At 51.8% G+C, this 122,168-nt stretch overlaps 3 protein-coding genes across 5 annotated transcripts; 1 reads left to right on the top strand and 2 right to left on the bottom strand.

Moving 5' to 3' along the window:
• Window positions 1–1,954: 1,954 nt before the first annotated feature.
• CAPN11 (calpain 11) lies at window positions 1,955–21,699 on the bottom strand. Its single transcript, XM_055330769.1, has 22 exons — window positions 21,667–21,699; window positions 15,183–15,433; window positions 14,738–14,807; window positions 12,594–12,712; window positions 11,538–11,671; window positions 11,183–11,351; window positions 10,257–10,340; window positions 10,078–10,163; window positions 9,777–9,851; window positions 9,463–9,623; window positions 9,143–9,321; window positions 7,819–7,830; window positions 7,341–7,552; window positions 7,100–7,139; window positions 6,933–7,001; window positions 6,793–6,850; window positions 6,590–6,654; window positions 6,256–6,324; window positions 5,751–5,829; window positions 5,543–5,659; window positions 4,857–4,915; window positions 1,955–3,811 (listed from the first exon to the last, which is right to left on the bottom strand). Exons 1-22 carry the CDS (start codon window positions 21,680–21,682, stop codon window positions 3,686–3,688), a joined length of 2,250 nt encoding a protein of 749 aa, XP_055186744.1. The 5' UTR covers window positions 21,683–21,699; the 3' UTR covers window positions 1,955–3,685.
• Window positions 21,700–27,756: 6,057 nt separating this feature from the next.
• Window positions 27,757–52,498, bottom strand: TMEM63B (transmembrane protein 63B). Of its 2 annotated transcripts, none has more exons than XM_055330750.1 (24): window positions 52,480–52,498; window positions 45,241–45,423; window positions 44,877–44,956; window positions 44,585–44,626; window positions 43,539–43,629; window positions 42,069–42,106; window positions 41,015–41,157; window positions 40,854–40,905; window positions 40,298–40,406; window positions 39,368–39,438; window positions 35,801–35,881; window positions 35,220–35,343; window positions 34,520–34,653; window positions 34,236–34,373; window positions 33,974–34,127; window positions 32,707–32,813; window positions 32,374–32,460; window positions 32,108–32,173; window positions 30,731–30,893; window positions 30,054–30,159; window positions 28,901–29,068; window positions 28,497–28,612; window positions 28,243–28,323; window positions 27,757–27,980 (listed from the first exon to the last, which is right to left on the bottom strand). In XM_055330750.1, the coding sequence occupies exons 2-24, from the start codon at window positions 45,397–45,399 to the stop codon at window positions 27,789–27,791; spliced, it is 2,502 nt and encodes an 833-aa protein (XP_055186725.1). In that variant the 5' UTR covers window positions 45,400–45,423; window positions 52,480–52,498; the 3' UTR covers window positions 27,757–27,788. The 2 variants fall into 2 exon arrangements, with proteins under 2 accessions (XP_055186725.1, XP_055186723.1); XM_055330748.1 differs by lacking the exon at window positions 52,480–52,498 and adding an exon at window positions 51,889–52,011.
• On the top strand, window positions 52,115–65,145 carry MRPL14 (mitochondrial ribosomal protein L14). Of its 2 annotated transcripts, none has more exons than XM_055330765.1 (3): window positions 52,115–52,219; window positions 62,650–62,728; window positions 64,677–65,145. In XM_055330765.1, exons 2-3 carry the CDS (start codon window positions 62,658–62,660, stop codon window positions 65,041–65,043), a joined length of 438 nt encoding a protein of 145 aa, XP_055186740.1. In that variant the 5' UTR covers window positions 52,115–52,219; window positions 62,650–62,657; the 3' UTR covers window positions 65,044–65,145. The 2 variants fall into 2 exon arrangements, with proteins under 2 accessions (XP_055186740.1, XP_055186739.1); XM_055330764.1 differs by lacking the exon at window positions 52,115–52,219 and adding an exon at window positions 53,913–53,986.
• The last annotated feature ends 57,023 nt before the right edge of the window (window positions 65,146–122,168 follow it).

Below are 122,168 nucleotides of genomic sequence, written 5' to 3'. Positions count from 1 at the left end.
AAATTCCTATCTGTCCATTCACAGTGCCACCGTTAGTGGAAGTGGTTTGTACCCCGACCGGGTTTGTCCTTTGTCTTAGGTGATTATCACTCTCTTGTGCCTATGAATGTTGAGGTGGCTGGGACTCAGCCAGGCAATGCCTCATAGGGTACCTCGTGTGCCCCGAATTTTTTACAAGTGAAATATGACATCTCATTGACTGATTTCCCTGGGTTTACATCTTCAAGCTAGAAAAGACCTACCAGGAGGCATTCACAACTCAGGATCTGCTTCCTTTGGCAGAGCCATACTTCCCTCGTTAAGAGGAAATGTAGGTATGAATATGATCGGGGACGCCTGAGTGGCTCCCTGGGTTAAGCTTCCGACTTTGATTCAGGTCATGGTCTCTGGGTCCTGGGATAGAGCACCACCCCCCCAAGTCTCCCATTGGGCTGCAGGCTCAGGCTCAGCGGAGTCTTTCTCCTTCTGCCTCTCCCCCTCCCACTGCTCATGCTCTTTCTCACTCTCTTAAATGAATAAATAAAATCTTAAGAAAAGAAAAAAAATATGATCAGAAACCTCTCCTTAGCTCTTAAAGATATTGACAGAACCTGTCAGTAAGACAATAGCTGCCCAGCAAAGCTCCTTCAACTCTCCAGCCAAAGTTGTCCTTGATAATAAGCCCCTGATTATCTTTTAGTGGAGCAAAGCGGTGTCTCTGCTGTCTGTGCCAACACCACTTGCTGCACCTGGATTAACACTTTTGGGGAGGTTGACACTCAATTGTATGAGATCACTGAGCAAGTCGGCTCAAAATGGTGACTCCTTCAGTGGGGTCTTTCTTTGACTTAGTTTTTTTTTTTTTAATTTTTATTTATTTATGATAGTCACACAGAGAGAGAGAGAGAGAGGCAGAGACACAGGCAGAGGAAGAAGCAGGCTCCATGCACCGGGAGCCCGACGTGGGATTCGATCCCGGGTCTCCAGGATGGCGCCCTGGGCCAAAGGCAGGCGCTAAACCGCTGCGCCACCCGGGGGTCCCTCTTTGACTTAGTTGATTTTGATTGGTTTGGGTCTTGGAGACCATGGCTCCGAAGTGCACTCCAGACATTGGGGATTATCCTGTTTATAATAATCACAATAATCTCCCTGGTACACTGCACTCTCTCAAAAGCTTTAAATACATCTTCGCAGCTGCTAGCCACCAAGCATGTGATCTCCTGAAGACTAGACTTCAGAGTCTAGAAAAAGAATGAAGTCAGAAAAAGAATGAAGAGGACAACTGACTTAAAAATTATGAACTTTGGGACACCTGGCTGATTCAGTCGATGGAGCATGCAACTTTTTTTTTTTTTTTTTTAGCATGCGACTCTCGATGTCTGGGTTGTGAGTTCGAAGCTCCACATTGTGTGTAGAGATTACTTAAAAACAGTTGTGATGGTAGCCCCGGGGGCTTAGCGGTTTAGTGCTGCCTTTAGCCCAGGGCATGATCCTGGAGACCTGGGATCGAGTCCCGTGTCGGGCTCCCTGCATGGAGCCTGCTTCTCCCTTTGCCTGTCTCTCTCTCTCTCTATGTGTCTCTTATAAATAAATAAAATCTTAAAAACAAAAAAACAATTGTGAACCTGAAATTGTAACCTGTGTCTAATCATAGTCATAGAATGTCTTACATTCTTTAAAAAGATTTTTATTTGTCTGTTAGAGAGAGGAGAGAGAGAGAGAGAGAGAGAGAGAGAGAGAGAGAGAGAGAGAGTGCGCGTGCGCATGAGCGGGGGAGGGGCAGAGGGAGAAGCAGACTCTGCTGTATGGGGAGCCCAACGTAGGGCTGGATCTGGGGATGATTCCCGAAGACAGCCCAAAGACAGATGCTTGACCAACTGAGCCACTCAGGCACCCCGAATACATTACATTTTGATCACATCTCTCAGTTAAGCTTAGAATCTAATCAAAAGGGAGATACTGCTAAAAAGAAAACCACAGCCCCCACATGGAATCACTTATGTTTCGGCCCCACATCAGCAAACCAAGACTTAACACCTAACCTACTTGTAGTTTCAATCCCCCAGGAATGTAACTTCTAACCAGTCCACCTGGAATTACCTGGGCAGCACTACGAAATTTACACATAGACTCCTTCTGTTCCCCTTAGGAGGGAGACCCACCTGAAACAATACCTTCTTTGCTAATAATTCCTTCCCCTGCCCCCTCCTCTCTGCCTTCACAAACCTTTCTTTTTCTACAGCTGCCCAGAGCCTTTTTTTCTTTTGGCTAGGTGGCGTGCGGCCTGATGCATGAACTGTTCCATAAAGCCAATTTGATTTTTTAAATTACTCAGTTAAATTTTTATTGTTTAACATTGCCAGTCCACAAATGTGAAAAAGGAGACTGTCAGAGAAGTAAAATAACTTGCCCAAAGCCGCCCAGACAGAAAGGGGTAGCATATTGTGCTAGTGCAAGACACAAGTCCCAAGTGGGACTGCCCAGGACCTCTCAAAAGCTCAAAGGACCTACTAGTTTTCCAGCCTCTCCAAATGATCCCTGCCCTGCCTGCCCCCCCAATTCCACGGAGCCTTTCTTTGATCCTTTGAGAGCAACCTTGGGAAGAAAAGGTGGCAGAAGCAGTCTTTAAGAGGCTTCTCAAGAGAGTGTGACCTCTCAGACAGGATTTGTAGAAGGCAGAGGAAGGAAGAGGGAGGTGGCCGGTGGAGATGATTTCTGGGAAGCAGTGAGAGTGGCAGAGGAGTGAGAGGGTGGCAGACTCTGTTTAGTCTGTGGGACCACAAAGGAGGCCTGGGGCTGGGCTGGTGCAGAGAATCAGTCACTGGATCAGGGGACATTGGAATCCCAGCCCCTAACTAAGCATTAAGAGGGGTGGGTGGGTATCATGCAAAGGGAAGGAAGCCTCTGAGCACAGCTGCAGGAGGACACTTGAAGCCAGCCATCCGGAGAGGACAAAAGTGCACATAGGCACAGGAAGGATCTAGATGCATTTAAAGTAGACAGGTCCCTAAGCTAAGGGTATTTGGAGACTGTCTCTGACCAAGAGGCTAAAAACCTTGATGCACAGGATGGGTGTCCAGGCCAGTGAGACCAGAGGGGAAGCCACAGAAAGATCTGTAAATGGATGCCTGCTCAGCAATTGAACATCTGTCTTCAGTTCAGGGTGTGATCCCAGTCCTGTGATCGAGTTCCATATCAGGCTCCCTATGAGGAGCCTGTTTCTTTTTTCTTTTCTTTCTTTCTTTCTTTCTTCTTTCTTTCTTTTTTCTTTCTTTCTTTCTTTCTTTCTTTCTTTCTTTCTTTCTTTCTTTCTTTCTTTTCTTTCTTCTTTCTTCTTTCTTCTTCTTTCTTTTTTTTTTAAAGATTTTATTTATTCATGAGAGAGAGAGAGAGAGAGAAAGGCAGAGACACAGGCAGAGAGAGAAGCAGGCTCCATTCATGCAGGGTCTCCAGGATCTCTGTGTATGTCTCATGAATAAATACATAAAATCTTTTTTTAAAAAAGAAGAAAGAAAGAAGAAAGAAGGAAAGAAAGAAAGGAAGAAAGAAAGAAGAAAGAAAGAAAGAAAGAAAGAAAGAAAGAAAGAAGAAAGAAAGAAAGAAAGAAAGAAAGAGAAAGAAAGAAAAGAAAGAAAGAAAAGAAAAGAAAGATCTGGAAGGATAGGTGATGTGCAGTTCAGGGGCCACTGTAGGTGGTTTGCGCTTCTCACTGCAGCAAGAGGCTGGGGGCTGGGATGGGGCATTGGGGCAGAGACTCCAAGGTCAGTAACTGGCAAACCATGGGTCCTTTGATCCTTTCTGTGAGGGCAGTAGTTTGGCAGGCAGCAAGTCTCTAACAATAAAAATGATTTGAATCAGAACATGTTTCAGGCAGGAAGGAACTCACCTGTGGCCACAGTCTTCAGACCTCTTGGCCTCACACCTAGGAAGGTCAGTTCATTTATAGGATCTGCTAACTGGTGTGGGTGTTGGGTTCTTGGTCCTTGAGACACCTGCACTGCTACCTTTGGAGATCCCAGTTTGGGTGAGGGGATGAGAAAGCAGGCTGGGACACTGTGAGCCCCTAACTTTGCTCAGTGCTCTCTCCTCCGATGCTGCTCCTTGGAAGCATACTCCGCAGTCCCCAGGGAGGGATTGTTTTGCCTTTAGCATCCCTGGGACTGCAGATAAATGTCAACAGCGCCCTCTAGTTTTTGTGACAGTCACACACTCTTCCCTGGAAGGAAGGGGGTGACGCCCCAAAAGCTACTGGGACCCCTCTTTGGTACCGGGGAGGTGATTTCCACCCCCGCCCAGATTTTCTTGGCATAGAAACATGGTGACACATTGGCCAGTGGCATGGGCTGTTTATTATAATAATGCCCCCAAATGAGGCAGAGAAGACAGGCCGGGAGGGGTGGTTAGCAGGCAGGTGTGAGCAGGAAAGTGGAGAGCCTCCACAGTCATTGGGGAAGCTATACTTAATCTTGGGTAAAATATACTCAGAGAGAGAGAGAGAGATGGAGAAATGCAGCTGCCAGAAGCTGGCTGGGGAAAAAGAGAAACACTTTGGGCTGGGAGGGAGGGCAATGGAGGGCCTGAGGCTGTAGTAAGCATGTCACTTGGGGCCCAGGTGCCACTGCCTGGAGCCCATTCTATCGGCAAAGACTGCTCAGCCAAGAGCAGTGAGGAGTCTCCCGCTCTTGGGCCAGAAGCCCCAGGGTGGTGGTGGTGGGAGCCAGGCTCTGTGGCCCCTCTATCCCCACATGATTGTCTGCAGCCACTGTGGGGAGAAGAAGAGATCCAAGGATGGGGAGTGGGGGGTGGGCAGGATGGCTGGGGGAGCAGTGGGCGGGGACAGCCATGAGTGGGGGTGCCAGAAGATCCTTTCCGTGTACCTGGTTCAGATTCAGGTGAATATAGCCGGTATTCTTGGGGTCCATGGATAGAAAGTATGCTGTTTTGGAGAGAAGGCAAGGGGAGGGGTTTGGGAGCTGAGTCTGGGGTCTGCAAGACCCACTCCCAAAGAGGTAGGAGGTCAGAAAAAACGTAAGAAGCTATCCCTTGCTGCTTCCCAGCTAGCCCTCAGCCCAGGACGGAATTCATGATAACAACTCATGGCCTTGCTATGAGACCTATACTGAGTGCTGTGAACTCCTGTGTACCTCTGTCCTATGATGGTGCTACTGTTATTGCCCACATTTTATAAGATGAGAAGAGAGGTCAGAGGCACAGAGAGATAAATGACTTGCCCACGGACGCCTGGGTGGCTCAGTGGTTCAGCGTCTCTCTTTGGCTCAGGGCATGATCCTGGGGTCCTGAGATCAAGTCCCACATTGGGCTCCCCACAGGGAGCCTGCTTCTCCCTCTACCTATGTCTCTGCCTCTCTTTGTGTCTCTCATGAATAAATAAATAAAATCTTAAAAGAAAAATAAATGACTTGCTCAAGGCCCAGAGCCAACAAGTGGAGCTGGGATTTGAACCCAGATCATCTGTGCTCTTAAGAGGGGGTGGTTAGGGAGCAGGGCTCCTCATGTGCAGGTCTCTAGCCCAGGGTGGGGAGTGAGCAGATGAATGACTCACTGAACATGGCCTTCAGCCTCAGGAAACAGCTGATGAAGCTGTCAAAATCCACGATCATGTCCTCATTCGAATACCTGGCCACCAGCACCTGTGTCACCTTGTTACTCAGCTTGATGCCTGGGAGAGAGAGGAGAGTGGAGGGGGAATCTGGCCCTCTGACCACTGCTTCCCCCCCGCCCTCAAACCCTCTCTTGACCCCCCTGCTAACCTGCTTTCTCAATGGCCAAGCGCATCTCATAGGAGTTCAAGCTGCCCGAGTGGTCCTCGTCACACTCTCGGAAGATGTCCTGAAGGGAGACAGGTGTGGTAGGGCTGTGTGCGTAGTGTGGTCGTTGAAATAATGCAGTGCTCTACTATAGTTAACCTACAAGGCCCACCCATGAACCCAGGTTGCCTAGTAGTCCTGTATCTAATGACTGGAGGGGGCCTCTGGCAAGGGAGAGGGTTGGAAACTGAGTCAGTGGTCTCAAAGACCCACTCCCAGCTGGGGCCTCCTGCGTGAACCCTTTACACTGGCTGATGCCTGGACTATACCGGTTTCTAACTCTTTTGACTAACCAATGTGCCACCACTTCAACAGATCCTGCCCTGTCTTGTGTGTGTGGTGCGTGTCTAGTCTGGGGCTCTAGCATCACCCTTACTATTACTAATCCCCATCATTCTTGAGGATCTCTCTTTTCCCTGCCATAAACTGCCCTTTCAATGTTTTTTACCGTCCATTTCTTGATTTTTTTCCACAGGATCTGGAACTCAGGAAGCCCCAGCTTGCCAGAGCCATCTTTCTGGAGGGTGGTCAAGGATGCCAGAGGAGAGAGTGAAGAGAGCCTCTTGGGGTCAAGGAAGCAGAGGGGCTCACCAAGTGGGGGCTGTGAGACCAGAGGTTCCTGTGTAGTCACTAGGGTGATAGCCAGAACTGGGATCTTTTGCTACCTCAGAGCCTAATCCCCTCCCAGTAGGAAGGAGGGCATGGCTGGCTAGAGAGAGGTGGCCACCTGGGGGGCAGGCTTGGGAATGGGGGTGGGGGGAGACTGCTGGACAAGAAGATACATCCATGAGGTTGACCATACAGCGGCACACGTCTAGGCCGAAGCCCTGGGTTCTGAAGTTTCTGACTGTGAGGGAAGGAAGGGGCAGGAAGAGAGAAGGAGTGAGCAGAGGCTTGTAGGGCACACGGGGAGTGGTCAAGGTGAGGCACAAGCAGTAGGGGAAAGGTTTCGAGGCACAGTTGGGGGGGGGATTGGAAGACTCACGTTTGGTGACCACTTTGTTGAGCAGCTTCTGTAACTCATACATGCCTATCTCCTTGCCCTAGGAAGGGGGAACGTAAACCCCTGCTCCCGCACGTTCACCCTGTCCACCTCCTTTGGGCACCCTGCCCTCAGCCTCTCACCTCTCCTCCTGCCACGATCTCAAACAAATGTATGAAGTCCTGATCTACCTCATTCTCAGAGAAGTGCTCCTGGAGGGAAAGCAGTGGGAAAGGGTCCCAGTCTGGAAAGTTCCTTCACACTCCCCAGATGCTTCCTCTGATTCCTTGACCCCACAGCGTCCCCTCACCTCTTGGAGTAGCTCAGCATAGTTGGCTTCGTCCAGTTCCCTGAGCAAAAAAATGAAGGAAGTCTTGGGGGTTATCCAGGATCAGGGAGATAGATTTTAGAGGGGTGGTTGTGAGGAGATTGTGTCATGTATCTGAAGCCTCAGGTTCCCTAACTTAAAACAGGGGCAGAATTGGGGGGACCAGATGACTGCTCCAGCTCTTGGGCGGGTGGCCTTGGAGCAGCGAAGCAGGGCTCCTCACCAGGACTCGCTGTGCTTCTCTGTGAAGACCCGAAGCAGGAAGTCAGCATCCTTGTGCGGCTCAAAGGTGGAGGGAATGATGACGTATTCCCCCGGAGGCAGCTGGAGATGGCTGCTCACTTCCCGTGAGTTAGTGAAGATCTCTGAGAAGCCATGGTCCTGATACTTGAGGAAGAAGTCCTTCTTGAAGTGAATATCCTGGACGTTCTGAAACTATATGCCCCTTGGAGGTGGGTACAGGGCTGGCTGGTAAAGAGACAGGGACCTCCAAGGGGAAGCCTGGCTGGGCAAGGCCCACAGGCAGGTAACTCCAGTATGATCTGCCCCAACTCCCACCCAGGGCCCCAGGGCACTGGAATCCTAACCCAGTGGCCCCCAGTGGCCCTGAGAGCCCTAGCTGAATTCCACCCTTTGCCCGTCCACATGCAGCCAGAGGTGGGGTGGTACGTGCCCGGAATCAAGCCCCACGTCTTCTGTACCTCCTTTGGGACCTAGGAAGAGAAAAGACAGGGAGGTCAGAGCCCCAGGATGGTGAAGGGGCTCAAACCTGTTCTGCCGGTAGAGAGAGAGAGAGAGAGAGAGAGAGAGAGAGAGAGAGAGAGAGAGTTGGGGGATGTTAAGGGCACTGGGACACTGGTGGGGGTGGGGTGGGGCAAGGGCTCTGATAGCTAAAAGTTCTAGCATTAAAATCAATAGTCCTGAAGTTTGGGAGACGCCTGGGGGGCTCAGTGGTTGGAGCATCTGCCTTCAGCTCAGGTCCTGATTCTGGGGTCCCAGGATCGAGTCCTGCGTCGGACTCCCCACAGGGAGCCTGCTTCTCCCTCTGCCTGTGTCTCTGCCTCTCTCTGTGTGTCTCATGAATAAATGAATAAAATCTTTAAAAAATAATCCCAAAGCTGCGGGGGGCGGGGGGAGGGGGCGGCAGCAGGGGGAGTTGCCAAATGCAGTTTGTGCAAAGTTTGGCCGGTGGCGGCAGCAGGGAGACTTTTACCACTGCAGGTGAAGGACAAGAAACCCAATCTCAAGAGGTGAGGTAACGTGCCCAACTTCACATGCTAAAGAAGTGAATGGGACAAAAATCTAGGAAAGCATTTTCCGGAATGTGACCATTTTCCATGGAACACTCATAGCTTGCAGGAAGACAATAGGTGATTACCGAAATTGAGCGTTGAACACAAATACTTCTGTAAAAAGGTATGTTAAACCAAGATAACTAGGCTGTTCTCCTGTAGGGATGACCAGAACCTTTCACATGCCGATGTGCTGGCAAAGCTGGGGGGGGGGGGGGGGAGTAGGGCGTGTGATCTCTCCCGAAGGCCCACATCTAACCTTGGAAATATCTGAGGCACATCTGGAGTCTGTTAGCCTGGTGGGCTCACAGCCTAGGAGGAGGGTAATGCTTGCGTCTCTTTTTGTCTGGTACCGAACCAGTGGAGACGGGACTGGGGCCTGGCACGCAGTCGGTGCTCCACGACTATTTGAACAAATGGTCATTTGTAGCATTTTGCAAAACACAATTTTGGAAGTGCCCCCAGGGATTTCCCCTGGCTGCTGGAGTTAGTGCTCTCTGTGGGTTATCTGGGGGATGGTGTGGGAAGTCTCAAAGGGCCTGGGAATCAGGACGCAGCCTAGGGTGTGTGAAGTTGGGCAAGTACCTCACCTCCTTTGCACTCATGTCCTTTCTCTTCACGGAAGGTGCAAGGTGCGTTACTATTCGCGAGGCCTTTGGAAGGGTGTTGGAAGGGGTGAGGCCAGGAGAGGGATCAAGACCCATGGGGGTGGGGTTCCTGCTGGAGCACCCACCCTATAGATGACAAAGCCAATTGTCTGCAGCTGAGCTCCGTGGGGCCGTGCCCGTCGCCAGTTCTTCTGCATTAGGGCCACCAGGCAGGTGCAGATGACTTCATCGTCCTCTGGGTCGTCGTCGTAGTCGTCCTCCTCAGGGAGAGAGATCCTAAACTGGGGGTTGCTCCAGAATGTGTCTATGGAAGAAGCCGATCAGCATGGCTCTGCCCTTCCCGGGCTGGGTGGGCTTCCCAGCCCCATGCCTGTCTCCTCAACAGGGCCGGGTGGGATCTGCTGGGTCCCTGAGCCCCCGGTGGGCCCCCAATCCCCTCACCCACCAAGATGGTTCCTGCAGCCCCCCGCTGTGCTGCCCCGCCTCCAGCTGCCCTCATAGAAGGTGGTGTGCCAGTAGCTCTTGTAGTCTCCAGAGAGTGCATCCGGCGTCAGGTTGCAGATCTCCAGGAGGGTGAAGTTGCCCAGGAAGTCTTGGTAGGACATCCTGTGTGGAGGGGGTGAAGGCTCGAGCCTGCAGCATCCCCAAGCCCCTAAGCTACCCCCCCCCGGCCTCCCCATTGAAGGCACAGGTGGCAGGGTGGCAGAGGACATGAAGGGACAGGGCATGGATGCAGAAGGAAGCCCACCCTGTACTGACCAGAACTCCCCATCCTCCTTCCTGTTCAGTAGCTGCCTCCGGGTGTCCAGGGCCACCTTGTCCCATTCGGAGGCGCTGGAGCAGAGACAGGCAGTGGAGGGAGGGGCTGGCTCAGGAGGCATTTTGGAACCCCCCCACCCATGGGATTCCCTCATCCCTGATTGGCTACCTCTGGGGGAGTGGGCCTGAGTTAGATAGGGAACATAGTGGGGGAGGGGCTGGCCCTGGTCCACCTGCCAGCCTAGCTAGGCCTGTTGGGTACTCTGCCCCTCACCTGGGAGTGCTGGTCAGGGCCACTCACTTGTCACTCCAGGCTCCATTCCACTCGATCCGGCCCCAGGGGTTCCGGACCCGAATCAGTGTTTCTGTCCTGCCCTGGTACCAGACCTGGTGGGAGGGGTGCAGCAACAGGTCAGGGGGGCAGGAGGGATTCTCTTCCTCCTCCGGTGGCTCAGGTGTGAGCACGGTTGGCAGACTCACCTCCTGGAGGTCGGTCACGGAGTAAGCATGCCCTCTTACCAGCATCTTTTGAGTCATGGTCTCCAACTCACTCTCGCTGACGATCTACAGAACAGAGAGGAGGAAACAAATTCAGATGTGAGTAGGCCTGGGTTCAGTGTTTTTACTGGTATTTGCAAATAATTGCAGATTACCATGCAGTTGTAAGAAATAATCCTGGGAGGGGCACCCGGCTGGCTCAGTGGTTTAGGGCCACCTTCAGTCCAGGGCCTGACCCTGGAGACCCGGGATCGAGTCCCCCATCAGGCTCCTTGCATGGAGCCTGCTTCTCCCTCTGCCTGTGTCTCTGCCTCTCTCTGTGTCTCTCATGAATAAATAAATAAAATCTTAAAAAAAAAAAAAAAGAGACAGGACACCTAGATTGCTCCCAGTTTCTGACTACGATGAATAAGGCCGCTGTGAACACTTGTGTGCCGGCTTTTGTGTGGACATAAGTCTTCATTTCTCTGGGATAGAAGCCCAAGAACGAATTGCACGGTCATACAGTTGCACTCTGGGTTTATTTATTTATTCAAATAAATATTTGCTGGGCGTCTATTGCATGCTAAGCAGCACCCTAAGTCCCGGGGTTTCCAGCAGTGGATGAGTCAAGTCACCACCCTCAAACTGTGAAACAGGGGAAAACGGGCTGTGAATAACGACGTTGATAAATAAGACCATTTCAGATCATGGTAAATGTTGAGGGGAAAATAAAAACAAAGTAGAGAGCAAATGATGTTAAGAGCAGCTGGTTTAGATTGGGAGGCAGTGAAGAGAAGCCTGAGGAAGGGGCATTTGAATTGAGATGGAATGAGAAGGAGCTAGTCATGCAGGGATCTGCAAAGAACCTTCTAGGAGAAAGCAACAGCAGGTACAAAGGCCCTGGGACAGGAACAAATATAACTTACTTCGATGGAGCAGCCCATGAGGGAGGATCGCTCTACGGCCTTCCTAAGCATCCTCAACAGGTTCCGAGGGGGCTTCTGGAGTTGGATGGTATAGGTTACACCTCCGGTGAAGTCCTCAAAGCCCTCCACTGTATTGCCCCCCGATAGTGCTTCATAGGACCCATTCAGCCTGCAGGCACAGAGAGGGCACTTTTGTGCTCCGGGATAGAGGTGTCCTCTAGGACATGGGAGGGTGTGGCAAGGGGAGAAAGGGATGCCCTGACCTCCCTCTGCTTTTTCCCCTGATTCCAGCTGCCCCCATAGCTGCCAGCTGTCAGGACAGGCTTGGAGGCAAGGCCAGGCTCGGGGCACTCACTTGGCATATGCCTTCTCTAGCAGGGCACTCCAGAACTCAGTGCGCTCAGCTGAATGCACGAACACCAGCTTGCCGTTCTTTGTGGGCAACCGGTCATCCACCACCACGTCCACCCACTGCCCAAACTGCCAAAACTGTGGGCAGCAAGGTGGACCTCAGTGGGGCTTAGGGCAACTGTCTGCCCCACGCCTTCCTCCAAGGACATGCATGAATACATGTACACACTCCCCACCTCCTGCCCCCTCACCCCCTTTCACCCCCACAGCCCCACACACTCCTTGTATAAGAACTATGTTCCATGAGCACCTCCTGGTGGCCAGGATCAGTGACGTGCCAGTGTCAGAGAGCCCACTCCCCAGAATGGCTCAATAGCGAGGGAAAGGCAATGAAAAGCCTGAACCGCTCCCCCTGCTTCATCTCCAGTTTCTGCCAGGGCCTCCAGAAAGACACCACCCACATTTTGACCTTGGCTGAACTTTCAGGATTTCTGAGGTTTTACAAACTCTTTCGATTCTCAGAAATGTTTTGATGTGGGGAATTTGTCCACATGTTGCTAAATTTAAAGAGTAGATTACAAAAATTATGTGACTGTGACTCCCAATGTCACTGTCTCTCTCTCTCTTTCTCTCTCTCTCTCTCTCTCACACACACACACACACACACACACACACACACACGTTTCCACCAAGAGAAGGAAGGAGAGAAAGAGAGAAGCTGGAGAAGGAGAGCTGCAAACTGATAAAATGATTTTCTTTTTGGGCATTAAAAAATTAGCCAAATGATTTCTTTAGTGAGCAGATATATCTCTGATAATTACACAAAAACCCACCCTAATAAATGTCATTTTTCAAAAAGAAAAGAAAAAAGGTAACTTTATTTTTATTTTTTTAAAAGGTAACTTTAAAGCATAAATAATTCTTCCTCTTCCTCCCTCCCCTCTTTGTCTCTGTCACTCTGTCTCTGTCTCTGTCTCTCTCTCACACACACACACACACACACACACACACACACACACACACACCACCAAATAACTTGGGCTTGCAAATCATCCTTCACCTGAAAATGGAAAATGCCAGCATAGTTTTTCCTGAAGCTCTGCCCCCTGGGTACCACACGGTGCAGCAGTTTGGGGCATGTGGTAAGGGAGCCAATGGCAGCCAGCAGCCAGCAGTCCCCTGGAAAGATAGGAAGGGGGTTGCCTCTCCCTCCCTCCTCTAGGTGAGTATGGGTCCCAGAATCCAAGCCTTAAAGGAGCAGGACTGGCTCTGTGGCCCCTCCCCCACAGAGACGCACCTCCCTTGGCCCTCCCGATAAGAAATGTTCTGGAAGGAATCTAGTAGGGAGAGACAGGGCTGAAGGAACAGCCCCTAGGGGATGATCCTCTTTACCTTTTCTATTAGGTAAGAGAGTCACAAATTAGAGCCCGATGCTTTGGTTTTTGGATTTGGGGAGGAGGTATTTGGCCTTTGTCTTGCTCCTTACCCTGAGATCTGCTTCTTTGGGGAGACAGCTAGTTTTCACCCATCCCTTGAACAAATCCAGTTACCTTCTCCCACTCCCCCTGCCTTCTACTTCTACTCCATGATTACACTGGTGTAGCAATCAAAACATCTCTCCTTGATGTCACCCACATAATACCGAAGCCCCAAGTCTGTACCCCAGCTGGGTCCCTGGGGCTAGGCATTGATGGGGGCATAGGGACAGTATCCCTAGGCTAAGGTCATCCATTTCGATCTCTCTCCTGGGTATCTCGGATCTCACTGGGGGGGCTGTGGGCAGGGTGGTACCCGGAGTGAGATCCCGGGGCTGGGCTGTGGCTGAGGTCACTAGGAAAGCTCCTGTGGCTACCTCCTGGCACCTGGGGGGCCCTTCAGGAATGGCAGAGGGTGGAGAAGGAAGGTTAAGGACACTCCAATCCTCCATTGCGAAAAAGACACCTAAATAGGAAGAAGCCAGTTCTCCTCCTGCAGCTCCATGAGCCACAGTGGCAGACATGGGGCCTGAGGTCACCTGGGCTTCTGCCCTGCCCACAACCTGCCCTGTTCTCTGCCACAAATATGATAGAATCATCCCCAGAGAAAGCCCACCCTGCTCCTATTCCTGAAAATACAATGAAGGCTTTGGAGGAACCCCTCCTTAGGAAGGAAGCTATCCCTTGGGGCTGTCACAGGAGCCCGTGGGAGAGTGGGCTGGGGAGCCTAGTGCTTCTCTATCTGATACGTCAGACTGAGGAAGTTCTGGTACCTGCAGTGGCTTAAAAATATGTCCACAAGCTCTTTGACAATCCTCCCCTCAGGAGGGGGAGCCTAATTCCCTCCCCTTGGGTTTGGGCCAGATTTGGAGCTTGCTTCTAACAAATGGAATGTGGCGGAGGTGACTGTGTATGTTCTCCTGATACTAGGTGGTAAAAGGCACTATGGTTTCCCGGGAAACCGGCAGCCATGTTGTTTGGACACTCAAGTGGTCCCACGGGGAACCCTATGTGGCAGGGAACTGAGGCCTCCTGGCCCGTGAGTGCGCCATCTTGGAAGCAGATCCTCCAGCTCCTGTGAAACCTTCAGATGAACACAGCTCTGCCTCACATCTTGACTCCAGTGTCATGAGACACTCTGAGCCAAACCCACCCAGATGTGCTTCTTACGATTTACTCACCCACAGGAATGGAGATTGATAGATGTTTGTCATTGCTTTAAATCACTGAGTCTTGGGGGAAATTTATTGTGTAGCAACGGGTAGCTACTATGCCGCCTGGCTTACACCCAGACCCAGATAGCACAGGATGGGCTGGAATCACATTGGGGTAGGGCATGGGGTGAACAGACCTGACAGTCTCACTACCTTCTCCTCAGAAGGGGAGGGGCAGGGGAAGAGAAGAGATTATCCGAACCTAGCTCCCCAGCCTTAAAAGATATCTTGGCACTCCCCCTACCTCAGCCTTCTTCCTCAATTCACCCCCTCCCTCCACACAAGCTTTCTTTTCTTTTCTTTTTAAATTTATTTATTTATTCGACAGAGAGAGAGAGAGAGAGAGAGAGAGAGAGAGAGCGCACGCACACGTGCGAGCGCACAAGCAGGGGGAGTGGCAGGCAGAAAGAGAAGTAGGCTCCCCACTGAGGGAATCGTGACCTGAGCCCAAGGCCCATGCTTAACTGACTGAGCCACCCAGGCACCCCACACCAGTTTTCCAGCTCCCCACTCACCAAGGACGCCTTGGCAGATGTCTGTTGGACTGAATCCGTTCACAATGAAGTGAGGGCTGCTTGTGATTTGCTGCAGTGGAGGAATAAAGATCTTAGGGGGCCCAGGACATCCCCCTCCCGACCTCCCTCTCACCATTTCTGGGGAAACCATCTCACATCCAGGTTCTAGGGGAAAACATGGCAGGGGAGGGGAAGGTCACCGGACCGGCCTGGCTTGGTTGTAGGATGTGATAGCAAAGGTCAGTGAGGGACCTTCCCAGGAGTTATCTGAGAGGTTTTTGCTTAAGCATGTCCAGAACTGTCCCCAGCCCTGATGGAGGTGGAGCCTGGCAGAGGGTCAGGATGGGGGGCCGGGGGAATTGGAGATTGCAAAGTGACTAGGGCATCATTACAAACAGCCCTCCCGCTCCCCCAGTGAGCCCATGCCTCCCCTCCCAGTACCCACACCGGGCCGCTGCCAACAGATGTTCTGCACGTTTCTGGAGTTGGGGCCCAGATCCTTGAAGCCCAGGGAACTGGGTTCAGCAGGGAAAAAGGAGTCCTCGAACAGTTCTCCTTTCCTCAGACAGGCTGCTTGCAGGTCTTCAAAGTTCTGGTTATTGTAGTTCTGGGCATTGTGGTGTTGGCCCAAGCCCTTGGCTTTGAGTCGGCTGTGGCTTATGTGAGCCGCCATTCCCTGATCCGCAAAAAAGGCCTCTGCTCAAGAATGAAAAGACAACCCAATTAAAAAAATGGACAAGGGATCAGGATAGATTATTTTTTTTCTGAAGAAGATCTACAAATGACCAATAATCACACACACAAAAAAAACGCTCAACACCAGTAGTCACCAGGCAAATGCAAATCAAGGCCACAATGATCCACCACTTTGCACCCACAGTGTTGACACACCCACGTGTCATCGGGGATGTGGAAAAATTGGAACCTTCATCCATTGCTGGTAGGAGTATAAAAGGATGCAGCCACTTTGTAAAACAGCCTGGCCGTCAAACGGTTAAACATAGAATGGTCACCATATGATCCAGCAGTTCCACGTCTAGGTATAAACCCAAGAGAAAGGAAAACGTATGTCCACATAAAAAAACTTGTACATAAATGTTCACTGTATTATTTACAATAGCCAGAAGGTGGGAAGAAACCCCAAGTGTCCATTGGCTGGCAAATAATAGACCAATACGACAAGAAACATACATACAGTGGAATACCATTCATAGAAGAATATTCAAAAAGAAATAAGGTACTGGGGCACCTGGGTGGCTTAGTCAGTTTAATGTCTGACTCTTAATTTTAGCTCAGCTCGTGATCTCAGGGTTGTGGGATTGAGCCTCACATCAGGCTCTGTGCCAAACGTGGAGGCTGCTTGAGATTCTCTCTCCTTTTCCCTCTGCTGCTCTCCCTGCTTGCTCATGCTTTCTCTCTCTCAAAAGAGAGAGAGAGAGAGAGAGAGAGAGAGAGAGAGAGAGAGAGAGAGAGAGACATCTGGGTGGTTCAGTGGTTGAGTGTCTGCCTTTGGCCCAGGTCATGATCCCAGAGTCCCTGGATCAAGTCCTGTGCCCTCTTCTCCCTCTGCCTATGTCTCTACCTCTTAAGATCTTTTTTTTTTTTTAATAGATTTTATTTATTTTTTCATGAGAGACACACAGAGAGAGGCAGAGACACAGGCAGGGGGAGAAACAGGCTCCTCACAGGGAACCCGATGTGGGACTTGATACCCGGACCTGGGATCATGCCCTGAGCTGAAGGCTCAGCCGCTGGCCACCCAGGTGTCCCATACCTCTTAAGATTTAAATAGATGAAATCTTAAAAGAAAGAAAGAAAGAAAGAAAGAAAGAAAGAAAGAAAGAAAGAAAGAAAGAAAGAAACAGTACTGATCTACCCTACAATACGGATGAACCTCAGAAACATGATGCTGGGTGACAGAAGGCAGTCACAAAGGACCACATATTGCATGATTCCATTTATATAAAATGCCCCAAATAGGCCAGTCTATATAGAGACAGAGAGTAGTAGAAGGATGTGGTCTGAGTTAAACAGAGCCCAGTTGGTGCTGTGGTGTGGGAGGAATCCAGAGTGAGGAAAAGAAGGGGCAGCTACAGGGAGGGGCAGGAGAGTTCTAGGCTGCCTAGAAGGGGGAACCAGATTGAGCCCACAGAGGGCTAAGTTGAGCCGAGGCAAGAGCAGGGTGGGTGGCCCAGGAAATCGTCATACCTCCAGTTGACAGACCAGGAGATTTACAATAGCAAAGCTAAGAGTCTTGTTGAGTGTCTGCTCTGTGCCAGGCACACCAACCTCCAGAAAGATCTCAGCAATATCCTCAATTACTGGAAGAGGAAGCAGGGACTTGGAGGTCAAGGAGCATGCCCAAGGTTACAGAGTGAGGATTGGGCATGGGACAGTCTGACTGCAGCCTCAGACAAGGCCTGTGACCTTTCCCTGACACTCCCTTCTGAGGAAGGTGCCTCTTCTCAGCAGGAAGTCCTGTGCAACTAGGGCCATCTTCCCATCTTCATCAACTAAAGGGGATCATGGGCCATTTGTGGTTAAACTTCTCTGATGCCCCTTGACTCCTCCCACTACCCCAACCAAAGGAACCCACTCTTTGGTCTCACACCAGTGTCCCCTTGGGACTTCCCTAGATCCAGTAACGCTCCTGTGATCTCCCCTTATTAGCCTGACAAACCCAAACTAGGCTACCACCAAGAGGCCCAGCGCCTTTGAGCACAGGCAGCTTTCTCAGCTGCCCCAGACTGCTCCTGCCTCTGTGCCTCTATCTGGAATCACTCCTGCTCTCACGTACCTACCTTGTTCACTGGGCAAGTCCTGCTCAGCCTTGCAGGCCTTGCTCAATGCCACCTCCTTGGTGAAGCCCTTCCCTAATGTGTCCATGCAGTTTGAGGCCACCTTCATGTCCAGCACTTTCTTTTGTTAGGACACCCATTACTGCCTGCTGGGTCTGAGTTGGCTTGTCTGTGAGCTCCCAAAGGTGGAGATGGGGGATCCTCTGTCCACCTCTGGGTTCCCTGTCTCAAATGGTATCTGGCCCCAGCAGGGGCTCAGAAATGCTTTCAGTGGATGGATAAATGAATGAAGGGTTGGGTGGGATGCCTTGCATTGCACTGTAGTGATTCCTCATCTATGTTTGCAAATCTATGTTTTTTTCTCTCCTGCCCTGCCCCTCAACTCCCTGTCCCACTCTGGGCCCCGATGGACTATATATGTTTTACTTATTGTCTCCCTTACCAGAATGAAACCTAGTGAAGGCAGGGGTTTTGTTTTCTGCTGCATTGAGCACATAGTAGGTGCATAATAGATGTTTTGAATGATTTTCCCCAGTGCTCCTAGAAGGGAAAAGGGTCATGCATCTTAGTTTCTCCCCATGAAGGGATGGTTGGGCATGTGGCTCATCTCTGGGGCCCTCCATTCCACTCGGGAGAGTCTCCCTGGAGGGCCCACTCTAGAGCAGGTGTCTGGTAAATGGTGGGATGTGCGGATTCCAACCCAGCACTGTCCATAGGCCATGACTGGGCTGGGGACCAGAAAGAGCTTGCCTCAACCCAGGGACGCCCAAGCGTTGGTGCAGGCCACAAGCAAAGGCCTTGGGGCCACCGCATAAAGGCTTCTCTGGTGTCCCCTTAGGGTTTCTGGGACTTAAAGCCTCCTGGCCCCTGCTGAGAGAAGTTCATGGGCCTTAAGGATTAGGGTGAGTTTGCTGGATAGACTTGGGATCCTGTCCTTTTGCTTCTTCCACGGAGCCTATGGTTTGTGATGAGAAGACATAAGGAATCTCTCCCAGTGGTAAAAGGGACTCGCACTTACAGAGCAGTTATAAAAATACTAGTTAACAGTGTTTGAGGACTCAGTACGTGCCTGGCTCTAAGTGTATTACATGCATTAACTCAGGGAATCCTTACAGCAACAACACTATCGACTAGGTTTATTATTGTTACGTCTCCCGGCTACAGAGGGAAGAACCAAGGCCCAGAGAGGTTGGGCTTCAAGGCTGCACACCTGGTGGGCAGCAGAGTCAGGCAGGGTCACACCTGGGCTGGCCGGTCCGGGCTCCTACCCATCACTTCCTGCTTTGCTAGGAGGAACCCACAGTGCAGGGGAGAGGCCGTGCTGGAAAAGATGAATGGTCCAGCCCTTCCTCCGTTTTGCTACAGCCTCCAGGTGGTCTTTGTTAAGGATGGAGAAGGTGTTGGAAGAGAGGTCAGGAAGGCAGGGGATTCCTCCTTAGCAGAGCTGGTGCCCTGGGCTGCAGCACCGAACCAGGGTGGGTAGCTGTCTAACCATGGGCAGGTGGCTTTATGTCGCTGAGCCTTGGCTTCCTCATCTGTATAAAGAGGCTGCTATCTCCCCCTTTTCCAGATTAAGTGATGCAACATACATGAATTGGCATCCAGTCGGTGCTCAGGAAATCTTGGTTATCTTTTCCCCTCCTACCTGGCCTGGTAACTAGTTATGTATGGAGTTCCTACTAGAATCACGTAGCAGTCCTCTTCTTGGGACCCAGTGATCATAAGGATGCAGCAACATGTTGGGATCATCTGTGTGCCTAGCTGGGTCTGAGCTCCTTAGAGCAAACTGTAACTCATCTCAGCCACCTTTGTGGAGCATTTATTCAGAGGTGAACACTGTCTGCAGGGAGCCCTGACAAGACCCTCCCCAGACCCTCCCTCTTCGGGTTTAGCTTCATGGGCCACAGAGGCAGGGGGAAGGGCCCAGGGAAGGAGGCCACCCAGACTGGGTGGGATAATTGGGAGGTTCTTGTGAGGGTGTAGGGGGGGTGACTGCCTCCTTTTCCCTCCTCTGAGCTCACTCCACTCTCAGGAGGATAGGGTGCACCCAGGAGTTCCTGGTTCTGGAATAGTCAGGGTTGGGGGCAGGGAGGATGGTGTGTGCCGCTGGAATCTGGGGATTCTTTCCCTTCCTCTCCCTCTCCCCCCACCCTCTCTCTTCCCACCCAAGCTCCCTGGCTTTCTCTTGGAGATGATAGAGGAGCTCCTTCCCACTCCCTCAGGTCAGGAGAAAATGAATAAAGGGGTGTGTCTGGGCAGCAGGGGAATAAGTGGGTTATCTCTTTGCTCAAAGGGCAGGGGAAAGACTTGGAGGGAGGCCTGTGGGGGCAAACCTTGGAGCCCCCTTCCGGTGAGGAGGGTCCAGAGAGGCAGGCCGCAGAACATCTCTGAGGAGGGGTGAGGATCAGAACTGGTCTTGTTTCACCACTTGGTCCTTACTCTGTGTCACCAGCAGGGCAGGAATGCCTGTCCCATGTGACCTAGGCCTGCCCCAGGGCCCACCCAGAGGTGCTAGTGTTAGAGATCCTCAATGTGGGAGATCACGTCTCCAGGGAACAATGGGCAGTGTCTAGAGACATTTTGGGTTGTTGTAACTGGGGAACATGGGGGGGCTGCTGGCATCCAGTGGGTAGAGGCCAGCGATGCTGCTAAACATCCTAGGGTGCTCGAGATAGCCCCATGACAAACAGTCCATCCACCCCGAATGTCAAGTGTCCAAGTTGAGAGATACCTACAGTAAGTGAGGGGCCCAGGAGCACCCACAAAGTGAGGCCAATCGCTCTATGCCCTCCCACCACAGGGTCACCTTAGGGAGGCCTCTGACTTGGCTGCCTCTGGGAATGACTCCGCCGGCCTCCCCTGGGGGTCTGGAAGGACCACAGGAGGGGGCTGTGTCCAAGAAAGCTGCAGAACATCAGAGGGCAGACCGAGGCTGTGAAGGTTAAATGTCCTTAGCCCTCTTGCAGCCCACCGTCCCCTGGCCACCACCCAGCCTGAGGAGTCACTTCTCACTGTCCTGCCTCCAAACCCTGCCTGACATCTTGCACATCCAGCCTGCGAAGTCTGAGCAAATTACTCAGCTGGTTGGCAGGGGGACTTCACACACACGCGTGCACACACACACACACACACACACACACACTCCACCACAGCCATCACCAAAAGAATCTCCAGAGCAGGTGACAGACCCGAGCCTGTCAGGTGGGCTAGAGGCAAGGGCAAGCTGAGACAGACAAGGCTGGCTGTGGCAAGGACAGGCAGGTAGCCAGACAACACAGTAAAATGAGGCATGAAGGGCTAGGAAGCTCTCTGGCCCAGGTGTGTATCTGGTCTCCTCTACAGATGGGGAGTCATCCCTGAGGGTGGGGGCTGCAGCCCCCCCCCCCCCCAGATGGAGGCCTATAGATTTGTGGACAGCTGAGTTTCCAAGGCTGGCAGGAGACAATGACGTTGCCTGGACTTCTCAGGGAACTTCTGAAGAGCCAGGACTGGGTTTAGTGCTCTCTTAGGCCTAGGCCTACACTTCCAGGGCCCAGGCAGATGGTGAGGGCCCAAGAAACCAGGATCGGGGGTACCCCTTAGAGCTGAAGCCAGCTGCCCTCCTAGGCTGGGTGAGAGGTGCAGGGCTGAGGCCTTCTGCTGGCTGGGACTGGCTGCTCCCCTCCACTTAGCTCCCACTCCACAGAACACCCGTCTCCCAGTGCTGTCTCTCTCAGGCCTGGAGGTCAGGTCCCAGGCCTGCATACAGAGTCCCATTCCTGTGGCCCTCTTAGGGTCTGGTCTCTTTGGACCAACAGGCTGGCTTTTCTGGGCTGGAGAAAGATTCCCTCTGTTCCCTGAGTTTTATTTCTCTAGTGGCCGCTCTGGCTTCACACAAGCCTTTCTCCCAGGCAGCTGTGATAGTGGGGTGACTGGTCCCTCTCCTCTCCCCGACTCCAACGTCTCAGTGGAGATAGGGGGAAGGGCTCCTGTGAGTCTGGCCATCAGTGGACCATCTGAGGAAGAGGCCCATCTGCTCCTAGGGGGCATCCAGTCTGATGGAGGAGTCACCCTCCAGGGGGCACAGCCCCTTCCCTGAGGGGAGGCCCTGGTCTGCAGAGGTACAGTAGTATAAGGCCCATCTTCGCCTACCTGGGGAGTACAGCATGTTGGTGGCTAGCGTGGTGCTTGACAGTTGAAGGTTCTGGCAGGGAGGGGGAGGAGAACCCCCACCCCCACCCAGAACTCTCCAATTACAGCAGGAGTCCTAAGGCAGTGGCACGATTTTTTTTTAAAAGATTTTATTTATTTATTTATGAGAGACACAGAGAGAAAGAGAGAGAGAGAGAGAGAGAGAGAGACATAGGCAGAGGGAGGAGCAGGCTCCATTCAGGGAGCCTGATGTGGGACTTGATCCTGGGACCCCAGGATCATGCCCTGGGCCAAAGGCAGGCACTAAACCGCTGAGCCACCCAGGCGTCAGTGGCACATTTTAATACCTGCCTTCCTCTTCTGTCCTCTTTCCTACTTCCCACACACGCTGGCACAGTCAGTAACCTGGTCGCTTTTGATCTTCCTGGTCCCCACCCACCAGCCCAAGGGCCATCTCCGTGCAGGGGGCAGGAGTTCCAGCAGCCCTACCCAAGGGCACCTCTACCAGACTTGGCTGTTCTCATTGTACTGTCCAATCAGGATGAGTCTGAGTCTCTCCCCTTCAGCCCACAGCTTCCAGGAAGGGGTTTTCCCTGACACCCCAACTTGACCTTTTTATCTTGAAAGCCCCCTCATTTCCAAGAGGCCCCTTCCCACCGACATGGCACTCCTCCTGTATGTCTCTGTGCCTTCCCATGGCGTTCTCTGTGTCTCAACTCTTCTCATACAGACGCCAGTTGTATTGGATTAGGGACTCACCCAATTCCAGCATGACTTCATCTAACTATTTACTCCTGCAGTGACTGTATTTCCAAATAAGGTCACATGCTAAAGTCCTGGGGATTAGGATTTCAACATCTCTCTCAAGGGGACACAACTCAACATTCTGCTTGGCATGCTTAGGCCACTGGCCTGGCTGTCATGTCTATCCAGGGGCAAGCGTGAACTCTTTGACCTGAGAAACTCACCCTATAGTGTTGTGTATGGCCATCGAGGATGAGGACCGTTGGGGTCATTGGGGTGTCCCTCTGCCCAGCCTGCTGGAGTGTTAGCCACAGAACAGCTGCTCAGGCCACTGAGTGGAATCAGAGTCTTGTTCCAAGCCAACTTTGGACAAGTCCTCCCCAACCCCTTTTCTGGGTCTCAACTTCCTCATCTATAAGAACATTAATTATAGTTAATTAAGTTCTTATTATGTGCCAAACACTGGGCTAAGGACTTTACACTTGTTTAAGTCTTAAAACAGCTCAAGGACACGGTATCATTATCCTCATGTAATAGAGGAGAAAGATGAGGGCCAGAGGTGACAAGAAATATATAGTTGGTTTCTTCTCCTGGCTCCTTGGAATTTTTTGAGTGATAATGGCATCTTTTGTTCTAATGAGGCCATTCCTGGAGGACTTCTGGATAGCCTCAGGATGGGGGCTGGTGGCCAGGAAGACCAAGCCATGACTAAAAGTCTAGAACTTTTAACCCAAGGAGAGAACAGGGGCTGGAGATTGAGTTAATAATCAATCATACTCCTGGGTGGGTGGGTGGGGTCTCCTTAAACACTCCTAAATGGGGGGGGGTGTTATTTTTTTATTATTTATTTTTTAAAATATTTTATTTATTTATTCATGAGGGACAGAGAGAGAGAGAGAGAGAGAGAGAGAGAGACAGAAAGAGAGGCAGAGACACAGGCAGAGGGAGAAGCAGGCTCCGTGCAGGGAGCCCGGTGCAGGACTCCATCCCGGGACTCCAGGATCAGGCCCTGGGCTGAAGGCGCGCTAAACCGCTGAGCCACCCGGGCTGCCCAATGGGGGGTTTAGAGAGTTTCTGGGTTGGTGAACCCGTTTATGGGCTAGGAGGGTGGTGCACCCCAACTCCACAGGGACAGAAGCTTGTATGCTTGGGACCTTCCTGATTTCACCCTATGTCCTTCCTCATCCGGCTATTCACCAGTATCCTTTAGCGCATCCTTTTGCAAGAAACAGATGAATGTAAGTAAACGTTTCCCTGAGTTCTCTGAGTTGTAGCAAATCGTAAAACCTGATGGAGGGGCTCATGGGATCCCTGACTGAGAGCTGGTTGGTCAGGAGCACAGGTGACAACGTGGGACTTGTGACTGGCGTCTGAAGTGGGGGCAGTTTGTGGGATGGTGCCCCTGGGGGTTCTGATGCTAACTTTAGGTAAACAGCGTCAGAACTGAATGGAATCGAAGCTCACCCAGGTGGTGCCTGGAGAACCGGAGAAATGGTTGGTGTGGAGAAAGCCTCCTTTCCCTCATTTGGTGTCAGACTGTTTTGTGTATAAGGACAACAGGTTTCCTGTTCAAGAGGTGTGATACAGGGCAGCCCCGGTGGCTCAGCGGTTTAGCGTCGCCTTCGGCCCAGAGTGCGATCCTGGAGTCCTGGGATTGAGTCCCACGTTGGGCTCCCTGCATGGAGCCTGCTTCTCCCTCTGCCTGTGTCTCTGCCTCTCTTTCTATGTCTCTCAGGAATAAAAAAAAAAAAAAAAAAAAAGAGAGGTGTGATACAGCTGATACAGCTGGCCCAACATCACCCAGCTGGTATGTGGCTGAGCTGGGATTTGAACCTAAATCCTCAGTTCTTGTCCATGATCTTCTGTTGGCTGTAAAGGGAGGAAGAGAAATGGACTCTGGGTCTCCCTGTGGCCTCCCTCCTCCTTCTGGGATTCCACCGTGACACCTTGCAATCCTTTCCAGCACTCTGCATGGAGCTGGACACCCAATCCTGGTTCAGGAAATGTTCGTCAGATGAGCAGATTGTAATTCCCTCTTTCTGACCTGGGTTCCGCCTGTGAGGAGGCACCGGGGCAGGGTCTGGGTGGGTGTGGGTGCCCTCCTCTATTCCGGTCTCCCTCCTTGGGGCTGTGCTCGTCCCAGCACCTGTGTTCTGTCTGCTGTTTGGGCATTATCTGGAGTTTCACAACTGGAAACACTTGAACCTGACTTTGTGCTTCATGAGGAGGTTAGGGGAGAAGACCCTATGAGGTGGGATTAGGGGAGACCTTGCCCCAAGAGAGGTGGAGGCATGCCAGGCAGGTGAGGAATTCAGGGGTCTAGGCTGAGGCCTGTCCAGGCCATGCTGTGCAGACAATGTGGCTTGCCAGGCAAAGTGGTGCTGTGTCTGCCCACTCATACAGAAAACAGGCTTTGGGGGTGCTGAGGGGCCTTCATGAACCAGGGTGCTTGGTTCAAGACCTTTCTTGGCTGCTGAAAGCACCCCCTCTAGGACCTACTCTGAATCAATACCACTGGTCACTCCCAAATGACCCAAAACACATCTGGTTTCTTTCTTCCTCGGCCTATGTTCCCAAGAACTGATCGGAGCCCCTGGGACCTTCAGAGGCCAACCCCAGGATGTTTCCCTGGTTGCCTACAGCCCCTGCAGACAACGCAACGCAGCTGGTTCTAACCTGGGCCTTTCACCACTTTGCTGCCCCTTAACCCAGGTCCCCAGCCTTATTTGGCCTTTTGGACTTTTCTGTCTGACCTAATGGTCCCCTCACTGCCCACTCCCCATTCCTAGCCTCAGAGCAGTTGATGGGAGTGTTTCTGATTTAATCCAACGACCCTAGGGAAGGCATTTGGTACCACGCTGACCACTTTGGACTTAATGAGTTCTTTCATTCCTCCTCTTTGGATGTCAACTTTCTTGGCTGAACAGTAAAAAGTTTGAATGGGCAATATGTCTTGATTTGAGGCTTCCATACCATCCTAAGATTTTTCTCATCCTTGTCCTAGCACCCCTAAATCCAAATTGTGGAGCAAGGGATATCACCTCTGTATGTCCTGGGTTCCTCATCTCGAAATTTGGGATAGGGCTTCTATGAGGACTCAGTCAACCCATAGAGGGTGGTAAGAAGGGTGCTGGACCTAGTGGGAGTTCATATCTGTCTCTGGGTTGCCCACTGGGCCCCAGGTACCTAGGATCAGTCTTGCTGCTGTGTCCCTGGTCCCCAGCTCAGGGCCTGGAGCATAGGAGGTGCTCAGAAGGGTTTCATGGAGGGATCAAGGGCCAGACTGCAGTTTGCAGCCTCTGGGGCCTGCTGTGTGTGTGTGTTCCCTGCTCCAAATTTGCAGCCAGTTTCTGCCCACCCACCGGCTGGCACTCTGCTCTCCAGCCCTGAGACTCTGGGGACTCCACTCGGAGGTCCACATTTCATAAGGCCGTGGATCTGTCATACATGTGAAGGCTAAGGCCTGGACCAAGCTGCCCACAGCTGGCCACCAGGGCCACTGTCCTTCCAAACTATGTTAATCAGGTAGGGGGCATCTCTCTGTAGCTTGGGGGTGGGTGAACCTCACACACAGACAGATCCCATTGCACATGCAGCATACACTGCATGTGACCATGTGGCTGAGTGGGCCTCTGGGGAGTGGGCTAGAGTGGACACAGGAAATTTCTTACAGAAGGTAGATTACAGGGGTGCCTGGGTGACTCAGTCAGTTAGGTATCTCCCTTTGGGTCGGATTGAGCCCAGAGTCAGGCTCCCTGCTTGGCGAGGAGTCCGCCTCTCCCTCTGCTCTTGTTCTCTAATAAATAAAATCTTAAAAAAAAAAAAAAAGGTAGATTACAGTAGAGCCTGGGGATGGGTAAGATTTGACTGGGCAGGAGAATTGTCTGGAAGGAGGCTTTTTGGGGAGGTCCTCAGGCACTCCTGAGGGGGAAGGGACAGGTTGGTTGGGGGCCTGGGCTGACTGAGATCCTCAGAAAGGCTTTTCCCAGACTCCTCCCAGGCCAGTAACCTCAGACAAACCCCTAGAGCCTCACTGAGCATCTGTAGAAAAACCATTTTCTGAAGAGAAAACCACACTGCTTTGGAATACTATTAATGGCTACAGCATTAATTATAGTTGGCATTTATTGGGTGTTTTCCCTGGGCCAGGTGCTGGGCCAAGGGGGCACTTGGCATATCCCATCTTATGGAAGACTCACAGCAAACCCATGTCTGACCTGGAGCAGACTCTCTGAGGAGTAAATGCCTTAAAACACATAATACAGTCACTTAGCCTAATTCCAGGCACATAATAACTGCTCAAGAAGCTGTAGCAACAATGACAACAAATAAGGATATTATTTGGTGGGCTACTGTGGCCCCACTTCCTTGCCTCTTCCCCTCCAGAACCACCTGCTGAGTCTTTTAGAAGCAACCCTCCCGGGATCTTCCTCCTTCAGGAAGCCTTCCTCCTGGGCCAGTGGGGAACCTGTGGTTTTGCATGGCCTTTCTCCCTGAATCTCTGTCCCACCTATCTGTGTGGCCCTTGATTCAGAATGTGGGTCTGTGTCCCATCCCAGTTTCCTCACAGCAGGGGCTGGGAGCTGACCAACTCCGAAGTGAACACAGCAGCCCCTCCTGCCTGAGACTCCCCCAAAGTCTCCTGCGCCCATTCTCTCCCTGGAGAAACTGAGGTCTGACACCATAAGTCTCTTGTCCAGGCACGGAACAGGTCCTCCAGATATAGAGGACCCTCCAGGGCAGCAGCACAAATCGGACACCTGCCTCAGAGCTTTTCTTTTCATTTTTATTTTAAAGGAAAAAAAAAAAACAGTGCAAAAACCCATTTTCCAGTGTCAGCCATGCCCACCCCCCACCCCTAGGTCACGTCCCTGGCTGGGGGCCTGACTCTTCCCCCCTCCACTCTGCAGCCCCTCCCCTCTCATGCAACCCACAGGGCTGGAGGCTCCACTTCTCTGGAGTGCCAGGACCCAGGGGGCTTGGGGGGAGGGAAGAACTAGGAGGGCAGCCCCTGGTCTGCCTGCCCCGCCCAGGTCTCCAGCCATGGCACCAGGTACCCCTCTTGGCTCTCAATAACCCTCTCCTGACCACACTACTCGCGTGGGGGGCACTGATCTGGGGAACCCTGTCCGCACCCCTCTTTGCCCCGGGTCCGGCTCGGGGCTTTCCTCACTGAGGTTGGGGGGGGTCCCTCCCTCCCTCCATGGTGGGGGAGAGTGGTGAAATCCCCAGGTTTAAATACCTTAATGAAAGCAGGGATGGGGGAGGAAGGGGCTTTAGATCTAATAAATTATTAGCGTTTTTTTTTTTTTTTTAGTGTCCGTGGGGGGCGGGTGGGGTGGGGGGCAGGGCGTGGCCTCCAGGGCCCCTCCCTCCCCTTACTGGTGAATCTCATTCTCTATGAGGCTGTCCTCATAAGACTGGAAGTCTGTGTCCGTGAGGCCATCAGGAGGCATCAGCAGCTCCTCATCTTGGGACGAGGACAACGGGGGCTCATCCCCCGAGCTCCCGGGAGCCCCATCCCCATCCCCGTCCACCTCTGAGTCCTGCAGCACCTGAGCGATGTATTTCTGGAGGGCAAAAGGGGTAGAGGGTGAGGAGGGACAGCTGCTCCTCATGGGGGGGGGGGGTTTCTCAGGGCCTCCAGGGAGCAGGATAGTGATCCCCCCGCCCCAGGAGGGGTGGGCAGCCCCCTAATGAAGCCAGATCTTTCCCTGGCCCCCTGGGGGCTGGAACAGGCTTGACTTTCTGGAGGACTGATGGGACCCCTGGCTTTGGGTTGAGCCTCGCTGGCAGGCTCCTCCCCACCAGGCCACCAGCCAGTGTACTCACCGCAGATTTCGGGACAGTGGCAGCAGTGGGGGGCCGACCGTTGCTTCTGGGGTCCACGGCATCTGTCTCTGTGTGCTCAATCTTGGGGTGCCCAGAATGAGTCAGGGAGTGGGGAGATGTCCTCACCCTCAGCTACGAGCAGGACCCCGTGCCTTCCTGACACCCTCGCTGCCCCTGCCCTCAGCTCCCACCCATCCCCCTGCTCCCCCTTGAGCTGCTGCCCTCAGTCCTCCCCTGCCCCCCTCGCCCCACACCTTGTAGTTGTGGGCACTGAGGTATTTGAAGTGTCCGAAGCAGACGTGGCAGAGACAGATGACGATGGTGATGACCAGGACCACGAATGTGAACATGGACGTGGGGGCTAGGAACCCTGGGGTGGGGGGGAAAGGATGGGGCTGCTACCTCTCCTCTGGGCACCCCCTCCAGGGGCCCACCACCCCACGTCTGCCGCCTTCTGAAAGTACTCTTGCATTCCTCTGTGCTGTGGCCTGACCTGGCTTCTCCTGGGCTCCTCGCCTGTGAACCTTGGGCCATCACAGCCCCTCCCCTGGCTTGCTCTGCCTTGACTCTGGACGGAGCCCCCCTCCCCCCTCCACCTGTCCCTGGTGCTCCCCATGGTGTGTGTGGATGGCAGGGGGGGAGGGGAGGTGGCCCTCACCCGTGCGCATGGTGGAGAAGAAGAGCAGCCAGAAAAGGCAGAGGATGGGTGCGGCCACCACCTGGTTCACAGCCCCTGAGTGGATCTTCTTGTCCAGCTTGGCCGGCAGGTAGGCGTAGTAGAGATTGTACCTGTCTACCAGGTGCTTCAGCAGCATGTACATGAGCCCTGGGGGAAGCCACATGGGCCCTGACCTCGGAACCTGTGACACCGGACCTGTGTGCCTGTCATGGCTCATCCTAGTCCTTCCAAGACGGCTGGGGGCTGGCTTCCCTCCTCTTGCCCCAGCCCCCAAACAGGACAGAGCCCCAGCCTGTCACAGGATCACACAATGTCAGTTTCCTCAGCTTCCCCACTTCCTTCCGCGGCCCCTCAGTGGAAATCCTATTAGAAGTCTATTCATATGAGTCAACAAGCTTCTCCTTGAAACCCTTGTTTTTTTCTCTACCCTGTCCCTTAACAGATGGGTATAAATTAGGTGGTAAGTTCTGTTTTCCTGGAGGCTTAGGGAATGGGAGCTTCTGAATGAGGACGAGGAGGTTAGTTTGGGAGTTTGGAACCTTCAGCAACCAGGGAGGGTGGTTAAGGGGTTAGGATGTTATGAGGGGGAAAGCAGAGGGCACCAGTGGGGTGACAGGTGCAGGGAAACTTTGTTAAATTTCAGAAGGAAGGGCTTGTTCAAGACGCGCAGCTTAGCTACAGTGGGGTATCTCCACGAGTGGCAAGAGCCCAACCCCACCCTGGAATCCAAAGGTCTTTCCTGAGCATATGGGATTGTGTCCAAGTGTACCCGCAGACCTTGTGTAGGTGTGAGTGTGTGTGGGCGTGCGCGAACACCTCTGTGGGTATGTGATGTGTATCCAAGTATATCAGTTGAGTGAAGGCACTTGGTGTGGATGAGTATGGCCATGTTGGGGTGACTTTGCCCAGGGGTCCAGCACAACAGCTGGGGCCAACCTGAGCTGAAATGGCTTTCCCCCTCCTCCCCCCAGGCCAGGCCCCAGACTGAGGCAGGGACCGGGCGGGAGGCCCGAGGGGCCGGTCTCCCAGCCGGGGCCCTGTCCACTCAGGGTGGCCTTCCTTACTAGAGTGAGGCAGGTGAGGTCCTGGGTCCCCCCGAGCAGGGCCCAGGTCCCGGCGCGGCGGTGCCTACCGAAGGGCACGATGATGGGGCAGGTGATACTGTAGGTCATGACCACCGTGAAGACGCACATCATCCAGGCGTAGGCTGCGCCAAACTGGAACTCGTAGGCCTGATGCTGGGGGGGAGATGGGCAGGAGGGTGGCTCAGGGAGGGGAGGGACAGACTGGAAGGGTGCAGGGCAGGTGGGAGGGGGCGGGGGGCTACGAATGAAGCCATGGGGGAAAGGAACCCGATATCTAGGGTGGGGCAGGGGAAAGGAGATGGAAAGAGGGGCTGTGGCTGAGATGGGGTTAGGGTGGGTACAGTGACGGGTCATGGGTGAGGAGAACCTTTGAGAGATCGGGGGCTGGCAGGTGGGTAGGCCTGGGGATGGGATGCCGAGAGCCCTTGTACGGGGTTAGGGCGCACAGACCCTAGGTCTAGGGACCCGGACCTCCCCCAACTCCCATCAGAACACTAGACTGTCAGGACTGGCAGGGGCCTTCAGGGTTGTCTATATTGATCCATCACTGCCCATACGGGAAGGCTGAGGCTCCAGATAGGAAGGGGCTAGCGCAGGGCCACGGAACCGGGTCCCCCAAGTTCCAGCACCCCTGAGTCCCCACACCCTAGCATGGCTGCCGCTGTTCCTGGTTGGGCCCACCAGGGGGCGCTGCGCGGGCCGCGGCGGCCCCAGGCGGCCATACCCGCTTCACGTTGCGCCTCTCCGCGGCAGAGCGCGCCAGGCAGAGCCGGATCATGTACATGAGCAGGCCCGGGATGCGCAGCAGGTCCATGGCGTTGCCGATAAAGGCTGAGGCAATGACGTAGTTCACGAAGAAAGCGCCGTTGTCGGGCAGGAACACGCACCTGCAGGCACCAAGTGCTCCAGCACTGCACCCTTGGGTGACCCAGTGGCTGCCTACCCACTGCCAGCACAGCAGCACACCACACCTTCACCCTCGACGTGCCTTCCTTCGTGGGGACACCCCAGCTCAGCTCTTAAGCGCCCGTGTCCCAGTCCCCCCAGGGTGTGAGCCCCAGGAGCAGATGTCAGAGTGTCAACAGACACCTTCAATGCCCTCAGAGTGAGCAGATAGAATCTGAGAGTGTGAGCCCAGGAGGGGTCTCCTAGAACTTGTATCCTAGGAAGACCCATGGAGAGTGCTCCACATCCCTAGGGCCACCAGTGTTCAGGGTATGACTGCCTGAGATCCCCACAGACAACCCCCATGAGACCCTCAAAGACCCCTAAGGGTGTGAGCCCTAGGAATACCCAGAAAGTACTCCCTTCGACCTTAAATTCATTCACAGCTACCCTCCAGAATGTGAGCCTCAGACAACTCCAGAACATAAGCCCCACAGACCCTTCTTCAAAGATCTTCAAGGTGGGGAGCCCAAGAACCTTTGTCAATGCCTGTGACACCCCAAACGTGAAATTATCACAGATGGCCTAAAGCAAGACCCCTTGAGCTTGTGCCCACACATATAGCCATGGTAAGTGGCCCTCCATCCTCCTGACCCCAAACAGCCTCACTGGGCTGTTTATAGGTACCCCATAAATACCCCAAGTATGAGCCCCAGAGTCCCCTGTAAATACTCCAGAGTTGTAAGCCCAAGAGATCCATAGATACTGAAAGGTATCCATGGATATCCATGGGCTCCAGGGACCTTCAGGGATAACCCCCAAGTCACTCCCAAACTATGACCAAGATCCTATTACAGACACCTTTTCAAACATCTTGGGTGAAACTTGACTCCTAGAGTGAGTCCCAGAGTACAAGCTCTATAGGCTCTCACAGAAATCCCCCAGTGTGGGTCCCAAAGCCCTCAGTGTACCCTGAAGGTGACCTCCAGAGGGGTTCCCAGAGAATGAGCCCCAACACAGACCCCAGGGACACTTCCATGTCCACAACCGAGCACTGTGATGTAATCTTCGGGATGACCCCACCACACCATGTGAGTACCCCCCTCCCTGCAGCAGGGTGGGAAGCTTTGCAGCACCCTCCCATGGGGGAAGGCGGTGTGTCTCAGGCATGCCCACCCGTCTTCTGGTCTCTTTCCCTGGGGCCCAGGTCACTCACTCAAACCGAATAGCTGCCTCAGCCAAGAATTTCTTGTCAAAGAGCCAGCGGAAGAAGAGGTCCAGGCTAGAGAGGAGGAGTGGAGAGATATATGTGTGAGGGCCTGGAATGGCCCAGAATACCAGGGGAGGAGTTGTCTAGTCCATGAGCCTCTGGGGATGCCCCCGCAGACGTGGGTCCCCCAGCTCTGTAAGGGAAGTGGGAGCTCCCCTTGCCCATCCATCCACCCCCCAACCCCAGCTCCCATCCCATCCTCTGCAACCCACCTGCTCAGTCCCAGCGAGGGCAGAAGCAGCACCATGAAGATGAGGAAGGTGTAGCACTTGTGCATGGTGGTCCTGTTCTCCCCGGAGCTGGGGCAGGGGGCACGGGGCTCAGGTCAGGTGAGCCAGCCCCCCTGCCTGTTCCGCCAGCCAGTATGGTGTCCCAGGCTGCTCTGCTGGGATGGGGGCCTCCTGGTGGGAGCATGCTGGCCAGCCTCCCTTCCCTGACAGCTCTGGGACTCCCTGGGGCAGGGAAGCCAAAGGGGCAAGGGCTGCCCAGTAGGGATGACCATACACCTAGGAGGGCCAGTGTGCAGGGCGTGTGAGGCCACTCACCGTGTCCAGTGAGCTTCGAAGAAGGCTGAGTAGTAGACAATGGTGGGGAGCAGGGCCGAGAAGCACCACAGCAGCAGGGTGGGGAAGAACTGAGTGATGATGGGATTCTGCAGAGGGGCACAAGGGGACCTATCAGGTGGGGGGCGGTCTAGTGGGCCCCAGTCTGACTGGCTTTGCTTACCTGCCCCCTTCCCTGCTAAGCCCAGGCCCCATGGCTCCCAGGGCCCCGTGGCAGAAGTCCAGAACCCGTGCAGGACCGAGGCGAAGGTGGGAGCCGGGGTCATGAGGACCACTGCAGGGTGAGTAACGCTAGTGGTTAGCATTTCCTGAGTACCTCCTAAGTGCCAGGCACAGATCCTGGGCTTTACATGTGTGGATGTCACAACAACACTATTACCCTCCTTTACAGATGAGCGAACTAAGGCAAAAAGAGATATAGTAGGTTACCTGGCTCATAAGCAGTGGGGTGGGGATGTGAACCTGGGCAGACTGGGTCTGATATATTTTGCTCTTATCACTCAGTAATTTTCAAACTGTCTGACTTTGGACCTTGAGGCCCCAAGGAGGTATGCCATGTGCATGGCAGGAGGGGTGAGGGAAGAGCTGGTGTAAGTGACCCTCACTCTACTGCCATCTGAGCAGACTTGCTTTTCCACACTGGGTTTCATGTAAAAGTCTATTCAATAGGGACGCCTGGGTGACTCAGCGGTTGAGTGCCTCTCTTTGGCCTAGGGCGTGATCCTGGGGTCGCATAATCAAGTCCTGCATTGGGCTCCCTGCATGGAGCCTGCTTCTCTCTCTGCCTGTGTCTCTGCCCCTCTCTCTGTGTCTCTCATGAATAAATAAAATCTTAAAAAAAAAAAAAGAGTCTGTTCAATAAAGGCATCAGAATCTAAGTTGGGAAGCCAATAATGGAGTCTGAACCTCCATTCTTCTGTTGGGGAGACGGGGTGGGGGGATGAGGAGAAGGGGCTTGTCTGAGGTCACATGGTCAGTTAAAACCGGCCCTGGGCTCTCTCTCTTCCCAGGTGTCTCTCTAGGTGTGTGCAAACCCACGGGTGGTCTTGCTAGAGGGAAGGCAGCACGGAGCTCAAGGGATGTTCATAGGGGGCTCCGCAGCCCATGGTTGTGTGGGAATTCTGGGTGGGGCTGGGCTGGGCAGGAGGGCATTCTGGCTTCCCCCTAAAGAGGGATTCGAGGCCTGGCATCTGTATCTCGTGAGACAGCATGGAGGGGTGGGGCGGGGCGGGGTGGGCATGGGCCTCACATTGAGGTACTCCACGGGCTTGGTGACGTTGAACTTGTCCATAGTGGTGATGATGATGGCCGGGGTGGTGAGGAAGAAGAGGAGGATGAAGAGGACAACATTGATGACCAGGCAGCGCAGCCACCAGATGAAGCCTCGGATGGAGAGGTGTTCCCTGGGAAGGCAGGGGAGAGGGACACCTTGGACTCCCCCCTTTCCTCCCTGTACCCGCTGGAGCCAGCAGGCCCCATGAAGCCTGCCCCTGCCACCCTGTTGTGCTCACCAGTAGATGTTCTGGGGGTCGGGGGCATAAGATACGGTCCAGTTGGAGATGTGCAGGGACTCGCTGCAGGATGAGGAGCGTGGCTCCCCGCGGCAGGTGCAGCCCTGGCACTTACACACATTGAAGTCCTTCAGGATGCTGGGGGATGGGCACTGGTTACTGTGGCACCAGCCGCTGGGGGCCCCCCTGCCAATAGCTGGCCATGAGCGCAAGGACCCAGGAGCCCCGGCTGGCTGGTCACTGGGGGGCAAGGACTGGGATGGGCAGGCAGGGCAGGGGCTCACATGGCGGTGATGGTCTCATTGTGGAAGGTGACAAAGGCCATGCCAAGAGGCTTCTCGTTCACCTTCTCCTTCTCCCGCTTGTAGTCCTCCTTCAGTTTCTGTTCCAGCTTCGTATAGTACTCAATAGCCTCCACCTGTCGAGGGCAAGCGAGGCAAGGGCTCTGGGCAGAGAGCCAGGCTGGTCCCCGGTACTACACCACTTTCAGCTTTCTATGTGTTAACCCTCCTGACAATCCCAAGGAAGGTACAATTAGCCCTGTCTTAGAGAGGAAGAAACTGAGGGACGGAGCAGTCAAGACACTCGCCTAAAGCCACAGAGCTGGCAAATACAGCACAACACTGTTCTCTTGACTGACCTCTTCTGATTTGGGGCTTGAAAACTTGGCCACTGTTGGGATAGGGACAAACCCAATGGGGGAACTGGGGCTTCAAGGGCTGTAGGAACAGCTGGGGATCTGCTGAGGGCGGTGCTGCACTCTGCTCTCAGTCCTGGCCGCCCCCCATCCTGGCGTGGCCTTGCCTGCTCTGGGAGTCTGTTTACTTTTGGTTGTTTATCTGCAAGGGCCGTTTATGTGTGTTCCTGGGGGTCGTGGGACATACACCTGGAGTGTCTGCCTCTACTGTGACCTGTCTTCCCAGGATCTGTCCGACTCCTCCCTATACCCAGCAGGAGCTCTGGCGGCTGGAGATCACCTCATACCTGCTCACAGCCTCGCACCACACAACAGCAGAGGTGGCCACAGGGCTTGGGGTTGATCATGGTGGGGACATTCTCTTTGCTCTGGAGGTTTGTGAAGTAGAGCTTTCCCCGCTCGGCCTTCTTCCTGTGAGAACCAGGCGCCCAATCACCCGCCGCCCAGCTGGGACTGCGAATGACTGGAAGGAAGGGTCGGAGCTTGGCTCAGGGGTCATCTAGGTCCACTCCCTAAGGACAGGGGGGTGAGCTTGGAATGCATGGTTCAGATATGTCCCCATTCAAGAGTCTTCCCACCCATCCCTTGAGGGCCAAAAATTCTTCCTATGGTTTGACCTAAATTTCTTATACTGTAGCTAGAGAAGGGGATGTCCTCAGATGAGGTGGGGATGGTGGACACCTTGCCTCTTGCAACAAACTCGAATCTCCAGGGCTTGCTCTTTCCAGAGCTGAACTGACAGGCACTCCAGGGGTCGAATTAAAATCACATGCCCTGGGAAAAACCTGGAAGGGGAGCCAGGTTCCTGTGGCAGCCAGGATGCCCTCCACAATAGGCAGGGGTCCCTCCAGGGTCATCCCCCCATTACCTCTCTGCATCGAGGAACATAAGGCGAGCCACATTGTAACACGGGCGAGCTTCAAGAACCGTGCAGTTGGGATAGGCCTCCCTGAAACACAGTCCACCATCATCTTCTGCAGGGCCTCTGCCCAACAGCGCCCCCTCCCGACTTGCAGCCATGACCTCATCACCTTTAAGACATACATCCCCAATTCAAGCTCCCTCTCTCTGGTCTACAAAAATGGGAGTTCCATATGAATAAACCTTTGAAATTCCTCCCCATGTTTATGTGAGTAGCGGGAGGAAATAGGAGGGCACGGGGACTTTGCACACACCTTAATGACCTGGGATGACTGTATACCTGCGTGGTGCTAGGGAGGCCAAGGCTGGGGGCTGATTCCGTGTCCAAGCTCTAAACTTCCAGTTGAGAGAAATTGTTTCTACTCATGACTTGTTCTCTTAACCCTGTTTCCAGAATACCTGGTTACAGACCAACACAGCCTTGACCATGAACTGACTACAACTCACCCATAGCCCAGTCTACAGAATGACTCCTGCCCCAAGACTGACCAAAGACTAATCCTGAACCCTGACCTGAAACTGACCCTTTACCTCGATCCAAATCACCCATAACCTAGACCCAAGACTGACCTAACCCTGACCTGAAATTGACCTTAATCTTGCCTTGAAATTGAGCAGAGGGAAACTGTGACTCAGTACTGGTACCTGGCAGGACTCGAGAGGTGCTTGTTGATGGAAGGAGCAGTTCCTTCTTACTTTTCATCACACACTGCTCCCTCCCTGCTCTCTAATCTAGACTGAGCCACATCTCTTTTTTTTTTTTTTCCTAAGATTTTATTTATTTATTCATGAGAGACACAGAGAGGCAGAGACATAGGCAGAGGGAGAAGCAGGCCTCTGCAGGGAGCTTAATGCAGGACTTGATCCCAGGACCCTGGGATTAAGACCTGAGCAAAAGGCAGATCCTCAACCACTGAGCCACCCAGTTGTCCCTGAGCCTTATCTTTTAAAAAAAACTTTTTAGGGGCACGTGGGTGGCTCAGTTGGTTAAGCATCTGCCTTTGGTTCAGGACATGATGTCAGGGTCCTGGGATTGAGCCTCATGTTGGGCTCCCTGGCTTGTGGGGAGTCTGCTTCCCCCTCCTTTCTCCCCCTTCTTTGTTCCCCATCCCCCCAAATGAATAAATAAAATCTTAAAAAAAAAACTTTTTCATAAAGAACCACCAAGTGTCACAGAGGTATAAGATCTAGTTCTAAAGTAACAATATGGACCATGCAAATCCATGAGAATTTGGAAACTTCAATCTGGGATGGGGTCCTTGAAATGCACTGTAGACCTGTTGCTGTGTTGTTCCAACTATTTTAGGGTTCTTCTTCAGAAGGACCTTCAGCCCTGTGGCAGGCTGAGCCCTCATTCTCACCCAACTAATCCCTAACCCCTTAATCCCCACCATGCAGGCTTTCTGATTTTGCATACAGGATCTTCCCTAGTTCTGCTGGGGCAGCCTTCCAATCCAGACAGACCCCCAGACTTGGATCACAAACCCTACTCATCCATCACCATATATCAAGCCTGGGCCAACAGCTTAGACACAGTAGGTGCTCAATAAACATGTGCGGAACGAATGGATCAATGAGATGATTGCTCCCTGATACTCAACTCCTTGGGGATATTCTCCAAGCTCCAATTAGGACTATAGTCTCCCCCACTCCTGTTCAAAGGCTGACCACTAATTTTAATTACAGTTTGCTTCCTAAACGAAACCACAGACTGACCCCTGAAACAGAAAGCCTCAACCACGAACTCCCCACAGGTACCCATCAGGTCTGGTATGAAGTAGGTGAATGACAAATGTGTGCTGAATGGATGCTTGGGTAGCAGGGTTCACTTCCTCATGGCATGCAGGGCCCTGTCAGAGACCCCCTGCCCACCCCAATGTTTCCCCAATGGAAACACACCTCTTCCTGACTCTACTCTGTTTCTCTCACTGCTTTGGTTTTCTTCTTGGCACCTGCCCCTGCTTGACATGGTGTCTATTACTCATTCATTTGTTTCTTATCTGCCTCGCCCACCAGAATGTGAGCCAATGAGGGCAGAAGCTTTTTCTTTTTTTGTTTACTGCTGTAACCCCAGCTCCTACTCCGGTGTAGGCACACGCCAGGTACTCAGTAAGTATTTGTTATTAAAGGCTTACCAGTACAAGCTGACAACTGATCCCAACAGGACAGTCATATTAAGATGTTGCCTAATTCTGAGCACACACTGTCCTTAATCCTGACCCAGACTGCCCCCTAATGCCGATCACAGCTTGGACTCCAGATAGGATCCCAAGTCATTCTCCTACCGACCGAGGATGATCTAAATTTGATTTCTGTTCTTTAACTTCTATGAGGGTCTGGCCTGTTTCTAATTTGTTAATGCTTGGGGTATAAAAGGTGACAATAAATGCATGTGGAACAAATGAGTATCCATTCACTATTGCGGATCACAAACCACTCATTTACCTGCAACAAAGGGGTCTGTGATCTGAACCTGACCAGAAACTGACTCTCGATCCTGTTCTGATCCAGGCCAACTGACAGTGGATCTAGACCTCACTGAGTCCTTGATCCTGACCACCAATGTCCCTTATCAGGGCCACTGGCCAACTCCTTTTTTTTTTTTTATTTTTATTTACGATAGTCATACAGAGAGAGAGAGAGGCAGAGACACAGGCAGAGGGAGACACATTCACCAGGAGCCTGACGTGGGATTCGATCCCGGGTCTCCAGGATCGCGCCCTGGGCCAAAGGCAGGCGCCAAACCGCTGCGCCACCCAGGGATCCCCACTGGCCAACTCCTAATTCTGGTCACAGACCAACCTCAGACCAAACTCTGATCAGACCTTGCATCAGCTCCTAATGCTAACTGCCACCATGTGAATCCCGTGAGTGCTCAATGATCTTTCATTTATTTCTAGGGTCCCAGGGCTCACCACAGTGACTTAGCCCTAATATTGTTTGAAAAAGTCTGCTGAGTGTACAGATGAACGTATGACAGGATCCCTAATCCTGTACATGCACTGTTCCAACCACCTGGCACTTCCGGAGATGTATACTCCCCTCTCCACAAAACAACTCCAGAGGTGAAAAGAGCCTCAGGGAACATGTAGCTCAGGTTTTCAGGCTCCCTCAGGACCCAGTGAAAGCCAAGGAGCTCCCCTCTGCCAGTCTGCACACAAACCCCAGCATGTCACATAAAAGTTTGAAGCCACACATCTCAAGGGGCCTATGGACCCTGGTCAACAACCCATGACCCAGTTCAAGCCAGGAGGGGAGATGGGCATGGGAGGGGGTGGATATGACACACACTTTTCTCACTTTGCAAGTATTTCTTGTATTTCCCCTGTTCTTGCAGAGGCCTAACACCCAGCCCAGGTGCCAGAATGCCCTGGACTCATGTTATTCTTCTGTGTTCTCACCTCCACCCCCACTGCAGCCCCAGACCTTGGTGGGAAGGCGTGAGAAGTCTGAGGGGCTGGATAGCAAAGGAGGGCCCTTGGAACCTGGGCTTGGGGTAGGAGTGGCCACTCACTCAAAATGCTTCTTGATCTTTTCTGACTCTGCATATTTGGAGATTCCATTGATGAAGAGGGTCCGCTTCACCTGGGGGTGAGAGGGGAGTGGGTTTGCCTTCCAGAGGAGGAGGCTTGAGAATGCTAGGAGAGTGTGGGGCACAGTGAGTTCAATGGGTGGGAGGAGGCCTTAGGAGTAAGCCAGGTGCCAGAGAAAGCAGGGAGAGGAAAAAAAAACAAAACAAAACAGAATAAAAGCAAGCAAGCAAGCAAGCAAGCAGGGAGAGTAGATCTAAATGAAATCAGGCAGCAAGCTTAATCAAAGAGCCATTTGGCCCCTTGATCCCAAGGGGGTCATTGAGGAACAGGGAAGGGGGAACAACTCTCTGATCCTTGGGCCATGAGGACTGGGCACAGTGGCTGGCATGGAGCGAGTGCTCTGTGCTGAGTTGGGAGATGAATGCAGACAGGGCATGTCACTGCCATAGCATCATCACAGCTGTTTCCTGAAGGCCAGGCACAGCATGGGTGCTTCCCACTGACCTTAGGAAGGTTCTATTGTCTCATTTTAAAGATGAGGAAGCCAAGGCTTGGGGAGGCAACTTAACGTGCAGCATAGCATTTTTTTTTTTAAGATTTTATTTATGAGAGAGAGAGAGAGAGAGAGGCAGAGACACAGGCAGAGGGGGAAGCAGGCTCCATGCTGAGAACCCAACGTGGGACTCGATCCCGGGTCTCCAGGATCACGCCCTGGACCGAAGGCGGCGCTAAACCACTGAGCCACCCGGGCTGCCCAACAGCATAGGGGTTCTTGAGCTGCTGAGCCAGGACTGGAACCCAGGTGCCCCCCCCCCCCCCGTGCTGACACCCCTAGAGGCTGAGGCAAGCAAGGCCCGGAGGGAAGGGAGGAGGCTGGGGGCGGGCTATACTGGCCCCCCTACTCCACTCACCAGGTCGTCCTCCTTGTAGCGCATCTTGGAGGTGTGTCTACGCATGCTGTAGACGGTGAGCAGCAGGTACAGGAAGGCGAAGGAGGTGTGCAGCCATAGCAGGTTGTTCCTGGGTGTGGCACAGGAGTACATGGACCCACCCTCAGACAACTCGCAACCTCCCAGTGTGAATTCAGCCTGGTGCGGGGCCCCTCTCCTGCCACCTATCTTCTGGGACTGACCCCCTTACAGGGCAGGGCCCATACTCTGTATAGTCGAGGCCCCAAGATTATTTGGCTGCAGTTGAAATGTCCCCAGGAGGTCATCTCTTCCTGCCTTGCCTACAGGCTACACTGTCCCCCAATTATCCTGTCATCTTTTCCTGGACTGTGGTTACACGGCTGCTTCTTTATCTGGGCATCCCCAGGCACACCCAGCAGACATCCACCTCCTCTGTCTCTAATCCAAGTCACCTTTGCAACCTCAGGCACCTCTCCCCCAGCACTCCCCTTGCATCCGTATTATGGCTGGACTGTGGCGCAGACCCTGACCTCACCAACCGGCTTCCCAACCTTACCCTGATTTCAGGTTGGCAATGGTGGTTCTCCCGAAGCTGTAGGCATTGTTCTCTGGGGAGGGCAGGAAGAAGAGGAGGGGGAGGACAACACTGGGGTCAGGACACGTGTCCTCCTGCCCCTTCTCCCCTGCCCCGCCCTCCCCATCCTGGCCCTCACTGACCCAGCAGGTCCCCTGAGAAGTTGACAGGCAGCACGATGCCCACAGAGAGGACACCCACGACGACCAGCAGCCCGATGATGTGCCGCTGGAAGGACAGGTAGTGCACAGCATCACCCCCACATTTGTCCCGGATCTCATCGTCCCTGCAGGCACGAGGTGGCAGAGGAGCCAGGTGAGGGCCCGGGCAGCAGAGGGACCAGGGTTTGCCTGCCTTGCCCGCCCCCACCTCATAGCCACCCTAGCCCCTGCCAGTCTGGCAGCAGTATGGGGGTACAGTGGGTCTCTGGGCCCCCTTTCTGGGAGGGGAGGGATGAGAAAGGGAGAGGGAAGGCGAGGGAAAGGAGAAGAGAGAGAGAGAGGAAGGGAACAGGGGCAAAAGGGAAGACTGCAGAGAGATGAAGAAAGTGTGAGAAAGGTTGAGAAGAGAGAATATGGAAAAGAAGGGTGAAGAGGAAGAAAGGCAAGTTGATGGGGGAGGGAGGACCGTGGTTGGGGACGCAGTGGTGCCTTATGGGTGCTGGAGAAGCGCATACATGGTGCACCTGGGCAGGGGCCCCAGGGGCTGGGGTGAGGGCAGTGGCAGTGCTGACCTGTCCGGGCTTCCTGCCTCTCTCAGCGCTCACTGCCTGCCTGCTGCACTCTGGCTCGATCTCCTGACTTCTGCCTGCTGGATACTGGCTCCTGCCTGTGGCTGGCTGGCTGCTCCCAGCTTGCCTGCTGCCCCCACCCGCTGGCTGCACCCAGGCTCTGAGGTGGGGGGCTCCAGCCTCTGCCCTCATGGGGTGGCAGGGGCATGGAGAGCCAAGGGCAGAGCGGGCCCGCCAGGCAGGGGGCAGCAACACAGGAGACTGTGGGGTAAAGTGAGGCCAGCTCGGGGAAAAACAGAGGCCAGGACTCCAGGGCCTGGCCTCTTGGAGGAGGGAGGAGGGTGCTGGGCTGGCTTAGGAGCGCTAAGGCCTTCATAGCTGCTGGCCTCTGGATTTTGTAGGGAAATGACAGGTTCTGAAGTTTCTCTGTTTCCTCTTTCCTTAGAGTCTGAAGACTGTTCACTTACTTTATCCTGAAGATGGCTGTCAGCCAGGAACAGAAACCCTGGAGGGACAGAGTGCTATCAGGTAGAGTTCTTACCCCACCAACCCAAACCTTCCTCCCCCCCTTGAATCCCACCCACCCCCTCCTCACGATCACCTCCAGGTTGGGGCCCATCTTGGCATAACTTCCACAACCCCCCAAAGAAAGTAGCTCATTCCAGAGGGGTAGAGGGAAAGTGCTAGCCCTCAAAGGAGAAAAGGACTAAGGCCAAACTGGCCTATCTGTGGATGCTCATGCTCAGAGCTGCAGGTCCCTGCAAAGAGCCAATGGGGCAGTGAAACCAGAGGAAAGCTTGAAGCTTTGTGGGTCAGGGTAAGGATGGGTGGGATTCAGGTTTCTAGGACGGGCAGTGGGGACCTCCAGACCTGTAGCTAACAAGAATTTGCCAACAGCAGAGAGCAGGCCAAGCTGCCTGAGTTCCTGCCACCTTTCTTCTAGTATACACCAGAGGGACCAGACCCCCGGTCTCCTTGAGCTGCAATCTCCTACCCTCAAGACCCCAGGTCTGACTTCAGACAGAGACCCCACTGAGAGCAAGGTGGAAATATATGGGGGAGGGGTAGGCAGAGAGAATCCTCCTCCACCTTCCTTCCAGGAGAAGGTCCAGGCTTAACACAGAATTGGGGAGAGAGGTGCTTTCCAGGTAAGATGCAGGACTGCTACCTGTTGCCAACATCACCTGAGTCTGGGGAACCATCTGGACACCTCTGGTGGGCAGAAGTGATACCTTTGTTTTGCTACTTACCAGTATGAGTCCAACTCAGGAAGCTGACAGGCTTCTTCAACTATGGCTCCTATAAGAACTGCTGTCCCCAGGGCCCCCAGCCCAAGTTGGGCTGACTGGAGCCATCTCAGGGCCTAAAGATTAGAGTTCTGTCCAGGACCCTGATCCTGGCAGGATGACAGGGGCCAGGCAGGTAATGCCAGAGTACTGGGTCTGACATGAATGAGGGTCTGGGCACTGCTGTGAACCACCAAGTACATGCCTTGTCTACAGGGGCCTCTGGCACTCAGCTCCCTTCTACAACTGGCCCCACCCAGCTAGGACTACCAGCTTGCAATCTCTGAGCAACAAAACGAATTCTAGGTTTTGCTACTTGGGCCAGAAAGGCCTGTTAGTACTTCTAAAACCCTGTCTAAGGGAAAGAGGCTCCTTGGGATTAACTGTGGAGACAGGCACAGAGTTCCATGTGGGACAGAGTTTGGGTTTCATGACGTTAGGTTGGTGCTAGCTTGGAGGTTAGAATGGAATACAGACCATCCAAGTTTGGGTGGTCATCTTGTGGCTCTTAGACATGCATTGCCCTTTGCTGAGGAGGTCACATTCCATAGGTCCTGACTCTGTATCACTGGAGGCTAAGGCTGCTGAGCCTCCTGCCCTGGAGGAGGAGTGGGTGGGTAACAAGTCTGCAGGGGGCAGGAGGGCACTCACATTGTCTCTTTGGTCAAAGTCGACGGAGCTGGAGACAGATGTGAGACGCTCATACCGGTCATGACTGTCCCCGTGCATAGCTGAAGCCACACTGGAGGTGGGGGAGGTGAGAAATCAGAGAGCCTGGTGAGTCTGAGCTCTTGGGGAGCAGGTCTGAAGTGAGGGGCTCCCACTCCAGAGCTCCAGGGGCTAGACAAGTCACAGAAAGCGCAGAGGCTGAAGCGGGGAGGGATGATTGCCTTCTCCCTGCCTCTTTCCTTCAGGGGACCTGGGGGGAACCAGTGCAGGTCAGAGAGTGAGGGGAGGAGGGTGTCTTCATCATCACCCCCTGGAGGTTGAACTAAGAATAGGAGCAGGGCCTGCAGTTCTGGAGCTGACCAGCAGGGGATGGGAGAGGAGGGCAAGAGAGCCAATATTATAAGCACAGGGCAGTGGGGTGCTGAAGTAAAGGATGGATTAGGAGAGCCCTGGTAGGGCTTGTGGGTATTGGGGGCTGGGTGATGTCTCTCAGTGGAGTCCCTACCCTCCCTCTGCCCTGACCCCAGCAGCTGCTGCAACTCCAGCGCCAGTCCTAGAGACAAGAGACCATGATGTGACACAGAAGGCCAGACTCGGGGCTCCTTGGGAAGCCCCCCTCCCAGGCCTCCAGAAGGGGTGAGCAGGGAACCCTGAAATACGAAGAACTAGTTGTTAGGGGATGGCAAGCCACTGGTGACACCCAATCTTGTCTCTGTGACCAACAAGTGAGTGTTCTGTAAGTGTCCAGGAGGACAGTCCCTCCTGCCCAGCTACCCAGAGAGCAGGGCATGTGAGGAGGGGCTTCTCCCAGGCTTAAAGCCAGAGGGAGAGATGGGGGAGTGAGGCAGAGACAAGTTGGGGAGCCCCTGCTCTGCGAAGCACACCGCCTGCGTTAATCCGAAACATGAGCCTGCAGAGGAGAAAACTGCAAAGAGAAACCAGTAACTTGGCAGGAAGAGAAGAGAAGCATGAGAGAAGAAAAGGGAAAGCTGGTTTAGTGGGGATGAGGGGGCAGGTGCCCCACATACTATTCTTGTTCCACTCGCTCCCTCTCCTGCTGCCGCCGACGCCTGGGGACAGAGAACAGACAGGGTTAACAGGGGTGGGGGAGGGTCCCTGCAGATTGGCAAATGACAGAGGCCCAACAGTAGGCCCTCATGTTCCCTCATGTCTGCTCTGGGACTGGTCCCTCTTCATCCCCCCAATAAAGGGGGATGAGAGAGGGCTGGTTCTTTCTTATCCCCGAGGAATGAGTGTGTGTATGAGTGTGTATGTGAGTGAATGAGTGTGTAGGGCTAAGGGAGAGTCCCAAAGTCTTACCTGTCAGCATCTGTCACCAAGGCCAGTCGCCCATAGTCCCAAGCCACTTTCCGGAGGATGGAGAACAGGAACAGCAGTGCCTGAGGGCAGAGAGAACGGTTGGCAGGTAGACAGACTGTCCGCCCAGCAGACTAGCCAGGAGGGCAGTGGTAGAGGGGCTAGGATCTTGTCTTACAAAGGGATGACCCTGGCTTGGGTGAATGATCAGAGGCCAGGCTTTTTGGTCTGGGTGATACGGACCCCTCCTGCAGTTAAGCCCCAGGGAGTGAGGGTCAGGTGGAAGAGTGGTTAGAGCTGCAGGTGTTAGCTAGCTGCGTCGAGGGTACAGATGCTAAGTGGGGGGTGATGGTGTGTGGGCACTCACAAGGAAGCACATGAAGTCAAGAGCCAGCACGGTGGGGACGCCCCCGAAGGGCAGGCCCTGCAGGACGGTGCTGCGGATTCGGGCACTGTAGCAGTAGTCCTTGGGGTTACTGTTGTTGAGGGCCGTGGTGCCCAGAGTGGCCAGAAGGAAGGGCAGCATGGCTGCTACTGCCGCATGGTCCTCCTGGGCAGAGAGCACAGTGGTCAGCTGCGCTGGTCCCCTCTTCCCTTCATGGCTCCCATCATGAGCATGAGGCGAGGGAGTGAGGGCAGATCACCCGGCAAGCCTGGGTGGGTGGAAGCACTGGCTTCTAGAGATAAGGGCCTGGGGAGGGGAGGGGTGAGTCACATGGATTTACCTTCATTGGCTGTAAGGCTGAGACCCCACCCTGGGTCTGGGGAACTCAGCCCAGATCTGGACTGGGGAGACTGGTTTTTCTAAGCTGGAAGTTGTGAGTCTCTAATGTCTACCTCCCACCACCTCCATACCACACACACACACACACTTTCATGCTTGCTTTCTCTTTCTCTTCCTCTCTCTCTGTGTCCCTGTCTCTGGCAACTGAGTATGAGGGAAGATGGGGAGAGGTCTTCGGCCTAAGGATTCAAGGCTAAGAGGTGGGGTCCAGAGGCCAGGGGAGGATGAGTCAGGAGCCAGCTAGCTCATCCTGATCTTCTCTTCCTACCTCTATTAGAAAAATGGCATGCTTTCATTTGCTTAGTTTTCAACTCTGTTAATCACTTTCTCAATACAATTAGCTTCTAAAAAAAAAAAGAAGAAAAAAAAAAAAGAGAGATTCAGCTTCAGAGCTGGCCCTCTGTGCTCAGAGTGAGGACCTGAGCACAGAGGGGTCAGAATGGGAAGTCAGTTAAAAAGTACACTTCTGGGTTTGTTACCTGCCTGGTCTCAGCTACTCCTGCCTACTCTCATTGCTTTTCTTCTGCCTTGGAAGGAGCTACACCCTCCTCCCCCCTCCAGCTTCCTCACCTCTCCAATTATCTCAGCACAGGGGTCACCTGAGTGGCATGAGGACTACAACTCCCAGAGTGCCCTGCTCCTGCCTCCGGAGCAGGGCAGGCTGGGAATGCCGTGCCCTCCAGAGAGCTTTTCCATTGGCAAAAGAAGCGGGAGTAGGCGGGGGCCTCTTAGCCTGCCCCAGCCCTGGACTGCCAGGGTAGTAGCCTCCTGCCCCGACCCCAGCGCTGCCCAGGCGGTCCAGCCCTACAGTCTGGGTGGCTGGGGCGGGGAGGAGGAGGAGGTAAGGGGCAGCCAGCCCAGATACCTGGATTCTGGAAGTGCCTGGGGACAAAGCCTAGCAGGGCTCTGGGGAGGCTCCCAGGGTGGAGGAGACACATGGCCGAGGCGCTGCTGCCCCACCCGCGTCCTACTGGGGGGCCCCTGGGGGCCCCTTCTGCCGACTACACTGAAACTCTGCCTTGAGGCGGGGGTTCCCCAGGGAAGAGAGGAAACCAGACAAAGAGAGAGAACAACAAACCTAGAATCGGTGACTGTAACTCTGGAAGCAAGCAACCTCCAGCCCCCTGGGGAGACTCAGAGGGTTTCTCCTGCCCACCCGATGCCTGCTTTTCCCCAGCCTCTTCCTAACACTTCAGTTACAGGGCAAGAGACACCAGCTCTCAGATGGATGGGGGAAGCTCTGGTTATGTTTCACTTGGTCCCAAGGAGTCTCTGAAAAACCTGTGTTAGGAAGGCTAAGGTAGTAACTGCCCGGTGTGTTATGCGTGCCTCTTCTCTTCCAGGCCACATTGCCTTAAAAAAAAAAAAAAAAAATCCCAGGGGCACCTGGGTGGGTCAGTCAGTTAGACATCTGCCTTCAGCTCAAGTCACGATCCCAGGGTCCTGGCTCTCTGCTCAGTGGGGAGCCTGCTTCCTCCTCTCCTGTGTGCTCGCCTGTACTCTCTCTCAAACAAAATCTTTTTTTTTTTTAAGATTTTATTTATTCATGAGAGATACACACAGAGAGAGGCAGAGACACAGGCAGAGGGAGAAGCAGGCTCCATGCGAGGAACCCGACATGGGACTTGATCCCAGGACTCCAGGATTATGCCCTGAGCCGAAGACAGATGCTTAACCATGGAGCCACCCAGGCATCTCTCAAATAAACAAAATCTTAAAAAAAAAAATTCCAAAACCAAAAACCCCATTAATTTAGTGATTGCAACAGGCACCATTTATTGAGAGCCCACTGTTTCAAGAATAACACATACATAATTTCACTTAATCCTTAACAGTCTTGGGCTGGATATTATTGCCATTTTAAGATGAGGGTACAGGGGCTCAGAGAGGTTAAGTAACTTTCCTTAAGTCACACTGCTAATAAAATGATGGTGTTCAAACCTAGGTCAACCTCTTTTTAAAGCTAGAACACAGTTCAGGGCACCATGCTTTTCTCATGTGCCTAGAACAGTACTCTGTAAAACGCGAAACCTTCATAAAAGCTCATTAAATGTTCCCTGGCTAGAAAACACCAGAGCACTGTGGGAATGTGTATGTTTAGGTGTGTAGATGTGTGCTGATGTGTCTATTTGTGTGTGTGTTGGGGGGAGGCAGGAAACTGGTCTCTAAATTGAGGTGTGTGTGTGGGTGTGCCTGGGAGGCTGGGTATGTAAACACAAGGTGCATAGAACCCTGGGGCACCAGAGTTAAAGGTAGGTATAGGTAGCTAGGGTCTCTGGTATTTGGGGGCCCTGTGCATTAGCGCCTCCCTCGTCAACTCCCAACTCCAGTGTACTCCAGCAATAAAGACAGTCCTTTCCTACTTTTTGCCTGTCTTCCTAATTCCAAGGCTCCACCTGATGAGAATGCAATGGGTATTAACCCCTGAAGCATCCCCCTCCCAGTCCTCTCCACACCAAAGGAAGGTGGAACATTCTGGGAGCTTCTATATTAAGGAGACCCCATAGGATGGGTGAAGGTCCAGGTAGATGCTTAGTAACTGAAATTATTGTGCCCATCTGCTGCCTCCCTCTTCACAGTCACAAAACACTCTTCCCTCCACAAGTGCATTGATCTTATTCTCCCCAACCCCGGCCTCTCTACACCAATAACCCAGGAAGGCAGGGCACACTTGCAGGATCAGATCACTGTCCCCACTTTACAGGGGAGGAAGTAGGGACCCAGGGAGGAGAAGCAACTCACTGAGAGGTCACAGGGCAGGTAAAGGGTGGAGCCAGGGCTGGTGGCTCTTCAGGCTGACTGGGTTACTCTGAGCTCCAAATTGTGAGGGCAGGGTTGCTGGGCTGAACTTCACCTAGGGCAGCTGTTCAAAGCTTTTCAGTGAGAGCAGCTGGGAGGAGGGAAGAGACTGAGGCAGAATATTTGCGGGGAGGTGTTGGGGCAGGGGCAGTTCATCCACTCAGCCAGCTGTATCCTGGAATTTCTCTAGTCTGACACTGAGGCTTTAGCTAGCAGTGTGTGGAGGGTGGCAGAGGACTTTATTTCCAGCTATCTAAAGGTTGTTATTTTACCATTAAGAAGTGTGTGTGTGGTGAGGGTGGGGGGAGTTTTCATTTAGGTCCTGGGCTCATAGGAAGGCAGTGAGGTCTGAAGGGAGGAGGTGATGATGGAGGCCAGCTCTGCTACTATGTAACCTGGGCCTCAGTCTTCCAAACTGTAGCAAAGAAGTATTGACATCCTTGCTCCACCCCTCCCAACTTCACTGGCCTGGCAAAAAAGTATCCACAAATGAGAATAAAGGTAGTAGGAAAAGAATGCATTTAAAAAGTATCCACAAGTGAGAATAAATATAGTAGGAAAATAATGCATTTATCAAATACTTGTTTTACTCTGATTTTGTGCCAGGCACAGTTCTAAGCGCTTTACACATGTCAACTCATTTCCTCGCCATCAGGATCCTGAGAAGAAACTGAGGTACAGAGAGGGTACGTAACTTGCCCAACATCACACAGCCTGTCTGTCAGAGATCCAGATATAGACTCAGGTAACTTGGTTTAAGTATATGCTCTTGACCACTGCATTTTGCTGCCCCGCCAACAGAGTAGCTGCTTCCACCAGGGGCCTGGGGGCTGTCAGCTACGGCTCTGGAGAAATGCCACACCCTATTTCTGTTTGTCTTCCTCCTTGCTTGTAGCTGCCAGACCCTCCACTCAGACCCTGTGGTTGTGATTTCAGGTTTCGAGAGAGGGGCAGATGACAGGCAACAGGGCCTGGTGGTTAAGAGTTCAGTCTTGGGATCCCTGGGTGGCGCAGCGGTTTGGCGCCTGCCTTTGGCCCAGGGCGCGATCCTGGAGACCCGGGATCGAATCCCACATCGGGCTCCCGGTGCATGGAGCCTGCTTCTCCCTCTGCCTGTGTCTCTGCCTCTCTCTCTCTCTCTCTCTGTGACTATCATAAATAAATAATAAAAAAAATAAAAAAAAAAGAGTTCAGTCTCTAGGATGAGACAGATCTGGCTACTGACCTGGGCCAATTTACTTCACCACCCTGGGCCTCAGTTCTTTCATCTGAAAAATGGGAATAATTCAGTAGTGTGGTTGTTTTGAGAACTAAATAAGATGATTTATGTAAAACTCTTAATACAATTCAAGTCACGGGATGGATTCTAAAAAAATTAGCTACTGTTATTAATAAAGTGTGGCTTTAAAGGGTTGGTTTAGTGGAGAAAAATTGGTCAAAATCAAAATAAGGGAAAACAGACTTTAATATAATAGAGCCTCTCACTCAGGATGGGTTTCTTGTTTAGACCTAGGGGCTCATATGGCATTTGGGACCCAGCCACTAAGTGGCAGGGTGTGTTTCCAAACTCTTCAAACATACCCAATCCATCTGTAGCAGGTTGGAAAGGTTGGGGGAGCATAGGAGGGTGATGCTATGCTAGGATGGGTCAGAAGTTCAGAGAAGAGAACCTGTTATTGATCAACAACCAGGCAGGGTGCCAGACTCTTTACCTGTGTTATCTAGTTGATCCCCATGACAAATCATGTAAGGAGGTGGTAGTAAACACACTTTTATATTAAAACTAAGGTTCAGGGATCCCTGGGTGGCGCAGCGGTTTGGCGCCTGCCTTTGGCCCAGGGCGCGATCCTGGAGACCCGGGATCGAATCCCACATCGGGCTCCCAGTGCATGGAGCCTGCTTCTCCCTCTGCCTGTGTCTCTGCCTCTCTCTCTCTCTCTCTCTCTGTGACTATCCTAAGTAAATAAAAATTAAAAAAAAAAAAACAAAACTAAGGTTCAGACAGGTTAAGTAACTTGTCAAGGTCACACAGCTAAAGAATGGCAGAGCTGGAATTTGAACTGAGGTCTCTAAGACTCTGTTACAATTGGAGAGAACTTGTAGGATGTCCAAAAGGGGGTTAGCTACCCTAGCTACCTTTAGCCACCCACCACCGGCCTTCTGCCTTGCTACATCCCTACCCACCCACCCACAGGTCAAGCCTGAGTTGGGTGAGCCAGCAGCAGGCCCCAGCATGTGCCACCTGGAGCAAGCCAGGGCCTGGACCCTCTGGTGCCCTGGAGGACAGTCATGCTGCCAGCACATCAGGGCTGGAAGCCTGGTAGACACTCCCACTCCTCTCCTCACATGCACCTGGGAGGCAAGACTAAGGGTCCGACCTCAAGAGGGGCTGTGCACAACCTCATTCTTCCTGGGCAGACCCAGGGAAAGGCTAGAGGATGGTACTGGGTAGAGAAGCCAGGGCTCTCCTGCCCCCCAGGGAAGTGGAGTGCTGAGCCAACAGACCTCCCCCCAGGGGACCCTGGCAGGTGGCAGGCATAGAGCCCCAAGGGCAGGCAGCCCCTCTGACCTCTCCTCTCCACTTCCCAAGTGTCCTTCTCTTCTGAAGAACAAGGCACCAAATCTTTGGGACTGCCCTCCCTAGACGGTCAGGAAGGCCAGGAGGGACAAAGCGCGCCCCCTCCCCCCAACAGGGCCTTTGCCCCACTCCTGGTTCCGCGTCCGAATCCTTTCCCCACCGCACCCTCCAACGCAGGCCCGGGCGGCTCATGAATGAACTGCACTGTGTGGGGCGCAAGGAGAGGACACGCTCACGGGGCCAGTCGCCTCCCCAGCCCGCGACCAGTCCCCAGACGGGCTGGGGGCAGCGAGCGGCCGGCCTCAAGCCAGCACCCGCAGACCCTGCCCTTGCACGAGCCGAACCGCTGCCCCGGGCCGGCTTCTGGGGTACTCAGCCCCAGGAACAGGAGAGAAGATAAAAGAGACCGAGGGCAGTGGACTTGGCGACCCTGGAATCCAAAACTCGGGGGCGGGGGCGGCAGGTTCCCCACGGCGGCAGCGGGCTGGTGGGGGCGCAGCTGGAACCCTGGAGGGGCGCGCGGGGGACGCGCACCTGGACTGGGCAGGTGGGAGAAGAGAGGCGCTAGGGGGCCGGGGGCGGGGGTCCCACCCCTCGGGATCTCCCCAGGGGTGGGGACAGACGGCGGCGCACATCTGGACCCTCGGCAGGGCTCGGAGGACTCGTGTTTGGCTCAGGATGGCGCGGGGTTGGGGGCAGCGCGCGGCACCACTGGGTCCCGCGGGCCCGGGCACCTCTGGGTCCCGCAAGGAGGCTGAAGGGAGGGGACACGCAGCTGAGTCCGGGGTTTTCTCTGGGTGGTGGTGGGATCCTCAAAGAAAAGAGAAGGGGTTGGGGAAGGGTCGCGTACTTACCCCCAGGCGCAGACTCGGCTCCGGCTCGGAGCCCCGGGTTGGGGCGGGGCGGGGCTGGGGGAGGGGGAGGGGGAGTCGCTGGGCGGCTCGAGCTCCGGGCTCCTGCGGCGGCCGCGGCAGTGTCTGGGGGAGGGAGGGGGTGAGGAGGGGGCGGGGCCGCGGACGCCCCGCCCCCCACGCCAGCACACGCAAGGCGCGCGCGCACGCTCAGACCGCCGCTCGCCCGGCCGGGTCGGGCGCGCAGGCGCAGTGTCGCGGCCGCGCCGCGGGGGGAGAAGGCGGCGCTGGGCCGGGGAGGCCCGCGGCGGGCCGTTCCGGGGCGGCGAGAGCGGTACGGCGGGGTGGCGGTGGGGAGTGGGCATTAAGCTCCGACCTTCTTCTCCGCTCTCTTTCCTCCCCGCAGCAGGGAAGGCGCGCCCCGTCTCCCCCGGGGCTGGGTGGGAGGTTAGTGGGCCCCTCGGGGGCAGAGGGGCAGGGGAGGCGTCGCGCTGAGCTGGGGCGCCCGGTGACCCCGGCCTGACCCCGACCCCGACCCCGACCCCGCGGGGCTCGCCGGGGTCCCTGCAGCCGGCCGCCCCCGCCTGCGCTCACCTGCCTTCTAGGGGCGGGCGGCCGTGCTGGGAGGGGGGGCCGCGCTGCGCTCCAGCCTTTGACGGGCGGCCTCAGCCGGTCGCTGTCCGCGGCTCCTCGAGTTTGTCTGCTTCTCTCCCTTCCCTCCCCTCCCTCCCCTCCCTCCCTTCCCTCCCCTCCCTCCCCTCCCTCCCCTCCCCCCTCCCCAGCCTGTCTTCCGACGACTTTGGGACTCGCCTGCCAGGCGCTTCTGTGGTGTGGAGAGCGAGTCCGCTGCTTTCACTGTCGCGCGGACGCGTGGCTCCCCCGGCTCCAGGGGGTTCCCTGGTTTCTCATTTCACCAGAGGCTGCATCAGCCAGGGACTAAGCCTGGAAAGGTGGAGAGAGGGGAAGGGAGAGGGAGGGACAGGCTTGTGTGTGCCTATGGCACCCACACAAAGAGATCGCAGAGGCATGCAGAGCCCCAGCGTGTTCACTGCGTTTGGGGAAGGCTCTCTTCCTTCAGGCGTGAAGGGGGTCGGTCTGGGGACATAAAGGAAGTCTTGCTCTCCAGAGTGGGCAGTAAGTGAACTTTGCCGTCCTAAGAGATTGGACTGAATTCACAAGCAGGGTAACAGAAGGGCATGTGATGGAGTCCCGTTGGGTGACTTGGTTTTTCCAAGCTGGGAGATTAGGAGCTACTTACACCCCGGCTGCTGGACTGGACGGAGGAGGAAGGGCATCGCCCACCTGGCTGTGTCTGGTTCTTGTGATTGGTCGTTTTTCTCTGCTGGCCGCTGGCTTTTTAAATTTTTTTTTAATTTTTTACTTATTTATGATAGAGAGAGAGAGAGAGAGGCAGAGACACAGGCAGAGGGAGAAGCAGGCTCCATGCACCAGGAGCCCGATGTGGGATTCGATCCCGGGTCTCCAGGATCACACCCTGGGCCAAAGGCAGGTGCCAAACCCCTGCGCCACCCAGGGATCCCTGGCCGCTGGCTTTTTGAAGGGTTCATTAGTAGCTTGTGGAATGCCCCTGGGAGGTGTGACTTGTTGCAGTTCAAACTGAACTCCCATTCAAACTAAGTCCCATTGGTTAGCTGGGATCCAGTTTAGTGGATCATGGCCATCATTAAAAAAGAAAAAAAAAAAGAAGAAGAAGAAAAAGAAGAAGAGATCACTGTGCATTGTACCTAGACCAAGTATTATTTCTTGATGCTTGCTTCAGGTGCACATACGGATGTGAATGTGTTAGGTGTTATGCCCTGTGTGCTTTTTGTGTGTCACGGAAAACTTCAAAATGTATTGATCTTCTGTATCCTCCTGTTTGCTTTCTTGCCTTCCTCGGTCTGAATGTTCAGTCATTTAAACTGTACACGAGGATTCAGCACCCTGGGAACATACCGTAAAGAACAAAGTGTGTGTCTTTTTTTTTTTTTTTTTTTTTTTTTTTTTTTTAGGGAGATAACTGCCCAGGAAGAAAGACTGTTTACTCTTCATTCATGGAAGTTAATGCAATTTAAGAACAATCATTTTGTCAAGATAGGAGGTGGGTTGGCTTACTTGGGAAGGATAGAAAGGAGTGTGGGGTGAAACTGTCTTTGGTAGACTTCCTGGTGGGAAGGGTCATTGTAGATTTGGATTCTGCGAGTTGTTTTGGGTAGGAGCAAGCAGTTTAGATGACAAGGAATCTACTGTTTTGTTTTGTTTTGTTTTTATTTTTCTTGGATGGAATTGTCCATTCAAGCCTTGGAGCTTCTTGGAGGTATATTTCCTATGGAGCTTCTTGCTTATTGTGTTGATTTTGTGGTTGTAAAGCTGGTGGGATCCATTGCCAATAGCACTTGTAATGGAAGTGGATCTCTGAGGATCACTGCAAGGTATTTCTTATGTATCACTATTTTTTAATCCGAACATGTGGGGGATTCCTGGTCTATTTCTGTCTGTGCCTGATTAAGATTACCACATATTAACAGACAGAGAGAAGAGGGAACTTTTCAAAAACCCTGAAATGATAATTGAATCATATGCACTGTGGAATCCATGAAGAAACAGTGGCCAAAATAGTTTATTGTTGCTCCTGAATATCAGGGGTAAACACCTTGGCATGGAATTCATTTTTCAGGTGGCACTCTGTTGGGCACTGAACATGATTGTTTAGACTCTCCTCAGCATTTAGAATCTTAGATGATATAAGAGTCCTTTAAAACCTGCCTTGCCCCATTTTTGTGTTGGGGGATCCACATAGAATGGATTTTCCTATTGTTTTTGTTACTTGGGTAGTTCTAATGGTTATGGGGGGACTTGGGACTATGGGGGGACTAGTTATAAGTTAGCTTTCATTTTAGAGGCTGATTTGTTTTGGGTTGTAGCTCACCCTCGTGCGATTGTACATGCGTATTAGCGGTGACAACCAGTTTGTAAGAGAGGACTGATTCAGAGTCCAGCAATGTTGCTCTGGCTCAGATGATCCACTCTCTTGTTAGGAAAGGCACTAGGTAGCTTATTCTTTATTAGTGAAAAACAATTCAGAGTGAGAAAGTCCCCATCAAAAACTTTCTAAAAATCATTTATGTCTTTAGAAAAGGAAAGAAGCACTTCGTCATGTCTACTTTATTTATTTATTTTTAAAGATTTTATTTATTTATTCATAGAGACACAGCTAGAGAGAGAGGCAGAGGGAGAAGCAGGCTCCATGCAGGAAGCCCAATGTGGGACTCGATCCCGGGTCTCCAGGATCACACCCCGGGCTGCAGGCGGCGCTAAACCGCTGTACCACCGGGGCTGCCCCGTCATGTCTACTTTAGCTGAAAAACACTTTTAGGAGTGAAGAATCTTAAGACACACCCATGGTGCCTCCCTGAGAATTAGGGGGTGAAGCTCTTCTCTCTGGTTAGCATCCATGGGAACAGACTGCTTATGCTGCAGACCTAGTCCCTACTGGTTAATTCAGAGAGGGATTCCTCACTTGAGGATGACTGCTTTCTTGAAGGAAGCCAAAGCATTTTCATTTGTATGCTTCGTTGCTCTTCCCTAGGACTTCTAGTTGACAGAGTTTCTGAGGCCCCAGAGGATGGAAGTCAGAGATGTGCTTTCCATTAGCAGCATCCTGTCTTTGAGTCCAGGGGCTCCTCTAGGCTTTTCCTTTTCTCTACTGCCTGCCTGCCCAACTGACATCTCCATAAACCCGGCTCCTTGCCACTGGCCCAGTAGAGGTACTAATGGGAAGGATTAGTGTATGTGATTAAGTAGAACTTAATTTTGCCTTGTACAGTTTTTCTGACTTTGACCATAGCAAGATTGTTAGACTTATTTCTGGGACACTTGCGAGGTATGGATGGTGTGTGTGTGTGTGTGTGTGTGTGTGTGTGTGTGCGCGCGTGCGTGTGCGCGCACGCGCACAGCAAGACTAGAATAGATAAAATCCACACACTGAAAAACCAACTTGAATAATTGAGAATTATCATGTATATTAAAGAACCACTATTTTAAGTACTTTATTAACCAGGTGGAACATAAGGTAAATAAATAAGCATGGGACAAGAACCCTGGAAACATTTTATCTTTGTGAATGAAATTGAGAAATGGGGTCCTCACTGGTAGCTTTGGTAGAAACAGCCCACTGTACCATGGAGGGATGCTTTGCTTATTGATAGTGATGCTGTGAAAACTGACACCTTGGTAGGAGATTCAGATCAGTTTCAGCTTTGGTCCTGGGCTGGGTGTAGTGTAGATATTTATTGAAAAGACAGGGGATGCCTGGGTGGCTCTGTCAGTTAAGCATCCAATTCTCGGTTTTGGCTCAGGTCATGATCTCAAGGTCATGGGATTGAGTCTGCATGGGGCTCTGCACTCGGTGGGGAGTCTGCTTGAGATTCTCTCCCTCTCCCCTCACTTGTGCATTATTTAAAGTAAATAAATCTTAAAAAAAAAAAAAAGCTTTTTAGGTAGGTGGGGGATTGGCTAGATAGATGGTATTAAACACTGGGTGTTGTATATAAGTGATAAATCAGTGCTAATTCTACTCCAGAAACCTATACTGCACTGTATGTTAACTAAGTAAAATTTAATTTAATGAAAAAGCTTTTTAATACCTGAATTTTAAAAGATTTGGCAGAAGAGAAAGAATGCTTGCACTCTGTGAGGTGTGTTTCTGTGAAGTTTATTAGTGATTAGAGCAGCCATCTTAGTTGTATAGGGTAAAATAGATACAGACTTCTGACCTTGGACAGTCAGCAAGTTGCTTAGTATTTTGGACTTCATTTCTTCATCTGCAAATGGTACTTTATTGAGCCCTCAGAACTATTCAGAAACCCTTAACAGATTCAGCCCCTTGCAGACTGTTCCTTTTTGTTACTTGTCTATAGGTTTCTGTTGGGTGCTCATCAAGGGAATCATCCATTGGCTCAGTCAGTAGAGTAAGTGAGTTTGAGCCCCATGTTGGATGTAGAGATTACTTAAAAATAAAATCTTGGGACGCCTGGGTGGCTCAGCGGTTTAGCATCTGCCTTTGGTTCAGGGCATGATCATGGAGTCCAAGGATCGAGTCCCTTGTCGGGCTCCCTGCATCGAGCCTGCTTCTCCCTCTGCCTGTGTTTCCGCCTCTCTCTCTCTCTCTCTCTCTCTGTGTGTGTGTGTCTATCATGAATAAATAAATAAAATCTTAAAAAATAAAATAAAATCTTTAAAAAAAAGGAATCATCCAACAAAGTGATCTATGAAAGTACTTTGAGAATTGTAATATATTCTACTTGGATGAGGTTTGAAAAAAAAATGAACAAAACTTCCTAAAAGGGACTAATTGGACAACAAAACAATAATGAGGGGTTTTTTTGTTTTTGTTTTTAAAGATTTTACCTATTTATTCATGAGAGACACAGAGAGAGGCAGAGACACAGGCAGAGGGAGAAGCAGGCTCCCTGTAGGAGCCTGACATGGGACTCTATCCCCGAACTGGGGCCACACCCTGAGTTGAAGGCAGACGCTCAACTGCTGAGCCACCCAGGCGTCCCAAATAATGAGTTTTTAAGCAACAAATAAGAGTACTTTTTGGTACAGAAAAATGGGGTGACGCCTGCCGGAGATAGATTTTTTTTTAATTCTTGGAAATGGGTAGGCTTCTGCCTTTCCCTGCTTTAATTAAGAGGGATGCTTCTATCTTTACACTAAGTGTTTTTTCTTTTTGTGGCTAGACCTTGCATTTGTGTAGTGTTTCTTTTCAGTTACTGACAATGTCCTTTGAAAACACCTTTGTGATTGTGCTGAATTTTTTTTTTTTTTGGTCTCTATTTTTAGAGTCTATTCCTCTTGAGAGTCCTTTAAAATGTACTTAACATGTTCAGGCACTTAAAGATGGAAATTGTTCAGGTAGAGACAATATATATGTATGCATGTATATCTCTTATTTTTTTACGATGTTATTTATTTATTCGTGATAGAGAGAGAGAGCGCATGCTAGAGGCACAGGCAGAGTGAGAAGCAGGCTCCATGCAAGGAGCCTGATGTGGGACTCTATCCGCAGACTCCAGGATCAGGGCCTGGGCTGAAGGCAGGCACTAAACCACTGAGCCACCCAGGGATCCCCTGTATGCATGTATATATCTCTGATACTAAGTATACCATTTTGCTGATCCTTGCTCAAGTGGTACATTCTTGCTTTCCTGAAAGCACCAGAGGTATAGGCTCTTTCTGTCTGCTTTTCCAGCTCAGTCTCTGTGTGTTAATATTCACTAAACGTGAAGTTCCCCTTGTCTAGGAGGCTTTCCCAAGTCACTGGGAGCCTGAGTGAAGGACACAAGAAAGACCACCAACCCCTCCATTATGGAGCCTCTCTGGAACTGGAGCATGAATTGCAATTGCAGATTGAATTGTATTCTTTTAATAGATACTTAGTAAATTCCATTTGCGTGCAATTACACTGAGTTCTCTAGTGTGTAGTACTGAGCAGTGCAGACCTGGTCGCTGCTCTCACTGAGTGTATTTCCAATGGGACCTATAAGGTGTTGCCAGGTAAAATGTTCACCTGTGTGTCCCTGAAACTTACAGCCCTCCCTGGCCTTCAAAATGGAAGGGAGATCTTAAAGCTAAACCAGGATGGAAAATGAACACAATTCTTGGATTGTATGAAGTAATCTCTCTCTTTCATTCCCTCCCTCCCCCCCCCTCCCTCCCTCCTTCCTTGCTTCCTTCCTTCTCTTGCTCCCCCCCCCCCCCTCCAGAGAGGTTGTGATTCATATTCTAAACCTGGAGGGCAATACTTGATGCTGACCAGGAAGTGGCATGAAAAGCCATCTCTGGCACTGGAGTCTCCTGAATAGTTGACCTCTGAGTGAGAGGGTCGTGGAGGAGGAAATGTCATTGGGGTTTTTTTCCTGTGCAAATACAAGACTCAGAATGACATTGCTTGTGAAACAAAGCATTATATATAGACTGCTCTGAAGTGAATCAGGGCCTATGTCTGCTGATGGATTTATGCTGAGAAATAGCATCAAGGTCAGTCAGAGTTGCTTTGAAGTATATTGCTGCCTCCATTACTCTTGTCTGATCCAAACCAGTTATTTAGTGGTGGGATGAGGTGTTTTTCTTTGTCAGGGAGGCTTCCCCAAGTCACTGAGAGCCTGAATGAAGGACACAAGAAAGACCAGTGGGCATTGTAGGCACCAGGCCCAGGAGATGATTCTAGGGGCTTGTAAACATGGCATGGGCTAATCCTCCCATGACTGGCGCTGTGGTTCTCCTAAAGTATGCTTGCATGTGATGTCCTGGTTCCTGATACACAGGTAAGAGCTCTACAGGATCTGGCTTTCCTTCTGTGTGGAGCCATAGGTGAAGGGATTCTGTTTTTCTGTTGGCTACCTCATTTATTTTATTCAACAAATATTCATTGTGTTCCTACCCTATCAAGACTTGCTGGGGTCTTTTGCTGGAGTGGGAGTGGAGGGGACCATAGGTTTTTGTTTTTGTTATTTTAAAGAAACAAGGGACATGTATACAGTAAGTGAACATATTTGGTTCTGTGCTTTCTTGTTCATGAGAATGCTTACTGTTGTTCACTGGATGTCTTAAGTCCTTTGGGTGTGGCGGCAGTCACTATCAAATCCACTAAAGAGCTAGTGAAAAGTCTTTGAATTGGACCTTGTGAAAATGGAAGCACCCCCTGGAGATATGAGTGTGTTGCTCCTGTGTCTGAGGGCACTACACATAATCCTTATGATCTGAGTCTATATGATCTGTGAATTCTTGTGTGAGTTCAGGTGCCATGTTACCAAGATCTCTGGTTCCTGAATTTTGGAGAATGAGTAGCAAGAACTAGAATGTTAAGAGTTATCAGCCTTATCTCAAAAAAAGTATCTAAATTTATGCAGTGACTGAGTTTGGATAGTGAACATTGGAGCTATGAGAGTTTCTCTGGCACGGGATCCCCCAGTGTCCTCAATGTGCAAGAGGGGTAGCAAGTGATGCTGCAATTTTACACAAAGCTTCCTGGAGGAGATGCATTTGGCGCTGGGTCAGATTTAGCTGGGCAGAGATGGGCATAGGTTGTGGGGGTGGCTTATGAGCAAGGCATGGAGAAGAGGTCTGGGTTTGGGTCTGTGCCCAGGCTGCCCAACAGATTGGAGAGAGGTGCCTTGAATCGTGGGTTTGTTGGACCCAAGTCGGGAAAGTTCTGGGAAGCCCCCAGCACTTTGGCAGTCCTTGGATTAACATAAGTGTTATTGAGGAAGAGGTGCAGTGTGGAGAGGGAGGGTGTTGCAGTTCTCAGGAGAGGGAATGTGGGTGGGTGGTGCTGGGCTAATCTTGAGGGTTCTGTGGAGGAGCTGAGGAGCCTCTTCCTGGGAGTGAGAACAAGGGCCCGCTAGAGTCAGATGGGAAAGCTTGGCTGACATCAGAGGTCCCTGCACCCTGGACCAGATGGACTGCTTTTCAGAGCCTTTAAAAAAAATTTTTTTAAGGCTGGTTTTTAGTTATTGTTCAGTCTGGAGCTATTCTTGCCACCCACACTACACATTGTCTTCAAAACTTAAATCGGATTAAAATGAGTAATTTTCACCTGGTGTTTATACATTTCAGTTGATTCAGCAAGCGTTGAGTTGGGCAAGAGGAAAATATGCCTGTGATACCAGTGATGGAACAAAGATGAATTCACAGTAGGAAAAATATTAATATTTAAAGTTAAACCATGCATGTTAGCTGTTGAGTAAGAGCTTGGGTTTGGGAAGCCCAACTACTGGGGTTCAGATTTCACCTTTGTCATTCCTGGCTGTGTGACCTTGGGCGAATTCTCTGACCTCAACGGGCCTTATTTCCTCATGTGTGAAATGAGGCTAATACTAATGCCTGTTCCGTAGAGTTTTTGTGAAGTTTAAATGAGAGGATAACGTAAAGCCCTTAGTCTAGTTCCTGGTGTGTTATAACTATTGGCTAAATTTTCAAAAAGAAAGAAAACGGATGCCTGGGTGGCTCAGTGGTTGAGTGTCTACTTTTGGCTCAGGGCGTGATCCTGGAGTTCCAGGATCAAGTCTCACATCGGGCTCCTGTGAGGAGTCTGCTTCTCCCTCTACCTGTGTCTCTGCCTCTCTCTCTCTCTCATGAATAAATAAATAAAATCTTTAAAAAAAAATTAAAAAAAAAAAAGAAAACATAAGCAGACCAGATGACCCTTAAATCTGCTGCTCACCCTGAACTCGCCTGCAAGAAAGTGAGCTGGGTGAAGCTATAAGGTGTTGGGGAAGACCCTTGGACTGAGGCTAGGCCTGGTTCTGGGTTTGCCTGTGGCTAGCTGTGAGTCTTCACACAAGTCACTTCATCACTCTGTAGTCTCTCTGTATCTCTGTTTCCTCATCTGTAAGACGAGATGTAATTGGATGGGCCATGATGATGGCGACAGAGACAGCCAGTAGGTGCTGAGTGTCAGGGACTGTGCTCCGTGCTTCATACAGCTTATCCCATGACCAGCTGTGAGTAGTTATTGCAGATGGGGAAGTCAAAGCTCAAGAGTTCTTGTCCCAGGTCACCTAGCTTTAAAGGTAAAGCTGGCCTCGTCTGCTAGTCTTTGATTCAATGTGTCAGATGTTGATAGTTCTATAAGTTCACTGCTGCCTTTTGCAATTACTTTTCTGATCATAGTTACATTTTGGCCAGTGCTTCCTGAGTTGTCTTATGGAAAACACTGGTGACTAAGCTTGTGATTTGAGGCTAAATTGTAGTTAATAAACATTTCTGGAGTGTCTGGATATTTCTTTGGAAGTAAATAGTGGCTCCCTCTCCCACCCTTATTAAATAAAATCTTATCTGAGGTGCTTTGAACTTAGGTGAGGGAAGGCTGTGTGTGGTAGAGGTCTTTCTCAGCAGAGTTCTCCATGAGGCCATCTGCAGCCAAACGTTTGGATAGAACAGGCATGTTTTGCAGCTGGCTGTAGGATTTTCTTACACATGACCCTAACTGATGCCCAAGTGTTGGCGGGCAGCTGGGGTTGCCATATTTGTTGGTGCTAGGGAGCCACAGGGTTGAGGTTCTCCAAGTTGGAGGCATTGGTGTTGGGTTGGGGTTTGTCCTTTTATCTCCAACTTGTTCTCCCAAACTCTGCTTTCAGCTGTAGTGTGGGGCAGGTAGTTTTTCCTTGTTACATTGTTGTTTGGGATACTGACCCAGATAGCGGCTTTGGTGATTGACTTGGCAAGGACATCCTTTGGCTCTACTTGGCTAGCCCTGAGCTACCCAAGTGTTCTGGCTTTTATATTTGGGGAAAGGTAATGTGGTGACAAGATAATACAGCCACTGCTCGGGCAGTTTTCTTTTAGGGAGTGAAGTTCAGACTTCAGGAGGCACCTGAGTGTCAATGGTGGCACTAGTATGCAGGCCTCTGGAGGACTTGGGGAGGGGTCACTAGTTGGGTGTATACCAGAGGATTCCTGCTTTCTTCCTGTCTGTGGAAGTGATGTAACCAGGAAGGCATCCTCTGTGCTATTGTATTATAGCAAGAACTGCTGTGGGCCGTTCCAACTCTCTGACCCCAGTTAGAATATGAATCAGCAAAACTGTAGCTGGAGTTCGATCTAATCATCTGCGATCTTTTAACCACTAAGATTTATATTTAGTGACTAATGATCTTACGCTAGAAGTACCATCTCCCACATCTCCTTGGCAGGCTGGCTCTGAGTAGGGAAGGACACTGATTTAGAAATAAATCCTTTCCCCTTCTTTTCCTGCAGGATTTGCCATGGCTTTTTTTGCTGGGTTCTGGGGCCCCTTCACTCATGCAAGCAGAGCATTCAGCCAGCGCAGTTTCAGGTAACTTTCCCATTCAGTTCTTAGAGCTGTGTCTTGGAGTAAACCTCCCATCAGGGATGGGTATTATGTGACTAGAAAGGGAGTGGGAATGAAGAGAGGTAGGCTTGGCATCTGGGAAAACTAAAGGGGCCAGAGCAGCTGGGGTTTGGTCAAGTTGGGTAAGAGGATTGGTAAGGAGGTGGCTTTGCTATTGGAGAGGGAATGGCCTACAGTAGATGAAACTTCAGTCCTTGCCAGATTTATAGTGACCCCAACATATTTCAACCCTGTCATTCCCCCCATGCTTGAAAACCCTTTTTTAAAAACAGAAGCTCTTTTTAAAATGTTATATGCTTATTACCAAGACTCTGGCATGATAGAAGTGTGACAGCCTCCCCTCCTTTTAGATGCTAAGCTAGGACACAGAGCATGGGGTTCGTTCTTGTCGGCAAACATGCCTCCTGGCCCCATTTGTGCACTTACTCCCTGGCATTTACTGAGCACTGCGCCTAGGGTTGGTCATAGATGAATAAGAATTGCTTCCTGTGCTGAAAGAGTCTTCACAGTTGGCCACAGGAGCAAACTTGGAAACAAATAAGTCTGAGGAAATGTGACCAGTATAATAATAGAGGTTTGTACGGTACTTTGGATAGCTTGAGACCCGAGCTGCTAATGGAGGAGGAGGAAAGGAGAGCAGAGGCAGCCTTCCCAGAAGGGAAGTGGGAGCAGGCCCTGTCCAGGCCTCCAGAGAGGGCTGAGAGGTTTGGCGTGCCTGGAGGGCACAAGGTACTCTATGGTCCTCAGAGGGCAGGTAAGTGGGGCCAGGTCAATACTGTAGACAATGGTGGACCATTCAGCAGTTCTAAGGGGAGTGGTCTCAGTTTTATGTCCTAAAAGAGCTCTTGGCTGGCAACACAAGACACAAATGTAACAGTCTTGGTGTAAGAGAGAAAGCTGCCAAACTGAGAAGTATTGGTGGAGGTGGAGGGAAAGGACAGAAGAGCTTCACAGGTAGTATCAATAGGACTTGGCAGCCAGAGTGTTGATGGAGAGAGAGATTTATGGCTTGGAGGCTAGAGAAACCATTATGTAGATCAGAAATGTAGCAGCATGGGGAGGTTTGCAAGGGGAGATGATGAGGTCAGCGTGGGACCTAGTGAGTCTACAGTATCAGTGGGACATGTTGGGAACTGAGAGTGGAAATGTAGGGCCAGAATATAGGCGAGGAGTAAGGCTGGAGATGGGATTTACTAGTTGGAAGCAAAGGGAATAAATAAAACTTCCCCCGAGTAGGCATGTGGGATACGAGGGGAGAGCCTAGGATTATCCTGGAGAATGCTAGCATTTAAAGTGCTGGCTTTGGGAAAATAGAAATCCCACTGTTATCAGATTGCTTAACAATAGCGTCTCTGCCTTTAATTAGGTACTGCTTAAAAAAAAAAGTTCCATTCTAATGGGGGAAATGGCATTGAAACCTTGACTTATTTCTGGTTTCTTCTATCATGTCAGGGGACTCCCTTAGCCAACCTACTTACTCCTATCACCTGGTTCCCAGCAGCACATAGATGGGAAGTTTGGGAATCAGTTTATTCTGGGGGAGCAGGTTTTACAGGCTAGGCAATAGGTGTGGCCTGGCCCATAAAATATTCCCTTAATCCTCAGAGTTTTTTTGGATACCAAAGGCTTTCAGTTAGGCTGCCATGAAGTTCGTTGTAACAGAAAGTTGGGCTGTCTTTAAAATCCTTCCAAATTGGAAAGTTGACCCAGCAGCAGAAGCTTTTGATTGTGAGGAAGCTGTCTTGGGCACAGAAAAGTCTTCACAAGCACCTGACTTTCTGTCAGGGCCCTGGGTTTTGCTCTGCTCAGCATGTCATTGCTAACATGGATCTCTCCCAGGCCTTGGCCTCAGGGGCCTCTGCACCCTGACCGGGAGAGAGACAGACCTAAGACTTTTTTTCTCTTTCCCCAGCACCACTGGGAGCTTCAGTGCAATTCAGAAGATGACACGGGTCCGTGTGGTGGACAACAGTGCCCTGGGGAATACTCCGTACCATCGCCCTCCTCGTTGCATCCATGTTTATAACAAGAGTGGGGTGGGCAAGGTGGGCGACCGGATACTGCTGGCCATCAAGGGACAGAAGAAAAAGGCGCTCATTGTGGGGCATCGCATGCCTGGCCCCCAGATGACCCCCAGGTTCGACTCCAACAACGTGGTCCTCATTGAGGACAATGGTAACCCTGTGGGCACTCGAATTAAGATACCCATCCCTACCAGCCTTCGCCAGAGGGAAGGCGAATTTTCCAAGGTGCTGGCCATTGCTCAGAACTTTGTGTGAGTGGGGCTCAGGCCGCTGGCTGCAGGGGAATTCAGGGGAGGGCACTCCGGGCCCCCTTGGCTGGGGAACAGTGTCCTATGAAAAAATAAACCTTTTCATTTATGTTTCTTTCTGAGCTTTCTGGGATGTAGTCATGAGGTGAATGGCACCGAAGCAGTTAAAAGGTGGCCAACCCTTGTCTGGCCACACAGATGGCATGAGGTATGAGCTCATCCAGGATTATCAAGCTCTGGAAAACGGAGGTACAAACCAAATTCCAGTTCATAAATGTACAGTTGGACTCTCTCGTTTTCTAATCAGGCAGGCTTTTTAATTTTTTATTTTAATTTTTTTGCCACTCAGAGTATCCTCTTTCTGTGTCAGAGGGCTCAAGATACTAGATGGTTATGAAGGTTATAGTTTTTTTTTAAAAAAAGATTTTATTTATTCATGAGAGACACAGAGAGAGAGAGAGAGAGAGAGAAAGAAAGAAAGAGGCAGAGACATGGAGGGAGAAGCAGGCTCCATGCAGGGAGCCTGACGTGGGACTCGATCCCAGGTCTCCAGGATCATGCCCTGGGCTGAAAGCGGTGCTAAACCACTGAGCCACCCAGGCTGCCCCCTGAAGATTATAGGTTAGCATGAATAATGACAGAGGCACTTGATTCATCTAGTGGAACATTGCCTTCAGGCTTCACTAGAGCCCAGACAGTGATCCTTTTTATACTGTGGAATACCCTGTGCTAGGGGCCAAGACACTCCTCTGTGTTCTGTAGTAGAAAGCTGCTTCCCTTGACTGCTAGGGAAATGGACTAGACCTTTTGTTTTGCAGATGACCTAATCTTGGGCCTGTGTAGGTGAGTCCCTTTATTTGTTCATCTGGGGGAGATTTGGTGGCTCCCTTAGTTCCTTTAATGAAATCTCATCAACTCATTTATAACATTCATTTATTCACTCAAAATATTCTGGGCACACATTCATTATATATTCCAGTGGCCTCTGAGGGTCAGAGTAACATAATGATTAATAACACAGGCTCTGTAGCCAGACTACCTGGGTTTGAATCCTGACTCCACTACTTACCACTTAATGATTTTGGGCAAGTTATTTAATTTCTCTGTCTCTCAGTATCCTCACCTGTAAAATGGGGATATAATAATGGCACCTATTTGGTAGGAATGATGGGAGAAGTCAGTGAGATAGTGCCTATAAGTGCCTGGCAATAATAAGTACTTGAGAGGTATTAGCTAATTTCTTTTGTTATTACTCTGCATGCCTGCCTTGAGAAACAGCGGTGAGTACAAGTAGATGAGGTCCTTGCCCTCATGGAGCTTACAGTGTTCCTGGGGAAAATCCACACAGGTCACATAATTACTCAAATGCAAATCCTCAAGTGTGAAAGTGCCTGTGCTAGCAGGGTTAGACTTTTTCTGAGGGATTAGAGGCAGCTTCCTTGAGAAAGGGTTGTATCAGCAGCTTTCTGAGGAATGAATAGAAGTGATAGAAGTCAGAATAATGGTTACCTAGGGGCTGGGGATGAGGGGAACTTAAGGATATTGGAAGTGTTCTCAATCTAGATCTAGATGAGAGTTATGGGAATGTATACATCTGTAAATAATTATTGACCTGTACATAGTAGTGTACTCTGTGTACTTTATACCTTAGCAAAAATGAATGGTTAGGCATTAGGTAGTCAAGAAAGGAGGGGGAAATGTTCCAGGCAAAGGGAAGAGCATGTGCAAAACCCCTGTGGCAGCAGTGAAAAAGCCAGTGTGGCTGGAGCAGGGAGAGTGAGTCAGGGTGTGGTGTAGGATGAAGGGAGGACCAGGGCCAGGCTGTGCAGGGCTTCATAAGCCCTAGGCAGCTTTCCTTGTCCTGAGGGCATTGGCGTACTGTTGTGGGAAATTTAGCATGTGGAGTAGGAGTGGTGGGAGATATTGGCCTAGATTTGCTCTATGGACAGGCTGAGGGAGGCCAGAATGGCTAGCATAGGCTTTGCAGCAGACCCTGTGAAGATGACCAAGAGTTGGAGAGGGATGGTGATGAGAGAGGGAAGTAGAAGTCTTTAGGAGGTGCAGTTGACTGGGCTTGGTGGTACATTAAGACGGTGGAGAAGAGGAACGGGTTCCAGGTTTCTGACTGCCATGCCTGGATGGTTAGTCCTACCAGGTAGTGAGGGGGGAGGGCCCTAGAAGAGGTCTGGGGGTGGGGTGGGTGGGAGCTGTTGGGGGCATCTGGATAAGGGTGCCTTTGAGACATCCAAGAGGAATCAAGTAGGTAGCTGGATGCAAATGATCTCTTAAATTGGAATGGCACTTAGTATCTGTTTTGAAAGTATTTACGTATATGTCTATTCTTGGGTCCCTCCCAGTCCCTAGGTTTGGCAGGCACTGGTCCTTTAGATGTTTTTTAATGATGTTTTAGATGAGGACGCTGAGTTTCCTAGATAATTTCACAGGGTCTTAAAACTAATAGGTGGGAAAAACTGGTCTTGAGCTTAGATCCTGGGACTTTACCTGAGGGGTCTTCTCACATTATGGGGTCTGACTTTTGTGTTTGATGAGACCTTTCCACCTTGAGTTGATCTCTAGCTATGATCCTAGAGGAGAGTTTGAGTTTTCTGAAGTCACTGGGTATACCCTGGAGCCTGTTGCCTGCTAAGGCTCGACTGCAAGGATGGGAGGGCTAGTAGTTTTCTGTCTTCCTAGTTGAGATGGACACCGCCCCCCCCTCCCCAGGGTTCCTCTGACTGACTCTGATTCAATGTACCCATGGGTACCCAAGGTTCCTTTCCATCTGGCCCTCTGAAAGGGCCGCTAGAGTCTGTGGCTGGCATGCTTTGCTGCAGTGGGTGGCCGTAGCGGAGGAGGAGGACCCACACACAGACCAGGACCTGCTTTGTCAGTGGTGAGTGTCTCTGCAGCTGCAGTGGCTAGTACTCAGTGAGCTCGTCACTTCTCTGTTCTCCAGGCTGTTCCTGGAGGTTCGCAGGAGAGGGGTAGTGGTGGGGAGAACCCTCCTGGAAAGGAAAACAGAATTGTGATTCTCAGGCAGGCATCACCAGCTCAGGGGCTGGGCCTTTGCTCTTTCCTGAGCTGCCCTCCCTCTTGCTTCACAGGTTCCCTGCTTTCTGGAGTCAGACTCACTCCTTCCTGTGCCCTTTGTCAGTGGAGAGTGCATGGATCCTTTCACGAGTGTGCAGTGTTCTGCAGCTCTGCCGCATTCTTTCAGTTAGTTACCCGCTGCCACAGAGGCTACCCAGGTCATTCAAATGATTGTCCTTGGTGTCCCCTCCTCTGGTCTTCCATGGGTTTAAACACTCCTCCCAAGGTGATCTGTGCTGACCACTGGAAGGCTGTGGTTTCTACAAAGCCGAGTGGCCGGAGCCTGCTCTCCGTCTGTGACGCAGGCCTTTCCAGCGCCCAGCCCAGAATAGCCTCAGCTTTGCAGTTTTTCCAGCTGCCCTATCACTTTGCAAACTGGGATCTAATTTGCTGTCCACCCTCCCCACCCCAGTGTCTCAACCAATACCACTTTCTTTGCTCATGAAATATTTATAATCACAGATTATGTTTCCCTATGAGTCTAGGCTGGCTTTTGTTTTTTTCCCTTCTGCACCCTTAAGAAGCTACCCCTGACAGGACAAAGAGCCTCATGTCTCTTGGTTTATAGGCTTCATTGCTGTGTCTCCTGAGGGGTCTGGTTCTCCCCACAGTTTTACTCCCTCTGCTATAGCACTGCGAAGAAATGTGGAAGGGGCTGTAGGCCTGTTGTTGTGGTTGGAAGATCTGGGCTCCTGTTGGGCTTGTGCTGCTACCTAGTTGTGTTGGGCAAGCCAAGCCTCAGGGCAGTTGCACAAGGGATGAGTGCTCAGGGGACCCAGCTGATGGGGGTGCTTCTGGAGTAGTCTGGACATGCTTCTGGCTGCCACCCCTGCCCCAGCCACTTTGAAGGGCGTGCCCTTGGCTGCAGGTGGGCACCCGGCCAAAGAATGTGCAGAGATTGTCTTGTCACCACCAGTGCTCCTGGGAAACAGAAGCCAAGCACTTGTGGCAGGGTGGCCTCTTCCTGGGTGATAGACAGTTCCCTCCTGAGACTCGAGCCCAGCCTTGCTATAGCACAAATGGGCAGTGGAAGAGAGTCCATCATGAGGCTGAATTCATCTGAGGCCTGCCTCCTGCGTCTTAGGGGAGGAGCTCCTCCCTCAGCAGGGGATCTAGCCCCAGGGTGCACCTCCTCTGGGGCCCACAGGCTCTGTCCTCTCTTGGGTGCATCCTCTTTGGCTTCCCTCCTTCACCCCCTCCTTGCCTTCCTTGGCCTCTTCTCATGCTCTCTCATGTTCTTTCTCAGCTGCTGAGAATTCTTGTTTTTGATGAAAATTGTGTGATACTGGAATCAAATGATTAACTGAAATTCATATCTGTCCGGGCAGCTGCATTTCTTTCTTCCCTCTGATTTTGTAAGTCAATCTTTAACAAAAAGTTTTGGGACTCTGTTTTATTCTCTTCCACCTGGAGGATGGGTACAGATCACAGTTCAGTTCCTCTCAGCATTTTGGACTTTTGCTGAATTGTTTTCCCAAATGTTAGTAATGTGCCAAATTATTTGGACTTCCCAGGTTCACAGTGGTCATGAGTTTGCTTCTCAGTTTTTGGTATCAAGCCAATGTCTTTATGATTTTTTAAAGCCAGTAGTTTCCAGCCAGATTCAGGAACAGTGATGCTTGTTGTCATTTGTTTGGTATTGTGACAGGCTATCTCATAAGATATAGCACAAGATTTTTTTTTTTAAGTGTAAGTGACCTTAAACATTTTGGGAATTTCACAGTTCTTGAATAATTGAGATACCCTTGGATATTATGAAACCTTGATTGGCAATTGATCTTAGGGCAAATGTTTGCTTGCCAAATAGAGGCAACTCTTGGTCAGCCAGGACTGATGATCCAGCGTGGGATCAGAGCCATCCTCCTTGCTCCTGGCTCCTGCTCTGGGATTCTAAAGGCAGGAAGGGCCCAGCACTGAGTACAGGAAGAGGGCAACAGAGACCTCTCCTGCATGCCAGTCCTTTTCAGATGCTGCTCTGGGCCTGGGTCTATGGGGGATTTCCCGGGCTGGGAGTGGTCTCTGCTCACCCATAACCACGGGCTGACCCAGTACCCTTCCAGTTCCTCATTGGCCCCATCCATAACTACAGTGACACACTGGTTTGCTGCCAGCGCTGGTTAAAGGTTTGCTGGTAAAGGAGAATGAAACCCTTGCCTGAAATGAGGTTTTAGGGTTACCTGTGGATTTTGTGTCTCTAGGCTTGTCGCCCAAATATGTGAACGGTTGAGAATTAGTTACACAGTCATCAGACTTTGCCACAAATCTCCTGTCCTACAGTCTTCCCTTTGTACTTAACTAAGTTGCTTTTCGGTAAGCAACTTCTTGCAGAGATGGTGTATGTATGTGTTTTTTTTTCTCTTTTGTCCATATAAAAGTTAATTTTAGTCTGACTACTCTCTTTATAAGAGCATGTATTTATGTTTAAAAAGCCTGATGCCGAAGTACTTAGTGAAGTGTCTTGATATCTGCAAAAAATGATCAGTTGAATCTAAATGAGTATATGGTAATTGTACTATTATTTTATTTTTTTAAAAAAATTATCTATTTGAGAGAGAGCAAGAGAGCATAGATGGAAAGGGAGAGGGAGAAGTAGGCTCCTTGCTGAGCAGGGAGCCTGATGTGGGGCTTGATCCTAGTACCCTGGGATCATGACCTGAGCTGAAGGCAGATCCTTAACCGACTAAGCCACTTAGGGGCCCCTCTTTTCATTTATTTTCGGTTTGACATTTCCAAAATAATGATAGGGATAAAAAAAAAAAAAGGAATTGTTGCATGTCTTTCTTTTCTTTTCTTTTTTTTTTAAATTTGGAGGATAAAACCAAACCTGTATTCGAAATGTGTTCTCAGTGATCGGTGCCTAGCCTGGGCCTCTGAGCCTGTGGCTTGGTACTGGCTGATGGGGACCGGACAGTTCAGATGGCAAGAGCTGGAGCTGTGCAGTCCACTTGCTGCTGTCCACGCTCCAGCTTCTGGCTGGGCCTTTCTCACTGCCCCTCCCCTGTCCTTGGTTTGTCTCCTTTTCTTCTTCCAGGAATGTGGCGGTAGTGTTTCTAACTCTGTTCTAACATCTGGCACAGAGTAGAAATGCAGTAAGTGTTGAATTAATAAATTACTTCTATTTAAGTTCATGGTGAGTGTTTAAAAGAAAGAACTTTGTGCTTCCTAAATAAATGCTGTTCTTTGGTACGTACTTTGAGTTTTCCTTTTTGTGACACATGGCTGGGAATGTAAGGTGCTTTTCTCACGGGGCATATCAGATGTAACCCACCTGTGACTTGAGTTTATTTTAAAAAAGAACTGGTACGGATTGCACCTTTCACTATGACCATGTAGACTTGGGGGCTGAGGAGCTCCCCAAATTTCACAGATGAAAGAAGCAGATTCAAGATGAGAACTCGGATTTTCTGGTTCCCAGTCCAGTTCTTTTCACTGCACCTCAGCATCACTGAGCATTTCCTTTCGCTACTGAGCTTAGAAATATCATGAATTTTCTGAAAACCACTTTTGGAAGGTGTCACACCTACTACTCAGCCTGTCGAGGCAGAAAGAAACATTGGTGTGAAGAGCAGAGTGAATCCTGTGTGCCTGGGCTGGGGCAGGTAGGGTTGCTCTGGGGCTGGTTGGGAAGGAGGAAGGAAGCTTGTGCTGTAGTGGGCTGAAGCCTCCTCTGGATCCTGCTTCTGCCACTGAGTCCCAGGGCTTCAGAGCCCACTTCGCTGCTGTCTCTTCCTTTGTCTGAGTAGCAGGGTGCTTCCTCCTGGGGGTCTGCCTGAGTTGTGCACACCACCACTAGCAAACCTCTGCCTCTTCAGACTTTCACTTTGCAGAGTGTTCTCATGTTTGTGGTCTTACCTCATGCCTACTACTAAGGTGTCTTCCAGTCTTGAATTCTGTGACTGCAGCCCTGTTGACAACTCTGGGTGGTTAATGTCTTTATTTCATAGATAGTAAAAATGAGTGAGTATGCAGTGGAGTTGGGCCCAGTGTTCTTTTTATGCTCTTTGGCACCTCTGTTGTGCTTTGTACCCATCCTTAGCATGGTACTTTTTATACCACATTGTAATTGGGCAGGGCCCATGCATTCAGGAGTGTTTGTTCTCTGCTGTCTCCCTGGCTTGGTAGGTACACAAAACATATCGACAGCTCAAAGGTTAAAATTTGGATTCTTTTTTTTTTTTTTTTTTTTTTTTCATTTTACGATTTTGTTTGTTCAGAGGGAAAGACAGCAAGTGGAGAGGAAGGGGCAAAGGTAGAGAAAATCTCCATCAGACTTAGCGCTGAATGTGGAGCCTGACATGGGGCTCCATCCCAGGGCCCTGAGATCATGACCCAAGCCACAATCACTACTCAGACGCTTAGCTGACTGAGCCACCCAGGTGCCCCCAAATTTGGATTGTTAATTTAGGAGCCTGTGTTTATTTATTTATTTTTTTTTATAGATTAATTTTTATTGGTGTTCAATTTACCAACATACAGAATAACACCCAGTGCTCATCCCGTCAAGTGTCCCCCTCCGTGCCTGTCACCCATTCACCCCCACCCCCCGCCCTCCTCCCCTTCCACCACCCCTAGTTCATTTCCCAGAGTTAGAAGTCTTTATGTTCTGTGTCCCTTTCTGATTATCTCCCACACATTTCTTCTCCCTTCCCTTATATTCCCCTTCACTATTATTCATATTCCCCAAATGAGTGAGAACATACACTGTTTGTCCTTCTCCGATTGACTTACTTCACTCAGCATAATACCCTCCAGTTCCATCCACGTTGAAGCAAATGGTGGGTATTTGTCGTTTCTAATGGCTGAGTAATATTCCATTGTATACATAAACCACATCTTCTTTATCCATTCATCTTTCGATGGGCACCGAGGCTCCTTCCACAGTTTGGCTATTGTGGACATGGCTGCTAGAAACATCGGGGTGCAGGTGCCCCGGCGTTTCATTGCATCTGAATCTTCGGGGTAAATCCCTAACAGTGCAATTGCTGGGTCGTAGGGTAGGAGCCTGTGTTTAGATGTTTAGTATAGGAGTGGGCAAAAATTAAGACGTTACAGAGTATTTCCAAGGACTGGTGCTGGACAGGGTTGCATATCTCTGTGAAAATCCTTACCTGTGGACTTTACCCATACAGGTCAAATGCCCAGTGTTCCCTGCTCATAGGATTCCTGCCCCTGCAGAGTCTAGACTGTTAATCTTGTGAAACCAGAGTTCATATTCATGTCCAAAGTGTCAATATGTGGTTTCTGGGAGAGAACCCATGATGAGTGAGGCTTTTGGCCATACCTTTGATATCTCTGCCAGGACTAGCCAGGATGAGAAAGGAGCCTTTTACTGGAACTTTCTTTTCCAAACAATAAAATACTATTCCCTTTCCTAAACTTGGCTTCATTCATATGAACATTTTAGTACCTTCAAATGTTTAGGCAACAATAAAAAAGAGTTACAAGGTGGCTTATGAGGCAGTTGTTTGTACAGGGATTCAGAGGGCAGCAATCCCTTCAGGCTGGGTGAATATCTGTAGGATAGATAGAAGGAGTGAGATGAAGATAAATGGCTCAACCCTTGGTGCAAGTTCAGTGGGTTTAAATGATGTCTTTGGAAGCAGTCAGCAGTCCTCAGGCTCCGGCTGGGGACAGAAAGAGTGGAAAAGAAAGAGGAAGAGATGCATGTGAAGAGTATCATTGCACCACCATAAGTTGGCTTCAGCCCTGAGTGCCAGGCTGTCAGTCACTTCTTGTTGACAAAGCTTTTCCACCTCTGCCATCTTGTTTCCTCCACCGACCCCACCCAGAAAGATATTGGAATAACAAGCATCTTACTAAAGTTGAATTTTTAAATCTTTACCATGATTAGGAGAAAATAAAACTGTGCAAGGGATAAGGCAGTCATGCTCAACTAGGGACATTTGTCAATATCTGGAGGCGTTGGTGGTTGTCACACCTGTGGGTGGCATCTAGCAGATAGGGACCAGGGTCAGTGCTAGACATGCCACAATGAACAGGACGGCCTCCATAACAAAGAACCATCTGGCCCCAAATGTTGATAATGCCAAAGATAAGAGAGAAACCCTGGGGCAGCCCAGTGGCTCAGCGGTTTAGCGGTGCCTTCAGCCCAGGGCATGATCCCGGGGACCTGGGACCGAGTCCCACATCGGGCTCCCTGCATGGAGCCTGCCTCTCCCTCTGCCTATGTCTCTCTCTCTCTCTCTCTCTCATGAATAAATTAAAAAAAGAAGAAAAGAAAAATACTGGAGGAAGACTAGTGTGTAAGGGGACAGAGGACATCTGAGAGTCACAGTCCACCATTGGTCCCTAAATAATGGTGTTGAATTAGAGGAGTGAAACCCTCTAATACTGAAATCCATGAAACACTGTACTTGGCCACTGTTTAGCTGCCATTGCCCTGGCTTGAGCCATAAAGGTAGAGCAGCAGGTAATGGGGGAATTTAGAAGGGCTGCAGCTTCCCAAAGGGTTGAGAAATATACCAGCAGAGTCAAGGCCAGCAGAGGACTAGGCACTGGGCTCACAGACTGTGGATGGAGGGTCTCAGACCACATAAGAGCTGTAGGTTGGGCACAGCCATTGCTCATGGCTTGGGTCACTGAGGCTAGTCACTTTTCTCAGAGCTTTTTGGCTTTTGCCCCTGCCCCCATTCTCCACAACTGTCTTAGTGGTGGCACTAGCAGCCTTCTTACCTTACAAGTCTTACAACTTCGGAGTCCCTTTGGGTTTACCCTGCTTTTCCTGTCCCATTATTAGTTTTCATAGAGTGCTGCCCATTTTCTTACAGTAGAGTAGCACCCTTCCTCCAGCCTGGGGCCCAACACAGTGCCAGCCCATTGCTCTCTGCTGCAGGGTCACTGTGACAATCCAGCTGCCCACCAGAGACAGCTCTCAGTGTAGACATCACATCTCTTTCAGCTTGGGATATGAAGGCTGGTTCTGGGCCAGTTTTGTGCCAGGCACTTTACACATTCTGTTCCAAGTAGTCCTTGTCATGACACTGTGTGACCTTTGGGCCTAATATGTGAGTGAGCAAACCAGGCTGGTGGCAGGCCAGGATTTGAAGTCATGTCTGTCTGACTTCATAGCTTCTGCTCCTTCTGCTACACTGATCTGTGGTGGAAATCTTTCTTGGTAATGTGCCCTCCCTCAGCTGTTAAAGTCTCCTGGAAGCATCAGTTGGATGGCCACTGCAGATACCCACAAGTTGCTTCCAGTTTTCTCCAAGGTCAGTTCCTTCCAGCCAGCCAAGGGCAGCGCTTCCCTCTGGAGACCTGCTCCCTGCCTTATTTATCAGTACTGTTTCCTGTCCCTTGAAACTTGAGCTTCGACTTTGGCCAAGGAAGTGGGCCACCCTGTGCACTCTGTGCCCAGCCGACTGTGGGCTCCCTGCACCCAGCTCTCAGCACCCAGGACCAAGTGGGTACTCAGTGTTTGTTGAGTGATTGATCAAAATGAAGAGTGTAGGGGCAGCCCGAGTGGCTCAGCGGTTTAGTGCCACCTTTGGCTCAAGGCGTGATCTGGAGACCTGGGATCGAGTCCCATGTCAGGCTCCCTGCATGGAGTCTGCTTCTCCCTCTGCCTGTGTCTCTGCCTCTCTCTCTCTCTCTCTGTGTCTCTCATGAATAAATAAATAAAATCTTTAAAAACAAAACAAAATGAAGAGTGCGGATCTTTCCCTGCTCCCCCAAAAGGTTGTCTCTGCCTCTCCATCTGGAGAAGCCAGGCCAAGGAAGTCCCGTATAAGCTGGCTAAACAGCTCTGTTTCTCCAAGCGCTCCCACTTGCCTGCTGCCTTTATGGGCAGGGAAGCCTTGTGAACCCACAGCTATGCCTTTGCACCTGTTTGGCTTGGAGTGTCCTTTTCTCCTGGAGACATGGTCTGTCATCCTATGGACCCCTTCTCAGATGGCTCATCAATTGAATTCTCATCAGCTGACATTCATTAAGCCCAGGGCTGGACATCTTAATTTTTCCATCAGTGTTCCTCTTGCCCTTTTCTGGACTGCAACCAGGGGCTCCCATGACCTCTAACTGGGTTTGGCCAGCGGGAGGTCCCAGCAGGAGCTCATAGGGCAGGCCGAAAGAGAGGGCATGGGGTACTTGTTGCTGTCCTCTGCCCCCTGCAGGGGTGGCCTCAGTCCCCTCTTGTGGTATCTCTGCTACACTCCCTCTCAGAGCTGTGCCCATGGGGCACTGCGGAGCCCACAGTGCTGCCCACACCTTTGTTACACCTTCTTCAGTGATGCTGATGGAGTGGCCCACCTGTGACCTGCTGGGACCCTGCCGGATTCAAGCATGGGCCATGTGAGCCCAGATGGCAAACGATGATCCCTGCCCTGGAGAAGCTCCTGAGAGGTTATGGGTCCAGTTCATTCTACAGGAAGTGTCAGAGTGTCTCCCTCAGCAGCCATTAGCCTGGGAGACCTAGAAAGACTCCCCAAGGAGATTCCTGGAAGCCAGAAAATTAGCTGGCCAAGCGACATCCTAAAGTAGGAGTGCCTTTCATCCTAGCCAAAGCCAGAGATGACATTGAGTGGGATGGACTGCGACCCACTAACAGTTTGGGGGCCCTAGAGGCCAGTGAGGCTGCACCAGGCCTGAGACCCAGACCTCACAACCTGGCTTTAAATGCCCAGAGGCTCCTCATCCCAAATTGTATCTGTCAGGATTGACAGGGCTGCTGTGCGGAGGACCCCTCTACTTGGCGGCATGAGGGCAGGCAGGCAGGTAAGAGCACTAGGGTAGGGCAGGCAGGGATGATGGTTGAGAGTTAGGACATATTTGGGGGAAAATTGGTATTTAGCAGTTTGAGACAGTTTGGCATAGAGGAGTCATGTTGGGAGATAGGGCAGGGGTCCAGAAATTCAAGATAGCACAACCAGGTTATATGGGGATAGGTTATATGAGGGCAGAGCTTTGCCTTAAGAGGAACTGTGGGGTGGGAAACAGTGAAGGAGAGTGGGCGGGGAGGGGAGGAGCCTAGTGTGGGGCAAGCTGCAGGCTGTGCCTAAGGAGGGGGAGTGAAGGGGAGTGTGGCCTGTTCAGGGGGTGACTGGCAGGGCCAAGGCAGGGAGGGGAAGATGCCCGCAGCATCCCTGATATGGCTGGGGGGCTGGGGCCTGCTGGAGACCAGGTCTGACAGCCTGTGACTGGGGGCATGGGGCTTGCTAGTTGCCCTCTGAGCTTTTCTTTCTTTCTTTCTTTCTTTCTTTCTTTCTTTCTTTCTTTCTTTCTTTCTTTCTTTCTTTCTTTCTTTCTTTCTTTCTTCTTTCTTTCTTTCTTTCTTTCTTCTTTCTTTCTTTCTTTCTTTCTTTCTTTCTTTCTTTCTTTCTTTCTTTCTTTCTAGATTTATTTATTTATGAAAGACAGAGAGAGGCAGAGACATAGGCAGAGGGGCAGCCTGCAGGGAGCCCGATGTGGGCTCAATCCTGGATCCTAGGACCACTCCTTGAACCTAAGGCTGAGCCACCCAGGTGTCCCTGAACCACTTTCTTGAAGTAAAGTACATCTATGTATCCTTGAGTCTTCAACCTGCTAGGTCACCCAACTGTTGAACTGCCCCAAAGGTGGAATGGGCAGGATCTGGTGAATGTTTGGAAGTAGAAGGAAGTAAGGGTGCCTCCTAGATCTGCAGCTTGGTGGGGGGCTGGTGGGACCTTGAGAGAGGAAAGGAGAGAAGGAGGAGGAGCTCTGTTCTGGTTGCTGAGTTGCAAGTGTTTGGGGGTGACAAAACACAAGGTTGGGGAGAGAACAGAGTGGAAGGTTTCAGAGGCATCAGGACACGTGGTCACCCAGAGAGCGAGGAGGGGCAGAGAGGAGCGTGCAGTCAGGGCACAGCCCTGGAGAACTCTGGTGTTTAAGAGACAGCTGCCTGGAGGAGGAAGCTGGGCAGATCAAGAAGAAATATGAGGAAGGGAGGGAGGAGAGCTGGGAAGTAGAGTCCCAGAGGTGCAGAGGTGAGGTGTGAGGAGGAAATGGTCACCCCAGTTCATGGAGCAGAGACCCTTAGAAGTGAGGTCCGCAGAAGGATGGGTCAAGTGTCCATCCACATGGCTGTCACTGGCGGAGAGGTAGGTCAGAGGCAGCCTGCAGTGGGGCGAGGAAGAATGGGGACAAGCGGACTATCATGGAGGACTTTCTTCAAGAAGCTTGTTTGACAAGAGAGGACCAGGAGAGGGCAGCGTGAGGAATGCTCTAGGCTGGGAGAGATTTGAGCAGTTTGTAGACTGGTGGGTCCTCCTTTCTTTGAGGGGGTCTTTCGTAAGAAGATGCTAGCATTGGTAAAAATCACAAGCAAACAGAGGCCAGACTTGAAAAGTCCCTGAGCGGACAAAACCAGGTTAGTTGTACGAGCCATGCTTACTTTAGCTTATTTTGCACAACTAACCTGACCTGGGTCATTTCTTGCTTATGCCTCTGGAAATTACAAGCAAAACTGGAACTGTTTCCTGAAGTTGATAGGAGGTAATACTGATTAATTCCCTGTCATTTAAGAAAACTCTAATATTATAACCAGTCACTGCTTTCTCATTACATAAATTCCTTTAAAACAATATACCTGAGCCTCATTCCACGTTTTGGTTTGAGTGCTAAGTGCGGGTTTGCAAACTGTCTTTTTGGTGTGTGCACAATAAACTTTTATTAATGACTCCTTGGGTGATGCACTGCTTTTGCTTCTGTTATTTTGGAACTTTGATAGCTTTTGAGGAGAAGACCCATTAGCACAGTCTAGATTTCACTCTGAAGGCCCCCCCGGTGACACCCGGACCCGAGGAAGGTGACCCCCTGGAGCAAAGCAGAGCAAAGTTGCCTGATGGAGAGCCAGAGTCCTCAACAGAGGTGGGTTGAGGCCCCAGGAGGGATGGATTTGGGGGTCCATCCCTCTGGCTTAGACCGGAAGACAGTGTAATGGGACGAGTGAACAGCTGTTGGTGCCATCCCATGCAGGGATGCTGCATTCCTGAGCACCTAATAATCTCTGGATGGTGCCTTTTCGGCCTTCCAGACATATGGGTGTTACTTAGGGGTTAAGGCAATTGTGATCACATTTGGTGAACCCCTCCCGCCTGCCAGACCTCTTCCAAGCATCTGGTGTGCTGATACTGTCTTCTCTTCCCAAAGCCTTAGGAGGCAAAGGTTCTGTTCGGCTTCCCCATTCTGCAAGGGTGGGGACTGAAGCTCTGATTGGTAGAGTAATTGTCATGGGTCCCAGGGCTTGGGGTGCTGAACCTCTGCAGTGGCTGCTGGAGGTGGAGGCCCCAACAGAGGGGGAAGCAGGGAGCCGGAACACGCAAAGGAGTGTTCTGGGTTCTCAGGGATGAGGACCCAGTTTGCATATAGGTGTACTCAGTAAGGACTTTGAAGGGTTCACTCCTGTAGGCCTTGGGAGTGGGAGGCTGTCCCCTGAGAGTGGGGCTGGGGTGGGAAAGGTGGGGATCAGCTGCCCAGAAGGAGGGAGAGGGCTGAGGATGGAGTAAGGGTCGTCAGTGTACTAGGGCCCTAGGCCCCTGCCTGTGCAGTAGAGGGGGTTGCCCAGGAGGGCTCAGTGGCCACACTGGGGAGGGAGGGAAGGGAGGAGAGAAGGTGGTGGGAGACATCCTGGGTCAGGGTCTGCAGGGCGCCCCCTCTCCCTGTGGGTCCATGGCCCCAAGACACAGCTGACTCCACCCTCTTCTACTCTGGGTCTTGAACATGCTTCTGTTCCTGGGTGCCACACATGGAGTTGTGCCTGTGGAATTACGAGTCTGACTCCAGGGGTTGGGGACAGTGCTATCTCCTGGAAATACTGCCTGAGCCCAGCTGTTTTGCTTTTGTCCCCCGGGGAGCTCCTCAAAGACAGGAGCAGAGTTTGGCACACAGGGTGATTGCATATTTTTGTTCCATCAGCCGGGAAACTCCTCAAGGGCAGAGGCCGAGGCTTCTGCCTCTCAGGAAACCCTGGCCCTCTGCTGCTGTCTCTGCCTCTCCAACACATGTGGGCACACTAATACACACACACATCCACGTTCATATGCACGAACTCATTCTCCTCATTCTCCCATGAATCACACACATGTATTCACTACTTAGAGCTGCCCCCTGCCCCGTCTCTCGAGCAGAACCCCTTCAGGCCCAGGGCCTGTGCTATGGCATTGCTCCAGTGTGGCCCACAGAGGCAAGGCAGGGACTCTGCTCACGGTGTTCTCATTTGTCTATGGCAGATTTAGGCTCCAAGCCCAGGGGGTTTTGCAGGCTTTGGGTGAGCCTTGGTCTCTGCCCTTGAGAGGGTCCCAGTTGCCTAAGGATCTTGGCCGGAAGGAAGGAGGCCAAGGGCAGGGACACAGAGCAGCGCCTACCACTTGGCACCGGTGATTTCATTCTTTTCACAGCAATCTTTTGAGGCAGGGATGACTTCACTTTGTAAAGTGGAAACTGAGGCTCATGCTAATTAAGTGCTTGAAGAGAGGGGTAGAGCCAGGATTTTGGCTAGGTCTGCCTCCAGAGGTCATCTCAGCAGTAAAAACTGCTGGGAAGGAAGAGGCTTCATGGTACCCACCTTGTCTTTTTTGAGCATGTAGCATGGTATTTTGCAAAGGCACAAACGTTCACACAAGTCACTGCTTCTTAGCTTTTGAGGCCCTCTGAAAACCAGAAAGCCTGTGAGGGTTATTGGCCCCTCTCCCCAGAATAGTCCATACACACAGAGGCATGCATGGATAAACTGGGGTATGATTTCAGGGGTTCAAGGCCCCCCAAGACCTCCAGTGGCTCCCAGGTTGAGACCTCCCCTTAGATGTGTTTGTAAGTGGTGTGACAGACAAGAAGAGGTGGTGTCCCTGCCCTGTACAGGCCACTGCGCTCAAGGGGGTCTGTACAAAGATGTTCATCTCAGCCCTGTTTTTAGTAATGAAAATTGGGAATAATTTGAACAGTCATTAGGAGGGGCTGATTTGATCAGTAAAGCCTATCCAGACACAATGATCCCAAGAAAGGATGGCATAAGTATAAATAGACGTGGCTCTCCAAGACATACTGTTGAGTAGGGGAAAGCATGTTGAAGAATGACATACACACACGCATAATTTATGTAAAATAAAAGCACTCAACAATATTATTTATTTCTGCACATGTGGAAAAATGTGTGTTGAATGCACAGAAAAAGGATTGAGATCATATCTAGGATATCCAGTATATTGTATTTTTTTAAAAAAAAAGATTTTATTTATTTATTCATGAGAGACACACAGAGAGAGAGGCAGAGACACAGGCATGGGACTTGGTGGGTCCCCGGGATCACACTCTGAGCTGAAGGCAAACGCTCAACCCTTGAGCTACTCAGGTGTCCCTCCAGTATAGTGTTAGTAGTGGGTAGTAGGGGTACTTTGGGGGAAGGTAGGAAGTCCTGGTCAAATATGACACAGCCCTACCTATAGTGCTTTAATTTTTTTGAGAATATACCCCTGTATTATTTGTATACTTTAAACTAATTTTATTTTATTTTATGTATATATTTTAAAAGATTTTATTCATTTATTCATGAGAGACCAGAGAGAGAGGCAGAGACATAGGTATTGGGAGAAGCAGTCTCCATGCAGGGAGCCTGATGTAACAATTCTGGGACCCTGGGATCATGACCTGAGCCAAAGGCAGACAGACGCTCAACCACTGAGCCACACAGATGCCCCTTAAAACTAATTTTAAAATGCAGCACACGGGTAGCCCCAGTGGCGTAGCAGTTCAGCGCCGCCTGCAGCCCAGGGTGTGATCCTGGAGACACTGGATAGAGTCCCACGTTGGGATCCCTGCATGGAGCCTGCTTCTCCCTCTGTCTGTGTCTCTGCCTCTCTCTCTCTCTCTATGAATAAATAAATTAAAAAAATAAAATAAAATGCAGCACACATACTGGGTATATGGGGGAAAACAGGAAGGAAGAGGGGTTCTGAAGGAGGTGGTATGGGGTCACAGAAAGCTTTCATGTCAGACAATCTTGTGTTCCAGTCCTGACCTGGACAGTTACCTATCAGTGACCTTGGGCACTTTCTGAGCCTCAGCTTTCTCGTCTGTGAAATGTGGATGATAATACCTGCCTTCCAGGGCTCTTGTGAGAGTGAAGTGGAACACAGCACTCCCAGCACTAGTAAGTGCTCAATAAATCATAGTCATTATTATTATTTCAAATCCCAGCCCTCAAAATATTTGAGCTCTTACTCGGGGACAGGCGACATGGCCTTGGGACCATATCTGATTCAATCAGAGATGACTTCCTGAAGGAGGAGATCAAGCTACCCGACCAAGTATGGGAAGGAAGACAGCAGTGAGTCAGAGAGGGCTGTGTGCAGAGGTGAGGAGGGATCATGCCTGTGTGCCCATTATTAGTAATGATATCCCTAATGTCCACGCTGCAGACCAGGGTACTTGGAGAGCCTAAATAAGTTGCCTATAGACACAGCCATGAAGCGCAGAGCAGATCACACAGAAGGGATGAGCTGAGGAAGAGAAAGAGCTTGGGAAAATGCAGGAAACTGAGGCAGATCTCTGGGAGGGGAAGAGGGAGAAAATAGGCCTTGTTACCAGGAAGATTCTGGAAGGCAGGGATGTGGGGCACTTACTGAGCACTCACCAGCATGGCCTTGGTGAGCGCTCAGTAAAGGTGGGCAGAGCAGGCCCAGGGGTGACAGTGGGACTAGCAACATGGTCAGGTTTTAAAAATATGGTGCTCAGAGAACAAAGTAAGACATATATGACGTACTAAGCACCAAATTTAAAAAATACATGCACGTGTTCTGCAGGAACACATACAAATGGTTGGCTGCGGGTGGGGGTGAGGAGTGGGAAGAAAAGCTAGATAAAGACAAAGGGTGTGCAGTGAAAATTCAGTCCCCTGGGCGGGTGAGGAGGGAGGCTGGCTGGTCGAACCTACATTTCTGTGCGCATCACGACATCTAGTGGGCACCAGGCTCCCAGCTCCCTGGTCCCAGAGCACATGCTGGGATCCAGGAAGCCAGGGGTTGCCTGGTGGGCCCCTCAGCAGACAGGCTGGCTGAGGTTTGCTGTGGGCAGGTCGGAGGTGGGGGGCTCTGCACTGATGTAGGAATGGGGGCAGCTTCAGACAGGCTGAGCTCCTCACCACCCACTGTGGCAGGCAGGGGTAGAGGCTGAGGCCCAGATGCCAAATCTTGGCATGCATACCTCAATCCTGGCAGAATCATCAGGTGGGGTCATCATGAAAGCAGAGGGAAGATGTGCCCATTGGCCTAGGGTCTGTGAGTGTGAGTACAGAGTTCTGGGTTGATGGCACCCCTGGCAGCAGGGCCTGGGGCCATTGGCTCGGAATGGACCATGGACTCTGGCCAGGCCTGGGGTGGGTGGAGTGAAGCAGGGTGCATCCTAATGTGAAGGCCCGCAAAAATCCCTCCTTATCCACCGCCTGAGCTCCTCTGCTCTCCCAAATACCCACCAGCCAGGCTGTGGAGGTCATGTGTGATCAGGATAATTATGCCCCTGGCTGGGAAGCAGCGGGGGGTGGTTACCAGCAATGGCCCTCGGGGGTTTGAGAGGCCCTACCCTGCTCCACCTCCCCCTGCAGTTCACGACTCACCCTCCCTTCCTTGTGCTTCCTCTCTTCTCCATCAGTCTCTGTCCCCTCATTTATGTTAGCTGTCCCTTCCCCCAATCTCAGCCTCTCCTGCCTCTGTACCAGAGTTATCTTCCTAAAGCACAGAACAGCTTAACCTATTCAAGAGCCTTCCGTGGCTTCTCATTGCTTGTGAGTCAATTCAGACATCCATTTTTTTTTTTAAAGATTTTATTTATTTATTCATGAGAGACACAGACAGAGAGGCAGAGACACAGGCAGAGGGAGAAGCAGGCTCCATGCAGGGAGCCTGATGTGGGACTCGATCCCAGGACTCCAGGTTCATGCCCTGGGCCAAAGGCAGACGCTCAACCACTGAGCCACCCAGGTGCCCCCTTTTTTTTAAAGATTGAGTGATTGATTGATTTGTGAGAGACACACAGAGAGAGGCAGAGACATAGGCAGAGGAAGAAGCAGGCGCTCTATGGGCAGCCTGATGCAGGATTCAATACCAGGATCCTGGGATCATGACCTGAACCAAAGGCAGATGGTCAACCACTGAACTACCCAGTTGCCCCCAGTTCAGACATCCTTGATAGGCACCCCAGTCCCTTATAATCTGGCCCAACCTGCCTCCTCCATTGCTTCTCATCTCCCAAATAGACCATGTGTTCCCAGTCCCCAGCCTCTGCTCAAGCTCAGGCTGTTTTGAATACTCTTCCTCCCCACTCCTCTGCCTGGTAAAGTCCTCCTCATCTTAAAGGCCCCTTAAAGGTGGTTGTTACCACCTCCACAAAGACTTCCTGGTGAAGTGGCCACCCTCATGTTCTTGTCATTCAATCAGCTATCATTAATCCCTTTCTAGTTACTGCATTTTTTAAAAAGATTTTATTTATTTATTCATGAGACACACAGAGAGAAAGAGAGACAGAGACACAGGCAGAGGGAGAAGCAGGCTCCATGTGGGGAGCCCGATGTGGGACTCGACCCCGGGGCTTCAGGATGACTCCTTGGGCTGAAGGCAGCTCTAAACCGCTGAGCCACCCAGGCATCCCCCTAGTTGCTGCATTTAGGAATAGCCAGCCCAGTGTCTGTTCAGTAGGTAGAGAAAAGAAATATGGGTTCTGACAACAGACCGTGTGACATCTCGCTTGGCCACTCACTAGCTGTGTGACGGTGGGCAAAGTAGCTTACCTCTCTGAGACTTAGTTTTCTTATCTGCTAAATGCAGGTGAAGCTCTTATTACACAACCCAAGTTCCTCATCCCGGTGTGCAAGGCCCTGCCTGACCCATCTCTGGCCCCCGTCCCGGTGGCTCACCACGCTCCAGCCACAGCAGCCCCACACACTCTTCATTCTTGAACACCCTAAGTCCTTTCTTACCTCCAGGCCTCCGTACCTGCTGTTCTCTGCCTGGAATGCTTTTCCTTCTCCTCCGCCTCATTTCCAATGTCACCTCCTCAGAGAGGCCCTCTGCAACCACCCCCTGAGTCGCCGGCTCCACTCTGCTTTGTCCCACCTTCTGTTTATTTTCTTCCAGGGCTTACCCCAGTTTAGAATTTTCCTACTTTTTTGGCTTGGTTATCAGCTCTCGAGCTTCTGAGGATGAAGCTTTTGTCTCTGGGATTGTGGGATTGTGGGAGATGACCAGACTCGATAAATGTTAGCCCTGGCTTTGCCTCTTCATCTGCTCATTGTCGGGGAGCCATGCAGGGTAGGGAGTCTGGCTCTTTGATGATTGCATTCTTAGCACAGAGCACCAGGCCTGGCCCAGAGTAGGCCCTTAGTCCACATTTGCTATCTGTCCGCCTATACTTGTTCTTTCTTCCTTCCTTCCTGTTTTTTTTTTTTTAAGATTTTATTTATTTATTCATGAGAGACACAGGGAGAGAGAGAGAGGCAGAGACACAGGCAGAGGGAGAAGCAGGCTCCCAGCAGGGAGGCTGATGTGGGACTCGATCCCAGGACCCCAAGATCACACCCTGAGCCAAAGGCAGACGCTCTCACTGAGCCACCCAGCTACCCCCGGCTTGTTCCTTCTTAAGCCAAACTAGAGTTCTGGTAAATGGGAGAGTGCCGTGGCTCCATGTCACCCTCTTCACTGCCGGAAGACAGGCCCCTGGTGCCAGGATGCAGGAAGCATTCTCAGAGCCCTGGCCTCTGTGACAGTCTGGAATCAGTCTGCTGCTGTGGGGACAAGGTGCTGGAGAGAGCCACCCAGGTAGAGATGGACCCCAGGGGCCCCAGTGTCCTCCCACCCCCTGAGCAAGTGAGGCAGGATTCACCTTCTTCCAAAAGAGGGGGACTTGAGGGGGCAGGTGAGGCAGGATTATGCTCCTCAGATTTGAGGATGTACCAATAAATTTTAAAAGTCATTTTGGGAGCTGACATAAGAGTTGCTGGCATCTCATTTTGTCAAATAAGGACATAGGATAATTTTAAAAATTAATTTCTTATTATTGTATCCTAAAAAATGAACATTGGGGCATGTGGGTAGCTTAGTCCATTAATTAAGTGTCTGACTCTTGGCTTCTACCCAGGTCGTGACCTCAGAGTTGGGGGATTGAGCCCTGTGTCAGGCTCTGAACTGGGCATGGAATTTGCTTGTCTTTCTCCCTTTGCTCCTACCACTCCTTCAGACTTTTTAAAAAAGATTTTATTCATTTATTCATGACAGAGAGAGAGAGAGTCCGAGACACAGGTAGGGGGAGAAGCAGGCCCCACACAAAAAGCCCGATGTGGGACTCGATCCCGGGACCCTGGGATCATGCCCTGAGCTGAAGGCAGACACTCAACTGCTGAGCCACCCAGGCGTCCCCCCACTCTTTCAAATAAAAAAAAAATCTTTAAAAAAATGAGTATTTTAATACAAAAAAAAAGAGAGAAAGTATACTTTTTCCCTAGAAAGGTTTGTAGGCATTCTTACACTGACATTTTGGGCTGTGGACAGGTAAAATTTATTATTATTATTTGTAAAAGACTTATTTATTTTAGAGAAAGGTGGGGGAGGAACAGAGGGAGAGGGAATCCCCAGCAGGCTCCACACCCCAGCACAGAGCCTGATGCAGGATTCAATCCCACAACCCCGAGATCATGACCTGAGCTGAAACCAAGAGTTGGATGCTCAACTGACTGAGGCACCCAGGCACCCTGAGAGCTGCTCCTTCTTATCCCCATTTTCCAGATGAGAAAACTGAGGCCCAGAAAGGCACAGTGGATATCCAAGGTCACATAGCCAATGGTGGAGTCAGCATTTATATCCAGGTCTCTCTGAACTCAAGGCCCAAGCTTTTACCTCTCCAGTGGACTGAGGCACAGAAATGTTTAAAAACAATTCGGGTCCCAAATTTGTCAGCATAGTATCTGACAGATATGTGTTTTAGGGATGCCTGAGTGGCTCAGTGATTGAGTGTCTGCCTTCGGCTCAGGGTGTAATCCTGGGATCCTGGGATCAAGTCTTACCTCAGGCTCCCTGCATGGAGTCTGCTTTTCCCTCTGCCTGTGTCTCTGCCTCTCTCTGTGTCTCTCGTGAATAAATAAATAAAATAAAATAAAATAAAAATACATGTGTTTTATCTGTTCTTTCTGTCTCAGAACACTGGAGCTAACCCAGTGTGGGCCAGCCCCAGGCCTGTGGAGGGAAGGGTCAACTAGTAATCTGGCCAGTCCCTACCCTTAAGTGACATTTTTTAAAGATTTTTTTTTTAAATTTCCGTACACCGAAGTGTGCTGAATTCAGTTGCATTTGGTATGTTCACAAGGTTCTGCAACACCACAGCTATGTAGTTTCTGTACCCATTGGATGGCCCCTCCCCATTCTTCTTCCCCTAACCCCTGGCAACTGCCCATTTACTCTTCATCTCTATGAATTTGCCCATTGTGGACATTTCATACAAATGGCATCTTGCAACACGTGGCCTCCTGAGACTGACTTCTTGGACTCAGCATAATGTTTGCAGGGTTCGTCCACATTGTAGCACGCGGCATCACATTGTTCCTGATTATGGCTGAATAGTACTCCATCGTATGGATATACCATATTTTGTTTCCTCCTCTGTCACTCGATGGACATTTAGGGTGTTTGTACCTTTTAGCTATTGTGAATTGTGCTGCTACGACATTCCTGTGCAAGTTTCTTTTGGACACCTGTTCTTGATTCTTTTGGTACATACGAGGAGTGGAATTGTTGGGATCATATGGCGATTCTATGTTTAACTTACTGAGGGACCGCCAGACTGTTTCCACAGCAGCTGCATCGTTCTCTGCTCTCGGCAGCAGGGTGTGAGGATTCCAATTTCCCCACCTCCTTGCCAACATTGCTTTATTTTCCTTTTTATAGCCATCCTAGTGGGTGTGAAATGGTATCTCATTGTGGTTTTGGATCGTGTTTTCCTAATGACTAATGACATTAATCATCTTTGCCTTTACCTCTTTGGGGGCGCCCTCCTGCAGGTCCCGTGCCCCCTGCGTGCCTCAGTTTCCATGTGTCCATGTTGGGATATCATCAAGGGTTGGTGTGAGGGTGAAATGAATGACTTCTGCAAACAACTTAGAACCTGTGCCAGATCCAGATCATGTCAGGCAGCTCCAGACCCAGCTGTGCTCAGCTAGGGGAGAGGCTGCTGCTTGAGGGACCCTCCTGGCTCTGACCAGCTGTCACTCTGCAGGGTAGGTTAGAGCTGTTGCCCTCTGCTCGGCAGTCTGCACCTCTCTGCCTCCACCACCCTGTTCTCCACAGGGATACGTGACCCTTCAGAGGCTGGGCTGGGACTGGTTTCCCGTCAACCAAGAAGATATTTCTGGAATGTAGCAGATTCCCCGAGGCCCCTTTTCCATTTCTGTGTATGCTCCCTGCCCTCTGTGTGCTTTCTCTTCTGTGGGCTCTCTCTCTCCAGACTACACTCAGCTACTGCAGTATAGTGGAAATGCCTGGAAGTTTGCACCCTCCCCCCAAAAGTGGCCCTTAAATTTTTTTTTTATTTATTTATGATAGTCACAGAGAGAGAGAGAGAGAGGCAGAGACACAGGCAGAGGGAGAAGAAGCAGGCTCCATGCACCGGGAGCCCCATGTGGGATTCGATCCCGGGTCTCCAGGATCGCACCCCGGGCCAAAGGCAGGCGCCAAACCGCTGCGCCACCCAGGGATCCCAAAAGTGGCCCTTAATACAGACCAAAAAGCATAGATGGGAGAACCCTGAGGTGTAGGGTGCACTCCAGAGTCCCCCACGGGACAGGCTGAAGCTAGACTCTGCACCCTCGTTGGCCCTCCTGCCCCCCCCCCCCAGTCAGTCCCTCTTCAGTGTCCCCCAGGAGCATTGCCTTAAGAAATCACTGAGCTAGGACTTCCCATCTTGACCTGTCTTGACCCAAAACCTGGAGCACCTGTGTACCAAGCCCCTGCAAAATGCTGAGATAGACGGTGATAAACAAAGTATGGTTCCTTCCCCCAAGGAGCTCACAGGGCTAGTCCTGATAGCAGTAGTAAAGTTAATGGCCCATGTTGCACACCTACTGTGTGCCAGGCATCAGGCTGACTGCTTTATGTACTTTTTTTTGTTTTGTTTTTAAGATTTTATATATTTATTTGAGAGAGAGCGAGAGAGAGAGCCTGAGCAGGGGGAAGGGCAAAGGGAGAAGCAGACACCCCACTGAGCAGAGAACCCAATGCGGGACTCAATCCCAGGACCCCGGAATCAAAACCTGAGCCAAAGGCAGATGCTTAACCGACTGAGCCACCCAGGCAGCCCCTGCTTTATGTACCTTACTTCATTAAAACCCTGTTGGGGCACCTGTGTGGCTCTGTCCATTAAGTGTCCCACTCTTGGTTTCAGCTCAGGTCTTGATCTCAGGGTTGTGAGTTCAAGCCCTGCATCAGGCTCTGCATTTAGCAGAGAGTCTGCTTGGGATTCTCTCTCTTCTCTCTCTTCCCCTCCTCTTCCTTGCTCACACACATTGTCTCTCTTTAAATAAATAAAATCTTTAAAAAAAAACCCAAACAACCAAACCCTGTAACCCTCTGTCAGGGGATGGTATTGTCAACACCACCTTACAGATGAGAAAACCCAGGCCCAGAGTTTCTCATGTATCTAATATGTTCTGGCATCGCACAGCTTGGAAGTGGCAGTGCTCACCCAGAGCCCCAGCGTGTTGGCCCCTAAAAGCCCATGCTCCTGACTGACCACTGCACTATGTGTCCTTTCTTTGTAGAGGGCCAAGCTTCAGGGGGAGGGGATGCGCCAGCTGCTCCCATTCAGCAGAGGACAGAGCTTCTGCAGGGCTGCACTGTGACTGGTCATCAGGATCCTTCACAAGTAATTTGTTACTGATCTTGGTTAACTTTCTGTGACTTATTTTATTTTATTTTACTTTTAAAAAGATTTTATTTAAAAAAAAAGATTTTATTTATTTATTCGTGAAAGACACGGACACAGGCAGAGGGAGAACCAGGCTCCCTGTGAAGAGCTCAACGTGGGACTCGATCCCTGGACCCTGGGATCACGCCCTTAGCCAAAGGGCATGCTCAACCACTTGCCGCCCAGGTGTCCCTTGTGACTGATTTTAATTAAGAAGAAGAAAAAAAAAAGGGCAGCCCTGGTGGCTCAGCAGTTTAGCGCCACCTTCAGCCCAAGGTGTGATCCTGGAGACCCGGAATTGAATCCCACATCGGACTCCCTGCATGGAGCTTGCTTCTCCCTCTGCCTGTGTCTCTGCCTCTGTGTGTGTGTCTCTCACGAATAAATAAATTTTAAAAATCTTTAAAAAAAAGAAAAGAAAAAAAAGTAAATTCAAGCCCACCTCTCTGATACAGTCGCTCCCTGCTCATTTACCTTCCACTCTGCTTTCCAGAGCAAGAGAGGAGTGGAGGCCCCATCCTGTGGCAGCGCAGGCTGCCCTAGGTGAAGACCCCATCCCATGGGTGGTGGTATAAACAGGGTGCCAGCTGCTGCTGTGCCTGTCTCTGCACCATCTGAGCCCCCAGGAGCAGTGCCTCAGGCTTTCATGGAGGAAGGAGGTATGGCCCTTGGCCCAGGCCCCTTTGTGATAGAGGGCTCCCCTCTCCACTGCTGTCAATAACCACCAGACCCTTGGGAAATCAGAAGTACTGTCTCAGGAGAAGCCAGGCTGCTGCTCTTGGAGAGTGTCCTGGGGTGAGCACAGGCTCAAGGCAGATTGTGTGGGATCAAATCCTAGCTCTGCTGTTTACAAGCTGAGTGACTTTGGGAGAGTTACTTAATCACTTGATAGCTCAGTTTTCCCATCTGTAAAGTGGGGACAATGATCGCACTGGCCCTTAGGATTGTTGTGAGAATTAATTGAGATAATATATCATAAGGTAGGTAGAACTTTGCCTGTACGCAGCAGGAACTATACAAGTGTTGGCTGCTATTGCTACTGTCACAAGAGGAGTGTCCAGGCCTGGCTAAGATTCCTGATCACCCGGCAGCCCCTGATAAAGCCCCTGAATCTGGACATGCTCTCCTAGGCAGCCTTCCCTCATCCCCTCTGTGTTCCTGGGGGTGGGGGGGCGGGAGGAGAAAGCCTCCTACCTCCTTCTTTCCCCAGCCCCCTCCTCTCTGGCTTGCATCTTACCCATGCGGGTTCCTGGTGATTCTCTGAGTCAGATGCCCTAGCAGTGGGGCTGGGGGCCGAAGGAGATGGTCCCAGGGACACCACCCTAACACTGGACAAGGGCACTCTTATTAGCCTACAGGCCTCATAGTGAGTGAGTGCGCAGCCGGCCAGCTCCTTCCCCTGGTCCTGGTGACAGTATGACTGTTTTTTTTTTTTTTAAGATTTTATTTATTTATTCATGAGAGAGAGAGAGAGAGGCAGAGACACAGGCAGAGGGAGAAGCAGGCTCCATGCAGGGAGCCCGACATGGGACTCGATCCCCGGTCTCCAGGATCACGCCCTGGGCCAAAGGCGGCGCTAAACCACTGAGCCACCAGGGCTGCCCATTACGGCTGTTTAAGAAACATTGCCTCATTTAATTCTCAAACGCCCTGGTGATTCTGATCCTCATCATACAGGTGTGGAGGCAGAGGCAGCAAGAGGTGAGTAACCACAATATGAACAAAGGGACTTGATCAGGGAGGCTCTGGGCCAGCAGAGGCTTCTCCCCCTGCCCCCAATTATAACTGGACTCATGGGGCATTTCCTCTGTTCCAGGCAGACGCTGTTAAGGTGAGGCACCTAGGCCACAAGCAGATTCAGCCAGAACCAGAGCCAAGTCTGCTTAGATGTGGTACCAGTCCCTGACTGCTGGGCCTCAGTGATGAGGTCTAGGTTCCAGGGCTCAGCCCTTGGTGCCAGGACCGTGCCTCTGTCCACATGTGGCCCCTGGCTAGATAGTCAGGCTGAGAAGATATAGGAAGGCCTTGACCACTCAGAGGGTAGGGAGGGGGCTGTGTCTTCCCTATCAGACTGGGGGGACTCCCTGAGGTCAGGGGCTGGTCTCCTCAAATGATAAACTCTCTTACTGGGAATGTTATCTTTTTTAAAGTTGCTGTTAGAGAAGCTCGCAAACCTACAAAAAAGTGGAGAATAGAGCATGATCAACTCCCATAACACCCATCCCCAGACTCAGCAGCTATCGGTTCATAGCCTGTCTGGTTTCATCAACTCCCCATCCACTCTCTCCTGCCCCTCTCTTAGGTGATTTGGAAGCACACCTCAGGCTGCATACATACCATTTCACAGATTTTTTCTGCATGTTCATCCAAAGAGAAAGACTCTTTTTCAAGAAAAGGACAAAACCCCCTTAATTATGGAGACTTTTGTGAAGGAAAGGACTCGCTTCTCATTTCCTCCTTGTATCCAGCTCGGGTGGGGGGGCATTGCTCTAGATTTGAGGTTCCTTCTGCTTCCATTTCCAGGGAACAGAAGATGCAGGTGAGCTCTGAGTGTGCAGTGGGTTGATTTTCTGCCAGCAGAGGGCAGGGGCTACCTCTGTGGGCAGCCAGCCTCTGACGCACCTGCATGGGGTCCTGGCTCCACCTGTGGCCTGAGTTGAGGACTTTGGGACCACCCTCTTTGTGGCCCCCAAGGGCACTTAGTGAGCATCACTGGCTTGTTTTGTGTGTTTATACCTTACAACCCCTCATAGTGTTGGATGTGGGTCTTTCCTTTTGTAAGTTTCCTGCAAGTGGGCACTGCTACTTTGAAAAAAAAAATTTAAAAAAAAAAGGAAAGAAAAATCAATTATTTTTAACTTTGGTGACTGTCATTGTGTTCATTGTGTTATAATCTTCACTCAGCACTATATTTCTTTTAAAGATTTTATTTATTTATTTATTTATTTATTTATTTATTTATTTATTTATGAGAGTGTGTGCACATGAGTGGTGGGGAGGGGCCTCCCCACTGAGCAGGGAACCCAATGCGGGGCTCCATCCCAGGACTCCGAGATCATGACCTAAGCTGAAGACAGATGCTTGACCAGCTGAGTGGCCCAGGCGCCCCAACCTAGCACCGTTTTAAAGATCTAACCTTGTGGCTCCAAACTGCTGTTTTATGTCTCATGATGTGCAGCCTGGCAATTTTCTGCCCACCCTCCTCATGGGGACGAGCTGTGGGGCTCTCCCTGCCTGGCTTGTGGGGACCTGGCTGAGATGCTTGGGATGAAGTCATGAGTGGCATGACAGGGTCACAGGGCACCTTGTATTTCATTTGACTAAGTACGGCCAACCAGAGTCCACCGGGTGCCGCCTAGCCTGCACGCACCGTGCAAAGGGCTCCCGTGTCCCCACATCCCCACCAGTGCTGGGCTTTATCCAGCTTTCTCATTTTTGCCTGTCCATTGGAGGTAAACGATGTCTGGTGATTTTCAGTACCTCTTTTCATGTGTGTTTGCTTTTGGGGTCTTGTCTCCTTTCACTACCCGTTCATGTCTCTTGCCCATTTTGGGGGTAGGGTTGCTGTCCTCTTGTTGCTCTGCAGATGCTCCCCATGTCCTCTTGTCTAGATACTAATCCTTTGCGGGCTCTGACATGGCCAGCATCCGCCATCACTCTGTCATCTTCGGGCACTTTGAAACCTAACTCCTCTCCCTCCTGCCGGCCGCCCGGCTCCTTTCTGAGTGGATGGCACAGGTGAGGCCCTTCTCACTGTCTCTGCCCTTTTGGTAAATGCCAGGCATCCGGGACAGGGTACATCCTGCACCAGGAGCTTGCTCTTAGCACAGGGCTCAGGCCCGGGGGAGGGAGGAACTGGCCAGGGCGGGACAGCAGCTGCCTCAGCTCCCTGTCCCTGCTTCTCGGATGCCCTTGCCCCTGGCAAGTCTGGGTCCAACCAGTTCCTTCATTCACACACATCAGCACTAGGCTAGGCTGGAGCATGATATGGGTTCTGGGTCCTCCAACTTGATTAAGACCCTGTTCCCTCCCTGGCCTCAAAAACTTCAGTTTAGTAGAGGGAAAAAAACACACCTATTGGCCATGGAGGTGGCTCGTGGAAGCCTGAGAGAGAGCACTCCAGAACCCAACTTGGACTGCTGCCATAGCTGGTCAGGGAGGGCTTCCTAGAGGAGGTACCTTTGGTCTGGGCTTCAGAGGAGCATGGGCATTCTCCAGGGCTCATCAAGGTCTTAGTTAAAGCCCTTAGTGGGAATGGAAGTGGAGCTTTTCACCTTTATTTCCAGGGAATATGATTTCTAGGTCTTTCCCTTTCATAGAGTTGAGGGGATCTTTGTCCCTAGCTTCTTCTGAACAGTGGCCAGGATGACTCACAAGGGAAAGGAGGCTGCCTTGGGGATTAGCAGATCTGTCTTCTTGGACTGACCTTGGGTAAGTTCCTTTTCCTCTCTGGACCTAGGCCTCCTCATGTGGATGATGAGGACCTGGGGTAGAGAGAAACTCTCCCAGGACCCTTCAGAATCCCTGGAATGATGCCAGCATGGCAGCAGTGTCTGTCTTACCTTCTTCTTCACCCCCTATAGCCTTCAGGGGACAAGGCATTGAGGGGAGGCTGCCCTGGGTCCATGGCCATGGGTCCTTCTCTCCTCTGGAAGCCCCCTTTCTACCAGACCCAGGGCAGGCTTGACTTCTTTTTCAGGGTTTGCTCTCAGACCCTCTTGGATTTTCCTTACAACAACTCCCATGAGTTGAGCAAGTCCCATGTGTTAGGCTGTAGGCTTGCTGTTTTACTTCATTTACTTTTCACAAGTCTGTGTGTGGGGTACTGTTATAGCAAGGGGCTCAGAGAGAGTAACCCACCTTCTCAAGGTCACCTAGCTTATAAGTGGCAGGACAAGGATTCCAACCCAGCTCTGCTTGTTCCAGGGTCCATTTCCTCTGCCTATGCCCCTACGGTTCCTCCCTATCCTAAATTCCAGCTGCTCTGTTAACATTCCCTGACCTAGCCATCTCTATACTTCTCCTTGATTCCAAACCTTGACCTCACACAGACACTTCCACCTTCCCCAGATCTACTCCTCCTTTCCCCTCTGCTATCCCTCCCCCTTTACCCCCTTTCCTGCTAGAGCCTTGTTAGCACTTCCAGGCCTCTCGTTGTTACTCTATATCTCCCTGGAGTGCACCCAGGAGTGGGTGCCTGCACTGGAGCCAGAGGGATCCCTGAGGCTCTTCATTAGGCCCCAGCCCTGCAGCATATGCTAGCCCTGAGGAGGGGCTAAGGTGGGACCTCTAGGCCTCATGTCACTTAGGGTCACTCACTTTCCTGAGGTTGAACAGGGTGAGCCATGGAGGAGGTCACGCTCTAGGGCCCAGCAGGGGTGGAGATCTGGATCCTGGCAGCTGGCCTGGCATGTCCTCAAGGTGGCCAGCCTGAAGGTACGTGCTTGTCCTGCTGGAAGCTGCTGGGTTATCAGAGGGTAGTGAATGAGCTGGGACACCCCGTCTCCTAGGACGTGCAGGGACTCATGCCACCTGGGAGTGTGTGTGAGTGTGCACACACATGTACTGGCTGTGGTAGTCCCCATTGCCAGGCCTGGCCCCTGAGGAGCGGTGGTGGGAGTTCTGGGTTCAACACTTGACTTCTCTGCATCTAACAAATTCAGCATAGTGTCTGGAACCCAGCAGGCCTCTGACTCATCTGCACTATTATTTTTAAAGCTAGGAGCCTAAATCACATTTTCTTCTCCCTTGGGCAAAGCCTGTCTCCCACATTTGAACCCCAGCTGGTGGAAAGCTGGGAGTGGGTGCGTGAAGTGGGTGCTGTGCTGGAAGCACCGCTACCCAGGCTGTGTCCCAAAGCCACCTCTCTCCTAGATGCAAAGGCATTCCCCCTCTGAGCCTCAGCCACCACCAATGAGCAGGGCCAACACCACCTGGGATAGTTGCGCGGCATCTGAGATGAATACTGGGGTGTGTAAACTCTAAGTGCTGCAGCACAACATAAATGTGGGGTGGTGTCGCTGGTGGGGATCTTTCACTTCCACTTAGCACTGTGGTAGGCCCGGGAAGGGTGATTGACAGACAACCCCCTCTTTGCCCCCACACAACTCTATTTTTCAAGGATTTAGCCCATTTCCTTGAAAACAGTTTGGGTTGCCTCTTAGCCCCTGAGCTGTGGAAGATAGTTGGGTGAGGAGCAGTGGATGAATGAATGAGTGAATGAATACATGAAAGCACATCCTTCTCTGTAGGTGTTGAGACGAGACTACCCCACAACTGCAAGGTCATGGGGGACTGGACCAGATGAATTTTTGTTTTTTAAAGATTTTATTTATTTATTCATGAGAGACAGGGAGAGAGAGAGAAAGGCAGAGACACAGGCAGAGAGAGAAGCAGCTTCCACGCAGGGAGCCCGGCATGGGACTCGATCCTGGGACTCCAGGATCACGCCCTGGGCTGAAGGCAGCGCTAAACCACTGAGCCACCTGGGCTGCCTGGACCAGATGACTTTTGAAGCGACTTTTCAGGTACTGTGACACGGAACTGAGTTTGTACCCTTTCTAAGAGACTTGCCCCCAAGCCTCCCGGAGGCTGGTACTGGGCTGGGCACAGTACCTTGTGTCCACGTACTCCTGCTCTCAGGAGCTCTTGGGAGAGCCTACAGCTAGCAGAACAGAGGTGTAGGTCCTCTGTAATGGGTCAGCAGAGAGACAGGAGAGAGAATATCCTTTTGGAGGTCATGGCTGGGTGTGTGTGTTGGCACTATAAGCCCTTTGTGGAGCAGCCTGGAAGGCTTCTTGGAGGAGTCAGTTTCAAATCTCAGTGTGGGAGCCAATAGGCTGGCCCCTGGTCCCAGCCATCACTGGCTTGTAGACTGGTATGCACCTGCCCCCTGCTTGCCCAGCCATGCCCAGCCCATGACCCTGGAGGGCAGGAAGGAGGGGTGCCCAGCTGTGGGGGCAGAGGGACTCTGGCCCAGGTGAGCGTGGGAGCAGGTTTCAGTTCTGGCTGGCTCACTTGGATAGTCTCTTGGGAAGCTGGAGCTTCTAGGTGTGGTTCTGACGCTACGTGACTTGGCCCGTTCTAATCTCTTAGACCCCATTTCCTCCCCTGCAAATGCGTGGTTAGCAAAGGTGATCACCCAGTCCCCCTGGGACTCGGTGGGGGTCTGTGGGGAGCTACCTGGAGGTAGCACACAAGACCGTGTGCCCTGGAGTGAGCTGGGGTGGGGGAGACTTCTCTTTGTAACTGCCACCTCCTGGAGGGCCCTTTGGGGGCTGGGAAGTACCCCCAGCAGAGTTCATTCCCTGGTATCTGCCCCCTCCACCCCCCTATCATTCTGCCTCATTCTGTCCCCTCAGTGTTACATTCCACAGAGAAAAGTGATCCTTCACTCAAGGCCTGAGGATTATGGGCCAGAGAGAAGCCTGTGTTGCCCTGGGAACACTCACGTAGCCTTTTCCCACCGGTACCCTCCTCCCCCCACCAAAGGCTGGGGTTGGGGGTTGATCCTGGCACATGGCGGCCTGAGGAGTAGTGAGCCATCTGGGGTTAGAGGGCTGGTCGGTCAGTCTTTTCCTCCCTCCCTGGGGGTCAGCAACCCAGGTTGGGAGTGAACCAGGTTGAGTTTCTAGTGGGCCTTCCCAGGAGGTGGCTAGGGGCTAGATCCTGGGGTCTCCACGTGCCTGGGCTCCCCTGCCACCTCACTTCTGCCCTGACCCACCCCTCCCAGCCTGAAGCCCCCCTATCCCTACTAAGCTGGGGATTTCCGCAGGCTGAGCCAACCGCCTGACCCTAATTATGGCGCCTTCATCCTGTTGGGGTTAAGCTCCCAGTGGCCTTCACTGCCCCCACTGAAGAGGCCAGGCCTGGGGTCAGAGATTCAGGAGGCTCAAGCCTGCTGGGCCCCCTCTGGGAAGAGCTGATGGCCAGTATGCTCCCTGGGGGCCACAGAGGGTGAGTGTGGGGCTGGTCCTGGGGGTCTGGGTGGGTAAGTTAAGATGTTCAGAGAATGCTAGGGAACGAAGGCATGGCTTCTCTGGAGAGCCCTCAGGACAGGGAGGAGGGTAGGGCTAACCTCTGGAGGGCAGGGAAGTCTGAAGATGGGAAACTCTCAGAGGCCCCATTCTGAACCCTGGCTTTGTTTAGAGTCACTGAGAAATATTTTTTTTTAAAATACCCATACCTCAGCCCCACTCCAGTGATATTTGTTTCATCAGATAGGGCTGGAGCAAGCATTGATACTTAAAAAAGTCTCACCAGGTGATTCTCTTGTAGAGCCAGTTTGAGAATCACTGCTCTATCCAACATGCCACTGCCCTCGAGTGAACAGAAGGCCCTTGAGGGAGGTCACTCCACTAGTTGGGCAAGGCTGGGCTGGAACTTGGCGTTTCTAACCTTCTGGGAGGCCACTTCCTCTTGGCCTCCTCTGCTACCTGGAGGCTTACGGATGTGCCATTCATTTATTTCATCATTTAGGTCCTTAGGAGCTGTGTGACCCTGAGCAAGTTGCTTAACTTTGCTGTGCCTGCTTTCTCTGCTGTGATAATAGGCCCTAGCGATAAGAATTGAGATGCTGCCTATAAGGCCCCAGCAGCACTTGAGGGAAGAGTAACCGTCAGCCTCCTGCCTTCTGCCCGCAGCCAGGGCAGGGCCTGGGCAGAGGCCTCCTTGATCATCCTGCCCCTCTGGCAGGTACAGGTGTCAGAGCTCTCTCAGGTGGAGGGGGGAGTGGCTGTCTAGAGGTTCCCTGGGCCCTGAAAAGGAGGTGTGGGGTGGAGGGAAAGTGCTGGAAAGAGGGCTCCCTCAGCCACCAGACCTCTGCTTTTCCTATTGGAGGGGTCACTGGTTAGGGGCCTGCAGCTATAGGGATGGCCGCCAGGTGTCACCCTCCGCTCATGCTTGAAGTGAAGGCCGCACAGAAAGAGGAAAAGGAACTGGGTGGAGAATGGAAGGAGGACACCCCTCCACACACACCTCAGGGAGTGGGTGAGCTTGGAGAGGGCCTGGGATGGTGGGATGGCTGTTAATTTCTGCAGAACGGTGTTGTGTAAAGGCTCATTTGTCTGCCCTCAGAATTCTCCTTCCCATGCTGACAGCAAATCTTAATTCAACAGGTTCTTAATGGGCGACCTGCTGCACACACAGAATCAGAATTTTACTGAGCACCTACTATGTGCTACCTCTGTACATACAGTTGGCCATTCAGTATTCACAACAACCCTTATAGTTAGTATGATCATTAGTCCTATGTTACAGATGAGGAAACTGAGGCACATACCGGTTATGTGTTGGGCCCAAGGTCACACAGTTGGACAAGGATTGAGGTCTATCTGGAGCTGAAATTCTTTCTCTTATACCAGGTTAACTTCCAGAAAGTTCTAGGATAGGAAACTTGCAGCAGGCCTCCTATAGGGTTGGGAGAGGATGTGGCAGGTGGCCCTGCTGTATGGCTCTGCTAATCAGGAGCTGGTGAGGAGCTCAGACAGGCCATGCTGCCAGCAGGCAGAGGAAGGAGCCATGCTGGCTGAAAGTGGGGTCCGGATTTGTTCTGGGTGTTGGGCATGGGCAGGCTGCAGACATAACAACAATGAGACATACTCTATCTGTCCAAGTGCTTCTCTGAGCAAACCCCTACCCCAGAGTTATTTCAGTTTTCTTTTTAAAATATTTTATTTATTTATTTATTTATTTATTTATTTATTTATTTATTTATTTATTTGAGAGAGAGGGAGAGAGACTGCGCAAGCGTGAGCTGGGGGGAGGGGCATGGAGGGAGAAGGAGAAAGAATCTGAAGCTGACCCCCTACTGAGCTTGGAACCCCACACGGGGCTCCAGCCCACAAACACAAAATCATGACCCGAGTGGAAACCAAGAGTTGGACACTTAACTGACTGAGCCACCCAGGCGCCCCTATTTCAGTTTTCTTACCTGTAAATTCTAGGGGCACACTTCGTTCATTCAACACCCTGTCCCTTCCTCCTGCCCCCTGCTGGGCTCCGTACTGATCACTTTTCAGGATAGATACTAAGAGGGACAAGATTAGCTATCCTTTTTTTTTTTTAATTTGTACTGATTTATTAATAACATTAAAAGTAAAAAATATTTAAGGGCACAAACTTACAATAAGTAGTAAATAAGCCAGAGAGATCTAATGCACAGCACAACACACAGAGTGTAATAATGCACTAATCTTATGCCTTGCTGTAAGGTGTGGCGGCCCCAGCAAGCTCACAGAACTTATGTGTACTGGAGTAACACGCTGCATATCTTAAACCTACACAATGTTACACGTCAGATTTATTCAATTAAAAGCTTCTTAATAAAAATAAAGTTTAAAAAATTAGCGTAAGCTTAGACCAGTGGTCTCTAAAGAGTTTTTGATCATGCCCCCTCACAATAAAAAAATAAATATATATTGAGTATGCACTGGTAATATAAGCACATTTTTATATTGTTTACCTAATAAACCACCCTCACACTAAATGAAAAGATGAGATTTTAAGAAATAGATGTCCTATTATTTTCCTCCAGTACCTCTGTACACACACAGCACTTTAGAAAACGCAACTGTTCCAGGAGATGAGAGGGTAGAGTTAGCCCAAGCCCGCTCAATATGAATGTGTGGTCAGTGTTCCAGAACATCCTTGCCCACCCCTTCATGCCCTAGCAATGGCCGGGAGAAACTTTAGGGATGGCAGGTGGGAGTGTGGGCAGACAGGAAGCCACATCTGGGGAGGGATCCAGATAATCCAGGCAAGGGGCAGGTTTTTATTTTAAATCCTGATGCTGAAAATTTCGTACTGCTTTTTACACTGTCCCAGGACATGAGGAGCCAGGACACAGTGTCCCAGGTAGTGTCTGATTTCATGTACTTTAGGTAGTTCTGTTCCATTTCCAACAGCCCGAACCATGCCACCCCCGCTTCCTGGAGGTTGGGGAGCATTTCACCTACTGCACACACTTGGGACGGGGGAGGAGAGAGAGCCCATCTAGGGAGGCACTTAGGGGCTGCTTTCTCTGGGGCTTCATCCTCCATTGCCCCTCCTGGGGTGCAAGGCCCATGTGTCCCCCTTGCCTGGAGAGATAGATCCTCATGCAGGGCCCAACACTTGGGGACCTCCATGAATATGTGTTGCAGAAGAGAGACAAGAGGCTGCATTTGGGGGTACAGAAGGGAACCTGTGGATGAGGCCCCCTTACTCAGAGAAGTCTTTTTTTTTTTTTTAATTTTTATTTATTTATGATAGTCACGGGGGGGGGGGGAGAGGAGAGAGAGGGCAGAGAGAGAGAGGCAGAGAGAGGCAGAGACACAGGCAGAGGGAGAAGCAGGCTCCATGCACCGGGAGCCTGACGTGGGACCCGATCCCGGGTCTCCAGGATCGCGCCCTGGGCCAAAGGCAGGCGCCAAACCGCTGCCCCACCCAGGGGTCCTTACTCAGAGAAGTCTTAAGAGAAGCCCCTTCCCCCCAACCCTGGTGCAGGAGAAGGACCAAATGACCTGTGAAGGCATCCGTCTGCCCCCAAGGGTGGCTGCCAGGAGGCTGGCCTGGTGTGGGTGCCTTTGTGAGCAGTGGCTGGGTGTCTGCTTCTGCAGTCACTGGGCGCTTGTTCTGTGGGGTGAGGGGTGTGGGGGTGGGGGCACGTACGTGAGGCTGGGCACGAACAGCCTCACCTACCAACCCTACTCCTGCCAGGTACAACCAGCTACTGCGGCTGCCCGCCGTCCGCCTCCTCCCTTCCCTGGGCACGGCCAAGCCGGGGGGCAAATGACTTGGCAGGTACCTCCCCTCGCTTGGACCCACTGGTGCAGGGCGGGCTCACCTAGGGCACAGGCAGGACTCCCGGCTAGGTGGGTGCTCTGCCAACACCCCTCCCCGGCTCCTCGCCAGGAGGACGGAGGACGGGGTGGGGAGGGAGGGAGGGAGGCAAGGGAGGGGGCCGGGGCAGAGATGGGCCCCCTCTCCTCTTACTGGATGGGTAGAGCAGGGCAGAGGGGGCTGAAAGAAGGGGGAGTTTCTCTGTTTAGGGCCAGGAAATTATTTCCATGCAAATGAGATGCAAACGCCTTAATGAGTTTGCAATTAGGAGAGGAGGCTGCCAGGCCCGGGCAGCGCCTGCGGGTTTTATGAATGGGCCTGCGTGGGGTGGGGGTGGCGGCGCGCCGGCCCGCCCCCACGTTCCCTGCCGCTGGGCCGCGACATGCCGCGCCGCACGTTGCTGCCTCCGGCCCCGCCGCGACCTGGCCCGCCACCAGCGGGTCAGCTGCTTCAGGCCGGCGCGGGAGGCTGTCGGCCAGAGTCCCCGCCACGCCGGCCGCCGGCGACACGCCCCCTGGGGCCCGGCAGGGGCTCTCTCCTCTGGCGCCCCTTTCCCGCTCTTGGGATGGTTTCCTGAAGCAGGAGCCGGTGAAGTTAGCTTGCAGGCCCTGCTTCCCTTCAGATGGGCAGCCCCGGGAGGCCACTGACCCGGGAGGGGGGTACGCCCCGCACTGGGGAGGGCTAGAAGTGTGGGTGGGAGAAGAGGCACCCGTTCCAGTTCCAGAAGCCCTGTACCTCCGCAGTCCTCCTGTCAGTTCCCACCTGCCTAGCCTCAAAAGGCCTGTTGCCACCACTCCAGGGCACCTGCTTTTTTTTTGTTTTTTGTTTTTTTTTCCTGCAATGCCGCCTCTAGTCTGCTCTGCTCTGGGCCTTGCTCTGACCCGGGGCAGGAGAGCGGGTCTCCTGGGTGGGTGGTCAGCTCTATTCAGAAAGATTCAGCAGAGTTTGAGAGTTTGAGCCCTATTAGGCCACAGACCCATCCTCTCCCCCACTGCTTTCAGAGCAAATTAACTAATTACCTCCAATTAAAGCACCATGCTCTCTGTTCCCTCCTGGGCCTCAATCCCCGCCCCTGGGAGTCCTCTTCACCCTGGCTGGGTCTGGAAGGGGGCCTGGCCATTAAGGTGGAAGCAGTGAATCAGTGAGTGGAGCAGGGGAAGGGAGGGGAGGAGAGGAAGCCCACAGAGCCATTTACTTTTTGGGAGTGGTCCAGGCAGCCAGGTCCTCTGCCTTCCTTGGGGTCAGGGGATGGAGGCCCGTGTGGGGCCTGGGAAGATGGGGAGCAGGGGCCATCTTTGGAGGGAAGACCTGAGCGAAGGGCCTGTGCAGATGCTCAGGCCCTGAGGGTAACACTCCTCAGAGAAAAGCAACCTCAGGGGCAGGTTCTAGGGGCTGCCAGTTCTTGGTGGCACCTGTTGCCTTCCTCACCCAACACACCTGGAGAGACTCCAAATGCCCAGGGGTCCATCTAGTCTCTTCTCTCTCCAGCCCCATCTTCTCTGGCTTACAGCTGTGACTACAACTTCATTCTTTTCCTCAGGCCCATCTGTGGCCCAGAAGCACAGGCCCCAGCACTAACATGGCTTGCACCACCCTGACACTGCCCTGACAACCCCCTTGCCCCACGTGTGAGACGTGATGGGGAGGATGCCTGGCAGCCAGAAGAGAGAGATGGGTTGTTGACCTGAGTCTCACCTCTCATGGAGCTGGCCTTCCCTGAGACAGGCAGTACCACACCAGGCTGTGACTCAGGCCCCTACCCCACCTTGAGCCCCACCATGCCACGGATCTGGGCTTGGGCCATCCTTGTGTAGGGGTGGGGTGGGGGGAATGGAGGCAGAGATTTGTCAATTGCAGACTTCTTTCTGGAGTCACCTCTGCCAGCCCTGGCAGGGCCCTGCAGCCATCAGAGTCGGTGGATGTGTGAGCCATTCAGGGCAGAGGCAGGGCTCCATACACAGAAAAGGCTGCCTCTGGTGTGTCCTGAGCTCCCATCTGCCAGTTTGACTTCCTTTCCTCTGTCTCCTGAAAGCTGGCTCAAAACTCCCCAAATCCATAAAGGCTTCATCATGCCTCCCTTATTTGTGGCCAGTATGCCACTCTCAACTGGCTCCTGGTTTTCACTTGTTTCTGTGACTCTTGCCCTTCTCCAGAGCCTCCAGGAGTGCATCTGGACTCTGTTCTTTCCTGCACTTCCCAGAGGCCAGCAGAGGGCGCCCCCAAAAGAGGGAGGCACCAGCGAAGGAACAATCAGCTTTCCTGGATCCAGACCCTGTGCAAAGTCCAGGCTCATGGGTAGGTTTGTGTAAAATGAAACTGACCTAGGATGCCTTCCTTCCTGGGACCTAGACTTCACCTGTCAGCACAGTGCTAGAGGTCAGACTACAGGTAGAACCCAGTGGCCGCCTTGGAGATGAACCCAGGTGGCCTCAGGCAGGAAGGAGAGGATGAGGGAGCTGCCCCTTCCCAGCAGCCCTAATGGGGAAGGGGCATTGGGGATGGTCAGCTTTCCTCTTCTCACCATGGGAGAAGGGCTGGGAGGAGCTGCAGAAAATAGCTGTTGTCCCACCCTGTGGGAAGGGCTGCTGTGGATATCTGGGCCACATTTGGATTCCAGGCAGGATGGGGAGCTGGTCATTTTGGGATCCTCCGGGGACATGGGATCCACCCCTTGCTGTCCTCTCACCATCCCATCCCTGGGGAGTTCTTTACAAACAGGTGTACTGGGCACAAACTGGTAATACGGGTGAATTCATGCCAGTCTCGGAGGGGCCCTCCTGGCGCTCATTCCTGCGGATGTGGCCCGAGGGTCCGGGGCAGCCGCCTGCTCTCCCGGGCCGGCAGACCTTTCGGCCATCCCGTCGGGGAGTGCATGGTGAGATGCTGGCCTTCCCTTTTGCGAATGCTGGGAAATAGGCTCTGTGTCCATCCTGACCATTCCGTTTCCTTCAGGGACATAATAGGAGAAGGGGAGGGGGGCTACAGTGTCTTTTAGGGACCTCACACCACGAAAGGTGGAGCGGGGAAAGGCTTGCTGTCGAGTCACTACACACAAAAGCCTGGGAATGTGGCTGGAAAGGGAGAAAGGGAAACAGGACACCAGGAGTGGTTCTTGGGTTTGGGGTTCAGGGAGGAGGACAACAGACCGGCTAGGTCCCAGCCCGGGCAGGGAACGGGGGATGGCCATATGGTCCGGCAGGAACGAGCGACGGCGAAGCGGGGAGGTGGAGGGGGGCGCGTGGCGCCCACCCGGGGTCCCCCCAAGCCCCTCTCCCCAGGCTCTCCCCAGCCCGGCCCGCCGCGGCCCCTCCTCCAGACCTGGGCGCCGCCTCCCCCTCCCCTCCTCCTCCTCCCCCTCCCACCCGGCGCTGCAGCTGCTGCTGACGATCCTTTCTGCACGTACCGAATGGTGGAGCAGCATAAGGGAGGCCTCAAGTGCGCGCGCGCGGGCGCCGGAGCCGCGCGGGCGGGGGAGCGGCTGCGAGCGCGCGTGCGCGTGCGGCGCCGTCCAGAGCGCGCGCGCGGAGCCCCGGAGCGCGCGGTTCCTCCGCCGCCGCCGAGGTTAGAGATGCTCGAGGGTGGGGCCCCCGCGGCTCCCGGCCCTCCCGGGGCACTGTGTCCCCCGTGCAGCGAACCCCACCTCTACCCAGGCCCCTTTTTATCTTCCACCCCAATAGCACGGTCCTTTGCGCGTAGTAGGCGCTTCATGATGACCGGGTGCTGCAATGAATTGAATTGTTCCCCCTCCTCATCCTCTGGGTCATTGCTCTACAGTCAGCTGGGTCCTGGGCCGGGGGGTGGGGTGGGGGGCGGGGGCGCATCTTAGAGGGCTGAGAACTCTGGTTCCTTGGGGGACTAGATTCAGGAGCCTACAGCCCCACCTTTGCCCCAGTAGCTTTCGGCCTGGAGGCCCTCACCCTCCCACTTCTCCGTACCTGAATCCAGGGCAGGTCCGGAAGGCCTCTAGAGGGCCTTCAAAAACGGCTGTCAAGGAAAAACAAGTGAATGCTTTGACCTCTATTTTTCTGAGATGGGGAACTCCCAAGGGTGTGCCTTTCTCTGTCACCTCCTCCCACTGTATGTCACCTGCACAACTCCCACTCTCTGGGGTGTCCAGGATGGGACTGTGCGCAGCCCACACTGCTTGGCAAAGGTGTGGTGTGGTGAACACAGTCTGTGTCCTGACATTACCTGTGAGTGCAGGGAGGCCATGCCAGGCTGTGGCAGGCAGTACTCATCTTGGAAGTATCTGCTGAGTCCCAGGGGCACCTGATCTTAAGGGGCTGGCAAGTGGGTGGCCTGGAGGCTGCCCTTCCCTTGCTTAGTATCCTCACCCCACCCTCCCTGCCACTGTGAGGCATAGGGTGAGGCCTCTCTAGGCTGTGCAGGCTTTGGGCAAGGCAGGTGCAAGATCTTTTGAAGGGGTGTCTGAATAGGATTGGTTCCCTTTTGGACCTCCTATAGAGGTAGTGGGAATGAGTAGAAGGGGACTGGTTAGTGGCATGTAGGAGTGAAGGTGGCTGAGGGTTCTTTGTTACACATGTTAACTTGAACTTGCCCATTTTGATCTCTCTGGGCCACACCATTTCCTGTCTAATGGGAATACAGCATTCATCTAGTGGGGCTGTTGAGGATTAAAATGTAGTCTGCATCTAACATTCCTCACGTCTTGGAGACAGATGTTCAGTAAGAGCTAAATCTTTCTTTCTTTTTTTTAATTGTGTGTAAATTGGCTAAAAGGCTGGGGACATTTCCCTCAGCTGCATTTCCATGGATGGAGTGAATTCAAATCCCAGAGCTGGCAGCTCCTTGGAATTTAGAGGTAGATTTTCAGAAAACTATAATGGAGCCAGTAATATGTCATGCTTCTGTCATCATCCAGGAATGAACCATTTCACATTAGTTTTCCAAACATTAGTATCTGAGACCTTAAAAAGATATTTTGGATGGAAATCACTAGTGGGTATTACACACTTTCCTGCCTTCTTAATCAGAGGTTACAGAACATGTGAGTCTTTGTGACTCAGAGTTGTGGTTATAAGTGTCCATCACTATGCTGGTTGTAATACAGTGAAAATCCAAGGCCTCACACGAAAGGCCCTTTCCATAACTTTTCATAGTTCTTGTGTCTACTTTTTATTTTTTTTAAATTTTTTAAAAAATATTTTATTTATTTATTCATAGACATAGAGAGAGAGGCAGGCTCCATGCAGGGAGCCCGATGTGGGACTCGATCCCGGGTCTCCAGGATCACACCCCAGGCTGCAAGCTGCGCCAAACCGCTGCGCCACCAGGGCTGCCCTTGTGTCTACTTTTTAGAATTATTTGTCACTTCATCAGCTCTCTTCCTATTAGCTGTCCACTACTTCTACTACCATTACTTTGCCTGCAGACCATCACCCCACCTCATTCTTAACTTGTTTCTGTTCTGCTCTGGGCTGAGAAATCAGAAAGCACATCTGTTAGGAGATGAGAAAAACAACACAATCTTTTGAAGTTGACAAATTATATTAAAATTCATCTGGAGGGATCCCTGGGTGGCGCAGTGGTTTGGCGCCTGCCTTTGGCCCGGGGCGCGATCCTGGAGACCCGGGATTGAATCCCACGTCAGGCTCCCGGTGCATGGAGCCTGCTTCTTCCTCTGCCTGTGTCTCTGCCTCTCTCTCTCTCTCTGTATGACTATTGTAAATAAATAAAAAAAAAATTAAAAAAAAAAATTCATCTGGAAAAGTAAACATGCAAAAGGAGCTTGGAAAATTCTGAAAAAGAGACATTATAAGGGGCGAGTAGTATTACTAAAGTGTTGTATAAAGCTCCAGTAATAAAACAGTTGGGTACTGGCATGAGAACAGACAGGCTGATCAAAGGAACAGAATAGAGTCCAGACACACACCCGTGAACAAGTGGAAATTGAATATATGATAAAGGAACATTTTAGATCAGAGGAAAAAAAGATGAATTATAATCAAATTGGACAACTGGCTAGCTGTTTAGGAAAAAAATCCAGTTCTCTACTTTTTTCATTATTCTGAAATAAGTCCCAGATGGACCAAATATTTAAATGCAAAAAAGCAAATCATAAAATTACTAGAAGAAAATATTTGACACAATTAAAAAATATATATTTTTGGATTGAGGAAAGTATAACACAAAATATAGGAGTCACAAAGGGGAAGACTTTAAAAAATGGCTCCATAAAAATGTTATATCTTCAAGTCTAAAGGCAAGTAAACCAGAAAAAAATATTTTCAATATATATGACAGATGAGTTCATACAGTCATTAAGGAAAAGAAAAGCAAATAGAAAAATTGACAAAGCACGTGGAAAGAAAAGGGAAGACTAATGGCCAATCAATAGATGAAAATGCCCACCCTCAGTACAAAAATACAAGAGATCACCAAGAAGCAGTAAGATTCTCTTTTTCCTAATGTTACTGTTGACACATTCTCCGAGTCAGTGGGAAGGCAATAATAGCATCTGTGAAGGGAGTTGCAATACATAGGAGAAGGATTAATTAAAAACCAATAGGCTCAAGGGTTCCATAGCTAAGAATTTATCAGATACACTGTCACAAAAGTCACTAGTGTTCAAAGTATATGTATAACTGTATACAGTGCAATATTCATTGCAATATTATTTCCAGATCTAAAAAACTGGAGGCAATGCCAAGCCCCATCAGAAAGGCACTAATTAGCTATGTTATGGGGCATTCAAACATGAGAGTAATACACAGTGGTTAAAATGAGGTGCAGGGGTGCCTGACAGGCTCAGTTGGTAGAGCATGTGACTTGATCTCAGGCTCATAAATGCAAGCTCATATGTTGGGTGTAAAGATAACTTAAAAATAAAGTCTCTTTAAAAAACTTTCTATTTATTCATGAGAGACATACAGAGAGAGGCAGAGACATGGGCAGAGGGAGAAGCAGGCTCCCCCTCAGGGGACCCTGATGTGGGATTCGATCCCAGGACCCTGGGATCATGACCTGAGCTGAAGGCAGACGCTCAACCACTGAGCCACCCAGCCACTCCCCAAAATAAAGTCTTTTAAAAAAATAAAGAATGAGGTCAAGCTTTAAGTGTTGATATTCACTAGATGTAAAAGCAAGTGGCAGGACATCGCTTAGATGGTAGTCAGCAAAGGGTACCCCTTTAGGCCTGTTGGCATCCCACAAAGCCCATTACAGACCCCAAATGTTGGGTGACCTCAGAACAACTGGGTCAGGAACCCTGAGGCTGAGACCCAGGAGTCTTTCAGCGTGCCCTCCAGGTGATTCTGATGCGTGCTCATGTTTGAGAAGTATTAGAGAGGAGTATGTCATTATTTGTGTAAAAAAATGGATATAAATCTATCTACCCTCTGCTTCAAAAATTTCAGGCATTCACTCTGAGCAGTTTGAGGTGAACTCTCACTTTTCATTTTTTTCTGCTCTTAAAACTCTCAGACATTTTCTCCTGAGAATATATTGCCTGGATTTTCTTTAAAAAAGTAGTTAAGAAGCAGGCTATTGCTCCCAAATGGAGGCACAAAATGTAGTCTATACAGACAACAGAATATTATTCAGCCTTTAAAAGGAAGGAAATTCTGACCCCTGCTTCATTGTGAACAAACCTTGAGGACGTTATGCTAAGTGAAATCAGCCAACCACAAGAGGACAAATACCGTATGACTCCACTTTAATGAGGTACTAAAATCACAGAAACAGAAAGTAGAATGGTGGTTGCAGGGGCTAAGGGGAGAGAATGCGAAGTTTTAATGGGTAGAGTTTCGGTTGGGGAAGATAAAAAGACCTCTAGGGAAGAATGGCGGTAATGGTTGCACAACATTATGAATCACTTAATGCCACTGAGCTGTGCACTTAAAAACGGTTAAGGTGGTGAATTTTAAATTCTGTGTATTTTACCACAATTTAAAAAATGTAAAAAAAAAAAAAAAAGCTACCCAATCCAAAAAAGATGTATAAAGTAGGGATAGTGATTGAAGCCAGAAGGTTCAGTGAGAGCCTCCCTCTTGATTACAGTGTGAATTTGAGGATTGGGCTTGATGACAAATCTTTCTGCTGCAAAGCCTGGGTTGCAGCAAGTCTTGGCATTCGATAAGAGAGAGACCATATCCTCGCCCACACAATAGGAAGTAGACCTAAAGAACTTGCTGCCTCGCGAGAAGGCATGGGCTGCCGATAAGTACAGATAGGAGAGTGGGTTGGGTGGAAGACAGAGCGGCATGCTAGGTAGTGGCCATCGCTCCTTTCCTTCTGTCTCTGCTGAGACCCTTCTGTTGTCTCCAGGGTGGGGCCCATGGCTGGCTCTCCACATGGGTCAGTGCTCTGCAAAGAGTGTGGTGAGCCCAGTGGTCCAGAAGGAGATGGCTTGTAGCAGGAGAGGAGGGAAGGAGGGCAGGATGTGCAGCAACTGGCAGAGCAGGGCATGGGTTTCTTGGGGACAAGTCTGTGCTCAGACATCTGGCTGGAGCAAGACCTGGACTTGAAAGAGGGATATTGCTAGGGGAGAGGGTGGGAGAGGAGGGGGCACTGGCCAAGCTGGGTCTAGCACAGCCAACTGGCTGGGGCCCAGAGGCAGAGGATGGCATGTAGGCTTATTCTGGCCCTCTTGCCAGCTTGAGGGGCAGGGCTCCTGCATCAGGCTCTGGAACTTCAGAGATGGCCCATTCTGGCAGTCTGCCTATATACCCTCGACCCTCCCTCCCCAAGCACCAGGAATCTGGGGCTGCCAGATACTGAGAATGGGAGCTTGTGGACAGAGAGGGGCCCAGAAATAAGGAGGCCTTCTGGCCAGCCTGGTCAGATTGAGGGGGGCAGTGCAAAGTGAAAGGAAAGGGGAGAGGATTTGGAGAATCTTATGAGCTTCTGTGCATTCTCTAGGATTAGGGCAAGAGACACCAATGTGTCAGGAGACTTCCTGCCTGAGTCTCCCACCCCTATCCCAGGGCCAGCCCACATTTAGCCAGCTCCTTTCAGGGAGCTGGAGAGTAGACCCTGACCTCAAGGAGCTTACAGTCTGACCTAACTCAGGCAGAGTGGGTACTGACCATAAGCCTGTCCAACTCACTCCAGGGCTGGATCTACCTGGGTCTGTGAAGGTCACAGGGGGTCTGTACAGTGGGGTTGGTACCTCAGGGCACTCTCCGTCATGGCCATGCCCAATCCTCAATGCTAGGAGACTCTGATCCCACCAGCCTGGAGGGAGGTTGTCAGTGCAACAAGGAAGGCCAGAAGTCATTGCTTGCTCTGGACCATGCCAATCCTACCACTGCATGGCCTTGTGGTTCATTTCCCTGAAAGAGGTGCAGAAGGTGAGGAGGACACAGGAAGGAGTAGGGTCAAAGACTGGGGAGAGCCTTGCTACTTGTATGGGAGACTAAGGATATGGGGAGAGATTCCATGCCTGTCCATCCTGTTTCCAGCTTCCTTCACTACCAGGTGTATCCAGTCTAAGATGGGGCTGCCCTCTTGCAGTGACCCACTGGGGTAGGAGGCCTCTCCTCTTGTCTCATCCAGGGCCAGCATGCTGGAAAAGGACTAACCAAGAGGGTTGGGACCCACTTCCTGTGTTGATTTGGACTCATAGAAGTTGGAGCCTGCCTAGCCTGACCTTCCAGGCTGCAGATGCCCAGGCTTGTCTGTGCCTCCTCATGCTTAGCTTTGGATCTAGGGGGAACTGGACTGCACCGCTGCAGCTGAGGACAGCCAGATCTGAGATGATGATGCCAGGAATGCCAGCTCTTTCAGCTAGACTCCCACTTTCCACTGCGCCCTGCACCACGTCCTGTGGGGCCGTCCTACCCAGCAGATGATTTAGCATGAGATACTAGGGCTAGACTGCCGGAGGGACCACTCAGGGGGGTGAGTGGCTAAACTGGGAGCAGGTTACTCACTGAGGGCATCCTTGTCAGTGAGTATAATTGTACTTCCAGAGTTGATCCCCTCTACCCCCAACCAGTCTGAAAAGCCCAAATGATTTAGATGGTGGATGAGTCACCTGCCCTAAAGCTAAAGGAGATCCAGTTCAGGTCTAGTTTGATGGGAAAGACAAGCCTCTGCCTTCATGAAAACCACAGCTGAGGGTAGATACAGCCCTGCCTTAGGAGCCCCAGTCTGAGGGGAGACACAGCCCTGTCCTCAGGGAGCCCCAGTCTGAGGGGAGACACAGCCCTGCCCCCAGGGAGCCCCAGTGTGAGGGGAGACACAGCCCTGCCCCCAGGGAGCCCCAGTCTGAGGGGAGACACAGCCCTGCCCCCAGGGAGCCCCAGTGTGAGGGGAGACACAGCCCTGCCCTCAGGGAGCCCCAGTCTGAGGGGAGACACAGCCCTGCCCTCAGGGAGACCTAGTGTGAGGGGAGACACAGCCCTGCCCTCAGGGAGACCCAGTCTGAGGGGAGACACAGCCCTGCCCTCAAGGACCCCCAGTCTGAGGGGAGACACAGCCCTGCCCTCAAGGACCCCCCAGTTTGAGGGGAGACACAGCCCTGCCCTAAGGAAGACCCAGTCTGAGGGGAGACACAGCCCTGCCCCCAGGGAGCCCCACTCTGAGGGGAGACACAGCCCTGTCCCCAGGGAGCCCCAGTCTGAGGGGAGACAGCCCTGCCCCCAGGGAGCCCCAGTGTGAGGGGAGACACAGCCCTGCCCTCAGGGAGACCCAGTGTGAGGGGAGACACAGCCCTGCCCCTAGGGAGCCCCAGTCTGAGGGGAGACACAGCCCTGCCCCCAGGGAGCCCCACTCTGAGGGGAGACACAGCCCTGCCCCCAGGGAGCCCCAGTGTGAGGAGAGACACAGCCCTGCCCCCAGGGAGCCCCAGTGTGAGGGGAGACACAGCCCTGCCCTCAGGGAGACCCAGTCTGAGGGGAGACACAGTCCTGCCCCCAGGGAGTCCCAGTCTGAGGGGAGGCACAGCCCTGCCCTCAGGGAGACCCAGTCTGAGGGGAGACACAGTCCTGCCCCCAGGGAGTCCCAGTCTGAGGGGGAGACACAGCCTTGTCCTCAGGGAGCCCCACTCTGAGGGGAGACACAGCCCTGCCCCCAGGGAGCCCCACTCTGAGGGGGAGACACAGCCTTGTCCTCAGGGAGCCCTTGCTTGATGGGGAAATGCAGTGTTCTCCTTACTTCTTCCCTCCTTGACATTATTTTCTCTCCCTAGCCCCATCCTCTACTCTCATGGAGGTTTCCTTCCCTAGGAAAGATTGGGTGGGGGGCATCAGAAGCTCCTGTCTGGCTCGGCCCCCTCCTTCCTGCTGACTCCAAGCCTGCTCACCACCCCTGTGAAACCTGAGTGTGAGGGTTCCAGGCGGGAGACTGAGTCATGGTGACTCAAGGGTGAATTGAACCCCCATCCCCATGACAGCAGCAGTCGTATGAGAGGTGGCATGAGAGCCAGGGGTAGGAAAAGAAGGGGCGCCTGCTGACTCCTAGCCCCTTCTTCTCTCTCCTGTCAGTGCTGGGGCCGCGCATGCGTGCCTGAGAGCATGTGCAGCTTGCAGCCCCGTGTCCTTTGCATCTCGGCAGACATGTGAGGCTGGAGTGAATCACGGAGTAAGAAGTGGATGTCTGGGAGCCAGATGTGGCCCAGCTGTTTGGGGCAGCGAGCCTAGCCACCCCCAGACCAGATGTGGCAGCACTTCTGTCTCTCTCCACCCTCTATCTTCCAGGCTCTCAGAGTGTTTCTGTGGAAGATCCCCCACCCTGGGCCCAAGCAAAGATTCTCTCCCTACTGTGAGGAGTTGTTCTTCCCGCTCAGGAAGGCATCCCCAGGTGGGTAAGAACAGGGCCTCCACACAGTCACAGGTACCCCATCCCCCTTCACGTAAGCTTGAGTGCCTACTGGCACAAATGCCCTCAGACGGAGAGCTCTTCCAAGGGCAGAGGCCATGTCTTCTCCGTCGGATTAGAGGGGCCGAAGGAAGACAGGGAATGTACTAGCACACAAATGCAAAGCACTCCCTCTAGCCGGCGTTCCTGCAGATGTGGATACCCAAGCTCTGGCTGCCTGAGAGCAGAGGCTGGCTCCCCGATCATACTGTAATTTCCCTTAGGCAGATGTCAATACACTTCCTCATCAGACTTAAATTCTCTGAAGGTACACCTCCTTTCTTTGCCTGTCAGGCTGGGGCTCCCTGGGTACAGGGCTGTCTCCCCTCAGACTGGGGCTCCCTGGGGGCAGGACTGTGTCTCCCCTCAGACTGGGGCTCCCTGAGGGCAGGGCTGTGTCTCCCCTCAGACTGGGGCTCCCTGAGGGCAGGGCTATGTCTCCCCATTAGTCTGAGATCCCTGTGAGGGCAGGGCTAAGTCTTGCCCCAAAGCAACTTTCTCCAGAGTCCCTGGAACTATGGTTTGTCACGGTTCCCTTCTTTGTGCTGTTCAGTCATCTCCTCATTTCCTGAGGCTTCCCTATGTCTCCTGTGGTCCCTCCTGTGGTCACTTCACTCCCAGTGGCTAGGAATCTCCCAGCAGATTCCCAGCATCTTCAACATGGCTGGTGACTCAGCCCCCTCAGACCTTCTTCCTCTGCCTGACCAGCCTTAGGCCTCACATCACGATGGGGAAACCCCTCCATTTCCCTCCTTCTCTGACGTCTATGCCTGTCTCCGTCCTCTCAGTCAGGACAGCTCCCTCCCTACCACCCCCATCATCCCAGTCCACTAGCAGAGATCATGAGGAGGGAGTGTGTCACACTTGAAGCTTCATTTTGTCTTCACAAGCCTGGGATGTCAGTAGGGAATGCTATCTCTATTTGACAAATGAGGAAATGGGCTCAGAAAGGCTGAGGGACCCACTCAAGGGCACACAGCTCCTGGGTGGCTGACCGGAAATGGGAGGAAAGCCTGACTCTGCATGTGTGCTCAGCCAGGTAGCTTGGATAACATGGCTTACTTAGCCTCTGCTCTCAGGGAGCCGCAGCTTGGAGAGTCTGTGTCTAAGGGAGCACCTTTCCTGTCTTCCTTTAGACCTGCTAATCTGATGGGGGAGACACATCGCCTGTCCTCAGCCCGTCCCCATCAGCTCTACTGCAGGTGCTCACAGTCTCCCTAGGGAGAGACCCTGGTGCCCATGGTTAAATGACAGTGCTTGGGCTGTGACAGGGGCTATGTGGCTGAGCATGCTGGTGGCTTGCAGCAGAGCCTGAGTGCCGGGGAATGGAGCTGCTCTGTGGGTTTGCCTGAGGGAGTGCAGGCTGGTATGGTGGCCTTCAACCAGCCAGGAGATGTTCTAATCACTCTATGGAAGGACACTGAGCTCTGCTGGGTGAATGGGAGGGGAGTGGCACCTGCCATGTGTGAGGCGCACGCTGTAACAGTGCACCCTCCCTCCATCACTGTGAGCATTATATAGCTGAAGAAACATGGGCCCAGAGAGGAGCTTCTCTTGGCCTAGAGCACACAGTTCCCAGCTTTGAGTCCATGTCTGTCAGTCCCCAAAGCCATCACTCCCATGGGGGTAGGAGGCTGAACATTGCTCAGTCCCATCTCTCCTCCTGCTGCATTCTGTTGAAGGATGGTTTGGCTTTTGACTCAACCTACCTGGGTTGAAATTCTGACTCTGTCTCTACTTGCTGTGTGGTTGTGGTAGGTTACTCAACTTCTCTGTGCCTCTGTTTCCCCATGTATGAAATGGGTATAATGTAATGGTATGTATGTATGTATTTTTTTTTTTAAGGATCTTACTTATTTATTCATGAGAGACACAGAGAGAGGCAGAGACACAGGCAGAGGGAGAAGCAGGCTCCATGCAGGGAGCCCAATGTGGGACTTGATCCGGGGACTCCAGCATCATGCCCTGAGCCAAAGGCAGATGCTCAACTGCTGAGCCACCCGGGTGTCCTTTGGTATTTATTATATTCAGGTATACTTGGTATTTGTGAGCTGGTGACCCAGAGTACCCATCTGAAGCTTTTGGCCCATTTTTTATTCCCTACCCCAACCCTCGCAGTCCAAGAGGAGAAGAGCAGGTAAGAGTCAGGACTTGGCAAGATGGGGCTAAGTCTCTCTCGGGTTGGCATAAACCCCAAGGGGTACTCAAGGCCTACTCAGGCCCTTCCTGGGGATAGCAGGGGGTGTTGGGGCTCAGGAAGCCTTACTTCCCACTGGTGCCCTCCATCCCTGGCCTCTGGTCCCCTCCCCACTGCAGAGTGTAGGCATGTGGGCTTCTGGCACGTACCCGGTGATAAGGGCCACCCAGCAGGCAGGACGTGGGCTACGTGAGGGCCCAGTGGAGGCGGCAGCTGCCTGCCCAGCTCAAGGGGCCAAGGCCGGGAAGCTGGGCTGTGGGGTCCATTGTCTGGCCTCCCCCCCTCTGGCGAGCACAGCCTCAGCAGCAGCCGGCAGCGGGCTCTTGGCAGAAGCTCCGTCCTGCTCCCCCCACGCAGGCACGCCCTGGCCTGCACGTCCTCGCCTGGGCCTCCAGCCACCATGGTACTGTCCGCTGCGCTGGCTCCTGCCCCTGCTGGCCTCCAGGGGGCACTGCTTGGGCACCTGGGAAGACCTTGCAGGGTGAGGCAGGGTTAGGAGACCTGGTCTTGGGGTTGTTGGGGGCTGGGTCCACCAGGATGGGACAGACTAGGAAGAGGGCAGAGGAAAGGTGGTTTACTGGGCAGGTGGTAGGGCAAGGTGACTCCCTGGATGCAGCCTTGGAGAGTCATTGAAGTGTCAGTTTTGTGGATGGACAAGGGAAAAGGGTGCTGGTGCTAACTGGCGGCATGACTGGGCCTCCTCTCTCACATCTCAGTTTCCTAAGCTGTACAATGAAGGGTTCGATGTTCTGTGATTCATGGCATCCTTGTTTCTTCTTGGTTGAGCTCAACCCCAGTTGAGACTAGTGGAGACAATATGGGGCATGTCCTGATCTGTCTTCCTTTTCCCTTCTCTGTCAAAGTGGGGTGAGGCTGAGGGTACCTGCCTGCAGCCCAGTGCCCTTGGGAATCATTGAGGTGAGGCCTGATGATCCACTTTCCCCTCAGAGCCTCCAGCCCAGGGCCTCCTGGAGATATGCCCTCTGATCAACAGGTTAAAAATAACCCCCATGGGCTCTTCTCTCTCTGCAGGAATGATGTTTGTGTTGGCATTCTGTGGCCCCTCTGGGCCTGCCAACTTCCACAGCATGTGACATTGTCAGGGGACTGTAGGTGTGAGGAAGTCAGCCAGAGGAGCTTGTGCTGCCCTGACTGTAGGCGAAGGTGTGCTGCAGGGGTCAGAGCTAGCTGGCAGGGCCACCTGTGGCCGTGGGGCTGCCACGGGCTGGGGGGCACATGATGGGCAGGGTGAAACCCACTCACAGAAGCAAAATGATGTGGGCTGCAGGCTGGACCGCCGGGTGCTGGGCCAGGGCTGCGCACTGCAGAGCCATCTAGTCATATCATATCCAATCCTCAGATCCCAGAATCAGAATCAGAAGACCACAGGATTATGGAATCAAGGAATTCTAGACTTGAAAAGAACTCGAAGAGATCTTTTCAGTCCGATTCCTGCCCAGACAGGAGAAAAATAGCAACCTACTAGAGAATATTTACGGAGCTTGTCCTGGGTGCCAGGCTCTCAGCTGGCATCCACTGAATTAATCCTGGTGGCTCTCTGAGCCCAGCTCAGTTTTGTTTTTGGCTTGGTTTTGTTTTAAACAAGAAGAAACAGGGGTGCGCAATTTAGTAACGTCCTCCAATGCAGCTTCAAACTCATCGCTGTATGATTCCTAAACACACGTCCCAAATCATGACCTTGTTCAGCTCTGTGGAGGTGGGAGCCCAGGCTCAGAGGTTCAGCTGCTGGTTGGAGGTTGCTCTTAGAATTGCAAAACGCTTTCAGTCCTGACTCTTTCTGCAGCTCCCTGCACTTCAGAGTTCGTCTTGTGGGCAGTCAGAATTCTCCTTAGGCCACCCAGAATCACAGTGACTTTCATGTAAGGTTCTTTTTTTTTTCTTGGTTGCTGCTCCAAGGAGACATGACAGCACTTAGTTCCCCCTGTAAAGTCCCTTCTTTTCCTTAACAGCGGTTGTGCTCCTAGAGTAACCCCGTTTTTTTATTGGGGAGTTTGGGAAAGGGCATCCCTTGCGCATTATTTTGTCTAACCACCAAAGCATTGAAGGCAGCCTTGTGCTTTTCTAGGCAGGACAAGGCAGGATCCTACTGGGGGGGTGGGGGGTGGGTGGGTAACATATGGCTTTCCCACAACATTCACGTTCCCTGATATTTAGAGTCCCTCAGGGCTGGCTGTTGTTCTGGAGTGAGGAGCCTCGGTCTCTTTCCCTAGGCTCACCTCACGGCAATTCTTTGTTCCTTACATCTGGGCAGGATTTCAACAGCAGCAAGAATGAGAGCTGTCAGTTCCCTGTGCACTTGCCCGGGAGCAGATGCAATGGGAAGCACACTGCAGGAATTGCCTGCCCCTCCAAATCCTCAGGGCAATCAGCTGCAGGGAATTCTACTGTCATCCCCACTATACAGGTGAGGAATCCCAGGAGCACCAGAGTGAGGGGCCCGGCTGGGGGCTGTATTGACACGATGCCACACTGATTTGGTGGGGTTTAAAAAAAAAATTGCTTCACCCTTGCCTTGAATAGTGAGATAGTAAGTAAGGCCTGTTCCCAAAGTACAGATGGGAAAACAATTGGACATGGGCAGTGGGTCAGGTTGACCATGCTGCTCTTCCCATACCATGAAGCCTGACTGGCTGTCACCTGAAGCATTTGCCTTGGGGATATTTCCTTCCTTCTGGATATCTTTCCTCATTTCACCCGCTTGCCTGACTCCTCCCTCCTTCTCTTCCTCCCTTCCTTTCTTTTCTACCTCCACCATTCATCCATCCTTAGTTCCTCCTGGAGCTCAGGTCCTCCCAACAAAATTGCTCCTGACCTTGCAGGGCATGCAGGAGGGATCCTCCTTGTGGGGATGTCCCATCCTGGACAACTCTTCTTTACACCACCTACCCTCACATGGGGCTGGAGGTGATTCTACCAGAGGAGGGGCCTGTATCAGAGTTAAGTTCCATCTATATAAGATAGAGATGAATTTTTTGCTCCTGTACTTGAAGTCTGTAGGTAAACATCCCCGGGCTGATTGGAAGATTACAGACTGTCAGGGACTCAGCTCCTTCTCTCTTATTGATCTGCTGGGTATAGTTTTCATTTCCAAGGTCACTTCATTGCTCAAGATGGTTGCTGAACCTCTAGCCAGTAGAAGGGAGGAAGAAAGGCTTGAAACAGCACATACCCCTTCCCTGGACACTTCCTGGACATTGTACACACGCTGCTTGCATCCCACTAGCCAGACGTGGTCACCCAGCCACATCTAGCTGCAAGGGAGGCTGAGCAGTAAAGCCTCTCTATCATGGGGTTCTGGCTGAAAACTAGGGGAGAGCAGGGAACAATGGATGTTGGGGGAGTGTCTGTCACAGGCCCTTGTTCTCTTTAGTCTGCAGTTGGCAGAGAGGAGGTAGGGCCTTCCCAAATCCCTTCTTCAAGCAACTCTGAAGCCTCAGTTCTTCTTGATACTTAGTATAGCAGTCCCATGCCTTATCCACTGTTTTTTTTTTTTTCTTTTTTTATTTGACAGAGAGAGAGAGCACAAGCAGGGGGAGCAGCAGAGGGAGAGGGAGAAGCAGGCTCCCTGCTGAGCAAAGATGAGGCTCTATCCCAGGCTGGGATCATGACCTGAGCCCAAGGCAGATGCTTAACTGACTGAGCCACCCAGGCGCCCCTCTGCGATTTCACTTTTTGAGGTTTGAGTTATGTGCGGTCAACTGCAATTTGGAAACAGATGATTTTCCTTCTGATATAGGGTCAGAAGGTCAGTGGTCACCTTACTCTGCATTCTGATGCCTTCATTATTTTCCTCACTGCATGTCATCATCACGTGGGCATGTTATCATCTCTCATCATCACAGAAGGAAGAGTGTGGTACAGTAAGATATTTTGAGAGAGACCACACTCACATAACTTTTATTGCATTGTATTGTTACAATTGTTTTATTTTATTATCAGTTATTATTGTCAATCTCTTACTGTGCTTAACTGACAAACTCTCATGATATTGTGTGTCTAGGAACAACATGGTATATATACATAGAGTTTGGTTCTGTCTGGTTGCAGGCATCTACTGAGGGTCTTTGAAGTATCCCCCACCTAAGGGAGGACTGCTGTATTAACCACCCCAAACTGTTAATGGCAGCGTGCAGTGCCAAGACAGGTTGCCACTGGCTGTTGTTCACACACAGACTGTCTCCATGGCAGATCCAGGCCAGTGTGCTCATTTATTTTCATGACAGGAGCAGGCCTTAAGTACCATTTTACAGTTGAAGAAATTGAGGCCCAGAGAAGTTGGGTAACTTCCCTAAGAGTGCCCAGGCCAGTTCCTGTGTGTTCCTTTCTTTCCCGTTGAGTGTCCCCTGTAGGAGTGAATGCCCTGTGCCCTTTCATGGTCTGACAGGAGAAACTGGAATGGTCTGGGCCCCAGGAGGGGCCTGTCTGGGAGGAGAGGACAGGCAGGGGTGTGACCTCCATCCGCAGGTGTCTCCTCAACACTTACTCAATGGCATGGTCAGGGAACGTGTCTGAACAGGGTCTGTTGACAGGCGTGGGGATTTCTGCTGATGCCAGGAGTTGGTCACTACGGCCACATCCCTGGATGCAGCTTTCCCCAGTCTGTGAGCATCCTAGACCCAGTGGCGAGGAAGGGCAGAGATAGGGAAGCCCCCACCATTTTCCCTTTCTTCCTCCTGCCCATCCTGGAAGAGAAGGCAGCAGAGGTCTAACTCCTACCCCAGGAGGCTGCTTTGGGGTGATGGGAGAGGGTGTGCCAGGAGCTCGGAGGGAAAGGTCCAGATTCTGGGCTTCTCAGGCAGACCAGAGCCATCAAGCCCATCCCCCTCCCTCTAGGGGATAGTCTGTCCTTGCTTGCTGACCCCAAGGGTGAGACAATTGCTCTGGCCCAGGGTTGGGGGAGGAGCACTGAGCGTAAGCGTGGCCACAGCCACGACATGTGGTTAGTAATGTTACTGTAATAACTGCTTCCTGATCTCTAGTCAAGAGGAAAGGCTCATGAGCCATGAGTCACAGCTGGCAGTTGACAGTGAGGCAGGCATGCGCAGTGGGGTTATGCTGGGGATGGCCCTGAGACCCAGACATGACCTCTGCCCTTTGGGAGTTCCCGCCGGAAACAGGTGCCGACCAGGAAAAACAGATGTGAGACTAGCCGCCTCCACTCCCTACCCATCTCCACCAGGAAGTCTTCCTTGATTAACTGCTTTGCCATTGCTCTGGGGTTGACCTTGAGTTACCAGCTCTGCCAAGATGGGCTTCTTTAAACTTGACCATCCTGCTGAATCTGAACCCTGAACACCTGTAAGTTCTGTGCTAAGGGCAGGGGTGTGGACTGGGATGTGGCACTTTCATTCAAGTCATCCATCATTTCACAAATGTGCCAGGTGCTCAGGATGTGCTGGTGACCCCCATAGACTCAGCCCTGCTCTCATAGAGCCTGGAGAAGGAGAAACTGAAAGCAAATAGTCACACAAATAAACAGGAATCACCAAGTGGACCCAGAGAACCCAGTGGGCCCTGCTGGGGGCAGGGGTGGCAGTCAGGGGGGCTTCTTGAGTCTGGGCTGCTCCTAGTGGGGGCCGATTCCCCTGGCAGCCCCTCCTCCGCCGACAAAGGTTCTGCAGGGAGATGGCTGGCTGACACAATGGCACACTGCCCGCCAATGGGGGCCGTGCCAAGCGTGATGTGATGTGTGCTGATCCTTTTCCACTCCTTACTGAAGACCAGCGTCTGCTGCCCCGCAGCACAAGGAGCCTGGGGCGGCTCTCCCATCGTGTCCAGGGGTGTTTGGGGGAGATGTCAGAGTGGGAAGAGGGATCCCCTTGTGCCATGAGAAGGGGGGCCAGTCTAAAAGGAGCTCCCCACGGCAGAGCTGGGCTTCCACCCCAGCTGATGGGGCCCTGGCGCTGTCGGGCGTGTGAGTCCTTTCTGCGTTCTACTTGAACCCTCGCAGTGGATGGAGGAGGGGGCCCCACTGACCCTGTTGCTCCTCTCATCCCTGTGCTCTGGAACTCCCACCTCTAAAACATGTTGGAGGGACGCCTGGGTGGCTCAGCAGTTGAGCATCTGCCTTTGGCTTAGGGCGTGACCCTGGGGTCCTGGCATTGAGTCCCACATTGGGCTCCCTGCATGAAGCCTGCTTCTCCCTCTGCCTGTGTCTCTGCCTCTCCCTCTCTGTGTCTTTTAAAAAAGGATTTTATTTATTTATTCATGAGAGATGGGGGTGGACAGAGACGCAGGCAGAGGGAGAAGCAGGTTCCATGCAGGGACCCCGATGT

This window comes from Nyctereutes procyonoides, unplaced genomic scaffold (genome assembly GCF_905146905.1).
Source record: "Nyctereutes procyonoides isolate TBG_1078 unplaced genomic scaffold, NYPRO_anot_genome, whole genome shotgun sequence".
NCBI classification, from domain to species: Eukaryota; Metazoa; Chordata; class Mammalia; order Carnivora; family Canidae; genus Nyctereutes; species Nyctereutes procyonoides.
Note: the sequence above shows the minus strand (reverse complement) of the source record. Positions and strands in the feature narration are given on the sequence as shown.

Bases quoted from the DNA above. Each gene is read 5' to 3' on its own strand.
- CAPN11 (XM_055330769.1), bottom strand. The intron at 12,713-14,737 runs GTGAGTGGGGAG...CTATCTTTCCAG, and splicing joins CATCTGCCAAGGCGTCCTTG to GGGACTGCTGGCTGCTGGCT. The intron at 4,916-5,542 runs GTGAGTCATTCA...TCTCCAAAACAG, and splicing joins GAGGCTGAAGGCCATGTTCA to CATACTTTCTATCCATGGAC.
- TMEM63B (XM_055330750.1), bottom strand. From the start codon at position 45,399: ATGCTGCCCTTCCTTCTGGCCACTCTGGGCACCACGGCCCTCAACAAC. The intron at 42,107-43,538 runs GTGAGTGCCCTC...CTGTCCCTCCAG, and splicing joins ACTTTGACCAAAGAGACAAT to GGTTTCTGTTCCTGGCTGAC. The intron at 27,981-28,242 runs GTGAGTACACTG...TTTGCCCTCCAG, and splicing joins CCACTGTCCCGAAATCTGCG to AAATACATCGCTCAGGTGCT.
- MRPL14 (XM_055330764.1), top strand. From the start codon at position 53,950: ATGCAATTTAAGAACAATCATTTTGTCAAGATAGGAG. The intron at 53,987-62,649 runs GTGGGTTGGCTT...CTTTTCCTGCAG, and splicing joins TCATTTTGTCAAGATAGGAG to GATTTGCCATGGCTTTTTTT. The intron at 62,729-64,676 runs GTAACTTTCCCA...CTCTTTCCCCAG, and splicing joins TTCAGCCAGCGCAGTTTCAG to CACCACTGGGAGCTTCAGTG.